At 57.4% G+C, this 121896-nt stretch overlaps 1 protein-coding gene across 14 annotated transcripts; it reads right to left on the bottom strand.

The window, feature by feature from the left end:
- Positions 1-2748: 2748 nt before the first annotated feature.
- PTPRF (protein tyrosine phosphatase receptor type F) lies at positions 2749-90321 on the bottom strand. Of its 14 annotated transcripts, none has more exons than XM_084874458.1 (36): positions 90131-90321; positions 83368-83441; positions 75618-75753; positions 66666-66811; positions 66362-66503; positions 55716-55904; positions 49398-49415; positions 46615-46725; positions 36809-37078; positions 34153-34734; positions 33442-33578; positions 32859-33003; positions 28785-29090; positions 27983-28176; positions 24777-24803; positions 23387-23504; positions 22729-23307; positions 21968-22065; positions 21530-21783; positions 21337-21433; positions 20624-20842; positions 20146-20300; positions 16915-17030; positions 12096-12128; positions 11205-11302; positions 8317-8440; positions 7962-8137; positions 7171-7290; positions 6819-6973; positions 6430-6715; positions 6157-6335; positions 5808-5934; positions 5441-5566; positions 5105-5259; positions 4878-5013; positions 2749-4514 (listed from the first exon to the last, which is right to left on the bottom strand). In XM_084874458.1, exons 3-36 carry the CDS (start codon positions 75706-75708, stop codon positions 4446-4448), a joined length of 5778 nt encoding a protein of 1925 aa, XP_084730584.1. In that variant the 5' UTR covers positions 75709-75753; positions 83368-83441; positions 90131-90321; the 3' UTR covers positions 2749-4445. The 14 variants fall into 14 exon arrangements, with proteins under 14 accessions (XP_084730584.1, XP_084730590.1, XP_084730594.1 ...); XM_084874464.1 differs by having other exon boundaries at positions 32859-33000; XM_084874468.1 differs by lacking the exon at positions 12096-12128.
- Positions 90322-121896: the final 31575 nt, after the last annotated feature.

Below are 121896 nucleotides of genomic sequence, written 5' to 3'. Positions count from 1 at the left end.
ACACCCCCAACTGGGCATGTGCCTGCAACCAAGGTACGTGCCCCTGACTGGAATCGAACCAGGGACCCTTCAGTCCGCAGGCCGATGCTCTAGCCACTGAGCCAAACTGATCAGAGCTTAAAGGTGTTTTTTTTTTTTTTTTAAAAAAAAACATTGCATAACTTTAAAAGTTTGTCACTTTAGAAGTTTAAAGTGCTATTAATTCTTTTCTTTTTGGGTGCTATTCTTTACAGAATTTTAGGAAAATTACAAAGAAGGGAATCACCCAACCTCACAACTCTTGGTGTATTTCCTTCCAAATATTTTTTCTCAATGCACCTGACTCCGTTTCTAGCTAAAGATAGAGGCAGGAGTGCGGAGTGACGGAGTGAGGCCAACTCCACGTCCTAGTTAGGAGCCTGGAGCAGGTGACTCAGCCCCCATGGCCCGCCCTCTCCGGTCCGTGGGCTCAACCTTGACTCTTCTTTCTCTCATCCATTCCATAAGCAAACTTTTTTTTTTTTTTAATCAATTTATTTTTTTTATTGATTTTGTACAGAGAGGAAGGGAGAGAGATAGAGAGTTAGAAACATCAATGAGAGAGAGTCATTGATCAGCTGCCTCTTGCACACCCCCTACTGGGGATGTGCCCGCAACCAAGGTACATGCCCTTGATAGGAATCGAACCCGGGACCTTTCAGTCCCCAAGCTGACGCTCTATCCACTGAGCCAAACCGGTCCCGGCAAACTTTTTTTTTTTTTTTTTTAAATATATTTTTATTGGTTTTTTACAGAGGAAGGGAGAGAGATAGAGAGCTAGAAACGTCGATGAGAGAGAAACATCGACCAGCTGCCTCTTGCACACCCCCTACCGGGGATGTGCCCACAACCAAGGTACATGCCCCTGACTGACCGGAATCGAACCTGGGACCCTTCAGTCTGCAGACCGACGCTCTACCACTGAGCCAAACCGGTTTCGGCCATAAGCAAACTTTTTTTTTAAAAAATAAATATATTTTATTGATTTTTTACAGAGAGGAAGGGAGATAGCCAGAAATGTCGATGAGAAACATTGACCAGCTGCCTCCTGCACACCCCCCACCGGGGATGTGCCCGCAACCAACGTACATGCCCTTGACCGGAATCGAACATGGGACCCCATAGTCCGCAGACCACCGCTCTACCACTGAGCAAACCGGTTTCGGCCATAAGTAAACTCTTAATTCCACCTCCAAGATATAACCTACTCACCACACCTGGATTTTTACCACTTCCTCTCTGACGGTAGCCCCTACTTTCTCACCCCCTGCTCACATGCTCGAGGCTACAGCCACACCAGCCTCTACACCTCAGGCACATGGCCCCCCCCCCCCCCCCCCCCCCCCCGCAGGGATTTGGCTCTATCTGCTCCCTCGGCCTGGATGCTCAGCTTGAAGGCGTTTCGGCAAAATCTCTCAGCAGCTTCATCTTTCCTCAAATCCCATTGCTTCAATGAGGCTTCCTCTGACCACCCTGGAAATCAAACCTTCCCCAGGTGCCCGGTTCCTCCTAACCCCCCATTTCTCACTTGCTAATAAACGTACTGTTTTTTCACCTGCACCGTGTTTCATCTTACTGAGTGTAAATGCCACGAGGGCATTAGTCTTTGTTGCTCACTGGCAGGACCAGCACACAGCAGATGCTCACTGAGTCTGTGTTGAACGAGCGGATGAACCTTTATTCTCTCATCCGCACAATGAGCCTAACAGGGCCCGCCCTGTGCTGTGCGGTGAGGATTACATGTCTTTCCCTGACTGGGTGCTAGCGGGTTGCTAAGTGAAATAAGCCAGCCAGTGAGGGAAACACGAATACCATCTGATCCCATTTATATGGGGAACCTAATGAACAAAACGAATTAACACAACAGAGACAGACTCATAGACACGAGAAAAGACCGACAGCTGTTCTCAGGCACGGACAATATGGTTACCGGAGGGAAAGGGGTGGAGGGGGAGGTAAAAGAGAGTGAAGGGGGGTAAGCGGAGATGGAAGGAGACTTGGAGTGGTGAAGTACAAAATAAAGGTACCCGTCACTCACCTTACGAACACCCAGAATCCACCTTATATCACCTCCTCCAGGAAGCCTTCCTTGATCCCCACTACACAGTCAGGTGCTGCCCCAGCGCCCCCACAGCATCTGTGGTGGGCTCATCCTGATTGTCTACACAATCTGGCCATTCTGGGTCTCATTCATTTCTGTGTCCCCAGAAATTCCATGGTTTGACAACATGATAGGACATGCCTCATCACTAGCAGAGCGGCCACAGGACTCAACGAGTGGGTACTGCTGCGTCCAGGGGCCAGAAGGCCACACCATGCCCAGTATCTACATCGTGAGAGTGACAAGAATCCTCACTGGCCAATTTCCGTATCGTCACAGCCTCCGCGGCCACAGTGGCAGTGGGGAAGCAGAGGCAGGTACTGGGAGAGTGTGTGGGAAGCAGGATATCCTAAGGGTGAGGACAGGCAAGAGCATGTATGTTCCCAATCCGGGAGCTGCTCCCATGAGGGGGACTCCCGACAGGCACCGGGGGCTCCGTCTTCCGTCTGTAACCTCTCCTCTCCGAGAGCCAGCACCACGCGGAGCGCCCACCCCGTGACAAGCCCTCAGCACAGCCTCCCCGTCTCCTCAGGAGCAGGAAGTGGCCAGGACTCCTCCCAGGTACTGACTCACAGAGGCCAGACTCTGGTCCCCGAAAAAGCCGAGACAAAGGCCGGGTTTGTAAGAAATCTGATTATTCAAATTTATTTCCATCAAGATTTTATGCAATGATGCTGTAGTTTTCTTAACAAATAGAAAACAGACTGTGTACAACAGTGAACTCTACAGCACTAGCATCCACAAGGTAAAAATGAATGTCGCGTCCAACATTACCACCCCTGGATTGTTGATCTTGACCGAGCCTAGCTAGATCTCGGGACGTCGGCATCCCGTCCCCTCGGCTACAACAGCTATGCACCCTTCCCCGCCCCCACTTACCTACCTAGATAGTGCTGCCCAGAGGAAGAGGCCCTCTCCCTGCCCCTCAGCAAGCCACGATTATAAGGATTATAGTACCATTGAGAAAAGTCCAGTAGTCTTGCCACATTGGTTTCTGAGGGCATCGTGAAGGAGTGGAAAAGAGCAACAATGCTCACGGGCTTTGAAAATAGCTGCAAACCAGGGAGGAAAACCATCGGCCCCTTTCTGAGAACAGACATGTGCTGCCAGGCCTTCCGGCCTGGACCGGAAGGGCCAGCCGTGCCCCTGCTTGGCCCTGAGGTGTGCAGGGTGTGGCACACACACCCTGACCTGTGCCAGCTGCTTCGGCCCCACGGCCAGACCCCCAGCCTCCCACCACCGCACCGCACCGCACCGCACCGCCCCGCACCCCGCGGTGCTGGGCACCCACGCACGCCAGCCTCCGCGGGCCCTGAGGTCAGCCTGGCGGCTCACAGGGAGCCCCAGGGGCACCGAGCCGCCTCCCCTCTCAGAGGTCTGAAGCAGAGGCCAGGAAATGACTCTCGATTTCCTTGTTTTGTTTTTTTTTTTCCTTTTTCCTTTTTTTTGATTTTTTGGATTGTTGTTTTTGTTTTTTGTTGTTGCTTTTTTTAACCTTTGCAAACATGATGGTGATGAGGAACGCCTTGCCAGGCTCCCCGCGACGCGTCTGGGGTCCCGGGCTGTGGACGTCGCACACACACTGGAGTCGATGACGGGGCTGAGTGTTTCCTATCCCTTCCTCGCCCACCACGGTCTGTGGGGCCTAACATAAGGCTCGTAAGGAGAAACAGAACTTAAAAGAAAAAAAAAAAAAGAAGTGTTCCCTGCATTTGGCTGAAACAAGATCTTGTCTGAAGGCCTGGAAGAGCCGCGGAGCGGCGAGGCCCCCGCGCAGGCCGGCGGCCCTGGCTCCACACGCGTGAAGAAGGCATGATCGTCCTTCAGCGGTAAAAAGTTACACGAGAAAGGATCCACGTAACTCAAAACAGGAAGTAGACTACACCCCAACCCCCCACGGCAGCCCATTCTGCAGTTAAGGATTCACAAAAGGAAACATCAGAGAGAGAAGAGGCTAGAAGCCCTCAGTCTGCTCCACTCAGTGTATAAAAAGAGGCTGAGTCCCGTCCCCACCCCATGAGAAGCATGAGAGATGCGATAGCGGAGCAGAGCGTTTGGCATGGGCTCCGGGCGGGCCTGGGGGACAGAGCGGCTGCTGCGCCCGCCCGCCTGCCTGCCCGCCTGGCTGCCGGCCGGCCCGCCCCGTGGCCGGGGCTCTGGGCTCTGTCTGGTGTGGGAATGTTCCTGAAACGCGGTGATCCCAGGGGCTGTGCTCTGTCGGCAACGGCGTCCGTGCAGGAGGGCTGGATGACGGTCGGTATGGCTCAGAGGAGCTGGTCCCCTCCGGAGCCCCTGGGCAGGGGCGGCGAAGGAGAGGGGGCGGTAGTTACGTTGCATAGTGGTCGAAGCTGCCGAGGTACTCCAAGGCTGCACGGTAGCACAGCTGGTACTGGTCCTGCGGGACAGGGGGCGGGTGAGCATGGGCAGTGCCAGTGGGTTTCCCCAACACACTGCCAAGGGCACTCCCGCTGCAGCTGGGGGGCCATGGACCAGCCTATGGCCCAGGCAGCATCCAGAGGGCCTGAAAGAATCCCTGGAGGTCCATATCTCGCTCCCTTTCCCACGGCCCACATCCACCGACTGCCCCCGAGTGTACCCTGCAGGGACTGCTATGTCCGACCCTCGCCGGAGCCGGGGACACCACTGGTGCCTGGTGCAGAGCTGCCGAAGGAGGAGCTGGTCCTGGGGTGGGGTTGTGCTCCCGGCAGAGCTCGCCGTGGCCAGTGCCGGCGGGGTGCCCACGCCCCGGCCCACGTACCTCCGTCTGCACCATGGCCGGGCGCTGCGTGCGCAGGGTCTTCACCGTCTGGAACATGTCCACCACGCCCTCGTAGCGCATCCGCTCCAGGACGATGCTCAGCGTGATGAACACCCCGGTGCGGCCCACGCCGGCACTGCTCGGGGACAGCGCTGGGTCAGGGGCCCCGTCCGCCGGGCCCGGGGGCCCCCCTGGCCCCCGTCCGGCCCCCCGGGGGCGAGGCCCACCTGCAGTGCACCGTGATGGGCCCGTCCTGCCCGAACTGCTCCTTGGTCTTGTGCACCTGCCCGATGAAGTCGATGAAGCCCTCCCCGGTCTTGGGCACGCCCTGCTCCGGCCAGTCCGTGAACTGGAACTGCCGGATGGTCCGCGACTGCCCGTCCTGGAGGAGGCGGGCGGGGGGCGGGGCTGTTAGTGCCTCGGGCCGTGGCGCCCCCCAGACCAGGAGGGGAGCGTGATGACACAGGTAAGCAAGCACCCTGGGGGCCAGGGCACCACGCAGGTGGTCCCCGCCCCACGTGCTCAGGCAGTTACTACCGACACGCTCCCCTGCCCAGACTCACCCGGGCGTCCGTGACCTTGAACTCCCGCAGGATGTACTGCGGCATGTTGTACTCGGCCATCGGGTCAACGACGAAGTACTGGTAGCGAGCGGAGCGCTCTGCCGGCCAGTACTGGTGGCACTTCTCCTGTGGAGAAAGGCCCGCCGCCATGATCGGGGTGGGGGGAGGAGGAGGAAGGGAGGGGCCCCCCAGGATCAGAGGATTCGAGGCAGGACCCCTGAGGTGGTGATAACTGAGAGGGGGAGTGAGGACGGGAGGGAGAGATCAGAAGTTATGGTGACGGGAGGCTGGGGATGAGAGGAGAGAAGAGTGAGGGGGTGGCTGGTGTGCCCCCAGGTATCAGAAGGGCCCTGGGGGGTGGGCTCACCCTGCCCATCTCCCGGAGCCTGGTCAGCATGACGATGATGGTGGAGTTGTGCTCCCACAGCATGCGCCAGAAGTCCTCGGTGCTCTCTGCCAGAGGCCCCTGCGTGGCTATGTAGGCCTTTTGCTGCCTGGGGTGGACATAAGACCGGACATGCTGGAGGTGCTGTGCTCCCCGCGTCTCCCCAAGACTGCAGAGTCTCTTGGGGCCCCCCTCAGATCGCCCCTCCTCCGGGAAGCCCATGCTGACCTCCTGGGCTGGCCCTACTCTGTTGTCCCCCCAGCCAGCCAGCCAGGCCGCCAGCCCGGCCCAGGCCCCCATAGAGCGGGCTGGGCAGACACACGCTGCTCACCGATAGCCGTCCAGGAAGCTGGCGTTGATGTAGTCGGAGCCCTCCACGCCCCGGATGGGCTGCAGGCACACTCGGGTCAGCTCGTAGGGCATGATGTTCACCAGGCGGTTCTTGAACTTGTTGCAGGGCAGGTTGGCGCTGATGAAGCGGGACGTGTGGGCCTTGGAGCTGGCCAGCAGCTGGCGGGAGGGAGGGGCGGGTCAGGCCTGGCTGCCGGAGGGGGACGGGCACGCATCCCCATGACCCAGCCCAGGCCCAGCCCTCGGCCCGCACCTTGAACTCGAGCTCCATGGCGGTCACGCTCTCCCCGGGAGGCACCTGGCCCAGCTTCTGGATGTGGGCGTAGAGGCTGCGGGCGGGCACCTCCGTGTGCCCGCAGGTGGCGGCCTCCAGCAGCGCCTCGTGGATGAACACGTACTGGTCCTCCGTCTGCACCATGTAGTTGCGCTGGGACCGCATGCAGGTCACGTGGCCGTAGATGTCCACCGTCTTCTCGTGCTTCATGCGCTCCAGCATGGCGTCGATCACGATGAAGCAGCCCGTGCGGCCCACCCCGGCGCTGCGGGACGGGGCGGGATGTGGGCACGGGCCCGCCCCCGCCTGCCCCGCCGGTGCCGCCCCGCCCCGCCCGCCCCGCCCCGGGGTGCCGCCCGCCCCCTCACCTGCAGTGCACCACCATGGGCCCCGCGTCCAGCGGGTTGCAGGCCTTGACGCGCCGCAGGAAGGCCAGGATGGGGGTGGGGTACTCGGGGACGCCGTGGTCCGGCCAGGCCATGAACTGGAACTGGCGCAGCTCCCGCTTCTCACTGGAGCCGCTCTGGGGGGAGGGGCGGGGGGGAGACTGGGATGAGGGGGCCGCCTGCCGGGGCTCAGGGTGGGGGGACGCAGTGCTGGCCGTCACAGTGCACCCCCGCGTGTCTGAGCCGACGCCCGAGCCCCGACCTCCGACTCGGGGTCCCTGCCCGCCCACCCACCCAGCATGCAGCGCTCCGGGAAGCACGGGAGGAGCCGCACCTTGTGGAGTGCGAAGGTGCGCACGGTGTAGGTGGCCAGCTCCACCGTGTCCAGCAGCGTCACCTGGATGAGGCCGTAGGTCTCGGTGCCGCGGAGCGGCCAGTACTGGTCACACTTCACCTGCGACGGGACGAGCAAGGCGGGCGCCAGGGTGTTGGGAAGCGCCCACAGGCTCGGAGGGGGAGGGGTGGGGCCCTGGGGCAGCAGCAGGGGCCGAGGATAGAAGGCTCCCGCCCAAGCTCTCAGAGCCACAGGGCCACCCCCTCCCACCCCAAGACTATCGGGGGGCCCCACCGCAGGTGCTCACAGGACGCCGCCAGCCCTGTCCGGGCCGGGGGGAGCGAGGGCCGGAATTGAAATTTATTTATTCATGACCAGATCGCACAGGCACATTTTCTGCCAAATTTGCCCGTAACGTTTATGTGCCATTTTCAAGCTTGTAAATTTTACGTTCCCGCCAGTGCTTCGCGGCGCAAAAGCAGAGAACAGCGGCGCTTTCCACTAATTGGCTCTGGAGATGTGTTCGTGCCCCGGGGACATCCAGCATCTGGGGGACACGGGGACATCCCGGGAACAGCCACACGTTCCCAGGAAATGCAGCAGCTGGTGCGATGCAGTAACGTCCCAGGAGCCCACCGGTGTCTGGGGACCACGGTCATATCCCGGGAAAACAGCAGCACTTGGGAATTCCCCCGGGGAACTTCGTCCGTCCCACAGGGACACGGACGGCGGCGCTCGCATCGCCTGGTGGCCGAGTCCCACCCCCTCCGGGCGCAGCCCGCCGGCCTTACCCGGGACTTCTCCTCCAGCCGCGTCATCATGACCACGGTGGCCGTGCGCTGCTCCCACACCATCCGCCAGAAGTCGCCCATGGTCTCGGGCAGGGGGCCCTGCGTGGCGATGTAGGCGTTCTGCTTGCGGTAGCCGTCGATGTAGTTGGCGTTGATGTAGTCGCTGCCCGGGACGCCTGTGGACAGGAAGGGACACGGGAGAGCATTATCCTAGGGTCCCCCGTCCCCACCCACCACACCGCGGTGCACCCCGGGACGCGGGGCCTCTTCTGCAGAAGGAACGATCAATCGATCGATCGCCCCGGCCGGCCAGCGAGGAGGGGAGCGGGGGAGGGGGAGGGCCCGCCCGGCTCACCGTCGATGGAGGTCAGGATGACGCGGGAGTGGTCGTAGGCGATGACGTTGGCGTAGCGGTTCTTGGGCTTGTTCACCTCCAGGTTGGAGTTCTCCCAGGTGAACTGCTGTCCAGGGTCAATGGACTGCAGGGAAGGGAGGGGGCGGGTGGAGTGGGTAAGAGCCGAGGTCTCCCGACTGCCCCCAAGGGGGACTCGGCCTTCCAGGCCGTGCCCGCATCCCATTTCACTCCTCGGCCGCGGCCAGCCCCTCTGTCCGTGGTTCCCGTGAAGGGTGGGCTCCAGCTGCCCCAGCCATGACGTTCAGGGGCTGCCCCGTCACTTATCAGGAAGGTAAAGAATCAAAGCCTCGCCGAAACCCGGTTTGGCTCAGTGAATAGAGCGTCGGTCTGGGGAGCTGCTCAGACCGAATAGAGCGAAAGGTCCCAGGTTCGATTCCGGTCAAGGGCATGTATGTTGGTTGTGGGCACATCCCTGGCAGAGGGTGTGCAGGAGGCAGCTGGTCGATGTTTCTCTCTCATCGACGTTTCTAGCTCTCTCTCTCCCTTCCTCTCTGTGGAAAATCAATAAAATATATTTAAAAAAGGAAAAAAAAGAAAAAAGCATCAAAGCCTCCTGTGGCCACGGAGCACAGCCCCTGGCCTGGAGAGCGACTGGGGCGGAGCGGAGGGCAGGGGGAACTCCCTCAGGCCCCGCACCAACGAAGGGAACGAGCGCAGAACGAGAGGAAGCGAAGGCCGCCAGCGCTGGAGCACCTGCCACTGCCCCGGGCTCTGGCCGTCCACCACAAGGCCCTGCCTGGCTCTCCCGCCTCTCTGGCTGTTTTTCCCGCCTCCTCCCCTTCCACCTGGGCAGGACACAGGGCTCTCTCAGGGCCCCTGCCTCCCAGGCCCTCTCTGACTGCACCGCCTCTCCTGGGTGACTTCGTCAGCTCGCAGGATCTTACGCCCCCGAACCGGAGCTCTCGTCACCCTGCCTGCCGCATGGAGCCTCCCCGGGCCCCCCGTCCAAACAGCCAGCGGCCTCCTTCCTCATACAACACGGAGCGGATGACCAACTTCCTGCCTAGTGATGTCCACGGCTCCTCCTCGCCTCACCTCAGACGACGAGCGTAACAACAGCTCGTCTCAGCGAGAACGGACTGCCTGCTTGGCGCTGATCTGAGCCCTTGGGGGTGTGCTCCCTCATCTAATCCTTCCACGAAGCAGGTACTGTAATGACCCTCTTGGTACAGACGGATACAATCCGGATTTCAGCCCCCGGCGTTCTCCGTGTTTTGGAGCCAGCCTGGGACTCTCCACGGGGCAGCCTGTACCACTTCCGGAAGCCCCCTCAGCACACACAGTCCACCTCGCCGGCCCCCTTCCCTACTCGTGTCCTCCACATCTACAAGGCACATCGCTCTGTTCCGTGTAGACTATCTGTCTGCACTCACCTCCCCAGGGAATGAGCTCCCTGAGGCCATGTGTCTCCATATCCCAGCCCCCGGCACAGGCATGGCACAGGGCAGGCGCTTGACAATGAGTGAGTGACTGGCTGAGGTCAGCCATTAAAGGGGACAGAACTAGGGGACCCTCGCAGAGGTGGCCAGAGAAAGCTTCCTGAAGGAGGAGGTCTTGCAAGGACAGCTCATGCCGGAGGAGGAAAGGGGCCAGAGGTGGAAGGGGAGGCACGGAGCCTGGAGAGGGGGGCACAGAGCCTTGCTGGGAGGAAGGGCCCGTACAGGCCATGGCCATGGAGGACCTTCTGGACCAGCTGCCAAACTGGCGGCAGGGAGCCCAGCTCGCTGGGTCGGTCGCCCTCGCAGCAGGACCTTACGGGAAGCAGGCCCCAGGGTGCTCCTCAGGCAGAGGCGGGGAGCTTGTCTTACAGCAGACATGTGCCTCCGTCTGCCTGCCGGGCTCAGCACCCTCTGCGGAGCTCGGACACACCCCCTGGAATGTGCCTGGCTCACAGCCTGTGGAGGGGGGATTGTGGTGGCCCCGGTGAGGGTGGACGCAGCTGAGGAGGGACATTTGACTGGAGCAGAGCCAACGCCCAAGCTGGGCTGAGCCAGTCCTTCTATCACCTCTTCACCCCTCACTGACAGAGGGTTCTTCGCAGGCGAGATCTGTGCCAGCAGCAGAGGAACCGGGGCTGAGCCACAGGGGCATCTCCCTCAGTGGTCCTCACTTCACTAGCAAAGCACCTCCCAGCTGGGCAACTAGGAAGCCCTCAGACCCCAGGCCCAGGGGACAGTGCTCAGAAGTCTGAGCCTCCAGCAGGCAGGAGTCCAGGCCAGAGGGCTGGTCGCATGTGGAGGGCCCAAGAGGAGGGTTAGTGCAGCCTGAGCCGAGTCCCCTGACTCCCCATCTCTGTGATCTGTGCAGCTCTGACACCACGTGAGTACATGCTTGTGCAGGGCACAGGCTGTGCCTGCGTGTGTCAGGAAGGCCCGGGTGTGGATCCTGGCCCTGCCACCCATCAGCTGTTTGACCGTGGGCAAGCCACTTGCCCCCTCAGCCTCAGCTTCCTCCTCTGTAAGATGGCTTAGTAACAGCACACATGTCACAGGGCTGTGGAAAGGACTAAATGCAATGATGCATGGAAAGTACTTCGCCGAGAGCTGGCCCAGAGTAAGCTCTTGGTGCATGGCAGCCATTACCATCTATCTCTGTGCGTGTGTGACCTTTTGCCTGCCTCCGTGAGCATCTGGGCACGTGTCCGAGTGTCCAGGCCTGGAGTGCTGGAAGGGCCGAGGCCAGGCCCAGCACGCGAGCAGCTGAGTTCCCGCCTTGCCGCTGCCGGCGTGCTCTGGGGAAGCCTGGAGCCCCCGAGCCAAAGCTGGGACCGGAGGCGGGCGAGAAGCTGGCGCGGGGCCAGGCCCCTGGCCGGGGTGGGGACGGCTCACCTCGTACTCCTGGGAGAACTTGAGGCCGTCGTTGGCCTTGAGGCGCTCGATGTTGTCCGCGAGGTCGGTGATGGGGATGGGCGGGTGGTCGCGCATACCTGGGGGCACACACGGGCCGGGTCAGCGGGAGGCCTGAGCGAGGCGGCAGAGACAGCGCCAACGCATGTATGTGCACGTGTGAACGTGTGACCATGGAGACAGCGGCACATGCGGCGGCGACAGGATGGCAGAGCACACGGTGGCCGGAGGTGGGGAGGGGACAGAGAGGGCGTGTGCGCGCCGTGAGCACGTGGGAGCATGTCCGTGTGACGCGGCGCCGCGTGGGGGCACCAGGGCCCCACGTGGTGGGCTCTCAGGGGGGGGGAGAGGCTCCCTCCCTCCCAGGCGGGGGCGGTGGGCGTCTTCAGCCTGCACCCCCCCTCCCGCCCCCGTGGGCAGCCCTCCTGCCCCTCACTGGCGCGGGCCACCATGGGAGACTCTGTGACATCATCGCCCCAGCATCAAGCATGTGGATGGAGTGATCACAAGGAACAGAGACATGGCCCGGTGACTCGGAAGGACGCGGAGAGGGCAGCAGGGGGGGGGAGGAGGAGGAGGACGAGGAGATGCAGAGACAGGGAGACAGAAAAGTGTCAGGCTGAGGCCGGAGGCCAGAGAGGCGGAGACTCAGAGAGGGGGCCGGTGGGAGGGAACACAAGACGGAAGGGAACAGAGAGGGGAGGAGGAGGATGGAGAAGGGGAAAGATGAGACAGCCGGAAGGGGAAAACAGAGAGGGAAGGAGAGAAGAAATCAAGGGAGACGTGGAGGAGGGGCGGTGACTGGGTGAGAAAAATAGAGGAAAGATACGGAAGCCAGAGGAGGCCCCAAACGTGGGAACTTGGAAAACTAACTTGAGATATTCGGGCAACTGGGGGCACTGGAACCTGCAGAGAAAAAACAAACAAACAGCAGGGCAAAAGAAGAAAGCTGGTTAACCTTCTCTGGTCGCATCCCGTGGGACACGGCGGAGGGCGGTGACATGTGCGGGGGCTCAGGGGACTTGGGAGGGCGGGGGGAGGAGGAGGAGGGGAGGGGAGGGGAGGGGAGAGGAGCGAGAGGAGGACCAGGGCAGCAAAGCCAGCCCCGCACAGGCCTCCTGCCTCCAGAGGAACAGTCAGACTCCCCACCCAGAGCTGAGCGCTGCTCTCAACTCCCAGGAGCCTGGGAAGCTTGCTTTTATGACTACATTCTTGGTCCAAATCAACCCTCGTCCCCTCTGGTAATAAAATTAGACCTCGGCTATTTCCAGAGGATCTGGCAAAAGCCAAGCGTGCTTTCATGCAGAGACGAGGCGCGCACGGCGAGAAACAAAGGGTCCGTCTGCACGAGAACGTGCAGCTGCCGGTCCCTCTGTTCTGGCAGCTTTTCTGCGGGGCTGAAAACATCTATTTCCAGAAGAAACATTAAGTGATAAGAGAGGGGAAAAAAAAAAAAACGTTTACTGAATGAAAAAAACTGAGCCGTGGAGCGTGCGGCCGCCCCCCCTGCCCCCAAGGCCCCCCCTGCCCCCGGCGCTGCCGGAGGCTGCAGCCTCAGTTCCCCGGCCCTCCGGTTTTCGGTGACGCTCGCCATGCCCCTTCCCACTGCCTGACCCGGCCCCGCCTCCCGGCCCTCGGGCCCCCGCCTCCTGCACTTGGCCTTTCACTCCACTGCCTTGGACATCTCCTCTTCACCCCTCCTTTCCTCTCAGATCCCGCCACTGCCCTCGGCCCCTGCAGCCACAGGAATCCAGGCGCGGTCCCCCGGGCCCTCCGGCCGCTCAGCCCGCCTCCCCGGCGCGCACACACCCGGGCCACGGCCTCTCTCCTGGCCTGGCTCTGGCCACCGCCTCTCCCTCCCCCTGGAGAAGACAGGCCTCAGGCTGAGAACGCCAGCGGCATGTTCCCTACACCGCCCTCACCGTCCCCACCCTGCTGGCCTGGAGCTCAGAGCCCCCCCCCTTCCCCAAGCTAAATCACCCCCCCACCCAGGGCCGGACCCTGCGTCACAAATGCTCACTCCAACGACCCCGTCCACAAACAATGCCATAATGAGAAGGGTCGCTCCTCTCCCCGCCCTGGCGTGCTCCTGCCCCGCCCGCCCTTCACACTGAGCCTCCGAGAGAGGCTTCTCCGCTCGCTCTTGCCCCGCTCCCCGATGGAAATCACCGGAGCGCTCCTGCCCTCGGGGTGCAGTCCCCATGCTCTCGCCAACGTGCCGACGGCAAACTGCCAAAGCCAATGGGTCTCCGATCTAAATCACCAAGTCCCCTCCCGCACGGCCCTCCCCACCCCGGCTTCAGGGATGCTGTCCTCCTGTTCTCTCTCTATCTCCAGTTGCTCCATATATTTTAAAAAATATATTTTATTGATTTTTTACAGAGAGGAAAGGAGAGGGATAGAGAGCTAGAAACATCGATGAGAGAGAAACATCAGCTGCCTCCTGCACACTCACCACTGGGGATGTGCCCGCAACCAAAGTACATGCCCTGAATGGGAATCGAACCCAGGACCCCTTCAGTCCACAGGCCAACACTCGCTCTATCCACTGAGCCACACTGGTTAGGGCTCTAGTTGCTCCATCTTAACCTCCGTGGCTACTCTTCCCTCATTCTTCCTCGGGGCTTCATCACCTCCTTCCCTGGCTGCTCTTTCCGCCCCCCCCCCCCACTTCCCCTTGTCTTCTCCCCGGAGCGCCCACCTACTCTCCGGCTTGGACCACTGCAGGCTCCTTGGCATGTCCTGCACCCATGGCTTCACTGGATGTCCGTGCGAAGGGCCAGACCCAGACTCGGCTGCTGCCTGGAGCCCGCACCTCACTGCTAGCCAGCAACCAGGAGCCATCTCTGCACACCCCCCACCGCCCACTTCTCTCTCTCACATGCAATCAAGCCCAAGTTCAGCGGCCGGGCTCCTTCCTTCACGCTCCTCTGAGCGCCCTTCCCCCCACCTCCACTGCCACCTTCCAAGCCCAGGCTCTCCGCACCTCACTTCCCGGGGGCCTTCCCAACAGCCTCCCTCCCACCTTCGCCCCTACAGCTGGAGAGAGATCGATTCTCGATCCTCCGCTGTGACCTTTAATGTCTCCCTGGCCCCTGAAGCCCAAACTCCTGACGCTGCTGCTCAGGTTCCTGTGACCTCAGGTTCCTCTGACCGGACCTCCATGGGACCCTCTGGTTCGTCTCTGGGTTCTCCATGACCCCAGTTCCAATGCCACACGCAATGCCTCTGAGCGGCTCCTGCGCGTGCTATGTCCACCAACGAGAGCTCCCTCTCACCCCGTTTGTTCCCTTTATGATAAGGTGACCAGACCGTCCCGATTTTTAACAACTTGTCCTGCGTCCCACGGCGTTTTAAAACAGTCCCGATTTTTTTCCAAAAATCGGGACTGTTTTAAAACGCCGCGGGACAAATTGTTAAAAATCAGGACCGTCCCGCCAAAAGCTGGACATCTGTTCACCTTACTTAATGATAAGGTGACCAGATCGTCCCGCTTTTGGCGGGACAGCCCGGATTTCTAACAATTTTTCCCGCGTCCTGAGGCGTTTTATTTTATTTATCTATTTATTAAAATATATTTTATTGATTTTTTTACAGAGAGGAAGGGAGAGGGACAGAGAGCTAGAAACATCGATGAGAGAGAAACATTGATCAGCTGCCTCCTGCACACCCCCCACTGGGGATGTGCCTACAACCAAGGTACGTGTCTTTGACCGGGATCGAACCTGGGACCCTTCAGTCTGCAGGCCGAAGCTCTCTATCCACCGAGCTAAACCGGTTTTGGCCCACGGTGTTTTTAAAAAAAGTCCCGATTTTTGGAAAGAATCTTTCCAATCTTTCCAAAAATCAGGACTTTTTTTTTTTTTTTTTTCAATATATTTTATTGATTTTTTACAGAGAGGAAGGGAAAGAGATAGAGAGCTAGAAACTTCAATGAGAGAGAAACATCGACCAGCTCCTCTTGCACACCCCCTACTGGGGATGTGCCCGCAACCAAGGTACATGCCCTTGACGGGAATCAAACCCGGGACCTTTCAGTCCGCAGACCAACGCTCTACCACTGAGCCAAACCGGTTTCAGCAAATCAGGACTTTTTTTTAAAACGCCGCAGAAGGTGGGAAAAATTGTTAGAAATCAGGACAGTCCTACCCAAAGTGGGACGATCTGGTCACCTTACTTAATGACCGTATGGCGTGGCACCCCCTCTCTGGGGGTTCTGTGTCCTCCAGAGCCCCAGCATCCTGCAGCTGTGACTCCTCCGATGCCGAGGTTGCCACAGCCTGGGAGGTCTGCCTGGGTCCCGCTCTCAGGACACACGCCCTTGAACTCAGTCACCATGGTGTAAGGGAGCCCACGCCCCACAAGGGGGCTTCACGTGGCTGTCCCAGCGGACAACCCCAGGGGGCTCAGGGCTGATTCTAGCATCCGCCACCAGACACGGGAATAAACTACAGTCTCCAGAACTCAGCGACCAGCAAAGTTTTCTATAAAAACCCAGAGAGTAAAATATTTTCGGCTTTGTGGACAGAACGTATCTACCACCTCAACTTCACTGCCGCTGCAGTGTGAAAGCTGTTCGTACACGGGCATGGCTGCGTGCCAATAAAACTTTACCGGCAAACACAGGCGGTGGGCGGACTCTGGCCGTGGGCCACCGCCCGCTGACCCCCCGCTTTAAAGGATTCTAGTTCCCAGACGCCCAGTCGTCCGGCTGAGGGCCCAGACGCTCTCCAGAATAAGAGACAAGCTGTTCCCCGCTGCGCTGCCGTCTGAATCTCTGACTCACAAAGGCTGTGACAGACAATACATAATTATTGTTGTTTTAAGCCATTAAGTTTTGGGGGTAATTTAATATGCAGTAATAATTAGCTCGAGTGTACACAAACCCTGTGTGGATGTGTTGGTTCATGCTTCTGCTCAGCTGTCTGTGTGTGTCTCTCGCAGGCATTCAACAAGAGCCCGCCGCGCCCACGGGGCCCGGGGTGGCGGCGGGGGAGCAGACACAGCGTCTGGCTCCACGGCGCTCAGACCGGCACCGAGGCGGGTCCAGCCCAGCGTGAAAGGTGTCATGCTGGCAGACGTAGAGGGGTTCTGGGGCCCAGGAGAGACGCCCCCTCCCAGGCCTGTGTGGGGGCTGGGCTGTTGGGAAGTGTCACCCAGGGGAGAGGTGTCTGCTGGGGCCTGTGGAGGGGACAGGCAGAGGAACACGGCAGCCTGTGAGCGTGGCTGGGAAAGGAAGGGCAGACACCAAACCCTGTGCAGGGCCCCTGTGCTCTCCCGGAGAGCTGGGCCAGCCCCAGGAAGAATCACAGATGGGCATGCCATCCCACGAGTGTCTAACGGAGCGTTTTCTACCAACACCCGCCTCTGTTGTGTGGATGGGGCTGGAGTGCGGGGGCTGGCCACCCCATGGCTGAGAGGTGGGCTCTGTGAGGGTCCCTAGCCCGCATTCAGGCAGACCAAAGACAAGGCAGGGCCTAAACAGCTGGGCCTCCCGTCAAGCCCCTAGGGCCCGGAGTGCCTGTCCAGCTGTTGGCCATAGTGGCCCCTCAGTCACTGCGGCAAAGCGGACGGTACAGGGAGAAGGGCAAAGAGGAGGAACAGGAAATGGGGCATATGGCCAGGTCCCTCGGAGGAGACCCCCGGGGCCTGCAGGCCTGGGCGGGGCAGGCAGGCTGGAGGAACTGCCTACCTGGGGTCTGGTAGTTGAGCCTGCGCATCTCCACGGGGTCGGAGGAGTTGGCCAGCAACGAGTCCTTCAGCCCAATCGACTGCTCGTCCTTGGACGAGGGGGAGTGGGTCCTTTTCCTGAAGGGGCAGAAGGACGGCTGGTGAGAACCCGAGGTCCAGGCAGAGGCTGGAGAGACGGATGGTATGGCTGGCTGCCACGGAGCCCCCACGTTCATGGCTCTGTCCCCCGCCCCGGAGTCTCTGAGCCCAGGGGAGCCAGGGGCAGAGCAGCTTCGACATGGAGAACACAGGGTAGGGGTGGGGAGGCAGCAGGATGGGGAGTGGCCAAAGGGAGGTGCAGCGAGGGGGAAGGGGTTGCGGAGGCTGGTGGCTCCTTCCGATAGAGGGCAGGTCACTGCTGGGCAGTAGCTGCTGTCCCTGCGGCTGCCACAGCTGAGACAGCAGGAGCCACCGGGAATAAACATGCAGACGACACAGAAGATACACAAACACCACAGAGCGCTGGGCCCCAGCTGCCTGATTCTCGGTATCGGGGTGGATGCTCGGAACAGCAGGGGCAGGACAGGGGGCGCAGCCCCCTCGCCGGCAGAGTCCTCCCCTGATGGCCTCAGCTCCCCTGCCTGCAAGGACAGGGTCAGAGGCAGACGAGGGGGCCTGGCTGCTGACAAGCGCCCAGAGGGAAGAACCTGCGTGAGTTTGCACGAGCGTGCAGCGGTCCACACTCCCCCAGGGCCTTGCAAGCAGTGCTCTTTGCATGCACACAGGCTGTCTCTGCAGCACTGAGAGAACTCAGACAGGGAGCCCGGTGGAGGGCTCCGTGAGCTCAGAGCCAGCCTGCTCACGCAGGGGGAGCCTCGGAGGTCTGCGCTGTGGCTGGGCCCTGGAGAAAGGGCGCTCCTTGTACAGGGCGCAGGTGGAGAGAGGGCCAGAGCCTGCCCCAGAGCCTGCCCCGGAGCCTGCGGAGCGGACAGGACAGCCCCGGGCCAGGACGCTTCCGGTCAAAGCACTGCCCCTCCCTGCGGGGCCCGGAATGTGCACAGGGATCGTCAGTGAGAGGGGAGGCGTGTGAAGACAGAAGGAACGACTCCTACCTTTCTTGTTTACTAGGTCCCGAAAGACAGGCAAGGACAGAAGAAAGGAGCGGTCACCATTTCCACCAAGAACTCAGGCCCTCTCGGGACATGGGGGACACGGTGGGGCCTTCCTATGGCACCCACATGGCACCCGCAGAGAGGGCAGGGGGCTGCCTCTCCTGACAGACACCAGCACCCAGACGGTGGGGAGGAGGATTCGCGGGCGTGGGGATGCTCCTCAGGTCTGCCCAGAGGTCTCCGTGCCCTGGGCCGGGACAGTTCGTCCTGCTCCCCCTGGGGGGAAACAGCTAACTCTTCAGGGAAGAGGCAATGGGTGCAGGCAGAGGTGGGGCACCGAACTCACACATGGAGATGTGCTCAGACACACAGACCAACACGCGCTCACTGACATGCCTCGTGGGCCCAGCCTGGTGCTGGGTGCTGGATATTCAGGCCCAGCACCTGCCTCATCGCTGGGGCAGAGGAGGGGCAGTGTGGGGCAGAGGTGGGGCCCGGGAGAGCCTCAGAGGATGAGATGGCCGCTGCTAGGTGGGCAGGGATGGGGCAGCTGCATAGGGGAGGGTGGCACAGTCTGAGCTGGCGGGGACACGTGACAATGTCCGGGAGGGGTGGCAGGGGCCCCACCAGCCAGGCGTTTGACTGTCAGGTCCCCGAGGTGAGGGTTTATCTTGGGAACCACTAAAAAGAGTTAAACTGCTGAGACTGGTTTGGCTCAGTGGATAGAGCGTCAGCCTGCGGATTGAAAGGTCCCAGGTTCGATTCCGGTCAAGGGCATGTGCCTTGGTTGCGGGCACATCCCCAGTTGGGGGTGTGCAGGAGGCAGCTGGTCGATGATTCTCTCTCACTGATGCTTCTAACTCTCTACCCTTCTCTCTTCCTCTCTGTAAAAAATCAATAAAATATATTAAAAAAAAAAAAAAAAAGTTAAACTGAGGCGACAAATTCTCACCGTTGGCAATACCATCCAGGCTGCAAGATTAAAGGGGGACCCCAAGAGCAGGTGGCCACATCTAGGTGAGGAGAGAACCGAGGTGTGCTGTGTGCTAGGCCCCAGCTGCCTGCCCCTGGGTGACCCGTGGGGAGCCCGGCGGGACAGGGAGGAGCAGAGCCATGGTGTTCAGGATGGGGCTCACAGGGGACGGTGGAGGGAGAGGGAGAGGGAGGGCGAGGGTGACCCCCAGGTTTGGTTGGTAATTAGGGCGATGGGAGGAGGGTTTCGGAGAAAGTTCAAGAGGCTCTGAGCTGGGGCAGCTGTGAGTGCTGCCGTTACAGCCAGCGCTCCATCGGGGTCTGCCAGGGAAACATCGGGGTCAGCCGGGCTGGGACCTCCCTCGGCCTGAGCGGGAGAGCCGGGCTGGGGAGCCATCGAGGGAGGGCAGCAGAGGGACTGCTGAAGGTAGGAGACCAGGAGAGGGCAGCATCTGAGACGGATATGCTCCCGCCTGCCGAGCAGAGACTAACGGACAGACACACCCACGGATGCTCGCAGACCAGCCCTCGGTGAAGCTTGGCCTCTTGTCACACGTAGGTAAGGTGACCAGACGTCCCGATTTTTAACAAATTGTCCCGCGTCCCTCGGCGTTTTAAAAAAATCCCGATTCTTTTAAAAAACTGGGACTTTTTAAAAAGATTCTTTCCAGCCGAGGCCGGTTTGGCTCAGTGGATGGAGCATCGGCCTGTGGACTGAAGGGTGCCAGGTTCGATTCCAATCAAGGGCATGTACCTTGGTTGCGGGCAGATCCCCAGCAGGGGGTGTGCAGGAGGCAGCTGATCGATGTTCTCTCTCATCGGTGTTTCTAACCCTCTCTCCGTAAAAAAATCAATAAAATATATTTAAAAAAAAAAAAGAAAAAAAGATTCTTTCCAAAAATTGGGACTTTTCTTTTTAAAACGCCACAGGATGCGGAACAAATTGTTAAAAATGGGGGCTGTCCCGCCAAAAGCGGGACGTCTGGTCACCTTAGGTAACAGACACATGTGCACACACTCTGCGTCTGCTCTCCCTGGCTTCCCACCGAGCCCCGGGCGGGCGGGTGCGGGCTGGCGTGGCTGCCCTGTGCCCGAAGGCACCGCGCCTAGGGAGGGCCGAGAGTCTGGGGACAGGTGGCCGGCCGTGGAGTCCGGAGCGCAGTCCTCACCTCTTGAACAGGAGGATGGCGATGACGATGAGGATGATGAGGATGACCGCCAGGACGGGGCCCGTCACCCACAGCATCTCGGGCTCCTCCTGCTGCTGGGCCGGCGCCACCTGGACCACAATCTCGTCGGAGTAGGGGCTGGCGGCGTAGCGCTTCTGTGGCCCGGCGGGGGAATGGCGCAGGCGGTGAGCTCGGGGTGAGGGCTCCCGCCCTCTGCCCGCCACACCCAGAGGGAGGGCTCTGGGGCTGGGCCTGGTCTCCCCGACCCGAGGGCCTGGTCAGCTGACTGGGTCCCCAGGATAGACGAGGCCCCGGGCTTTCTAGATCCTAGAGGCTGGTGTCTTACGACCGCTTATGTAGGTCTGGGGTTTCTGGGGGCTGCCTCATGCCTGGGGACCTCGGGGTGTGGGAGCCTGGCCTGGTCTTGGGTCGGGCCTGGGGTCTGGGGGTGCTGAGGGCCCAGGGGGCTCAGGCAGACCTGGTCCACGGGCTCCTTAAGGGAGGCGAGCACAAAGCACTGGTAGCTGAGGTCCGGGGACAGGGGCGGGTTGTAGAAGCCCTGGTAGCTCTTCTTGTCCCCCAGGGTGAAGGTCTCGGGGAGCACGTCCACCCGAGCGGCCACGTAAGGCTTCAGCCGCTCCGCCTGCCGCCGCCGCCGCCGCCGCTCGCTGCCGCCCTGCTCGATGGCCTCCAGGAGCTGGCGGAGCAGAGCACAGTCACGCCGGCCCGGAGCACGTGCCCCCGAGCCTGCCCAGCCTGCTTTCCTCGCAGACAAACGCCGGACCCCAGACGAGGCAACGCCACTCCTTCCCGCCAACCCAGCCATAGCAACGCCACTCCTTCCCTCTAGGGAACTGCCCCCCGGCCCCTAGGCCAGGGGGAGGACCCCGAACGGCCGGGGGCTCCACTCTAGACCCTGGAGGCCCTCTACAGCCCACTGAACTCAGGGTTCTCCAGACCCACAGAGATGTTCCTGCCCCTTCCCACGGCGGGGATCCTCGGCAAACCCCTCGGGGACTCCTCCCCAAACCAGTTCTCTGAAGCTCCTGGGAGCCCTCTCAGAGCCCCTCTTCCCCGGAGGGGCCTGGCTGCCAGCAAGAGCAACCAGAGAGGGATTCCGATGTAGGGGAGCCGCGGGGGCCACCGCCAGCCACGCCCCGGGGCTGCCGTCCGCCCCGCCCCGCCCCGCACCTCCTCCAGCTCCAGCTCCTCCAGCGTGTTCCACCTCGGTGCCAGCATGCCTCCGCCCACGCCACGGTCAATGGGCACCACCACGATGTAGAACCACCTGGGTGGGCAGAGCAGGAGACGGGACCGTCGTCGCCGTCCACGCCCGCGCCCCCAGCCCCGCCCCCTCCCCGCCCCCAAGGCCTCGCCCGCACACCTGACGAGGGCGGGGTCCTGCACATGGGGCATGGAGAGGGTGAAGCGGCCGTCCTCCATGTAGGCAGAGGCGGGCACCGGCTTGTGCGGCAGGAGGTCGGGGGCCGTGCGGATGGACACGAGGTGCTGCAGGCCCCCCGCGCTGCTGCCCCGGTTCATCAGCACGAACGAGTACTCCGTGTTCGGCTGCAGGTGCGCGATCAGCTTCCGCATCGAGTGTCCGTCCACCTCCACGCTCTGCCCGTTGTACAGGATCTGCCAAGGGGACCCGGGGAGGCGCCCGGTCACAGGCCCGCAGGGTGGAGCTCAGGCGTGCGCGCGCGCCTCCCCGGGGAGGACCCTGCGCCGGGAACGCGTCCGGATGCCCACGGCGGGACTGGCGTTCCGGCCGGGCCGCCCCGCGCGCAGGCCGGATGGGCCGTGGCCCTCCCTCACCCACCTTGAAAGGGACGGCCGACTTGTAGGAGTCGGGAACCTCCCAGCTGAGCAGCACGGACGTCTTCATCGCGGCCGCCACCCGGAAGTTCTTGGCGAACACTGTGGGGCAGAGAGGCAGGGCGTCAGCGCTGCTGTTGTAACTGGGGCGGAGGGAGCGGGCCGGAAAGGTTCCCCAGCCGGGAAGAGACACCGACTGAGGCGCAGGCGTTGGGAACAGTGGCAGAGACCCAGGCACCCCGCTCCCAGGCGGCTTCGAACCCACACGGTTCAGCTCCCAGGCCCAGCTCTTCCTCCTCACAGCGAGCACCCAGCTGGCAGACGCCACGGCACCCACGGTCAGGATCCCTCAGGCACGTGGGTCCCGGCTGGAGCTCACAGGCACCGGGTCTGCGTGGCCACAGGCCAGCGGGCGTTAGCCACGAGAAGCGTGTGGGCAAAGACCAGAGGCGGTGCAGCACAGTCATTCAGAGGTCAGGGGGTGGCGGCCCCAAGAGGTTAGTGCCTCACGCCCAAGAAGGGCGATACAGTCAATAGAGACCATTGGGTCAAGGTCACAAGAGACTGGAGAGCCACACAGCAGAGGTCAGTAGGTCAAGACAGCAGAGGTCAGAGGTCACACGCGGAGAACGCAGGGCCCGTCTGCTAGAGGTTAGTGGTCACGGTCATGAGGGACTGGGTCACGGATCAGTCTCCAGAAGTCAGAGTTGGGTTTCAAAAGCAGCAGAGTTTCCCCGGGTGCAGCCACGAGCCCGCAGCACACACCTTGCTCCGTGGGCATGGTCCGGGACTGGATGCTGGGGCTGAGCGGGCCGGCGCCTTTGCCGGTGTGCGCGCGGACCTTGATGTCGTACGTGGTGTCGGGCGTGAGGCCGGAGAGCGTGAGGCGCGTGCCGGCGGTGGCGTTCTGCAGCTCCTGCTGGCTGTTGATGTCGTGGTACACCACGGTGTAGCCGGTGATGCGCCCGTTCTGCTCCGCCAGCACCGGGGGGTCCCAGGCCAGGTCCGTGGCGGAGGCCGTCAGCCCGGTCACGCGCAGGTTCTGCGGGAAGCCGCTGGGCACGTCCTCGGGGGTCGCGATCTCCTTCCTGAACTCCTCGCCCAGGCCGGCCCGGTTCTTGGCGGCAAGGCGGAAGACGTAGGTGGCCCCCTTGTGCAGGCCGGTGACCGTGTAGTGCTGGTCCTCCTTGCCAAAGTCTATGGTGGTGGGCCTCGTCTCGTCGGCCCGGTGGTACTGCAGCCGGTAGCCCAGCAGCTCCCCGGGCAGCTCCTTGGGCGGGTTCCACTGGAGCAGGGCGGTGTTCATGGCCGTGGCGCTGACCATCATGGTGGGCCGGCCTGGGACTGAACAACCAGGCGCTGGGCTCTGGCGCCGCCCTCCCTGCAGCCCCTCCCCCAGCGCCGCCCAGGGCCCCTCACTCACCTGCCCCCGTCGTCACGACAATTTTGGGCTTGCTTCGGGCACCGTCTCCCTTGGTGGTGTAGGCAGCGACCGTAATGGAGTAGGTGGTCTCCGGGGTCAGGCCGCTGATGGTGGTTTCCTAAGGGAGGAGGAGGAAGAGCCCATCCCCATCACAGGAGAGCCAGGAGAGGCCAGACCAGGCCAGCCACCTCCGGGTCTTAGCCGGCGGGGAGTCCCCAGGGGCACAGGGGGCCAGAGGTCCTGGGAGGGTGCTAGAGGCGGGATCGGGCAGGTGGGATGGGTGCCCAGGAGGACCCCGCCCGGCTGTCCCAGGATCTGCCTGGGGCCGACGGCTGGTTCTTCCTTTCAGGCGAGAACAAAGGGACACACTGTTCTTTCACTCCATTGTACCATGAATGACACCTCGGCGGCCTGCGCACTCATGACACACAGGGCCTCGCACGCACGCACACAGCACCTTGCATGGCTCCTGGAACACCACACACACCCATGCACACACCCACAGAGCAAGGTAGAGGGATGAGCCAAGGTAGAGGGATTAACCACCCTGCAGGATCAAGTCAGGACCCCAATCTGACCCCCATGGAGGCACCGGCTCCACAAACGCTTTATGCCCCGCAATGCCTCCCGAGACAGGGAGGAGAGACAAGGAGAGGGAAGTTCCACACGGGGCATTGCCCTAACCCATCAGCCCAAGGGTGCCTGAGAAGTCAGCCAAGGCAGAGTCCCCTTGCCTTGGCAGGCCCTGCCCGTGTGCCCTCATCCAGCCAAGGCATCGTTTCGGGACACGTTGGGAAACCACGGGAGGCTAAGCCACGCCACACAGAGGGAAAAGTGGGAAGAGAGGAGGGACCAGCGTGCACTGGGACCACAACTGTCACCACCAGCCCTGGCGTCCCTCCAGCTCTGAGCCTCGGACGGGTCCCTACAGCCGCCACCAAACCCTTGCAGGCCCCCTCGTGCCCCAGCTGGAGGGCTCCCCAGGGCTGGGACTCCAGAATGCACCGATGACGAACCTGGCTCCCCGGATTCCCCTCCCAGCCTGGGCCCGGAGGGAGCAGGTGACTTTTCACTCCGGGGATCCATAAGGCTGAACGATCAGGACTGGATTTAACTCCAGCCCCGCGTCTGGCCAGAGCAGCGGCCAGGCCCTGGTCAATCACAAACATTGGCCTGAAATTGCCGCTCAACAGGCGAGTAGAAAGGATTAAAGGCAACGCCAACGGCGGCTCAGCTCGGGGCACCGGCCCACATGCCTGTTTTCTCCAGACGGGGCTGGTGCCCTGTGGATCTTGGCAGCTCAGGCTGGGAGGAAAGGCTGAAGAGAGGGAGTGACCCGAGAGCCCAGCCTGACCCAGGTCTCGCCCGCATTCGCACACCTGTTACTTACATAGTCCTCGGACTCCTCTGGCTGCCACTGACCGCGGGAGAGGGAGAGAAAGGGAGACAGGATGTGAAAGACTTTGGCCTGGAGAGAGTTTGGCCCAGGGAGGGCAGGGGCCTCAGATGTGCCCGTGAGGGTAGCACCCAAAACAACTGTCCACCTGAATATCCCAGCCCCTGCCTCATGAGCCCAACCGTGTGTCAGGGCTGAGGAGGGGAGGGCTCCAGGCTGCTGAGGGACCAGAGAGCGCAACCTGAAGGTTCTTGGGAGGGCCGGGCCGCCCACATGGGGGTGGGCAGGACAGCTCAGGCAGAGGGGAGGGCAGACACCATAGGATGAGCAGGGAGGGTGACTGCACAGCCTGGTTTGCCCGGGACAGTCTTGGCCTATGCTTGTCGCCATGGTATGATTACTGACTCTCAAAAGCATCCTTTTAGCCGAGACCGGTTTGGCTCAGTGGATAGAGCGTTGGCCTGCGGACTCAAAGGTCCCGGGTTCATTTCCGGTCAAGGGCATGTACCTTGGTTGCAGGCACATCCCCAGTAGGGGTGGTGCAAGAGGCAGCTGATTGATGATTCTCTCTCATCGATGTTTCTAACTCTCTATCCCTCTCGCTTCCTCTCTGTACAAAATCAATAAAATATATTAAAGAAAAATAGATAAATAAAACAAAAAAGTATCCTTTTATCTTCAAAAGTGTCCCGCTTGGGACAAAAGATTATACCGTCATCCTAGGCAGGAGATGCTGCACCATGGCTGGGGGTGGGAGCCCGGGGGAGGCTGGACAGCAAGGTGACAGAGGTGTGAATGCCAAACTCAGAGCCCGGGCCCTGCCCCGCAGGCACGGGGAGGCACGTAGACCCTAAGATCTCATTGAGGTAGGAAGGCCTGTGCCAGGGCTGGCAGTGTGGCTATTTCTTGGTGTGTTCTTCTTTAGTTCATGATGCAGTAGGTGTTCTAGCTGGACAGGTGGGGAGTAACGTCTCCATTCTGCCATCCTACGGCATTGGGAGTGCTGGGGACTGGCAGGCGGACAGCACAGCACAGCTCAGGGAAGCCGTCTGTGACATCTCCAAGATGGAGGCACCATGGGTCCCCAGCCCCACCATCCTCACAGTGCCAGTCTGGCCTCTGGGCTCTGTGCCCAGTCCCTTCTGTTCCGGGACGCTCTGCGGGAAAGGCCTTGCAGGGAGAGTGGGACGGGATATGGGGGGAGGCCCCTGGCAGGCCCATACCCGCCAGGCCGGCCCACCTCTGCTCCAGGCTCCCTGCCTGGTGGGAGGCATGCGCTGTGCCAGACAGGCCCGGGCAGGGAGGGTCTCACGGGGCCCCTCTCCTGCGCTGGAGGCACAGGGAGAGAGAGGAAGGGAGATACAAAGCAAGTGGAGCAAAACAAAGAGAAAGGAGAACAGGAAGGGATCCGAGGAAAGGAGAGAGAAGAGAATGAAACAGACAACACAGGGAGAGGGAGGAACGGACACCAAGGGGAACGAGCCTGGAGAAAGGGACGGAAGGGCTCAGGGAGGTACAGAGACCATGAGAGACAGAGCCAAGCCCGAGACATACACAGAAGCAGCCTGGCCTGGTGACACCCTCTGGGGGCACATCCCCCATGGCTCTTCCAGAATGGAGGGGGGCCCTGGGCCTAGCAGATGGTGCTGCTGGGGGAAGGACAGGCGGTGGTGTCCTTGACAGACCACTCAGGGGACAGCTGGGCCCTGTGGCCAGACCGGGGGGACCAGGCCCCATCTGCTCTCCTACCGGCTCGGAGCAGAAGGACCCGGTCCCACGGGGGCTTCCCTGGAGCCTGAGCTCATGTGCAACCCCCACCCCCACCCCCACCCCCACCCCCACCCCCACCCAGGTCACAGGATATTGGGGCCAAGAGGGCGGCGTCCCTCCTACAGCCCAGCTCCCTTGAAACCACCTGGGACCAGAAGGGGGCACCCGAAGTGGCTTCTCCAGAGCCCCACTGGGGGCAGCTGTGCTGCTGGCCCCTAGGGCGGGAGGGGCCGGGGAGAGCCATTCCCGGGATGTTTCTGGGTGGGTGTGTCTGCGGAGGCTCCAGGAGGAGCCCTCGACCTGCCCCAGGAATGCGGCGGGTACATGCCTGCCTCCTCCACCCCGTTCTCTCCGCACTCGACGGGGCCGAGGGGAGGAAGAGGGCATCTTCTGGGGGGAAAGGAATTCTGCTCAGAGGGCGGAGCCCCGCAGGAGGCAGGAGGGCCCCTGTCTACGAGGCCGTAAGCACAGAGCAGGGCAAGCTCCGATCCCAGCCCAGGTAGGGTGGGACGCTGGGTGGGGAGGGTGCGTGGCTCTGGAGGGAATCAGGGCTCCTCTCCTGAGGGCTGGCTCCCCGGAGGCCCTGATTCTAGATGGGGAGACGCGGAGAGCACACCGCGCCAGATGTTAGCTCTTCTCAGCAGAATGTTCTGGGAGGGAGCTTGCAGTAGCAATTACAGCCCTTTCCCCAGGACTCCCGAGACTTGGCTTCCTATCCAAGCTCAGCCACCTACTTGGCTGGGAATTCTGGACCACGCACACCACCTCCCGGGACCCCTGGTTCTCCATCTGAACAGCTGAATCCAGTGCTGAGGGCACCCCAGGGACCTCGCCCCAAGTTCAGGGGCAGAATCATCAGGAGAGAACACAGAGGGAGATGTGAGGCTCGCTGGAGGGCCCAGCTCTTGAGAGTGAGCATGAGGGACCGAGCCGTCCTCCTGGGGGCCTGGCACAGAGCAACAGCCCAGCTTGGCCATTCAAGGAATCTCGGCAATGGCCACGGGCCAAGCTGGGGGAGAAGACTGCCCAGGAGAGCTTTCCTGGCCCTGCTGGGAGCAGGAGCTGGCCAGCTCAGCACTGTCTAGGAGGAAGTACATCCCCAAAGCCTAGCCTGATGTGACAGCGAAGGTTCCCAGGAGGATTTGGAGGGGCGGGAGCCCAGGTAGCGGTGACAGCGGAGGCTTGGGTCGGTGGAGACAGAGCGATTCAGTGCTGGTGCCGGCGGCTGAGCCACAGAGGGGACTGCCAGGCCAGGACTGTCACCAGGGCAGAGGGGACTGGCAGGGCCTATTTCTGGGACCTAGCCCCAAGCCCCTGGTCTCAGTGCCACCGTCTGAGAGCAGGCAGGGGAAGGCGCAAACCCGGGCTCCAGAGAGGAAGCCAGCGTGCTGGTCCCACCCACCCTCCCACCCCACCTCCCGGGGGCGCACCTGGGCCTCAGCCAGCATGACGTCCTGGATGATGGGGGGGCCCCGGGGCTCGCCGTTCTCCAGCCGCACGTAGGTGACCTGGTAGCCGCGGATCTGGCCGTGCTGCTTGCTGGGGACGGGCAGCTTCCAGGACACGTGCACGGCGGTGGAGTTGAGCGGCTCCACCTCCACCTTCCGCGGCGGCCCGCTGGGCACTGGGGACCAGGGAGACGAGGAGGTCAGGCCTGGCGGCATGGGTCCTGGCTCGGGCGGGCTCCCCACCGCCCCGGGAGAGGCCCTGATACGGCTCCCTTAGGCTTCCTGTCCCTGGAGAGGGACACGGAGGGCCCCCTCTGCCTGGCAGCGGGGAGAACCCAGGACCCTGGGACCCCTCTGGCTTAGGGCTACCTCACTTGGGGGGAGAGGAGAGAGGTCTTGGATGACCCCAAAGTCAGCACAGCCTGTTGTATCTCCTCCTGGGGCCCCCGATCACGCCAGTGTCCAGGCCAGGTGGAGCCATCCCCCTGGTCCTCATCACTCACACCTTAGAGGAGGGGGGCTACTTCTTCCATCTTAGCCTTTGAAGGCTCTGGCTGCCCTGGACGTAGCCCCGAAGGCTGGGATTTGGGCAAAGGCTAACCCCATAACAGGCTATCCCCGAAGCTCCCTCTCCCCAGCTTTGGCCATTCAGCCCACACCCGGAAGGAGAGGAGTCCTGGGCCCGTGAGAGACCAAGGCCCCGGCTGCAGGCCTCCCTGCCCGCCCCTCCCCTCCCCCCTCCCCCTTCCCCCCCCCCCCCCCCCCCCCCCGCGCCGCCGCCTACCGTCCTCGTTGGTGCGCACCAGCACCGGGCTGCTCTCGGGGCCGGGGCCCACGTCCGTGTGCGCCCGCACCCACACCCGGTACTCCGTCCACTTCTCCAGGCCCACCAGGTCCCAGCTGGAGTGCTCGCGGCTGATGCCGTTCACCACCTGCCGCCGGCGGTCCTCGCCGTCCACCGCCTCGTAGGCCACCGAGTACTGGGTGATCAGGCCGTTGCGGCTGTCGGCCGGCGGCGGGACCCAACTTACCCGGACCGTGGTGGAGCCCGTGCTCACACAGGTCACCTTCTGGGGAGGGGCGGAGGGGGCTGGGGAAGACAAATGGGGGGAAGCAGGCAGATGGAGGGGGGGGCACAGGCACGGTGACGAGCCACAGAGGAGGGGAACTCACCCAGGCAGGCCATTCCTTGTGGGGCAATGGCTATCCGAGGGCCCCCCGGGCAGACTACAGCCACTGCGGCCAGACAGCCTGGCTACCTCTGGACCACGGGCGTGTGCACGCCAGCCGAGTCTCTCCCACACACACACACACAAACGGTGTCTCCCACACACGCATATGGTGTCTCTCACGCATATGGGGCTCTCACACAGTGCCTCACACACATATGGTGTCTCGCCCAAAACACACACACACACACACACACACACACGGTGTCAGGCACACACACAAGCATGGGGCCATGCCACCCCCACCAGGGGCACACAACTGCACACAGCTCTTCCCTTCGAGGACGAGAGGCTCCCGCGGCCCTTCTGGAACCAGGATGATGCCCCAGGGTGCCTGCGCCAGAGCCACAGGGGACACCAAAGCCAGAGGCCGGGCGCAAAGGAGGACCATGGCCCCAGGGTCGTTTGGAGAAAAAGCACCGGAGGAAGGTGCTCCCTCAATGGGCTCCTCGGGGGTCAGGAGGCAGGTCGGTGCCTTCCTTGCTCCCAGTGACACGTCCAGACCCTATTCCCACCAGGACGGCTGCCACCGCCCCTGCCCGCGACCTCACAGCCTCCCCACCTCCAAGGCGCCCTCCTCCCCAGCACTGCTGTGCCCAGGCCCTGGATGACGCCGCCACGACCGGGAACAACCCCACCTCCCAAACCGTGGCTCCAACGCTCCCGCGCGGACCTCACCCCTTTCCCCAGCCCCGCTGCCCAAGGCCCCAGCCCTGTGCCTGCTCTTTACCGGCCGGAGACCTCTGTCCATCGACGGCCATCCTCACCGCCCTCAGCATTCAGCCTGACACCGAAGTCCTCCATCTTACCAACACCCCAACTCCTCGCCCCCTTCCTGTCCATGCTCCCGCCCGGCCTGCCCCGAGCCCTGAATGAACCCAACGCTCCACCTTCTCTGCGGCAGCCCTGGGGCGGGGGAGAGAGCCGCCAGGCCGGCCAGGGTGGCAGCCTCTGATCCCATCCCCTCCGCGCTGCCTCCGTTTCCTGTCGACCTCACTCGGCCATGTGACACAGAGCGCTCCCAGCCTCCTCCATGCTCCTCAAACCTCTGGCTCCCATGACCCCTCCTCCTCAGCATATGACCCCCTCTCCCACTCCACAGAGAAAAACCAGCTTCCCCGAAGCAGCTCCATCCAGCTCTGCTACCACATCCACAGACAAACTGCGTTCTCTCCTTTCCTCCCCCGCCTGCCCGAGGCCAATCACTCCGGCCCCTGGGCTCTGCACCCTGCCCCTCCCGAGCCTCCCACTCCGCTGTTCCTTCCAGCAGTATTTAATATGCCTACGACGTCCCCATTAGAGAGACTTCCCCGTCCTCAGCCCCACGTCCCACCAGCTACAGTGGTCCCCTTCCTCCCGACTGAGCATCGACGCCTGAGCTTTCCGTCTGTCCTCACCTCCCGCCATGCCTTGTGAAATCCCATCGGCTTCAGTCCCTCAAACCACCAACCATTCCTCCCCGTTCCTCTGGTCCTGACCTCTCAGCAGCAATACCTGGCCCGCTTCTTCTTCTTCTTTAAAAAAAAATATATATATATATTTTATTGATTTTTTACAGAGAGGAAGAGAGAGGAATAAAGAGTTAGAAACATCGATGAGAGAGAATCATCGATCAGCTGCCTCTTGCACACCCCTTACTGGGGATGTGCCCGCAACCAAGGTACATGCCCTTGACCGGAATCGAACCGGGGACCTTTCAGTTCCCAGGCCGATGCTCTATCCACTGAGCCAAACCGATTTCAGCCTGGCCCGCTCCTTGATACTCTCTTTTCCCACCTCCAACACCCCCTCTCTCTTGGCCCTCCTTCCACCTCCGGCCATCCTCCTCAGGGCCCTCCATCTCCACCCGGGTTCCGGCAGCCTGCCACGCCTCTCCTGCCAAGCGGATGGAGAATATCGTCTTGAGCGTGAGTGCTTGCTTCTGTCCCACCGCCTCCCCCCAGGGGAGCGACCGCCCTCCTCCCAGGTCTGCACATCAGAAACAGAGGCTCCGCTGATGTTTCCCACTCAGCCCTCAGACTCCTCCATCACCAGATCCCGGCCAGTCAGCATCCCAGACGGCCTGCACATCCACCCGACACCTCACCGGAGCCGCTGCCTTCTGCCAGCAGCTGCACAGCCTCCTCGCTGGTCCCTGGCATCCTGTCAGGCAACGCTAGCATTCGCAGCAGCAGCCACTCAGCGTCAGCACTCCCACCTGCCTTCTGTCCCCGTGGTCTGGCTGCTGCTCCAGCCACATGGGCCTGCTGCTTGCCCCCGGCCACAACCAAGCACCCACCTCCTCGAGGGCCTTGGCACCTCCTTACAGACCCCCTGCCTGAGGCCTGCTGTCACCCCTGGGAGCCCTCCCTGAACCCGCAGACCAGATGAGGTTCCCGTCCCACCATCTCGCCGCTGTCTGTCTCCTCCACAGCACTTTACACGGATGTAATTAAAAGCTCATTTGGGTAATTGCGGGTTTAACGGCTGTCTGCCCCACCAGGCTAGGATTCCCGTGGGCAGAGGCTGTGCCAGGGTCGTGTTGCCAGGCCTGCACTGTGTGTGGGGCCTGGCGCCCAGCAGGAGCACAAGAGGTGCCTGTGGAACGAATCCATGAACATCACATCGCATGTGGTTTCCTGGCTTCACTGGCACACGTGTGTAGTCGCTGTGACACAGACCTCTCACAAATGCTGCCGTGCTTTAAGGTTCTCACACATGCTTCCTGTCTCAACGCCACAGTCCCATCCAGCCACACACCCTCAGCACCGCTATCACACAGAGCCTCGTGGACAGTGGCCTGCTGTGGCCACGTGACCAGACAGCTGTGGTCCCAGGGTGTGTCCTCAGGAGAGCTGCTGAGACCCCATCAACAGGGTCAGGGGTGAGAGACCCAGAGATACACCTGCTGGGTCCCAATCCTAAGAACAGCTTTACAGACCAATCATAGGGGCTCAGATGCACTGACACGCACCTGCAGGACTGCACAGTCCGGCGGTCAGATTTCGCGCGCACATGCGCGCGCGTGCGCGCGAACACACACACACACACACACACACACACACACGCTCACGGAGCCTGGGACACACAGTTATCACCAACAGCCCTGCGGACGGTCCCACACAGACGGCCATGTGGTCGCAGAGCAGGCACAGGGACACGCTCAAATGGCCCCATTCCCACAGGCGTGCCCTGTGTGCAACTGGCTTGTATGACCGCATGGCTCACACGTACTCACGGTGGGGGCAGGAGGGCGGGAATAAGGGCGATGAGGGGATGAGATGTGGGGATACAGGGCGGGAGACGGCTGGTCTGGGCACAGCGAGGGTAGTGCTCCCACCACGGAGGACTGCTTGGTCCACTGGGGTGACCAACGCAGAGGCGGGAGGAGGAAGGAGATGAGTTACAGACACAGCACTTACCTGGGTGGGGCGAGAGGGCGTGGCAGGGACAGAAGGCAGACAGGAAGCAAGGAGTGCGCTGGCCACCCGGACACAGACTAGCGGGCACTTACCTGTCCCTCTCTAGGAAGCCCAGACCGGAGTCCAGTCCCGGGCCCCGCTGACCTGACCGCCTGCCTGGCCAAGGGGGAGGGTGTGTGTGCGTGTGTGTGTGCGTGTCCCAGCCCGGCAGTCTCAGAAGACACTTACTGGACTGTGCCGTGCGGGCCTCGATGGTGGGGGTGAAGACGCCCATGCCCACCTCGGAGCGGGCGGCCAGCTGGAAGTGGTACAGCGTGTCGGGCTTCAGGTCCTCTAGGGTGTAGGAGGAGGTAGGGTCGAAGGTCACCTTCTGCTGGAAGAGCAGGGGGCACGCACTGACTGCTCTGACCTCAAAGGTCACTCAGACTGTTCCCCAGCACGGGTGCAGCGGAGCCCTCTGGAGCCAGGGTGGCCCCGGTGCTGGCTCCACGCCGCATGGCCACCTGGCCCACACAGGGGACAGACACATGGGCGGGGGAACCCCGGGGACATGTAGCCCCAGGGGAAACTCAGGGCTCTGCCAGTGTCACGTGAGCCACACAGCCTGGGACACTCAAGGACAGACCCAGTGGCTTTGCCCCCAGCACAGGGTGACAGAGACTAAGAACCATAGAGGCTGCATAAGCCACAGAGCCCCAAGGAGGACCTCAGGGGGTACGCAAATCTAGGAAGGCCTGCCCGGGGAAGCCCCCCACAGACCCCCAGGGACCAGAAGCCCTCCTCCCTCCTCCTGCCCTTGCTGGGCGCTCACCTGCTGGCCTTCCTCCTCTGCTGCCCAGTACACCAGCTCATACTTGACGATCCGCTCCTGCGGGGGCAGCAGCCACGAGAGCTGGATCCTCGTGTCCGACTCCACCTCGGCCTGGAAGTCCGTGGGCTGGGCCGGCACTGCAACACCCCATGCCAGGCACCGTCAGCCTCCCGTCTGCTGGGGGGCAGGGCGCCCAGGGGAAGGCAGATCTTTTTTTTTATTTTATTAATTTTTTCCCCCTTTATTTAGCTTGGAGCCTAATGTACAATTTGGTATTTTGTTTCTTTCAGGCATATTTTAAACCTAGAATCAAAGTTGTCTTCTGATTTTTGCTAGAAAGTTCTTTTTTTTTTTTTTTTAATATATTTTATTGATTTTTTACAGAAAGGAAGGGAGAGAGTCAGAGAGCTAGAAACATCGATGAGAGAGAAACATCGACCAGCTGCCTCTTGCAGACCTCCTACCGGGGATGTGCCCACAACCAATGTACATGCCCTTGACCGGAATCGAACCCGAGACCTTTCAGTCCGCAGACCGACGCTCTACCACTGAGCCAAACTGGCTTCGGCAGAAGGCAGATCTTTACCCCCCTCACCCTCACCCTGCATTCCCCGAACCCCAAGCAGTCTGTGGAAGCAGGTGCCACCACAGACTTGGCCACTACGCCTTGCTCTGCCCGGGCCCACCAGCCAGCACGCTGCCCCCACCTACCTCCTTGCTGTGTCTTGACCTGGATGGGGGGGCTGGGGGGGCCATCGCCCACGGCGGTGAAGGCCAGCACCCGCAGGCTGTAGGTGATGCCGGGCAGCAGGCTGCCCACGGTGGTGAGCAGCCCCTCGTCCGTGTTGTGCTTGTGCCAGGCGCTCAGGGGGCGGCGGGCGTCGGGGGTGTAGTAGACGCGGTAGCCCCGCACCAGGCCGTTGGGCTCCTCGGGCGGCTCCCACTGCACCAGCATGGTGCTGGCGCTCAGCATGCGCGCCTGCACGCGGCGCGGCGGGCTGGAGGGCGCCTGCTCCCCCGTCCGCGCCCGCACCGCCTCGCTCGGGGGCCCGCGCCCGATGCTGTTCACCGCCAGCACGCGGAAGGCGTACTCCGAGAAGGGGCTGAGGCCGCCGATGCTGTAGCGGGTGGTGGCCACGCCGTCCACCTCCTGGAAGGGGCCCTCCGCGCCCGACGCCCGGTACTGGATGCCGTAGTAGGACACGGGCTCCGCGTTCCCGGAGTCCCAGGTGAGGGTGACGCTGGTGGCCGTCGTCTCCGTCACCACGAGGTCAACTGGAGGGTTCGGCAAAGCTGGGGACAAAGCGGGAGGCCCAGGGTTAGCTGAGGTCATGGCCTCAGGGGCCAACCCTGCTCTTGGGGGTGGTGGTCATCTAACCCGAGTGTAGCTGACCCCCACAGCCCACCCTAAGGATGGCCAGGAATGTCTGCAGTGACCTCGAGGGCACCTAGCGGGGGTGGCGTCTGTCCGTGCCCCCAGGGGCCTTGGGTCCTCGTGTCCAGACACGTCACCTGGGACTGCCTGGATCCTCAGGTCAGCCTGTGACTCATCTGACCGTCAGACCCAGACGTGACGTTGCCTGCCCCGGACCCATGCAGACGGGAGGCGCACAGGCTGTGGGGAGGGCCCTGCTTCTGCAGCTTGCTTGGGAGCACCTGTTGGTCCCTGTGTGTGACGGAGGCTGGGGAGGGGGAAGCTGTATCCTCAGGGAGTAGCCCTGTGTTTTAGAAGGAGTGATGGGCTGTTGGCCCCACAGGCCCGGTGACTGGGCTGAAGTTAAAGATAGAGAAGTTCCAAGTCCACAGTCAACACTCAACAAGTGATTACTGAGTGTCAGGCACTACGCTGGGGGCAAGGGCATGTGCCACACAGACAGGTCTCTGCTTTCATGGAGTTTAAATTCCAGTGTGCGAGCCCTAGCCGGTTTGGCTCAGTGGATAGAGCATTGGCCTGTGGACTGAAGGGTCCCAGGTTCAATTCCGGTCAAGGGCATATGCCCAGGTTGTGGGCTGGCTTGATCCCCAGTAGGGGGCGTGCAGGAGGCAGCCCATCAATGATTCTCTCTCATCACTGATGTTTCTAGCTCTCTCCCCCTCTCCCTTCCTCTCTGAAATCAATACAAATATATGTGTTTTTTTTTTTTAAAAGAAATTCCAGTGTGAGAGCCGCAATCAATATGTTGATGATGATTCTGGTTTATGTGTAAGGACAGAAGAGAGCAAGGTGCTAGCTAGGAAAAAATCCAGGGAGTCTCCTTAGATGCGTGACCAGGGAAGGCCTCCCAGAGCTGAGACCCAGAGAACAAGATGGAGCCAGCGATGGCCAGGGCTGGGGGAGGAGCATCGGCGTGGGGTGGGCAGCAGCGAGGAGGCCGCAGTGGGGACCCCTGGTCTTTATCCTAAAAGCCATGGGGAGACACTGGGAGGCTTTCTCCCTGTCTCCGAGGGAGCGGCGGAATCCTGCTGTGCGTTACACAGACCACGCCAGCTGCAGAAGGGCGGGGAGGGCCGGAGGGGGCAGAGTGGGAGCCGGGCGCGCCGACGGGGCTGCTGGATACGAGTGCCTACTCCAGGGCTCCCAACATCCTCCTTGGCTACTATTTATCTCACTTCACATCCTCCTTGCTGAGAGGATGGGAAACCCACGTGTGGCGCTATGCGGGGTTAGGAGGGCGTGCTATGGAGCCAGACCTCCCAGGGTTCAAGTGGCTGCTCCGTTATTGCTCGGTGGACCCCTCACGTCAGCTTCTCCTCCTGTGAAAGGGGATGATGAGAGTGCCTACCTCCCAGGGTGACACTGAGAATGAATAATGTAATCTGTGCTTCCCAGCCCGGCGCCTGCCCTCAGGACTCAGTACCTGTCGGCTATTATCATCGAGACTATTAACAAAAAAACCCTCCCTCCACCGCTGAGGGCCAGGAGGACCTCAGAGCCCGGGGGAGAGCAATGACGTGGCCTGGCCCCGCAGAACAGCCGAGCCCCCTGGCAGTCACCTTTTTTTTTCCAGAATTTTTTTCACAATTTATTTTCCAGCCCTGCCTTCCTACCCATGGGATAGCTGACTTAGGTACATACATATGCATCTCTGGGCTTGTGTTCAATACAAGTTTGTTTATGTACTGATCCACGGATTCATTGATGTCATCAAAATCTGTCGTCAATCGAGTTAACCTGTTCAGCCAGCCCTTCTCCTAGCTTTATTTGCTCAATATTTTTATAAATCTCTTTATGTGCCGTGAAACAATTAGATACGATAGTTTTTTTTTTGTTTGTTTTTTTCCCCTGAAACGGATAGAATTTAGATCCGTGTTATGGGAAGACTTTTTGCACTGACCGCACCTGCCACCGTGTATCAGCGGCACTCACCTTTCACGGTGACCTGGGCCATGGCCTCAATCATGCCCAGCGAGGAGATGGCCACGCAGGTGTAGTTGGCCGAGCGCACGACGTTGCTGAGCTCCAGCACGTTGCGGCCGACGGGCATCTCGTCCTCCTTGGTGAGCTCCTCGGCCCCCATCATCCACTTCACGTAGGGCATGGGGGCGCCCACGGCCACGCACGTCAGGTTCACGCTGCCGCCCGGCATCACCTCCTGGCTAGTGGGAGGGATGGAGAAGCGCGGAGCCACGCGGCGCACTGCGGGGAGGAGGAGGAGAGAGGCGCTCACAGGCTGGGCAGGAGGGGCGGGGGGAGGGCGGAAGGGCGGGGGCCCCTCATCCAGGAAGCCCCTCCGGTCAGAGCCGATCCCACCTCGGAGGCGGGAGGGGCGGCGGCCCCGGGCCCCGGCTCACCACCTCCCACCCCGCTTCCAGGCCAGAAGCAGCACCCTCACTCAGGGGCTGTCTGGAACACGAGAGAGTCCGCAACCAAGCTCTCTTTTACAGCCGAGGAAACTGAGGCCAGAAGAGCCCGCCTGCCCAGGGTCACACAGGGACTCGGCGCAAAGGCCAGGTCTCCTCAAGGCCACAATCCGGCTCACCTTCCAGTGCCTGCCCCTCCCGCCTCCTGCCCCTTCCCCACCCCCCACCCCCCACCCAGGGTCTCCAGAGGGGCGAGCGGGGCACTAGCGAGAGAAGTCCAGGCACCCTGAGGTAGAGGGTCCTTGGAGCACAGCTGGAGCAGGGCGGAGGGTCCGTCTGGGAGTGACACGGCCACCTTCTCTGAGGTCACTGCCTCTCCCTCCACGCCCAAGGGGAAGAGACGAAGGCAGTGGCGAGCCACCTGCTGGGACCTCGGCCATGTTCAAGGCACGGCCGGCCGAGGAGCCCACTAGGAGGGGCTGCCCCTCAGGAGGGCCTGGGCAGGGGCCGAGGGTCGGGTAGGGCCAGGGACGTGGTCCACGGGCAGGATGGGCATGATGATGGCAGTAACATGATGAGGGTGCCGAGCAGACTCTGGCTTTCCACGCCAATGAATGGGATCTCAAGGGGGAGAGTGGCTGTGTCTGGCCACACCCTCCAGCCTTGGGCTCCCGCAGATCAGAAGCTGTTCTGAGCTTCTCAGTCCAAGGTGCAGCCCCGTGACCTCCCCGTGCCCCCCACCCCCAAAATGGCAAGCTTGGCACAGACATTCGGAACATGCAGAGAGGGGAGTGCAGGCAACACCTAGCCACGGGCAGGCATGCTTGGCACGCAGACGGGTCATGCAGCTGGTGGGCAGAGGCTGGAGTGTGTCCTTCATGGGCACCCCTGCAGACGGGGCTGGAGAAGGCAGGCAGCAGGGCTAACTCACCAGAGGGCACCACCCAGAGGGGGGGTCTCAGAGGACCCTGGCTGGGGAGCCTGGGCATGCAAGACCACGGTGCCCCACTGAGTGCACCTCCACTATGGGCTTCGGGCTCTGCTGCGGGCACAGCCTAAAGCCACCGAACCAGAGCTGGAAACAAACGCAGAGACCACCAGGTCCAGCCTCCGACTTCCCTGCACAGGTCAGGCTGCGGCCAGGGACCAGCTCTCCGGTGAATAAGTCACCAAGCCTATTCCCGCACTGCCTGACACGTCTTTCACACCCACTCATTCCTCTCCAAATCCACAGCAACCGGGATCCCAAGGCCTAAGCCACAAGCCACACCCCCCTCTCTGGATTGCTGCACCGGACTCCTCACTGCTTTCCTGCCTTGTCGTCCCCCAGGCCCCCTCCCATAATTGGCTTCCAACAAGCAGTTGGCACAAATCTGCTCACATCACTTCCCTGTTAAAAATCTCCTGCATGGCCAAAACCAGCTTGGCTCAGTGGATAGAGCATCAGCCTGCGGACTGAAAGGTCCCAGGTTCGGTTCCGGTCAAGGGCATGTACTTTGGTTGTGGGCATATCCCCAGTGGGGGGTGTGCAGGAGAGGCAGCTGATCGATGTTTCTATCTATCTCTCTAACTCTCCCTTCCTCTCTGTAAAATAAATAAATAAATAAATAAATAAATAAATAAATAAATAAATAAAATACATTAAAAAACAAAACAAAAAACCAAAAACCAAACAAACTCCTGCATGGTTCCCCAATGACTCCGCAGCCCAGATTAACAGGACCTGACCTTACCCAGCCCCGACCTCAACTCCATCTACACCACCTCCCTGAGGCCTTTAGACGGAACAGAAGCACTGCCAGTGCCCTGAGTGAGCCAGGAATGGCCCATGTCATGGGCTCGCTCATTTCCCTCTGTGTCCCCAGGCTCACCGGGTCTCGGCGTGTCTCACAGACATAGACCACTCTCCGTTCTAGAGCTGGCGCCCTCATTTCCTTCAGGGGAACCAACGTGGGGCATGTGACCCAGCCCGGGTCACCACGATGCAGCCTTCAGACTTCTGCAAAAGTGACTAGAAGAGCGACTTTCTTTCTCTGCTGTGGTGGCTAAGCTCAGGGGACTGGGGACCATCTTTCACACCATGAGAGGACCCGCTTGTGAACTCACAGAGGGAAGCAGAGCTAAGCGACAGGGCAAATGGCCACCCAAACTTTCAATACCTGGATCCAGCCCTGCCCGACACCAAAGCTACTTCTACTTATTTCAGTTTGGTAAAGCTAGAGGATTTCCTTGTTTGGATGGAGCTCCTGTAAGTGGGTTTCTGCCATGTGCCCTAAAGCTGGGAGCTTACACCGAATGATTGTAGCAGGTCGCAGGAGGACAGATCTGTGCGGCAGAGAACAGGTGAGCCCGGAGCTTGGCTGGCCAGAGGAAGCCACAACACAGCTCCCTCGGAGCACGCTCCACAGATGGCACCAAAGTGAGGTCAGGAGGCATGGAAAGGAGCAGCATGGTGGTGAGGGCACCCCTTGCCCTCTGGAGCTAGGCCTGAGGAGCAGGCCAGGGGAGCAGAGATGCAGGCAGAACTGTGTGCAGACCAGTAGAGGGTCCAGGGTCCAGCACAGCACAGGGGGCAGTCTGACCAAATCTCCTCTCCTCTCGGCCAGAGGCTGCCTCATCGCGTCTTTGCTCCTGGCATTTCAGGGAAGGGAAACCGCTCTCGAGCACCTGCTATGTGCTAAAGGTTCCCACGGCTCACACCTCCAATTACAGACAAGAGAACCGGCTTAAGACTCGATTTTAGCCCTAGCCGGCTTTCTCAGTGGTTAGAGCCTCGGCCCTCGGATCCTGGGTTTGATTCCCAGTCAAGGGTGCATACCTTGGTTGCAGGCTCAATCCCTGACCCTCCCCCCCATCCTCCAACCCTCCCCTCTCACCCTCCCTTCTCCCTTTCTTCCACTCTCTCTAATAATCAGTAGGAAAATATCCCCGGGTGGGGATTTTTAAAAAGACTGATACTTTAGTGACAAGTCCGAGCTTATCCAGGTGCGAAGGTGGTCTGCCCGGTGAAAAGTGAGTGCCCTTTGGAGCCCTGGCTGACAGGGCTGACAGGAGACGCCCAGGTGACTCCAGAGGGAGGCTTCTGAAGCGTGTCAGTTTCCGGGCTAGCCACGCCTCCCCAGGCGGCATGTGGGTGGGACGTAGAGAGCCTGTGCCCGGTGAGAACGCTCGGCTGCAAACCGGACCCCAGTCAGTGGCGGAACCTCGGGGTCTGGTCAGATTCCTGACCATAAGGACAAAGAGCCCCAGGAAAAGGAAGTAGGTCCTTGATCAATAAACCCTGGGTTCCGCCCTCAGCAGTGTGGAAAGCTGACTCGACTCGACCCCCAAAAGTCCCCGGAGGACAAGGTATTCTGTTCCACTGTCATCCCTAGGGGCCGGCAAGGGCCTCCAGCCCAGACACTCCTGGGGGTGCGAACCCTGATGCTTTCACAAGGACACTGCGCTTCAGCCACACGGCCAGAGGCGAGAGACCACCTTCTGGGGTCGCCAGTGCCCGTGGGGCCGTGCATCCTGGACCTGCCTGGACAACCACCCCCAGTCCCACCGCCCACGGTCATTCCTCCCGCTGTCACCGACAGGAGGCCTCCAGAAGGGACAGCACTCACCCTGGCCTCAGTCTATTGACAGAAGCAGCAGCGGGGAAGGGAAACCCAGGGCTGGGGAAAAGGCACTTAAGAGGGTCTAATCTTGAGCTCCCACAGTGCCGGTCTCTCCCTGTTCCTCATGTATCCCGAGCGCTGACATTTTACAGACAGTTTCCAAAACAGGGCCCTGCCATTTCGGGATTATATTTTAGCTGCAACTTTTAAGTCTAATTACTGGCGCTGACAACCCCTATAATGGGGCGGGGCGGCGCCCGGAGACGAGGGAGTGACAGCCTAATAGCAGGGGGAGGCCACCCCGCAATCGGCATTCACTCGAGGAAATTTCTCTGATGAAAATAACACAACATTAAGGAGGGGATAAGGGGGCAGGATCCACTGTATCAGGATAAAATAACTCTTTAATAAATAACCTTGTGGCTGCCGCAGAGCAGTAATTAAATGCCGGCGCGCAGTTTTAAGTAAAGCTGGGGAAAAAAGCGTAAGATGTAATTATCAGCGCCAAACAAATTACCAGCCCAGCAGATCCCCCCGGAATATTTAGAAACTCATTTCTGCCTTCCTGTTCAATATTTGTGTCCGTGCTTATTTTTTTTTTTTTTTGGGGGGGGGGGGACCCCTAAGAGGGAGGAGGGGAAGGGACCAGGGGCCAGGAGGGTGGGGGCGGGGGAAAGGGCATCGAGGGAGAGGCAGCTGCAGGCTGCGCTGTCTGCTGGTGGCTGTTTTCTGACTGCACGGCGAGATCGCCGGGTCAGCGAAATGGTGTAACCCAAATGCCCCCGAGCCCAGGAGCGCCTGTGGAGGGATGCTCGGGGCTGACATCTGAGCTGAGGCTGCAGCCCTCCTCTCAGCCGGCTCCCTCTCCCTCATGGAGGAAACTCAAGCCACAGGGACGATTCAGAGGGGACCAGGCTGGCCCGGCTCAGCGCCTTGGGCCTCCTCTACCGCTCAGACCGCGGGACACAGAGAGAACCGCTAGCCCCTGTGGGTGGGCAGGGAACAGCCCACGTGAGTCTGCTCTGGGAAGAAGGGCTGGTGCGGCGTCTCCAGGAAGCCCCTTTCCAACCTGTGGCTGGGACGGGGCCTCTCCAGGGCTCCCAAATGGGCCTCAAAGTTGCAGCTGATCGACTGTTCAAGGTGTGACCCAGCACGGGGCTGAGGAAACGGGAGCTGTCTGGCACACTCGGTCAGAGAGAGGGGGGGGCGTGGGGCAGGTGGAAAGCTTTTCGTTTGGATCTGGCCGAAGAGGAAAGAGACAAGAGTGTAGGAGACATCCTCGGGGAGCCGTGATACCACCTTCCATCCTAGGCCTCGGACACTGGGCTCGGGAGGCACAGCAGGGCTGCTCTCTGCGGAGCCTTGCTGGGGCGGGACAAGGCACACGCTGCAGGACTTCTGTCCTGGGCTGCATGACCCTGCGGGAGCGAGCTCCCTCCAGACGAGCCTTTTCCCTTTGTCTTCCCCGTGGTTTCGGCTGAGCTCAGGCACACGCGCAGTTAAGGGCCGGGAAGGCCCATAGGTACACGTCACGCACCTCTTGGCTCCTAACTCCCACCGCCACCCCTACATTCCACCTGGAACAGACAGCTGGCCTAGCCCGGGCACAGAGGTGAAGTGCAGCTTCCTGCCATGCACCAGACTCGCCCGACCCTGCAGGGTAGCCCGACTAAGGGAACATGCAGACACAAGGTGTATCCGGGACCCAAGCGGCAGGAGCATGCGGGGCAGGGGGACCTGCCCACCCACCCCTGGGCCTGCCTGCCCGTCGGCCCAGACGACAGACAGCAGAGCCCGATGGGCGGGCGGGCGGGCGGGCGGGTAGGCCAGGCTGGCGCGAGCCCCAGGGAGCTGGCCGTGCCCGCTGGTCCCTATGGATGGGAGCATCCCATCGACGGGAGGACTGTAGATGGATAAGAAGTGAAAAGGACCAACCTTCTCGCTGATCTGAGAGATGAGAGTTTGGGTTGATGGCAGAGTGCGATGAGGATGAGGAGGGAATAAAAAAAAAAGACAAGGAGAAACACAGAGAGAGTAAAAACAGGCCAACCTCCACCTGCCCACACAGCACGGAAACGAGACAAGACTCTGGTGCCCCACGCACACGCACGTGCACACAGGTGCGTGCGGACCACGCCGCTCACGGAAGACTCAGGACTCATGGAGGACACAGTGGACGGGGCCGAGGCCCCTGGCAGAGGGGCTGGGACGCCAAGGGTGGGGCCGGGAGGTGTGGCAGTGGGGCACAGGCAGGCCCCCCATGCTTCACGCGCACCCCCCACGGCTTGGACAGACCCAGAGAGCTGGGTGCTCCGGAGTCAGGGCCCCCCCAGCCCACAGACCCAGGAAGCCCACGGGCCCCCAGCATCCCGCCACCTCGAGGAAGCCCCAGGCTGCTGCACGGCACTCGAGGGAGCAGCTGGCCTGGGCACCTGTGGGGAGAAAGGTTGTGAGGACACCGCCCTGTCCAGAGACAGTTAGTTGTGGCCTAGCGGACAGCTCCCTGCAGAGAAGGGGAAAGTCAAGGGCAGGCAGGCAGGGCAGGCTCTGCAGAGGGCATGGCCTTGCCCTGGCTCCTGGCAGCTGTACAGTCCGGAGCGCTGGAGGAGAGAGGGGCTGTGGATGGAAGGAGAGAGTGAGTCACACCGGGGGAAGTCAGATAGTGAGGGCGAGAGGCTGGCCCACCAGGCGTGCCTGGGCCCGCGAGACCGTGGGCGTAGCCGTGGGCAACGGTGAGCAAAGCCGGAGTAACTGGGTGATGCATCCTTCCCCCCGCAAACCCCCCACCAGTGCTTATCCTGACAGCAGCAGCGGCTACTGACTGCCAAGCATTTCCTGCACGCCTGGCCACATGCCGGGAACGTTACACTCGCTGTCCCATTAGATGGAGCGACCGCGGGGCCTCGGAGGGGCGGCGGGAGCCCAGAGAGTCTGGGGGATAAGAGGCAGGATGCGAGGTAGACACTGACGCCAAACCGGTGGAGGAGACATGACCTAAGCGGACAAGAGATGGATGGGGAGGACTGCCCGTGGGAGGCCGTCCAGGCAGCGCAGGTCTCACCTGCAGGGGTTCCCCCAGGCAGCCCTGGGCTCGGTGTGGAGACATTCTGAAGCGTCAGGACAAGGGGGAGTGACTGGCATCTAGTGTAAGGTGACCAGACGCCCCGATTTTTAACAATTTGTCCTGCATCCCGTGGTGTTTTAAAAAGCGGGACGTCTGGTCACCTTAAGCTAGTGGGCCTGAGATGCTGCTACATACCTGACTACCTGATGCACAGGACAGCCCCACGCAACTGAGAGTTACCCAGCCCGAAACATCAACAGGGCCCAAGCTAGAGTCACACTGATCTTAGTGGCTGAGAGCTGGCGCCCCAGGCCTGGAGGGTAACAGGCAGCCACGCTGCTGGGAGGCGGGGGCGAGTGGATGCTGACTAGCAGGCAGGCCAGCACTGGGGCTCAGGACACAGAGCTGGTGGCCAGCACAAGGGGAGCTGCCCTAGAGGAGCTGGGGCGGAGAGCAGGGGCTGTGCCAGGACTGAGAGGAGGGTGGGAGAGAGACCGGAGGAAGGACCCGAGGAGCAGGGCTGCCCGGGTGCCTGCAATCTGGAAGGGAGGGCCTGTCCAGGGCTGCAGAGCAGGCCGCTCCCAGCAAAGCAGGTTCAGGTGGGGTCTGGGGACAGACACGTAGGACTGGCCCTGAGATACCAGAGGCCACGGGAATGTGTGCGCGACAGGGAGAGGCAGAGACAACCAAAGCCAGGATAAAACAGCCTGTATTAGGGTCCCACGCCAAGTGAGGCTAGAACGGAAGGACCCCACAGGCCCTGGCCAAAGGCTTGGGGCAATGGGCCACGGCGGCAATTCCAAAAGCCCTGGTGGGGGCGGGGCAGGGGATGGGCCATGGCCAGAGCCAGTCAAGGACCTGCCTGAGTCCACCATGGATGGGCAGGGGGCCCCTGCAGACAGGGAGGCTCCCAGGGGCTGAGGGTCAGAGCTCCTGGTCAGTGCTCAAGCTGCTGGCTGTGGCAGTCAAGCTCAGGTCGTCTCCAAAGAGACCCACTGCCCGTTCTCAGGGCCGAGGCCAGTGTGTGGTGACTTCAGAGAAAGCTGCCCCTCCCCACCCCCGATGACCATGCAGGGTCCATCCACCGTGGGTCTGGGCCCCCTCCTGCCTGTGTACAGCCTCAGGCAGCTCCGCCCCAAGCAATGCTTGGTCGGGACCACCGGGCGTGTGGAAAGGTCCAGGTGGAGGGACAGGTCTTTGACAAGGAAGGCTCTTTGCAGCTGCTCGTCTCTGAGAGGGGACTTGTCAGGCCCCTCATGCCTGTCAGAAGCTCTGTCTGGAGCAGTGTAGGGTATGGTGACCAGATGTCCCGATTTTTAACAATCTGTCCCGCATCCCTCGGCGTTTTAAAAAAGTTCCGATTTTTAAAACGCCGAGGGATGCGGGACAGATTGTTAAAAATCGGGGCTGTCTCGCCAAAAGCGGGATGCCTGGTCACCTTAGTATAGGGGGAAGGCTGTGCACTTTACAACACTCCTCTTGGCCTTTGGGAGGCTTTGGTGCTCCCGGTCTCCCTGCTCGGATGCCGTTCCGTAAGGCAGGCCCTGGGATGGCTCAGGTGAGCCTGCAGGAGCTGCACACCTGACCAGGGGGCCAGTGCAGACCTCCCGTCCCACGCCGACTCTAATGAAGCCTAACAGGCCCATCACCCGACGGGCTGGCGGCCTGCAGCCCGTCAGTAACCTGTGCCCTGACACGGAGCAGCCCTTCCGTAAGAGGGGGCTTCCTGGGCTCAGTCCTGGTCCAGGCAGGTGGTCTTTGCTCTGCCTGACCACGTGGCCCCAAAGAGTGGGACCGCCATGGCCCCACCCCGCGCCTGGCCCTGGGAGGAGAGGCAAACAGCCCTCGTGAAGCTGCACGGAGCACTTAGTGCGCTGAAGCCATCACCGAGAGGAAGCCCCAGCCACTTTCCTTTACAAGCCCCCGAGGGAGCTGGCTCCGCTTTCACTGCGGCCCATCTGTGCAGGAGGGCTCCGTGGGAGGGACGAGGGCTCCAGGGCCCCTCCAGGGCATACATGCACACCAGGCTCGGCATGTCCAGAGGAAGCAGCAGGTGGCCAGCTTAGTTGCCCTAGGCTGTGAGCACAGCGGAGACTGGACACTCCAAAACAGTCCGCAGGCCCTCTCCACTGGGCATCTGGTCTCGTGAAAACACACGGGCCACTCGGTCCCAGCAAGGACCACCTGGAACACGGTAGGTGATCACCTACAGGGCTGCCTCCTCCTGACCCCCCACAAAAGGGTCGAGTACAGCTGGCTTCCCCTCCAGGAAGACCTGGCTGGAGGGTAGGCACACCTGGCCTGGAGCTCACCCTGCACGGGGGAGAGGGAGAAGGGCAGATTCTAGGAAGACTAGGCAGGTGTGCATGTTTACACACGCACACACACACACGCACACACGCACACGTCTGCTCGGAAGGCTCTGGACTCCCATGGGGCTCTGGGCCCACGTGGCAGGACCTAAAAGAGATACAAATGCTCCCCAGAGTGGCTGCTTCCCCGTGGGCCTGCAGGGAAGAGAGGCAGGGCAGCGGTGGGCACTGTGAGCTTGCTCAGTGGGAGCTGCTGCTGCCGCTGCTATGACAGCTGCAGAAAGAGGCGGGAAGGAGGAGACGGGGCTCATGGCAGCCCCCATGTGTCCACAGCCAGCAGGGGCGGCTCCACTCCTGGGAGGCAGGGCCCGCCCTGCAGCGCCCGAGTCCTTACCTCGCACATACAGGTTGGCGGGGGCCGAGTAGCGTGTGCCTGCGGAGTTGGTCGCCACACACTCGTACTTGCCTTGGTCCGACTCCTCGCTGCTCTCGATCTGCAAGGCACCTGTGGGGACATAGAGACAAAGGTCAGGCCCGGAACAGGGGGCGGGGTCTTGGCAGCATTTGTGGCTTGTACTGATGATCAGATGTTGCAGACATCGGGGCCACACCCCGAAGCCAGGGCTGCTTCCAGGAAGCTCTCCCTGACTAGCCCAAGGGTTGTAGTCTGAAGCACAACGCTGCCCCACCCCACTGGCTCTGCCAGGGGCTCTCCTGCCAGCCACTGAGTGTCCACTGCCCTCCGGCCAGTACTGAAGCCTGTCTGCCAGGGAGCACCCCCATTAACGCTCCCGGCCGTGCCAGGCCACGCAGAGCCAGGCGTGGGAGGGAACAGCCTGCAGAACCGCCGGCCTAGGATGTGCAAACGTGCAATGCCCTCACCGGGCAAGAGCCTGGGAACCTGCCACCCACCAGAATCCCACGGCAAGGAAGGGGCTTGCCCTGGGGGCCTGGTTCCAGCTGCCTCTGCTCACAGCACCCATCCTCCCCTCCCACCCCACGCCCTCCCGCTGGCCCCACCCATTCCGGCTCCTCTCCTCAGCCTGGTCCCACTAAAGTGCTTCGACCCACCACGGCTCCTGCATAATTCAGGAGGCTAATGGAGGCTGCAGCTCCCACCCCGGCCGGCGCCCTGAGGGGCTGCTCTGGCCGCAGACGGACAGACAGGAGCCAGAATGGGGGGGTGGGGGGGTAGGGATGGGGGGAGAGACAGTTGAAAAGGACCCTCACAGAGGGTGGAGGAAACTTGGGGGCCCATCCTGGTAGGTCCAGGTCGGGGAGCCCAACGCCAGGGCGGTGGTGGGAGAGGAAACACATGACTCGGCCACGCCCCCGGTCCCGGCCATAAACACTTGGAAAAACTGCCTGAGAGAGCACACCGGGCAGACCGTCTGATCGTAACTCCCCGAGGCCCAGGTAACACCGCTTCCCCGGGACAAGCCGACAGACAATCACACCCACAGAGGACAGTCCGATGGACAGTGAAGAACCAACCCCACAGGACACAGCCTGACAGAGAACCACCGCCTGCACACAACAGCCAGAGTGCCCCTAACAGCCCGCCCCTCCCAGGGCCCGGGCCGGCTGACGGTCATACCCACAGAGGACACAGACAGAACTTTGGACCCCACCTGACTGGTCTGGACAGGAGCCATAGCAAGAGGTCCAAGCCACGCTCTCAAGGTCCAGGCCCCGGGGGACGGCCACCTCAGCCCAAGCTGCAGCCCCTTGGCTGCCCGACATCCCTCTCCCACAACCCAGGCCCAGGGCAGCAGGAGCTGAATACCCAGGGGCTTGGGAGCTGGGGCCGGAGAAGGGGCTTCCCAGGCTCAGTCCCGAGGCAGGCAACGGGCTGGCCTGCCCTGTGGTCCTGGCTTCAGTGGGCATCAGGGAGTGTGAGGGCCCAGGGTACGTGCCAAATACCGTCCTCCTGCGAGAGCAGCCCTATGGGCACCCTTGATCACGTTCATGGGATGGATGGACGCTGTTACAGAAGACATTCATTCAAACAGGTGGGGTTGGCCGGGGGAATGCACTAAGTCCAGCTCAGCTGGGGCGGGAGGGGTGCTGGACAGGAACAGGGAGCAGGGCCTGGGTGAGCGCCGCCCTGCTGGGAGAGGAAGGAGGCTTCCCTGCGCTGAGAACCAGGACTGGTCAGGGGACCCAACACAGACCCTGAGCCTATTTGTACACAGAAACCCTCCCCATCTGGAACCAACCTCCACAGGGGGGGCAGCTGCTCTTCCCAGCCCCAGCCCCTGTCCTGAGACCACCCTGGCCCTGGACTCTGAGGGCCTGGATGTGCCCGAGGACACTTGTGAGGTGGGGAGAAAAGGATGTGAGTAAACATAGTACAGAAGCAACCACTTCGCAAGTGTTCACTCTGCGCCAGATGCTGTCCAAACCCTTCTCCTCTCCTCCACTCCTCACCGTCCCGTGAGGCGGGGCCTCGGCTCCCGTTTAAAGAGGAGGACACGGGCCTCTGAGGGGGGGCCCGATTTCCCGACGGTGACGTGGGTGGGGAGTCACCCTGGAGCCCGAATCTTTCAGTCCACAGAGTCTGGGCTTTGAACCCTTGGGCTGCGGGGCTCCTGTAGGAGAGCAGCCCGGGGTTAACAGGTCAGGGGGCGTAGTCACACAGGACCTGTGTTTCTCAGCTGTCACCCCTCCACCTACACTGACGTCTCCACGTGTTTGCCGGGCTGAGGTTCTTACAGGATGGCCCTCAGTTCATCCACGGGGCCGGGATGCTAAAGGGAGCTAATAACCGGGGGACGCAAGACAAAGGAGGTTCCTGGGAGGACAGGAAAGGCCCCGTCCTGCACCCCCACCTCATAGGAAGGCTCTCTGGGCCAGCCTGGAGGACCGGGGCGTGGCTTCCCTGCAGGAGCCCCCCTGTGGGGTTGGCCTGGGAGGAGGCCGGGCCGTGGGGCTTGCCCGTCCCCAAGGTGGGGCTCGGCGGTCTTCACAACCCAGACTTGCAATGGATGAGTCCACAGGAGGGAATGGCCGCGTGTGGATGTGTGTGGTGGCCGGTGGTGCTGAGGGGCCAGAGCTGGAGATGAGGCTGGAGAGGTCGGGATGGGGATGGGGGAGGTGACGGACTGGACGGGATGGAGTGGTGGTGACGGCAGTGGCGAGGCGTGGCGTGGCGAGATGCACGGACAGCATTCTTACCTCTAATTGGTGAACCACCTGGCGAGGTAATTTGAATGCAAATAAGATCAGAGAGAAGCATTAGTACAAAAGGAAGGAAAGCCACAAAAAAAAAAAAAAAAAAAAGCCAAATCAGATAAAATAAAACGCGAGAGAGGGCCTCATACGCGCGGGGGAACCGAGGCCTGAGTCAGGCTGACGCAGGCAATGTGTGCACAAGCACCGGAGCCGAGTGTGGCTGAAGCTGTGTCCCCCGGGTCGCTGGCACTGCTCTGAGGCGTGGGGGAAGGGAGTGGGGGGTCGGCAGGGCTGGGGGTGATGGGACTCATCAGGACGGTGAGTCGGGTTCCTGTAGACTCCACTGGCCAAGGCTGATGGAGTTGGGAATGGGGAGGTGAGGAAAAGATGTAGCAACCCCGCCCCCCCCCCCCCCCCCGCAGGGCCACCCAAACCCACAGGTGGGGCATATCTCTAAAGGAAGCACTTACCAAAACCAGCCCGGGCATTTAAGCAGAGGGAAGGGCAAAAAGGAGGGCTCCCCATAAATGATCCCCTGGTCTCCCTGAACACACACACCAGCTCACCTGGTCGCTAGTCCCGGCTGAGCTTACGACCCAGTGGCAGATACAGTGTAAAGCTAAGGTGACCAGACGTCCTGATTTTTAACGATTTGTCCCGAGTCCCTCGGAGTTTTAAAAAAGTCCCGATTAAAACGCCGAGGGACGCGGGACAAATTGTTAAAAATCGGGACTGTCCCGCCAAAAGCGGGACGCCTCGTCACCTTATGTAAAGCCCACTCAACCCTCTACAAACTGAGTGACGGCTGAGCTTCTCCCCAGCCTGACCGGCGAGAGCCAGAGACCAGTGCCTACCCTGTGTCCGTTCAGTGCTTTGGAATCCTGTGGAGCCGTAGCTGAGGGGGCCAAGCGCTCACCCTCCATCCAAACGCCCAATGCAGGGCCAGGGTGAGGTCTGAGCAGGCTCTCTGCCCCACGGGGCCTCCTCTGAGGCTGTGCTCAGGACCCTTCTCTCCCATCCAGAAAAGCAAGGAGCCCGGGGGGCAGGCCCAGGCCCCACACGGCCTCCCCTGCTCCTCTCTGCCCACCTCTGGGGGAGGGAAGTGTGCCAAGAGACAAAACTGATCACTACCCCACGGGCCCGATGACACACACCCAGGAGGAGCTATCACCCATCACCCGCCCGGGGGATTACCCATCTCCACGGAGGAGTAAACCAAGCGACCTGCCCAAAGCTCAAGGTCACATAGCTTCTGGGTGAAGTGGCAGGAATGGACCCCATGTGTCTGGCTCAGGGCCCTCCTGCAAACACAGGGGCTGGAGGGAGGGCAAAGGCAGCGTTGGGGGCCTGGAGTGTGTGTGTGTGTGTGTGTGTGTGTGTGAGGGGTGCAGAGATTGTCTAGAAAGAGCCATTATCACAATGACCCTCCAAACATGGGACCTTCAGTGTCCCCCAAACCCTGTCAGAGGGTCCACAAGATCAAAATAATTTTCATAGTACTGAGAGGTTATTTGCCTTTTTCACTCTTGTTTTCTCATAAGTGGAGTTTCCCAGAGGCTCGATGTGCGATATCGCCACCGGCCAAATGAGGAAGCAGGCGTGAGAATCCAGCCGTCCTCTAGTGAGCCCAAAATTAAAGATCTGTGAGAGTGTGCAGCCGTGCTGCTCTCTTCTCACTGAACGTCTTGAGAAAATACGATTATTTTTCATTAAGTTTATATCACTTATCTTAACACGTCATGGGGTTGTAAGTTAGTTGAAAGTCGATGAACAGATATTTAAATCTCCTCCATCTTATTGTCTAGGATGGCCAATACCGAGAGAGAAAACCCACACGAACAAGAGCTCTTGGAGGTCCTCTGATGTCTGCAATCAGCAGTCCCGAGGTCAGAATGCTGACCGCCGCTGACCTACTCCTGCAGGCCCGCCTGACCCAGGAGGGGCGGCCGTGTCCGCGGTCCGGTCTGGGACCCCTAGCTCCTGGCCTCCGCTCTTCTAAAACCCAACTTGCACCCTGGCCGGGTGGCTCAGATGGTTGGAGCATCATCCTGCACACCACAGGGTTGTGGATTTGATTCCGGTCAGGGCATGTACCCAGGTTGCAGGTTCGATCCTTAGCCGGGGTGTGTGAGGGAGGCAAACTGAGCGATGTTCCTCTCTCACATGGATGGTTCCCCTTCTCCCTTTTTAAAAAATGTATTTTATCGATTTTTTTACAGAGAGGAAGAGAGAAGGATAGAGAGTTAGAAACATCGATGAGAGAGAATCATCGATCGGCTGCCTTTTGCACACCCCCTATTGGGGATGTGCCCGCAACCAAGGTACATGCCCTTGACTGGAATCGAACCCGGGACCTTTGAGTCCGCAGGCCGATGCTCTATCCACTGAGCCAAACCGGTTTCGGCCCCTTCTCCCTTTCTTTCCCTAAAATCAATTTCAAAAGTTAAAAAAGGAATTGAAACCTAACCTGCAGTGTGACCAGTCTCTGGACATCTCAGAATAGCTGCTTTCCTATTAAAACGGAAACAAGAGTTTGCCTTTCCCGTGTCACAAGGTGGCTGTGGGAGACCAGAGGGGCCCTGGGAGTCAGCACTGCCTGGGAGCTGCCGGCGTGCTCAGGCCAAAGGGGAACCGTGACCACGAGCCTACGGTATGTCCTCCTTGGCGGATGGATGGCAAGGCAGAATGCGGGGACAGGCTGGGGCTGGCCAGCAGAGGGGCTTAGGGGGGCTCACACCCATTCCAATCAGGTCTGTGGGCTTCCTCCAGCAGCCAGACCCTGGCACCTCAGGCTCGGCTCAGGTGCTGGGGGCGTGTGGAAGGAGGCTGCTCTCTGAGCGAGCGGGCGGGCACGTATGTTACGTTGTCCTCGGTGCCTAAGCCATGACGGGATGGCGGCTCACACACTCAGGCCACCGGGATGAGGGGAGCACGGGATGCCCCGTGGGGCTCTGTCCAGGCTCAGCGAGTGGCCAGCAGCTCCTCTCAGAGCCCCATGCGGGAGGTGAGTCCCCACGCATGTTCCCAGGGACACTGCCTGCTCCCGACTCCATTTCCACCCTCTCCGAGCCTGTCCCGATCCTCCCGGTCCCTCACGGGCTCTCAAGTTCAAATCCTCCAAGACACTCATGTTGTAATAGCAGGTCACAGCCCTTCAGTGAGGAACCTGCCTGCGGAGCAGAGCTCACACCTGCACATACGCCACCCGCAGCCCTCCTACCCAGCGCTGCTCTAGGGCCGAGCCCTGGTGACACGTACTGTGGCTTGGCCCAAAGATGCCTGAGGAGTGCTGGGCACTGGCCAGGAGGGGCCTGAGGTCTGGACACAACGGGATTGGGTGCTTTGCAGCCCTAGCAGGGCCCAGCCATTCCCCAGGCCCCACATATGTGATGCTAGAAGGCTCCTGGGGGACCTCACACAGGGAGTTCCCTGGCCCTGCTCTTCCACACGTGACCCCAGGTGACCTTCTTAACTCAGCCGCGAAGGGGGCATGGTAATCACAGCCTGCCCCACTTCTCAGGGCTGCTGGAGAATCCAGTGCAACCAAAGGCAGGAAGGCGCTTTGTAAACCGTCGGTGATGCGTAAACCGTGAAAGTCCCTGTCAACAGCCCAGTGCTCAGGGCCTGATTCCGTTCTAAGAAGGGATGTCTCTGTCAGTGTGCATGGAACAGCCCCAGCACATTCCGAAGTGACCAGAGGAGAGGGGCAGCTGGTCCTGGGATCAGGGGCCAGGGGCCAGGGGCCAGGCCAGGCAGTGATGGAGAGAGTCCTGTCCGTTACCTCTACCAGAGGTGAGATGGCTCAGTCCCCTCAGGCGCCACCTGATTCTATCCCAGCAGCTGGATTGTGGGCCTGCACACCTCAGGTCACAGCTGCCAGGGGCAGAAAGATCTAACAGAGAGGTCTTTCCTGGACTCAGGAAGCAGAAGGAGCAGACGTCAGTCCGTAGGGACCAGGTTGAAGGTCACGTTCGTGAAATAATTCATCAACAAGGGCTCAGAGATACCTGTCCCGTAGCCCATCCCAGGCTTGTGGGTGGCACTGGGGAGCTTCATAGAGGGGAGCCAGCCCCAGGCCCGCCCTGTCCGGAGAGCCCAGCCGACGTGGGCAGAGCTGGAGCCAGGGGGTAAAAACGCAAAGTGGGGTGAGCACTAAAAGAGGTATTTAGGCGGAGAAGTGTGGGGCGTCACCATCGGGGGAATGTGAGCAGAGGGCCAGGATGGGGTCAGGGAGGCTCGGGGCAAGTGGCCCAAGCCCCGTTCCCAGGGCCCTCCCCATCAGCGACACCAGGCAGGGAAGTGAAGCTCTGACCGCGCCGGTCTCACTCAGTGCCCCCCGAAACCCCCTTTTAAAGAGGAAAACACTGAAACGCAAAGAAGTTAAGTGACCGAGGCCACCGAGCTGGTGAGGGATGCGGCCGGGGGGGAGACAGAGAAGGGGGTGTGCCCTGTTCGTGTGGGCACCGGGGGGGTCAGAGTGCAGAGGGACAGGAGCAGGGCACCCTGCCGGCTGCTGGAGGATGGATCCGAGGGGGGAGCCTGGAGGCAGGGAGAGCCGGCGACCGGGGCCATGACCACGGCAGCAAGAGGCGGAAAGGGCACCGACTGGAGAGTCACGACGGTGTCAAACCAAGAGGCCCTGGTGGTTCTCTGTCGGGAGGAGCCAGGGTTTGGGGCTGGGAGGCTGCCACGCGCAGAGCAGGGCACGGCTGTCCGGGAAGGCCTCCACTCATCGCGGTCAGGGAGGCAGACCCATTTTTCGGTCCAGAGCCCAGGGGAGGTGTCTGGGCTGCAGAGGCAGATCGGGGAGCTGCGGGAGGGGCCGCGGTACCAGAAGCTACAGGAAGAGGGGAGCCGGCCCAGGGAACAGCTCTGTCCACGGGGCCAGGGGAGGGCTCCCAGGCCTCCCAGGCCTCCCCCGCGGAGGCACACGGAGAAGCAAGAGGAAACCCAGCGAGGCCCGGGAGGGAGCGGTGGGGAAGGAGGGAGGCGTGAGCTGCTGCTGAGAGGACGAGGAGGCCTGGGCAGCACCGGGTGGAGCACTGGGCGGCAGCCAATGCGCAGGGCAGTGAATGGGTGGCACGGGGCCCGGCACACAGCACGCACTACATAAACACTTGATGGACGTACGCGTGAGACGGCCTGCCTTCCCAGAACCGCTGCCACCGACAGGCAAGGCCGCTGGGGTGGAGGCCAGACCAGCGGGGAGGGCCATCGGGCTGCTTGGGGGGCCCGCCTGGGGGGCTGGGGAGCCCCTCGGAGGAGCCGAACTGTGCGGGCCGCTGGGCAGCGCCGACAAGCGCTGCCGGACTGTTTCCTGCCTTGATGATGGCTGTTTTAATTAACGGCTCTACAGCTGCCTCCATCTTGTTGAGTTTTAATTAAATTAAATGAGCGAGCACTTCATAGGCTGTCTCTGGCGGCCGCGGCTGGGGCCGGAGTCCTGCCCCTGCCGGGCACACACCAGCTCTCCCTCCTCCCCGGGCACCACGGGGAGTGGCAGGAGAGAGCGCCTGGGGAGCGGCAGGTCTGGAGGGAGCAGAGTCACGGCCTCCTTTGCAGCGCCGGCCGGCACCGGCCATCCTGCCCGAGCCCCCGTCCCGCAGCGACCAGGAGGACTTTGGACCGAGGCCTACCGGCCCAGCCGTGCCGGCGGCAGATGCCGAATGCAGCTAAGTAGAACCCGGGCCTCCTTCCCCGCCTGCTCTGTGCCACAAAAACGGAATCAATTATCTTGGCGGGAGCCTCGCAGGCAGATCGATCAACGGGGCGGCACCTCCCGCCTGGTCAAGATGGTATCCTGGCTCCCAGGGCTCCACGGAGACAGCCAGAGGAGACAGGTGGCCCTGGTGGCCGAGGGACGGCAGCAAGTCTCCCTGGCTCCGAGCTCTGAGGCCCAGCCTTTGGAAGCCTGATGAAAATCGGGCATCTTTGGCCGCCTTCCCTGCCGCCTGGAGGAGCAGAGGGAAGCACCATCCAGGCCCCCTCTAGGGCCAGGCTGCAGGGAAGCTGGAGGAGGAACACCCTCAGTCCCGATGCAGAGCCCAGTGCCAGGCTGAGCAGGACCTTTGTCCTGTGAGGAGCAGAGCTGGCCCGAAGTCTGAGTCTGACAACAGCAGGATGGACGGTCACAGGATCACCCGCCAAGCTCTCGTTCTGGGCCAGGTGGGCTTGGAGCAAGCTCCGGCCCACCCACTGGGTGCCCTCTGCTCAGCCCCGGAGGGAGGGTCAGCCCCAGGCTGAGGTCTCCTGAGGCCCTTGGCCGTGTGGGTTCGGGCCCCACCCCTCTCCTCACGCCTGTGCAGCCAGCCCTCTGCTCACCTGAACGTAGCTGCTTGATGCGGCCGTTGCTCGTGGTGGGATCCACGGGGAGGAAGTCCTTGAACCAGGAGATCTCAGGGTCTGGGTTCCCGCCGGCCGCGCACAGCATGGTGGCCGTGCGCGCCTTCTCCACCACCTTCAGCTGGGGCCCCATGTCGATGGAGGGGAAGCCGGGGGGCAGCTGGTCCTCTGCGGGCAAAGAGCAGAGGCGCGTGTTAGGGCTGGGACCCCGCTCTGCGGGCGGCTTCTCCTGACGCCTAGGTTGGCCGGGATCCTTACGAGTCTTAGCTCCCCGCGACCCCCGACTTCCAAGCCGAATCCCGAGTCCCACTGTCCAGGCCTGGGGGCTGCGGGCGGGCCCAGCCTGCCCTGTCAGGAAGCTGGTTTCCAGGTCTGAGAAGCAACGCCTCAGACGGAGGACGTCGGCACGTATCTGTCTGGGCCCTGAGGGGAATGAGGATTGATGCTCTCCCGGCCACCGCAGAAAGTGCTGCCTGGGTGCGGGATGTACGGGGCTCACCGCGGACTGGGTGGCACCCACAGCCACAGTCACCCCGGAGGCTCCCTGTGCTGTCCAGCACCGCCCCCCTACCCCCACCGTGTCTGCTCCCGCCCCTGCCAGCATCCAGCCTTCAGCTCCACCCCACGGCAGCGCCACACGGCACAGCCTTAGTTCCGGCCCTGGCTCTACACACCGCTTGCACGACCCATGAGCCACCCTTGACCCTTGATCCTGACTCTGACCCATTCTCTACGACAGCCTGGACCCTGACCCAGCGGCCAGGGGTACCATCCCAAAGGGACTGTGGCCCATCAGGAGACGGGGCCTGGGGGTGTGGGGAGCAGCAGGACTTCCAGCACGCCACGCCCCCTCCCCCAGCTCTCCGCTTCCCCACCTGCAGCCCTCTAAGTTCCAGGCATGACCCAAGCTACTCTTGGGCTGCAAACATGATCCCGGAGTCCTAACGTTCAGCTCTGGTTTTTAAAAGGAACATGTCAAACAGCGGCAAGAAAAGACAGGATGGGAACGAGGCGGGTCTTGGGATGCACCAGGCAGGGAAGCAGCTTCCTTTAGCTCTGCTACAACTTGCTCTCGGCTAGGCCCAGGCAGGGCCAGAGACCTGGGGTTCCCCTCCCACCCTCCCCGTTCTCCCCAGCAGCCGGGGGCACACAGGACTGCCAGGGCCATCCTAGCCCACCAGGGCCCCCGTCTAATTCCTCCCAGGCCTCAATCCTCCCTGCGAAGCCGTCCTGAGCAATGGAGGCGAGGGGGGACAGCAGGGACGGGGCCTGCCAGACGGAGGGTCCAGGAGTCAGCGGGCCCCCACTCCACCAGGAAGGTACGGACCAAGGAGAAGGGAAGAAGCGCAAACATCTGCAGCCCGCGCCCCAGGAAATCTACTCTGAATTCCTAACACAGGGACGGTCTTTGGGATTTACGCCAAATTAAGGACAATTAATTTTCCTCCCTCAATTATCGCGCCCTCAATGGCTCCATCCTTGGCTCAGATCACCCTCCCTCAGGCACTGCTGCCAGAGCCCAAAACTGGCATGTGCACAGAGCTGTCCGTGACACAGAGGACCCCACAGCCACTCCCCGGTGCCAGGGGGGCTTCCGCTCTGCGCCTCGGGGAAGAGGAGTGTGTCTGGCAGGAGGCTTCTGGTCCCTTGGGAGTGACAACTGCTCTTTCTTCCTTCTTCGCTCCCCTGGGCCCCGCTGGCACATCCACACGGAGCCAAGGACAGCAGCAGCCGGCTCCTGATGCCCACCGTGTGCCTGGACGAGCCAAGCGCTGGGCAGGCCGTCACAAACTGACCCAACCGCCGATCCGATCGACTCGTTTATCTTCCCTCCTCCCCCCAGAGACCCACAGGAACGGGGGCCGCGGTGAGGGGCAGGCAGGAGAACCGCTGAGGCTAAAGACCGGGGCAAACGCCTCCTGCAAATGCCACACGATCGCTCCAGAACCATCAACAAATGGGGAAACCGAGGCCCAGGTAGGAGGGAGAATAGGCTGTGCTAATGGAGCATCTACGACCTCCTAGGCACTGCGTTCAAGTGCTTTGCAAAATGATTTAATCTTCTCCCAAACCCTGAGGTGTATACTAAGCAAATGGGGGCTTAGAGAGAGATCTAGAAACCTGCCCAAGGTCACAGAGTTGGATGGGAGACGGGGCCGGGATGAGACGAGGTGGTGGGACCCACCGAGTGCCTGGCAGGGCCGGGTCAGGGCAGGGCTAGCGGAGGTGAGAGCACCCCTGGGGGCAACCCACCACCATCCTGGCTCACCTCTCCAAGGCTGGCCCAGCCCCTCCCAAGCCACGCCCGCTGCCATCCTCCGGGGCCCCGCCACTCCCCTGCAGCCCCCTGCACACGACTCCGCGTGCTTATTTACTGCAAACCGAACCCCACAGTGCCCATCCGTGGCTGCACCCGGGCAGTGGCCAGCGACCCAGGTCCCAGCGCATCCAAATGTACCCTCTGCCGAGTCCCCGTCTGCAAAACCGGTCCTGCCGAGCCCCCTTCCCCTCCCCCTTCCAGGCCACCCGGTAACCATAGCAACGGCGGCAGGCGCTGCTGAGGAAGGGCTGCGCGCGCCCGTGTCCATGTGTGCGGTGCGCAGCCGCCACCCCTCCCTCCCTCCCCTCCTGGGCGGAGCCTCGGCGACCCCTCCCAGGACCCCCACTTCCCAGCTCGGCTGGGGGGGGGGTGGGGGGGGGGTGGGGGACGGGGAATCCTCCCTCCTGGAAGTCCTTCCTGCTCAACCAAAACTAAGACAGCCAGCGCCACAGCGGGAGGGCAGGGGGAGGTGCCCCACATCTGCAGCCTCCACACCTGGGCATCTGCAGTGTCTGCCTGCCCCAGGGAGGCGGAGGCCCTCCATCCTCCGGTGAGGAATGGAGGAGAGACGCCCTTGGGGCCTCTGGAGGTACCAGGAGCCTGTCTGCAGCTGCGTGCGGATTCTAGCTGCAAGCACACACGCACATACAGGGTGCACGCATCCTGTCCCAGGGTCTGCCCCCCAGACCTCCGTGTGTCTGTGGTGGGCGCACATATGTGCGTGCATTGCTCCTGCTCCAACCTTGCTGGGTTCCACCTGCTACAGAGGGAGACCTGACCCCTTTCCCGCTGTCCCCACTGGGGGAGAGGAAGATGGCGGGGTGTGTGTGTGTGTGTTGGGGTTTGGGGGTGTAGGGAGCAGTGGTGGAGTAGATCAGCTAAGCTCCATGGCCCACCTGCCACCTTGGTGGCTTCCTGGAGGAGGAAGGAGATGCGAGAATAGGAAACCCTTGGGGAGGCAGGGAGAGCGTTCCTGGGGGCGGGAGGGAGGGGCTGCCTGCCGAAAGGCTGTGAGAGGGGGGAAAGGTGCATCTGGCTGAAGCTAGGGGAAACGTGGGGGTCCTGATGGATGAGACCAGGGAGAGGGTAGACAGGGGATCCACTTAGGCTGGTTGCAAGGCCTGGGAGAGGGAGGCTGCTGGGGCCCCCGACTGAGCACACACAGGCCTCTTTGTTGAGCTCTGCCCGAGAGGCCTGAGGGGGAATCGGGCTGGAGGAGGGGGCTGCACCGGGGAAGCTGACAGATGGAGGCGCCTCGCAGGATCTCGGGGTGGGCAGCACCGTCTGTCAGCACGACCGCCTCACCCTCGTTTACCCAGCTTCCTGGCATCTCTGTGCACATGCAGGCACACGCCAACACACACACACACACACACACAGGCTCTCTGGGGTGGCACTGTCCCTAAGCCTGACCCCCTCCCTGTGTGTGAGTGCTAGGCCTGGCCTCACCTAGTCTCTGAACATAGACGCCTAGAAACATGCACAGCCACAGATCTACCTGGTGGAAAAGAGAGGTGCAAACACAGAAACCTCAATGTGTGTGTGTGTGTGTGTGTGTGTGTGTGTGTGTGGAGGGGCAGTGACAAGCACCTGTGGAAACAGACTCATGCAAACACACATGTGGAGACATGCAGTCAGAGATATACATGTACTGAGACACGTGCACTTGAAGACATACACATTACACAGACATGGACATTGAAAAGAGGTGCAGACACACAGAAAGGAACTTTGTGGGTAGCTGCCAGCTCCGTCAGCCCTCATGCACTCAGGGAAACCGAGGCCACCTCTGGCCCTGTCCCCAGGCCAATGCACCCCCAGACACGCAGGATCCCACACGCTCCCCAGTGCCCAGCCCCACCCCCAGGCTTCCAGGAAGCGAGGGGGGCCTGCCGAGACTTGGGCCCATCTCCCTTCGCAGCTTTCAGTCTTGATTTTCAGCTTTTTTCCGAGAGAAAACTCCCACCTCTTCCAGCACTCAGATTTCATCAAACTTGGCATCTTAAAAGCCTGTTTTGTTTTTTAATCTGAGCTGTTTGAGGCCTGTCGGCAGCCGTGGCCTCCCCCTCCCAGTCCCCACTCTCATCCCAGGGCTTCCCTGGCCCTCACACAGCCCTGCTCCACCTGGCTGGCGCGGCCTCCCCACCGCGCACACCAAGCTGGCCGGGGGGAGGGGCACCCCCGGGCACACACCCTACCCACTCTGCTTCCAGGCCCGGCCCATGCTCGGCTCTCCTCTCCGAGCTCCCCACCCCCATCCCACTCCAGGAGATTCCTTTGATCCACTTACCCCCCTCCCTCGGGTTGGGGCCCCGTCACTCCCGACCAGTGACAGCCTCCCACTCACTCCTCAGGCCCCTGCGGCCCAGCTGCCACCCTCCCTGCTTCCTGCCTGCATGCTCCCCAAGGTCAGCCACGACTCCATGGAGATAAACCGAAAGGACACGTCTCAGCATCGTCTTGCCTGACCTCTGGACAGCACCCCGCCCTGCTGACCACTCCCTCCTCCTCCATGTCCTCTGTTCTCGTTTCCCTCCCACCTCTCAGGCCCCTCTTCCACAGGGTCCCGTGCCAGCTCCCTCCCGATAGGAAGAGCTAGCTTCTGGGGCTCCGTCCAGGCCCCCTTCCTCCTCTCTTGGCTCTTGTGCTCTGAGATTTGCCACTTCTTGGCCGTCAAAACTCCATCTCCAGATGTCCCTGGGACGGCCAGGCGAATCCAAACATGGCCTCCTTGACGCCTCCCGGGAGGCCTGATACTAAGGTTTCCAACAGGACTCATCCACCTGCCCCTGGAGAGCAGCACCCCCTCTCCCTGGCTGCAGAGGCAGCAACCCCGGGGCTCAGCAGCCCCAATCCCACAGGGAGCCAGGCAGGCCAGCTCGCTTTCTTAGCTGCTTGTAGCCCAGTGTCCCTTCCTCTGCTATCCACTGCTTGGGTCTGGCCCGCTGCCACCTCTTGCCGGGCTGCAGGGCTGCCCCAGCCTCTCCCTGGTCTCCTCCCACCTGCCTCTGCACTCTCGGGGGCCTTTCTGATGCATCCAGTGGATCATGTCATTCCCGTGACTAAAGTCCTCTCTCCTCTGGCAACCAGAGAGATAGGGCACCTCACCACGGATGGAGGAGGTGCCCACACACACAGTCATAGGAAGTTTTTTGTTTTCCCTCTTTCTAATCTGCACCCAAGGACATGCCTCTATTGATGTTAGAGAGAGAGAGGGAGAAAGAAAGAGAGAGAGAAACATGGTGTCAGAAATAGTGATCGGCTGCCTACGGCATGTGCCCTGACTGGGAATCAGACCTGAGACCTTTGTATGGGATGATGCTCCAACCAACGGAGCCACACCAGCCAGGGCACACACACAGGGCCATTCAAAACCTCCACCTTGGCGACCTGCTCCAGAGCCGCCAACTACACTGCAGTCATGAGGCTGGGAAAGAGGGTAGTGAGGGGGCCGTGCACACAGCAAGGCTTTGTAAGTCTTTGTGACTAGAGGGGCAGGAGGACCATGGTGGGCACCGGGGAGGTGCCTGGTGTGTCTGTGGCTAAGAGGAGGTAGATGTCCTGCCCACTCACAGGAAGCAGAAGGAAGCCTACTTGGGCCTTTAAAAAAAAAAAAAAAAAAAAAATATATATATATATATATATATATATATACACACACACATATATATATATGTGTATATATATATATATATATATATATATATATATATATATATATATATATGTATTTTTTTTTTTTTAAATTACTTTCAGAGAGGAAGAGACAGGGAAAGAGCAATAGAAACATCAATGAGAGAATCACTAATGAGCTGCCTCCTGCACGCCCCCTACTGGGTATTGATCCTGATGGGGAATTGAACCCTGACCTCCCCGTTCATAAGTTGATGTCCAACCACTGAGCCTACGGGCTGGGCTCCCCTTGGGTGTTTTGAAGGCAGATCAGAACCAGAAAAAATGGGGAAACCAGGTATCAAGAAACCCAGAGTCTGAGCTTCAAGGGCCTCCTGGAAGTGCCCCCTACCTGGCACCTTCCCCACCCGCAGGCCGGGCACCGAACTCTCCGGGAAGTGGGGGCCCGCGACTCAGCTCTGCACTGACTCCGAAGCTGCTGTTGGTCTGACCACTTCGTTGCTGATGGCAACGAAGTGGTCAGACCAACCACCCTGTCTTGAGTTCCTCTCTGTCCCCGCTGGTCCACAGCCCGAGCAGGGATCCCGTGGGGCCGCAGTGACAACGGGCCCAGACTGCTCGCTTCGTAAGCCCTTTGCTATCTGTACGTGTGGCCTGCAAGGTGCGGACCTTGTATTTGCACAGACACAACACGTACAACACATACACACACAGTGTGATGCACACCACCTGCTGTACACACCACACTCCCAGCCTGGTGCCCACATGCACTGCATGATGGCAGGCTCTGCGCTCCTCACACCACCTGCTGTATACACCAGACGCCGCACATGCCTGATGCACACTCACTCACACACACAGTCTGCCGCGCCTCCCCTGCTATACACACCCCCTGTGAGGCACACACCTGCTATACACACCGCACCGCACACATGCTGCCTCACACATGGCACCCAGGGCACCCGCACCACTCGGAGGGTGGCATACTATCATCATCTGCTGTATCCATGACCGTAAGGCGAACGCTGCCGTCTGCACCCAGCGCCCTCAGAGCCAGACCCCCAGGACAGAGTCAGAAACAGATCATCTGTGTCCCTTAGCCTTTCCCCCTCCACTTCTCCCTCCTCCTTGGCCCTTCCAGAACCCACTCCAGTTACCAGGGCCCTGCCCACCCCTCTGCTGCCTGGCCTCGGGGTGTTCCTGACCCCTGTCCTGCCTGGCCTGGACCCCGCTGGCCCGGATGAAATCCGCTCTCCTCTTCCGTGACCCCCTCACTGAGCTCCAGGACCCTCCCGCCCCCTCCTCCCGGAGGGAAAGGCCAGGCAGCACGGCCTGCCTCCCTTCCCCCTCCGCTCCCCCTCCCCTGAGAGGGAAAATGTCAGATTCCCTGTCTCAGTGGTGGCAGCGGGCGGGCTGGAGGGGGAGTGATTCAGCCGCCTCGAGAGCGCGGAGTGAGAAGAGCTTTTCCTGCCATTACCCAGCGAGGGAGAGGCTAGCTCGCTAATGGCTTCAATTACCACTCAGACAGGAACGCCGGGCGGCGGGCCCCGCTCCGCAGCCCAGGACGGGCTCGCCCCCGGCCAGCGTGCTGCCGAGCTGCCGCCTGGGCATCGCCGGGCAGCGGGCACTCTGCCGGGGAGCGGGGTGCAAAGGCCACGGTCAGGGCGCTCCCAGGAGCCCCGGGGTGAGGGAAGCTGGGCCGGATGCGGGGCGAGGCGGGGCCGGGGGCAGGGGACAAACTGGCAGGCGGCGCCAGCTCCCCTTGGCAGAGCCGGGTCTCCCTGGGCAGCCCCGAGCCACTCCCTCCAAGAGCCCAGCGTGTGGCGACTGGCTCCAGCCCAAAGCGCCAGTCATTCCTGCACACACACCGGGCTTTCCTGGCGGGCACAGGAGGCCAGGAGGGGCAGGGCGGGGCGGGTGGCGGGTGGCGGGTGGCGGGGCGGGCACAGTCTGGGCTGCTTTCCTCTGGCCCCACCCCCTGGCACCTCGGAGGCCTCGGATCCGCTCCTTTCTGCCAAGCCTAGAGCTGGTCAAGGTTACACAGACCAACGTGGTAAGTCAGCACTTTGTCTTCCGGGTGCTGTGTTTCAGGAGCAGGAGGGGCTCACGGAGGCCCTGCCTCCCTCCCCCAAACATCAGCAGACATCTCTCATACGCTAGAAGCACACACGTACCCCAGACCCTGCTAGAGAAACCCTGATCCGAGAAGGCCCCCCACCCCCTGGGATGGAGACCCTCTGCAAGTCTGAATCCCCCTCACCGCAGGCCCTAAAAGATCCCCCTCCTCCCCCTCCTCCTCCTCCTCCTCCTCCTCCATCCTTTCAAAGTTAAAGCTGCCCAGGGCAGTGGTGGGGGCAGGCATGCCCACAGAGGACCTGTGGGGAGTCAGGCCAGAGCTGGGGCAAAGGGGGAACTCCTCACACTAACAAGGAGGCCCTTTCCCCGACACGAGAGCCTGAGAAAATGCCCTCTGGGGCAGGAACCAGAGTTTGGCCCTTCAGCCATGTCCCAAACGCCAGGGCTGGGCCGATGGCTCCCTGCCAGGGCAGACACCAACGGAAGGGAGGGCCGTGCTGACATACTGGTCCTCAGGTCATAAGCGGGGAAACTGAGGACAGGGGTGGCCAGGTCAGAACACGGAGCCATCAGTGATCCCGGCCCAGGGCCTGTCCTCCGGGCCCCCGCCCCATGGGTAGGTACCACCCGTGGGAGTAAAAGGTAGGGGCTGCACCACCGGACAATGCCAGGCGGCACAGAAGCCAGGGGCCGCCAGCTCAGCCAGCTGCCTGGGCCCCAGGCTGTGCAGCGTCTAGCAGCCCAACATGATGGCATCCTCTGAAATGCTTAACTACATCCTACCTGACCCTCCCAACCAGCCTGGACGTGAGGCGGTGTGTCTCTATTTACGGTGGAGCAAGTGAGGCTCAGAGGCGCAGTTACTTGCCCGAGATCACGAGGTGAGAGAGTCAAGGGTCAGAGCCCCTGCCTGCACCCCCGTCTCCCACGGCCCCTTGAAGCGGGAGGCCCCGCCCTGCCTCACAGGAGGCACACGGACCGAAGGCCTTGCTGAATGCATGCGTGCGTGAACCCGGGAAGCCACAGCGTCAAAATGGCCAACGTGAAAAGAGGCTCAACTGCTCTTGTAATCAAAGAAATGCAAATTAAATTGAGATGCCATTTTTTTGCCTATTAACTAGGCAAAGATTTTTTTTTTTTTTTTTTTTTAACTGACAATTCGCACTGCTGGTAAGAATGTGCAGAAAAGAGGCCCCTGATGACCTGCCTGGTGGGGGTGTAAGCTGACACAATCTTCCGGAAATGCTGGAATCCTTAGAAACCAGCGTGCCATTTCGATCCGGCAGTTCCAGTCCCATGAATGCGGAATAAGGAAATGACCGGGAAGGTGAACACATCCTATCTGCAAGGACGCGTGCGGCACCTTATTTGTAAAAGCAGAAACCTGGGAACACCACGTTGTGTCCAACCATCAGGGAGCGGCTCCATAAATTAGGGTACTTCCACCTGACACGTACCCACAAGCCATTAAAAATAATGATGCGGAAGAACACTTAATGAAGAGGAAGATGCTCATGATAGGTTTCTTTAAAAAAGCAGCCTACAAATCATCGGGCAGAATGCGACCCCATTTTTGTTATTCATAGAATGCATGCAAAGAGAACGGACTATGAGGAACTAACCAAATGTTAATAGGAGAGGTAAGGGTTACAGGCGATTTTTATTTTCGTCCCTATGCACTATTTTATACTTATCAAATATTCAATAGTGAACAGATGTTATTATAATATTTTTTAAAAAAATAATCAACCATCAATACTGTATTTTGAAAGTCCACGCAGGCACATACAGACTGATGAATCCATGGTGGCCGACTGGGGCTGATCATGTCACTCCCCATCCTGTTCACGGCTTCCTATGTCCCAGGAACGTGTTAACTGCTCTTCCCCTCTCCTCTCTGTGCCTCCAGCTCCACACACCGTCAAGGAGCGCCATTCTCTCCTGCCTCTGGGCCTTGGCACATGCTGATGCTGTTCTCTCTGCCTGCCCACCTCAACTCCCTCTTATCCTCGGAGGTCAGCTTAGACAACAGCTCCCTCCCCCCTGGGCTCCCCCAGTCCCCTGGGCTGCCCCACAGCACTCCCTGGAGACTGACGTTCAGAGGGCCTGGTCAGAAGACCCTCCGGATACAAGGCGGCATTAGGGGATGTTTGTGAACGCACAGAGGAGCCATCCAGTGAGGAAAGACGCTAAAATCCACACACAGCCCCAATCCCCACCTAGGGCCCTTGCGACAGGAACCCAGCTCTCTGAAGCCCACAGGAGAGTCTGACCCACAGCAGAGAGCCATGTAACCCAAGCAATTCACAGCTGTAGCCCACACTTCAAGTCAGACCCTAGACCCCTCCCCCCCAGGTAAGTTCCCCATCGCAGCAGAATACAGACACGAGGCACACAGCCTCAGCAGAAGCCGAACAATCCAGGCCAGATCCAGAGACCATCCCTGTCCACTGCTCAACCTCAGAATGCCCAGTGCTCCTTCCCGCCACACACACACACCAGCCCAGGGCAGGGACAGAGCTGGCTGGCTGGCTGGTTCTTCCCAGACACCAGTCCACTCCCCACCCCCCATGCCATGTCCTTCCCTGGCACTTACCTTCCAGGACCGAGAGCTTGGCACTGGTGTTGATCTCTCCCAGACTGTTGGTGGCCGTGCACTCGTAGATGGCTTCATCGCGCTGCACCCGTAGCGGCTGGATCCGCAGCACGGACCCTGCCCCGTCGTCAAACTCGATGACCTGTCAGGGGGCAGACACTCGGTCACAACTTGCTCTGGGTCAGCCATCCTCCTGCCTCCAAGAGGCCCCCAGAGAGAGAGACAGAGAGGGAGGCAGATGTGAGTCAGGCTCTGCAGTAGGCAGACCCTGAGCCCCATCTACACCTCCCGCCCAAGGGCGTACCTCGAAGCGCTGGGAGCTGACTTTCTTCCCCTTCTTCATCCACGTGATGCGTGGCTTGGGCTCCCCTGTGGCTTGGCACACGAAGGAGGCCACCCCTCCTGACAGCCCGGTCTGGTCCTCGGGGACCTTAATGAAGACAGGTTTGCCTGGAGAGAGAGACGGAGAGACCAAGTCAGCACCAGACAGTCGCTATAGACATGGCCAACACTAGGTGGCAGTCACGGGGATGGGGTCCAGGCAAAAGAGACCTACAGAAGAAATGACACCAACACCTAACTCTTATACAGTGCTCTGTGCCGGGCACACTTCAAACAGCTGTAGGCTTGTAAGGCGGGCGCTATAATGACCTCTGGCTATAAAGAAGGAAAACAAGGCACAGAGAGCTTGAGGGGTGGATTTGCCCAACGTGACACAGTGGGTTAGTGGCAGAGCTAAGATCTGAATTCAGACATTCTGAGTTTGGAGTCCACGCTTTAACTGCTACCTATCTGTCTCCCATGCCCCCACCAATTCCAAGCTCTAGGACAAAGGCATGCTGAGAGCTGCCAGGAACAGCCCCAGCATCTCCCCCAGATTTGCCCCCCCCCCAAATGTTTTCCACCTCAGTGACGGTACCTTCACCCACGCCGAGGCTCAAGCGAGAAACCACGGCCCCTCCTCTCCTCCGGCCCCCACATACCGCCAGTCCCCAAGGTCTAGACATTCCACCTCCTAAGCATCGCTGGACGTTTTCCCAGGTGAATGCTTTCCTGTAAATCTGCCCCCTCATCCTGCCCCCACTGACAGGATTATTGCCTTCGGACAGCCTGGCTGTCTCCCCGAAGTGTCCACAGGGAGGCGGGGAGGGAGGCAGGGAGAGGAGGGGGTTCAGCCACCGGACTGCCATGCCCACATCACCAGGAGCCCCCACCCCCACCCCAGGAGCACCAGTCCCTGCGAACCCCAGCACCCAGGGTCACAAGACCAGAGAAACCCGGGCTTCACTAAGACGTAGCAACACCTCGTTAATCCTGACAGAGGATCCATTTTCTATTAATCAGGCCAATGAGCAGCTCCAGGAAGGCTAATACCGTGGGAAATGACCTTTCAGTCCACCTGCTCGGTGCGGATGCATCCAGGCTTGGCCGGGTCCCTGGCACTGAGACCTGTGTGTGTGTGTGCAATGACGACAATACTTCGCCAAGCACCCACTCTGCACCAGGCACTTTATCTCATGATTATTACCACCCTCCCACCGCCCCCGTTACAGGCTCAGAAAGGTCAAGCCACTTGTCCAAGGTCACACAGCCAAGGAGCGGCACATCTGAGACTGGAATTCAAGCCTGTTTGATTCCAAAACACCAGGCACGAAACAGTTCTCACACGGTATGGGTGGGGGCCCCGTCGAGAGCTGGGTCCGTGGTGTGGTGGTGCCAGAGCCAGACCAGAGAAGGCCGAGGAGGGAGTGTGAGGTGAAGAAGCGGAGAGAAGAATTAGTGGCTGTAAACAGGGAAGATAAAGAAAATATGGCACCTGGAGAGCATGAGGGTTGGAGGAGATGTTTTGCATTTTTTCTTTTCCAAGAAGTGAAAAGACAATGATTAACTGCTGATGGGAAGGAGCCAGCAGAGAGGGAGAGGGTGCCAGTCCAGTGGAGGGAGGAGGGACGAAGGATGGGGCAGGGGATGGGGCAGGTCCCTGAGGAGGGGAGGGGTCCGGGGGAGCACAGGGTCCGGAGTGAAGCTGCAGGGACGGAGAGCGAGGAGGGCTCAGCCTTGTGGGGAGCGGGGAGGTACCCATCTCGCTGAGCGCCCGGGGCCCAGGGGCCTCCAGAGGGTTTACGTAATTACTAAGCCCACCGCGTTTTCGGAGCCTCCGTTTCCTCATCGGCACACTGGTGCCGGCGGCGGGGTCTGTGCAGACGAGATGTGATGTCTGCACACTGCTTCCTCGTGGGCCGTGCGTGAGGGCGGCCCCTGGCATTGTACGCCTTAAAACAATCCCGGGAGGTAGGCTGTATTATCATCCCCATTTCTAAAATGGAGACTCGGGAGGTTAACGAAAGGACAAGTCGCAGAGTGATTTTGGGGCAGAGCCAGGGCTGGATCTGGCGTTCCGAATCCTGAAGTCGGGGACTCCCCTGGCTGCTCTCGAAGGGGCCAGAGGAGCCAGGCACGGCCTCGGTGGGGAACACACACACACTTGGTGGGGACGATGGCGTGCGGACAGCACAAAGGTTCAGGAAGCCTGTCCGTCCCACCCTTCTCCCGACCACCCTCCGAAGGAGGCTCTGGATGCCCCCCCGTCTGCAGCTGTCTGCTCGGCCTGTCTTTTTCATTTACTTATTTATTTTTAATATATTTTATTGACTTTTTACAGAGAGGAAGGGAGAGGGATAGAGAGTCGGAAACATCGATGAGAGAGAAACATCCATCAGGTACCTCCTGCACCCCCCCCTCCCCCACTAGGGATGTGCCCACAACCAAGGTACATGCCCCTGACCGGAATCGAATCCGGGACTCTTCAGTCCGCAGGCCGACGCTCTATCCACTGAGCCGAACCGGTTTCGGCTCCGCCTGTCTCTGTCAGATAGGTCCTCAGGCCTCTTCCAGATAGGCGAACAGGACTCTGTCCACCCAGCTCCATCGGGGCGGGGGCGGGGGCACCTCCTGTCCGTCACTACACACACTGTGCACCCTTCCTCAGCCCCAAGGACCTCCAGACCATCCTCCTCTCCTCCTGCACGGCCACCCCCTGGGCCCAGGCACCCTTTCCCCGACCTGAACCTTCCACCGGCCCAACAGGCAGTGTTCCTGCCTCTAGCCTGGCCCCCTCCAGTCTGTTCTTTACTCAGCAGCCAGGGTGCACGCACAGCCTCTCTTCCCGGACCGAAACTTTCCAAAGGCCTCCCGCCGCTCTCCAAACAAAATGTAAACTGTCCCGGCAGACAGAGCCATGGCAGGCCTGACCCGGAGCCCTGGCTCCCCAGCCCCTGGGAAAGCAATGTCCTCCACGGCCCCGGGGCCTTGGCATGAGGCTGGTCCTCTCCCACACACCTCTTTCCCTGCCAACTCCTGTTTGCCTTTTTCTGAACTCAATTTGAAAAGTCATTTCCTCAGGAAACGGTCTTCGGTCCCCCTGCCCTGGTCCCCACCTCCTCCATTATTAGCTCAGTTCCTGGCGACGAGCTCTCGGGTCACCCCACCTGCCTCCCTCAGAGCCCTGCTCTCATCATTTGTGGTGTGCGTGTGTGAAGGTTATCGCCTTTTTCCACATTTCGGGGAGTATTTGAGTCACGGCTGCTTCCCCACCCAGGACAATAGCCCTGGGCAGGGCAGGCACCCTGCCTGCCTCCCTTGGCCTCCTGTCCCTGTGGCAGTGCCCGACCCAGGTCCTGGCACGCAGGCAGGGGTGCAGAACAAGTGAACAGGCACCAGGCAAGAAGGGTAAGGGGACCAGATGTCCCGCTTTGGGCCAGACAGTCCCGAGTCCCGCGGCGTTTTAAAAAAAAGTCCCGATTTTTTTCAAAAAAATCGGGACTTTTTTTTAAAACGCTGCGGGATGCGGGACAAATTGTTAAAAATCGGGGCTGTCCCGCCCAAAGCGGGACGTCCGGTCACCTTAAAGGGGGCCTGCTGGGGGGGGCAGGGGGGCGGAGTCTGCAGCCCCTCACCCCCCGCGGGGGAGCCCCCTCCACCAGCGAGAGAAGCCCCGGGGAGAAGCCCTTCTTGGCCCCCTCCCGCGCGCCCGCCTGCACAGAAACCCGAGCCGGAACCTGCCGAACCAGAACGGCCGGGCCAGCGCGCCCGGGGGCGGGGCCTCCGCGCCAAACAAAGAACCAGAAACTGGGGAGTGGCTCTCAGACAGGTCCGGGTCAGGAGAGAGCGAGGAGGGGAAAGGCCTTGGTACCGTGCGGAGGCTGGACGGGGCCCAAGGCCCGGGGCCACGGAGGAGGCAGAACACCCCGTGGGGCCTGGAGCGGGGCCAGTGCCCCGCCTGGCCACCCACCCACCAGCGTTTGGCAAGACTGGCAGTGCAGCCCAAGCCTCGGGCAGCCCAGGGGGGGCCGGGCCCTCGCCTCCGTCTGGCCCGGCTCTGGCTTTCCTCAGCCCCCCCCCCCCCCGAGTGTGTCCCCCACCCCCCACCCAAGGGCGCCTCGCACTGCACAGGAGCCAAAACAAACTCCAGCTCATCCCCGGCCCAAAGCCCCGCCGAGCCCGCGCCCCTTTTGTTCACCAGGCAGACCTGTAAGCAGGTAGCAGAAACTCGAAAGTCTCTCTCTCCCCCCAGCTCCAAGCCCTGTGTCTGCCTCTCTCCCCACTCCCTTCCCCACTCTCACTCCTGCTAACCTCTCCAGGCTCCCCTATCTTGACTCCTTCAAAAAAAAACCAGCACCTGCCACGGGCCACGTACTGCGCTGGAGCACGGCTCAGCCCCCCCACCCAGGCCTGCTCCGACAGGCCAGGCCCGTGGGCACCTCCTTGCCTTTGTGTGCGCCCTGCCCCGCTCGGGCGTCCCACCCCCAAGCCTGTGGGAGCCTGCTCAGCACCCAGAAGCCCTGGGGCTGCGGAGACCATGCAAGGTGGGCGAGAGGCAACGGCGGGCTGGCCTGGGAGCGGGCGGGCAGCCGGACTGGGGGACAGCCACACGGGGCCACCTCCAGGGCTCCTCCGCCGAGACTCGCTGCTATTCTGTGCCTTCCCTGCGGAGGGCCCGGACACACGGCGCAAACAGCACGCGGAAGCAGAGGGCAGACGCGCGGCAGCGAGGGACTGCCAGGCAGGGGAGGGTGCTCCGGGGAGGTGGTTTCCCAGGCCCTGAGCCGCCTAATGAGCTGGGGACTCATTAGTCCCGGCTCCGGTGACCGCCCCTGCCCCCCACCCAGGAAGCAGGCTCAAAGACAACCCTGGGTTCTTGGGGGACACCCAGGGAGCCCTGGGTCCTGGTCTCCGGTGGGGGAAGTACACACGAGGTGCCAGGTGCCGGGAACAGGTGACCTCGGTTAGCCTGTTCAGTGATTGCCCTCGTTGCGCAATAGGAAAGCAGGCCCCGAGAGAGAAAACAACCTGCTGGAAGTCCCACAGAGGGCAGAGTCTAGACGGGAGTCCAGGTCCCCGCTGCCCGCGAGGACAGGTGGGAGGGCTCTGCAGAGCTGCGGGCAGCACCCAGCGTGTTCCAGCTCCACAGGCAATGGGGTGGGGTGGGGTGGGGGCAGGGGATGATGTGACAGACACATCCTCCGCTACTCAGACCCTTGTGGCCACCCACCACCTGCCCCTCCAGCCATCGGGCATCCTACTCTCGGCTCCTAAGATTCCAAGTAACGGAGCCATAGCCAGGGCCCCTGCATCCCTGACTGTCCCTGGGGACAAACAGGGCATGGCTCTCACTGAGGCTCTCCCATGAGCTCCATGGAGAAGCCTAGGCCCACCAGTGCTTCTTCCCCCAATCTCATCTCGTTATGTGATACACCCCCCTCCCCCAATTAGCAAATGGGGGCTCCCCCTCTTCCAGGAAGTCTCCCAGCCCTCCTCCCAAGACCCTTAGGTCACCGCCTCTGTGCCCAGCCAGCTCCCAGCTCCCGCAGCACCTGCGGTAGTAACTCACACTTCAGGCTCCGAAGGCAGGCCTGTGTGGGTTCTTCCCCCCGGCACCTGCCCCGCACCGCAGATCAGCAGAAACCTCCTCCTCCTCCTCTGGGCCGCCTCTGGCCCCACAGCCTCCGCTGGAGAAGCCGTGAAGCCCCAGGCTGGGGGGATTGCCCAAGCCCCAGGTGCCCAGGTCTCCCTCGGATCTGACTAGGCATCGATGCTGGGGCCCCTGGGCGGCTAACCCTGGCAGCTGCCTCTCCACCTCCCTCCCCTCCGCTCCCCTCCGCGGCCAGGGCCCCCATTCATTTGTCTCGTTAGGAGGCCCATGGAAACACATTTGTCCGCGCCACGCTTCACTGCTCCGGTCGTCGGTTCTCCGGGGTGCCCGCCCTACCTTTGGCGGCAGCCCTGTCCACGTGGGAGGCTCGCCCCTGGCGAGAAGTCTCCCAAGCCCAGCTCCAGCCTGGCCACGGGGGGGGGCCAGACCCAGAAGTGCACGCGGTGCAAGGCAGGCCTGGAAGACAGGCCCGGCCCAGGCCCCCGGCCCATGGCTCTCTGCCTGGGAGCAGAGCCCAATTCACCTACTTCAGGGTCTCTGGCTGGTTCCTACATTCAAGACCCTGACCTCTGGTTCTTAAGGGACCAGCGTGAAGGTGTTTAGACTCTGCTCTAAAAACCGTTCTGCTCTGCACCGATTTCTACTCGGGGCCCATCCCTTCCTTCATTCACCAGGATCCGAGCTGGACATGGCCTGATCCCTCGGAGCTCACAGTCCAGTAGGACAGGCGGACCTAAAGCGGACGGTCACAATCATGCAGTCCGAGGGGAGTACGGAGGACTAGCACACGGAGGAAGTGATGGCTCCAGCTGAGCAGGAACTGGCCGGGGAAGGGGATGGGGAGGAGTGTTCCAAGCAGAGGAAACAAGAGGCACAGAGGCCTGGGGGGAACTGAGCAACTGGGAGAGGTCCGCACGGGGGAGAGGATGTGGGAGGGGAGGGTCCAGAGTGAGTGCAGGATACGGTTGGCGGATGCTTGACAGCGCAGGGCCTAACGGAGAGCTGAGACCCTTAGGCTTGATCCTGAAGGCAACAGAGAGGCAACTGAGGGCTTTTATTACTATTTTAAAACATTTTTATTAATTTCAGAGAGGAAGGGAGAGAGAGAGATGGAAACATCAATGAAGAGAATCACTGATTGGCTCGAGCCCACAACCCCGGCATGTGCCCTTAACTGGAACTGAACCTGGGACCCTTCAGTCTGTAGGCCGATGCTCTATCCACTGAGCCAAACCGATTTTGGCTTTTAAATATATCTTATTGATTTTTCACAGAGAGGAAGAGAGAGGGCGAGAGAGTCAGAAACACTGATGAGAGAGAAACGTTGATCAGCTGCCTCCTGCCTCCTGCACACCCCCCACTGGGGATGTGCCCGCACCAAGGCACATGCCCTTGACCGGAATCGAACCTGGGACCCTTCAGACTGCAGGCCGACGCTCTATCCACGGAGCCAAACCAGCTAGGGCAGTGAGGGGTTTTAAACTGCGGGTGGGGGTGACATGATCAGGCTTTCATCTCGCAGCGTGACTTTTACTTTGGGACGAAGAATGGATGAGGAGAAGGGAGACGGGAGACAAGGAAGCCACGAGGAGGCTGCTGCGCACAAAAGCCCAGACCAGAGCCGAGGGTGGCTTGGGCGAAGGGAGCGCGGAGAGCAGTGGATGCATTCCAAAGATATTTAGACGGTAGAGACAACAGGCCTCGGTGATGGATTAGAGGTGGGGAGTGAGAGGGAGGCGCTGGAGGAGGCCCAGGTTTCTGACTTGGGTGGCGGGGTGGGTGGTAATGCCTTGCGCCGGGAGAGAAAACACAGGAAGACGAGCAGGTTTGGGGGGATGAGCGCGAGGGGTACAGGTTGGGGCACGCTGGGCCTGAAGCAGGGGGAAAGGCAGTCATTCTCCCAGGATGTGTTGACTCCGAAAGCCCAGCTGGGCAGTCCTCCCTCTGCCTTCCCGCTCCCTGTCTGCAGGCCCTGAGAGCGTCCAGGGTGGGGGAGGGAGAGCAATGTCCAAGGGCCACGATGTCCAAGGGCCACAATGTCCAAGGGCTACTGACCACACCTAAGTCCTGACAAGCCCTCGCTCCCTGCCAATGTGGGAGACACCAGATGACTTTTACCCCGACCTGTCCCTAAGGCTCAAGCAGTCTCCAGCCACCCCATCCCCACCCTGCTCCGGCGGGTCCAGCCCTCCCATTGCCTGCACCTCAGTGCTCCCACTACCCCTCCCCTCCCTCTTGCCCTTCTAGCCCCACCAGGGAGGACAAAGGGCAGGAGCTCCCGTCCAACCCCTCCCCAGATCTGGTCCTGAATAACTAATGAGCCATTAGGAGAAAGGGCTGGTGTGGAGCAAGGACAGGGATCTTTGCCTGGCGACTTGAAGGGGGCGGGGGATGCGGAAAACCCTATGGCCTGCTGACCCCTGGGTTGGCCGGGAGCCACCTCTGGGCTCAGAGCAGGCTGGGAACAGCCCCTTCCCCCAGGGACCTTGGCTCCGACCTCGCCCCTCCCCCTCAGCGTGCAGATTGGCTAAAACCGCCCCGTGCCCCGCCTCCCACCAGTAACCAAGCAATGGTAACCATGGTGACGGGGCGGCCAGTCTCATAGTGCCAGGCAGGGGGAAGGGCGGCAGGAAAGGGACTAAAGTTCGGAGTTGGATCGGGCTGGGCAGGGGACAATCCCACCTCCCCCAACACACACACACAGGAGTGCTGGAGCCCCACTTCCTCCTGGGCAAGTGCAGAGGGCAGGGGAGAAGGGGATGCCCCTTTGTCTGGAAGATTGAGGGGAAGGAGGGCTCAGCGTCTCCACACCTCCATCTCCCGGGGTCCAGCCCAGGGAAGAGCTACAATGGCTCTGCCTCCTGCGCCCCCTCTGTGTCTGTGGATACAAGTGGCATTCCATGTTCATTCACATTCCTCGTGCATCACCACCCCCCCATTCCCACGCCAACCCCCGACATGGCTCCCGCTGGGCCTTCTGCACAGATCTGCAGCGGCGGACACCATACACGCCTGAGCATGTCACCCAGTGACCACATGAGTCTCGGACATGTCTTGCTGCCAGCCCATAAAACAGGATAACACTCCGACGCGCCCAGTCCTGCAGGGCCTTAGGGGACACGCGGCATTCCACAGGATGCGCCCAGCAAGCATGGATGGGGGTTCTCCGTGTGGGGGGTTCTTTCTAGGACGGGAGGCCTGGAGGGGTATCCGGCCATCCTGTCTCTTTCCTGGTAGCTGGTCCTGTCCCCATCCCAGAGCCCAGCAAGGAGGGGCACCATCTTTGGAGCTGGGAGATGGCACCCCTGGAAGGGTCAGACTTACTGTCGCCGTGGGCGCCGGCCACCAAGCCAAGCATCACGAGTGCGGGCACAAGGAGGAGCATTCTCTGCCCTGGTGCTGGTCCAGGGGCCATCCAGAGCTCCAGCGCCACAGCCAGCCGCGGCCCAGGACAATCGACCTGTGGCGGAGAGAAGGGCGAGCTCGTCAGCTGTTATTTACCCACCCATGTCCCTATTGCCCACCCATGCCACCTCCTGGCCTTACCACCCAGACACCTGCTCATCCTCACGGGCCATCCGGAGCCCAGGCCAACAGATACCCCCTTGTACTGTTCAATGATCACCTTCTGACCCCTGTGACCACCTAGGCTGCTCACTGACCCTCCAGTGACCCCACCCCCTTCAAATAGCCCAATAGTCACACTATAGAGAGAGAGAGGAGTATGAGGCCTTCAGGCCGAAACCGGTTTGGCTCATTGGATAGAGCATCGGTCTGCGGACTGAAAGGTCCCAGGTTCGATTACAGTCAAGGGCATGTACATTGGCTGCGGGCACATCCCCAGTAGGGGGTGTGCAGGAGGCAGCTGGTGGATGTTTCTCTCTCATCGATGCTTCTAGCTCTCTATCCCTCTCTCTTCCTCTCGGTAAAAAAAAAGTGAATAAAATAAAATAATAATAATAATAAAAAGAGGCCTTCAGGTCATTCCCTAAACCTGAGCAGGGGGCAGGGACTAATGAAACCAGTGTGCAGGGACGCTCCATCCCAGAGCCTGCCTTCCCAACTGGCCTCCCTAAGGGGCAGGGACAGGGAATCGAGGTCAGAGAGACAGAGACTGCACACGACAGGGCAGAGACAGAGATCAGGGCGAAGTTAGCAGACCCACAGGGGCTAGGGGCCCCAGAGCCCCCGGGCACCCTGCTCCCCCTCCTCTCTCGGCGGGGAGGGAACAGGCAGGAGGCCAGACCCCACATGCTGAGTGCAGACCTGAGCGCACACTTGATAGTGATGGCTGATAGGATCCAGGAATCAGAGCCTGGAGTCAAAGCCACAGCCGGTCCGGGTTCGCCGGGACACGCTCTAGACAAGTTGCAGCTGCCCACCTGGCCACCCCCGACCTGCCGATCCCCGCGGCACCTCCCCATTCCGATAGGAAACCATAGGGAGGCCCTCGTGGCCCGGAATGGGGGTGCTGAACCCTGGATCCAACCCGTACCCCCTCTGCTCTTGTCCCAGCAGGGCCACGGGCAAACGTCACAGAGCCCCAGGCTCCAAAGTCGCACCCACACAGACAGGAACCTGTGCAGGGGGAAGATCACACGTGGGGCTCCCTGAACGCCTCCAGGACTTTGCGCACACACACCACGCGGTATAGATGGCACTGCTCTCGTGGCCCAGCCCCAAGGGGGAGCTTCTGAGGGCCCCTTCCAGGCCCCCCCAGAGAGGGCTTCGGGTGCACACCAGGGACCACCCGCTTTGTTTCTGCTTTCCTCTGGGCAGGGGCTGGCTCCTTCGTCTCTCACCGATGCTCTAAGAATGCCACCGCACATAGAGGGGGAGCGAGTGATAGTGAATACACCTCGGGGCCCTGCGGTGGGAGGCACTGACTCTGGCGGGAGAGTTGTGGTCACAGCTGGCCCACATAAGAAATTTGCTCTACAATAGCTAGGATTTGGAAACAGCCTAGGTGCCCGTCAGCAGATGATTGGATCCAAAAACTATGGTACATCTACACAATGGAATACTATGCTGCCATGAAAAAAGAAAGGAATTCTCATCATTTGCAGCAACCTGGATGGCATTGGAGAACATCATGATGAGTGAAATAAGCCAGTCAATGAAAGAGAAACACCACATGACCTCACTCATTTATGGATAACAAAGAACATTATAAACTGGTGAACCAAAAGATAGATACAGAGACAGTAAAATAACAAGCAGACTGTCAAATTACAACGGGGAGGGTAGGGAGATCTGGGGGAGATAAGAGATCAACCGAAGGACTTGTATACATGCATATAAGTACAACCAATGGACACAAAACTCTGGGGAGGGAGGGCATGTCTGGGAGGGGGAGGGCAATGGTAAGATATGTACACGGATAATAATTTAATAAAAAAATAAGGGAAAAAAATTTTAAAAAAATTAAAAAAAAATTTGCAAGGAGGGGACAGGACTACAGGGAGAGAGTAGAAGAGGCCTTCACAGAGGTGAACACGATAGGACAGGGCTCGAAGGCGGCTCTACTCCTCCCTAGAACTCGAACCCTAGCCTCAACTGAGAAAGCCAAAGGTCCCGAGATCAGAGCGCAGTGGGTGGGCAAAGCAAGCAGGACTGCGAAGTGGGAGGGGCTGAACACAAAGGGAAGTGGGAGGGAGGTGTCCCTTGTCCCGGATCTTGCCGGAAGTCTGAGACAGGGGCTGAGCAGTGTGAGGAAGTTGACAGGGGTACATGGGCATCCAGCCCCATCCTTCTATGCAACACCTGGGATTCTGCTCCACGGTCACACAGCTCCGGTGGCTGAGACCGGGAGAGGGAGCCCCCGCCATGATGCCCTCCCCGCATGGCCATTTGGGGGACGGGAGGTCACATATCACAGAGCCCTGTCTGGGCTCGGTCATCCTGGCACTGTGTTCAGCGGTGCAGCCAACAGCAGAAGTCCACATCCCGGCAGCCATCAGGAGGCGAAACGCCCCGTCAGGCTGACGGGCAGGTATGGTCCCGACACAACCATCCTGGAGTCCCCTGTCTTTTGGTGCAACACTCCCCGTGAAGAGATCATGGCTCACAGCTTCGGGGAGTGCTGCACCAAAAGACAGGGAGAGGGGCTTCCACAGACATCATGGGGGCAACAGCACAACATCCACAAGGGTTTAACCTCAGGAAAAGCAGCCGGGGTGAGCCCCCTCGGTGCAGGCTGCACAGGGACTTCACCCCGACGAACACACATCCTGGGAGCTTAGCTCCTTGGTTTGGACAGAAAAGGGGATGAAACGACATAACACGGGTGTTACGAAGGTGCAATTAGCCAGCACAGTCACCCTGAGGTAACTCCCCAATATCATTATCACAGAGGCTCGTCCCCGGTAGCTGTCCTGGTGCACACAGCAACGTAACGCCCAGGTGCGGACATCCCAGAGGGAGAGCTGTCCAGTCCGGACACCAACATGGCGTAGAGGCCCCACCCGTCATGAGAGCGCAGCTGCCTGGCAGACATTGCCGTTGTGTCACTCTGCAGCACTCTACCACAGAGATGTCGCCCGGTATAGACGGGAAGGGTTCTGTGTCTATAACACAGCCCCCACGGGGATGTAACTCCAGAGCAGACAGCACGAGGGACGACGCTGGATGAGGTTCTGGCCGTGGTGTCAGAGCACCTGGGCTTCCGGCAGCTGCATCCGGATGTGACAAAAGACACGTGGCTCCTGCTTGGGGGCTCCGGGACCCTTCCTGTTTCTGGGTCTAGCGCACGCATGACCCTGTTCAGATCCAGAAAGCACAACAGACAAAAGTGGAGAAACTGAAAAGACCTTCCCTCCCCAGAGCTCTCCTCCAGCGGCCCATGGGCTCAGGGACATGGCTGCCGGGAGAGGAGAGGTACGGACACACACACACAGGCACGTTCTCAGGGAACTGCTCAGGCAGCCGCGTAGCTGTCCGAAGCAGGGCTTCTCTCTCACCAGCTCGTGGCATGAGCAAGCCCCCCCCCCCCCCGCACCCCCCTTCCAGATTCTGGGCACAGAGCCTGTCCCGTGTCAGGTGGTGCAGGCCACCCCCAGCTCCGGGGCCCCCTCGTCCAGAGTCCCCAACCCCCGGACGGCCCCCACTCCAGGGTGCTCAGGGTCAGCCGTCACCCGTGGGGGAAAGGCGGGCGAGGAGCAGAGAGGGGCGGAGGCCAGCCTTGAAGGGGCTGCAGAGAACCTACTGAAACCATGTGAAGAGCAGAGCCACTCCCGCCACTGCGGCCGGGTGAGCCTGGGCTTCTAACACCTGAGCCGCCACGAGGCCCGAGCACGCGCACACTCGGGCGCGTCTCTGATCGGCGCCGGGGGCCGTCGGTGCTAGCGCACGGACGTGGCCAGGAAAACCAGCCCCACGCTGTATGAGGCTGCAGAACAGAATTAAATGCCATCTTCCTACATTCAGCTGGCTTTTAACGTATCCCTTTTCTTTGCTACGTCAGTGTGAAGCTGCCAACTGCCCTTTCTCGGGAAGAACTGTCCTTTATTCTCAAACGTTGTCCTTGGTTTTAAAATGTCCTTTCTGGAACGAAATGATGGTGGTAGCAGATAGCAGTTATTATTATTATTATTATTTTTTTTAAAGTAACGTCCTTATTTGGCAAAATAAAAAAATTGCCAACCCCATGCCTGGCCCCCAAGTGCTTTTGGAAACTGCACTGGTTTGTGAAATCAAAGGCGCTGGGAGTCACTGCTCTGAGGGAGAAGGGAGGAAGAGCAGGCACCACACCAAGCCACGGGACTCAATACGATCGTCATGGAAATGCACGTTACACAGAGGTCAGGTCACCTCCGTGCAGCCCAACCGAGCCACCCCTGTCAGCCTTACAGCCACACCCCCAGGAGACCCCTTGCCGCCAGAAACGGGGCAGGTGGGGGTGGTTTCCCCTGGCTGGAGCACAGCTGGGATCCTGCTGACCTCCTTGTGAATATGCAAACACAGATTGATTTGTTTCCCTCGGGCACACGCTATTATTCACAAATATTAATTAATCTCCAAATGCCACCTGTTCCTCCCGTCTCTTCCCCAGGCCAGAGAACCCTGGTTCCCAGGAGGCTGGGGCCCCACCATGGACATCAGCAGAAGGAGGGGTGCCCAGGGCCCCACGGAGCGCCGGCCATGGGAGAGGCCGGTGTTTGAGCAAGAGGAGCCCGAGGGCGGTGGGAGCTGGAAGCCGGAAGCCGCTCATCTTCTCATCAGCGGGCGGCTCCGAGCCCTTTGTCACGTCCCGGACAGTTCACCGCGCGGCTCTGCAGCAGCGGTGGCGGCGGAAACGGGCTCCTTACACTTGGGAAGGGAAAACCAACGTGTTTCCCAACTCTCACCCAACCCACCGCCGAATGACGGCCGGAATCAATCACAGGCTCGGCCGGGCCTCCAGCCCCGGGGAAGGAGGCGGCCGACGGCAGGTTGCCTGGCCTGTCCCTCTTCCCGCCCGCTGGCCTGTCATGGAGCCACAGCCCGCCTGCCCTCCCACAGCTGGGCCCCCTCGGGTTCCCAGTCTCCCCTGAGAGTGGAGAGGGGATTAGAGAGACTGTCCCAGCATCTCTGAGGGGAAAGAGGAAGGCACAAGGTCCAGCAGAGGCAGAGCTCTGGGGGCAGACCCAGGGCACCTTCCTACAGCCACAGTCCCTCAGCCACCAGCCCTCAGCCTCCCTCCCCAGGGGAGTGGAGCCTCCTTTGGGGTAACGCTCACCCAGGTGGCTGCCCCCAGGGCCTCTGCTCTCTCTACTGAGAAGGAGGCCCTTCTCCTGTCCCCACCTACTCACCTTTCAGAACTCAGCCCAAGTGGCCCATCCCTAACTTAGCTTCCTGGACGGGCCGTCCCCAGTTCTCCAGGTTGGTACAGATTAGGAAAGGCAGCAAGAGGAGATACCAACCCAGGGTGGTTCCATCCCCCATGGGACATTACACAACGTCTGGGGACATTTGTCAACACTGAGGACCAGGGTGGGGGGACAAGTGCTACTGGCATCGAGTGGGAAGGAACCAGGAGGCTGCTAGCTATCCCACAGACATCCTACAAGAGGCCACAGAGGGGTATCTGGTCCATGTCAACAGTTCTGAGGCTGAAAAACCCTGATGTAGACAGCAGGATCTTTCCACGGACATAGCCTAGCCTGGTGTGACCTGCCCTGGACCCGGCCCCAGACCCCAGTCCCCTACGAGCACGCTGGGCCCGTACCCACGGAGGCCTCCGCCTGTATTAGCTGTCCAGGGGCCCTAGGGTCTCAGGGCGTCTTCCCCGCCCCCTCCACCTCAGTGCTGCCTCCAGAAACAGCTTTACGGGAACCGCACCCCTGCACCCCTGCCAGCAGCAAGCAGCCTCCCCGGAAGACAGGGAGTTCCACTGGCAGGCACCTCTCCCGGGAAGACTGGGCTCCCGGGAGGTAAGAGATCCATCATCTCAGATCGGACAGGTAAAGGGACACAAGGTGCCCCCACACCCGCCCGCCCCATCTCCCCCTTCCAACCCGTGACAAGTCCCTTCTCGCTGCACCTTCCAAACAGCCTCCGTGCCCGCTCACCGCACAGGGCCTGGCCCCCGCGGGTACCCACCGCGCGCTCTTCGCCCTCCCCCGCCCAGGCCGAACCGTCTCCTCCGCGCCCTCTTCATTCAGTCCGTGCGGAGCTGCTCGGTGAGCCCGCTGGGCCCGGAGCCAGGAGGCAGGAGGATGAACAGGGAGTCCTGGGCTCTGCCTTCCAGGAGCTCTCCGAGGACGGCTCCTCCTCCAGGTCCCCCTCAGCGAGAGTGCCGCCGTGACCCGGTCACCCAAGCCAACCAGTCCTCCTTCCATGCTCCCTCCTCCTCAGCCCACAGCCAGCGGGCCAGGACGTCTGAATCTGCCCCGCACCCATCCCAACCACCACAGGTCGGTAAGACCACCCACCTTTTTTTTTTTTTTTATAAAATATTTTATTGATTTTTTACAGAGAGGAAGAGAGAAGGATAGAGAGTTAGAAACATCGATGGGAGAGAATCATCGATCGGCTGCCTCCTGCACACTCCCCACTGGGTAGTGTGCACAACCAAGGTACATGCCCTTGACCGGAATCGAACCTGGGACCCTTCAGTCCACTGGCTGAGGCTCTATCCACTGAGCCCAAACTGGTTTCGGCACCACCCACCTTTTTTCAAAATCCTCACTCAAGGATACACTTATTGATTTTTAGAGAGAGGGAGGAACATCAATGTGAGAGAGGAACACTGATGGATTGCCCCTGTACACACCCCAACTGGGAATGGAACCCATCGCCTTGTGGTGCATGGGGTGACGCGCCAAGAGGCCTGGTCAGGGCACTGCTGGCCTTTTAAGTGGGCCTCTGGACACTCCCTCCCACTCCACTGTGTACACAAACCAGTGCCCCTTTAAGCTCACAAAAAGGCACATCTGATCGTGTCCCTCAATCACCCCTTGCTCGCTGTTGTATTTCCACAGCAGACACAATGTTTCCTAAGTAGACAAAAGGATGGGAAAATAGGTAGGGGAAGGCCCGGATGCTGCTTCTCTGCCCAAGAATCTTTAATGACGCCATATCACCCTCAGGAAAAAGTCCAGTGTTCAGCCCAACACCCAAGGCCCATCCTGTTCTGGTTCCCAACCTCCCTCTCCAGCCCACCCACCCACTTGTGCTTCCGGCGGAAAGAAAAGAGGAGTGGACCTCAAGGAGACCAGGAATGAGGCGCTCCGGATCCTGTGGGTACCCTACTCCTCCGACCACAACTGGCAGTTGTAGAAGAGAAACACGGCAAACGGAAAAGCAGAGATCCCAGGGTGTCACCCAGAAGCCTACGTCACACCTACAGCAGCCGACAAACTGAAGAGCAGTCCCCACCCAGCTCCACCATCCATTCCGGTCAGAAACCCGGACAGCATCCCTGACACCCCCCGCCCCTCCCTCATGCCCCACACTCAGCCCTTCACCCCGTCCTGTCCACTCCAGCTCCCTCAGAGCACCCACAGCCCTCCTCTCCACCCCATCCCCGCCTCCCCGGTCCAGGCCTCCGTCAGCTCGGCCGCATGCCCACCCCGCACACTCCGGGCACACTCACCGGGTCTCTGCTTGCTCACACCAGTTGCTCGTGGACAACCAGCACTCTTGGAGAACCGAGGCCTCTGCTCCTTCCTGGAGAGAGTGGACAGAATGAGAACATTAAGAACTTCCTCACAGAATAACCACTGGCACAGAAAGACCTTCAACGTTTACTGTTTGTGCAGGGAGGGGGGGGGGAGCAGGTTCCCGAGGGAAGGTCCCCGTTTAGTGAAAACACCCTTCAGGTCCCTCATTCACGCCTATTCGATACTCCTGAGCACCTACTGTGTGCCAGGCTTTCTCCCAGCCCCCCAGGAGGAGCTGTGAACAGCACCGCCCAAGTCCCTGGCCTCAGCAGTAACCCTGTGTCCCAACTCCTCGGCATAACCGTCCAGCCGGCGGACAGCTGGCGAGGCCCACCGCTCAGCACTACCTGCCCGTGCCCCCCTCCCTCCCACCAGCCAACTGCAGCAGCTTCCTCTTCCGGTCCTCAGAGGTGCCACGTTTCTGCCCGTCTCCCAGCCTCCGCCTCTGTCCCCGCCTGGAACACACCGGCCATGTTTTCCTCGCCAACTGCCCCTCAGATCTCCGAGCCAATGGTGCTTTCTCCCATGATATCCTACACTGCATGCTGGGCCTTGCCTCGGAGCAGTGACCACAAATGTGATGATTTATTTATTTATACATCTGCTGAGTGGTCGCTGAGTCACACCCACACGCTGGGTGTGTGCCCGGGCCAGCTCTGTATCCCCAGGACCCAGCAGAGAGCTGGCACACAGTAGGTGGTCCGTCCAGATCTGCGGAATGAGGGGATGCAGGCACGAAGGAGTTCGCAGAAAACGGGCCAGCTTCGAAGAACCACACCAGCATACGTGCGGCCTTCAAAGACGCGTTAGAAACAATATTTATTTTTTTTTACTTTCCGCTTCTCTGTAATTTTTTAAAATGAAGGCGTGCCCTGGGATGCCTCCTCCGCTGGCACCCGCACAGCAACAAAGCCCGGCCCCTTGCTTCTAGAGCCATTACGGAGCCTCCACCGGGGTGGGCACCATCCCGGGTGGGGGCGGGGGCCAGGCACGCCCACTCCCTCTCCTCCCCTCCTCACCGCAGCTCAGCGACTTGTGGGTGCCCATTAAGACACAGGCTACACCTCGAAACAGGCTTATCCTCAACCTCCCGCCCCCACATGCACATGGATCCCCGCCCCACATAGCAATGCCATCTTCGCTCCTCCCAAAGCCGCCGACACCCAGAATGGGGCTCAGGGAGGGGGTCCTCAGCAGCCCAGGCCAGCCTCCTGGATCTGGGAACCATCCTCACTTGAGACCGACCGCCTCTGCCCACGCGGGGGACGTCCTCGCGGACGGGAGACTCACCAGCCCAGGACCATCCGCCTGGCCCTGTGGGTCTCACCCTCTCCTGCCTCCATCACCCCCGGCCCCCAAGAACCAACAACAGTCCTGGGACTCGCTCAGGAGGGCTCCCCTCCCCCAGACCACTGAACTTCTCCACAAAGTCCCCTCTGGCCGCTGCTCCCAGCACGCAGGCCGTCAGGCGGGTCTGGCCAGACAAACCAGCTCCCGTGTCCGAAACTCAAAGGCCCATTTGTCTGGGGATGCCAGCAGGGCCTCCCCGGTGCCAGATGTGAGGCTGTTGGCTCTACCGTGGCGCAGGGACCCCGGGGCAGAGGAGCAGAGTCCCAGGATCCGATCCCCGCCTCCCTCCCCAGCCAGCAGGCAACACAGCCGCTTCCATGGCCACACCAGGAGACCGGGGCTGGTGTCCACAGACGGGACCTCCGCTGAGCAGGAGCCGCACCTGGACAGAGGTATGTGCTCTGAATGGCCAAAGGCGGGCAGAGAGCAGATAAAACCGGCCTTTGGAAAGACCCTGGAGCACACAGATTGGCCTCGGGGCAGGATTCAACAGCACCTGGAACCACACCAGTCCAGGATCAACCTGGCCCCCCCAACCCACCTAGACCGACAATCAGAATCACCCAGAATGACTCTAGACTCATCCTAAGATAAGCGCAGAATGATCAGAACTACTGGATACACCCAGAAGATCAACTAGAAAGCTACTCAGAAAGAACCTGACTGGTGCCGGAAACAGGTTAGATATCTCTGATGGGCATCCGGAGAGGCCTCAGAAGGGCTGAGGTGGGCGGCCAGGACCAAGATCAGGTAAGAAGGCGTTGGCAGCACCCTGGCATGGCCCCTCCAGAGCAACCCTCAGGCAAGCCCCCTCGGCTGCCCCAGGAACCGGACGCAGCAGCCTCAGCCCTGCCGAGGAGCGAGAACCATCCTTTCCAGATCTGGAGGTTGGGGAGACTCAAAATACTGGTGCCTCTGAGCCTCAGAGGCAGACACAGGAAGAAAGAACCTCACTAGATACCCGGGGTTCAGGCGGGGTGAGGGAGATGGGCAAGTGAACATGCTGAGAATCCCCTCCTATATCTGGGAAATGTCCAAACACAGGGTCTCTTCCCCAGGGCTTCCTCCTCCAGTCTCCTCATACCGGCCCATCTGAAGATCAAAAATACCCGAGCAACACACACAATCCCACAAACGCGACTGGGCGCGAGAGCAGGCACTCCCTTTGCCGAGCTCCCCAACCTGCCAGCCGAAGCTCAGAGCTGCAGCTACTTTGGCCGAGCAGGTGCCCTGCCCTTCACAAGGCGGTCTGTAAGACCTCTCATTCCGACGGAGGTGGGTGTGCACCGCCATGCTGGTCACAGTGGTGCTCCCTAGATGCCAGGCCTGTCCTGTAGCACTTGCAGCACATTAACGTCAATCCTCACAACAACCCCATCGACGCAGAATGTTATCACACACAGTCGACAAAGTGAGAAAACTGACTCAGAGATGTGAAGTTTGCTCAAAGTTACACTGCCACAAACAAAGTTGAACCCCAGCAATTAGAAACCAGAGTCTGCGCTCTTAACCCGCTGAGGTTGTCTTCTCTTGATGAGCACAGCTCTACCCTCGTAACTCTCCATCCTGTCACCGGCCCAGGCTTCTCTCTCACACTCCAGGTGCTCCCGCTCAACCCCCCTGCTGGAGGTCCGGAGACACACACACACACACACACCGGCCCAGACCTCAAATGCTGCATCTCAAAGCAATGTGTCCCACCCTGAGCTCATGGTCTGCCTTCCAAATCTACCCGTCCTCCTAAGTCCCTAGCTCTGTGAAGGCCCCACTTTTCACTTCCGGGAACCTGGGCCCCTTCCTCTTCCTCACCCCACATCCAACAAACCATCCTGTCTTAAATGTGCCTTCTAAATGGCTCAGTGCCACTGCCCTATCCAAGCCACCATTCTCTCTCACCTGACTTACCTGAACCCTCCACCTCACTGAGCATCCTGCCTTCATCCATTTCCCACAACCACAGAACCCTCTCCCAGAAACAAATCTGATCACATGTGTAACACCCTGCGCATCTTCCACTCCCAGGCTTTTATCCTTTGGGTCTCCCTGGGGTGTTCTCGGAATAAAGTCACAGCTACTGAAGCAGGCATTCAAGGCCCTCTGTGATCCACTATATCTCTGATACCCCATACGTAACAAGTCTCTGAGTGAGTCTTTACTTGTACTGTGTTTTTTTGTGTGTGTCCATTCCCTCCCCCCGTCTGGAATGCCCTTTCTTCAACTGGAAAACTCCTATTCATCTCTCAAAACCCAATTCAGATAGCCCCTTCTTGGTATCCTCTGGGACTTATCTCACTTTGACCTCTGGACTCTCTCCCCTCTGCCTTTTCCTATTAAATACCCCTAACTTTCTAACCTCAGCTCAGAATTTGAGTTGCTTTAGGTGAACTCATGATGAGCTGCTAAGGGGTGGTGGGCTGCCTCTTCTGCACAGCTGTTAGTCCCTCAGGAAGCAGAACAGCCGGGCTGAAAGTGCCTAGCCCAGAGTTTGGCGCACAGTTGGCAATCAATAAGAGGCTACGGAATTGCTCTACAATCCCATGATGCAATCTGTTTCCCCAGGGACCATGAGCTTCTCAAGGGCAAGACCCTGGCTGCAAGCTTGGTCCACGCACACAGCAGTGTCACAATCACAGCGGAAGCGAATGCCACTGCTGCTGATGCGCTATCATCCAGTTGCCTTGGATTCTCACAACTGCCTTTGATTAGACGCCCCAATTTACAGGGGGTATAACTGAGCCTTCGGGAGGAAATGAGCTCCTCGAGGTCTCAAGTCAAAATGTGGGAGAGCTATATTATGTGTCACAGCCTCTGTGGAGAAGGTCTAGCTGCCACCTCCCCCTGACCAAGGGCTTTCAATAATGGACTCCCAGAGTTAGGGAGAGAGGGGAGAGAGAGGGGAGCACAGATCACCAGGGCCAGCATTTTGTGGCATTCCAATACAATTTCCAAGAAAAGTTTTAGCCAGTCTCCCTTTACTGTGCCCCCCCCGCAAAAAAAAAAACACACACACACAATTCCTGCTTCACCACCACTCAGATCCAGCCTCCTCTTTTAGAAGTCCATACACCACATCCACCTCCCAGGGTGGGTGCACAAAGCTGAACAGAGGAGGTCAGGAGGTGCTAGGGGGAGAAAGACAGGGAGGAAGGAATGATATCAAAACAACTTCCCTGCTAAAGGGAAGAAAAGAGGAGGAGAGGAAGAACACACGGAAAAGAAAATACGACTAGACTAGACATTTCCAACGAGGACCCTGAGCAAGCAAAAACGTGCAAGAAAGTGGGCATGAGAATGCACAGGGCCTGCGTGTGCACACGCCCCTCCCTGGGTGTGCACGGTGGTGCTGTGAGAGCACACGCATGAAGGGGCTGGTGCAGGGCCTGCAAGCACAGCAGATTTCTCATCTCCGGCTGCCATGCAGGCCCCAGTGTGCCAGCGTGAGGGCAGGGAGGCAAGTGGATGTGCGTGTGGGGTGAGCTGAGTGTGGAAACGAGGGGGTGTGAGTGTGTGGCCTGTGCCTGGGGCGGCGGATGTGGGGAGCTGTGCCTGGGGAGTTACACCTGCTGCTCCTTTAAGTCCTGGGTTTGTCCATATAATCAGTGAAAAACCGGGATTTTCTTGCTCTCTTGAAGCAAGCAAGAGTTAACAAGGCGCCAAGCATAGAATTTCCTGAGATTTCCTGTCAGAACCCTCCTCTGGATCACATCAGATCCCTGCTGCCACCGGAAGAATCCCTCCGCAGACCCTTTCCCTTTTGGGGGTGGGGATGGGATTCTTCTCTCTCCCAGACCCCGCTGGAAGCTCCCCGGGGCTCCCTTTCCAGGCCTCTCACCCCAGAGCACTTCCGGGGTTCCCCAGCCAGATCCCGCACAGGGTCACTCTGGATCCCTGCCCTTGTCTGTTCAGGAGCCAAAGTGGAGCCTTGATCACCAACCAACACACTCAGCAGCCCAGCCTCCCAGGCTGCGCGTCCCCGTCCCCGGGGAATCCAGAGGCTCCCCTCACCCCGGCAGCCTCCCTCCCTTCCCTTCCGCAGCTCGCACAGGGGCAGGGCTCCCACCCCCAACCTGTTCCACCCAGGGGCCCCGTGCTGGGGCGTCGGGGGAGTGCTGAAACGGGGAGAAAGGCTGGCCCTTCCTCCACCCTGGGATGGAAGAACCTGAGGGGCAGCATTCCACAGAAATGGGGAGGGGGCCTCGCGGAGGAATGCGGAGCCGCCAGGAGACCAGGGAGACAGGACCCAGGGAGAGACCCAGGAAGGGAGACCCGGAGATGGGGGGGGGGGGGGGGGACCGCAGCAGTGAACCCCGAGGAGGAACGCAGAGACCCGGGGGGAGAGAGAACAGAGAGACCGGGGAGGGAGAGCAGAGGCAGCCCCCGGGATTGCGGCGGGGGGAAGGGGAGGTGCGTTGGGGAGGCAGTGACACAGGGAGACAGAGACACAGAGATGCTGAAGGGCAGAGACAGAGCCCGAGACACAGGAGGGAAGGAAGAACGGAGCGCAGATACACAAACGCGGGCACCGCGACGAGGACCGGGGCACCCGGGGACGGGACGGGGCGGGACGGGACGGGGCGCGGGCGGCGGAGTGAACTTTCCGGAGCGGGTGCGAGTGGACACGTCCTCCCGGGGCAGGTCGCTCCGGGGCCTCTGGGCACGGCCCGGGGTGGGTGGGGTGGATCCAGCCCGCCCCGGCCCGACCCCGGCCCCGGCCCCTCCCCAGCCCGCACTGGCGATGGAGGGGGGAGGGGGGTGAGGGTTCCAAACTCGCGCCTGCCCGGCGCACCCCGGGACCGCACGTGCGCCAGGGCCGCGAGCGAGCGAGCCGGGCCGCGTCGCTGCGGCTCCCCCGCCGGCGGGGAGGGGGCGCCGGCGCGGCGGGGGCGCGGCCTGGACCCGCCCGGGCCGGGGTGGTCGGGGGAGGCGGAGGGTCACCCCCGGGGCGCGCCGGCGCGGGCGGAGGGGGCCGGCGGGGCGGGGCGGGGCGGAGGAGGGGGAGCGCGAACGCAAAGGGGAAACTTTGCGCTGGGGGGGCGCGGGCTGCGGCTCAGGTGCGGCGGGGAGGCCGGGAGGCGGGGGAGGGCGGCGCGGAGCCGGCGCGGCGGCGGGGGGCGCGTCTGCCGGCCGCGGGGGGAGCGCGGGGCGGAGTCGCCGGGTGAGGGGGGGGGGGGACCGAGCCGAGGCTGCGGGCGCGGCAGGTGGGGGCGCGGCCCGGCCTCGGCGGCGTCCCGAGCCCCCCGGGACCGCCACCAGCCTCGCCGGGTGGACGCGGGAAGAGGGCGGGGGCTGCGGGGAAGGAACAAATGCGGAGGGGACTCCGGGAGGGGGACCCGGGGGGTCGCTCACCGCCTCTCCAGGGGCCGTCGGTCCGCATGTCCCCCACCAGCCGCTGAGGCTGCTGCTCGCTCTCCTCTTGTGCCTCCGCCGCCGCCGCCGCCTCTGCCGCCGCCCCGGGTCCCGCTCCCGCCACCGCCACCCGAGCTGGAGCCGGTGCTGGAGCCGCCGCCTCGGCCGCCGCCGCCGCCGCTCCGCCGCTCCCGCGCCAGCGCCAGCCGCGCGCCCCCGCGCGCCGCGCCCGCGCCCCTGCCCCGCCGTGCGCGCGCCCGCGCCGCCCCTCCCCTCGTGCACTCTCGCTCAGAGAGAGAGCCGCCGAGCCAAGCAGGCCTGGCGAGGCCACAACCCAACCCCGAGTGTGAGCGACCGGAGCTCCCAGTACTGAACCAGAACCCCGGTAATGGGCATGTGCTGACCCAAACTCCAGATCCTATTAGTGGCTCCCAGTCCTAATGTAAACCTGATACTACCCCACGTCCTCCCCATTCGGATACAAATCTAATATTGAGCCCTGACCCACCCCCAAACTCAATATTGAGTTCAAACCCCTGAATCTGAGATTGGCTCAAGCAGAGATTTAAATCTGAAGCCCCATAGTGAGCCCAAATGCCAATGCTGACTCTAAATCTTCGTGTCCTCTCTACCTAAGCTTGAAGCTTGATAGTGACAATAGCATCAACCCTGGTGCCCATATGGAGTCCCCCATTGCTCTATGAGCCCTAAAGCCCAATAGCTACCTTGTTATGAACCCAGTGCTCTCTTCGGAACCCCAAACCTTACATAGAACTCCAATCCTAACCCCAGGTCAAGGCCAGCACACTGTCTGAATTGGGATGCCCAATTCCTGGATTGAGATTGGGTCACCAGAAAAGGACCTATCCCAAATACTGATCTCAATCCCCACCCATCCTTGGGACAATTGACCCAACTCTCATAATCATCATCGTGGAACCCAAGATTAATGAGACTGGCTTTGCAGGAACTCCATGCAAATCCACTTCGTCCCCATACTCACCCTCTACTTCTCTGATCAGATGTCAACCCCGCCTCAGGCTGGCCAATACCCCAATATTTATATCAATTTCAGCTGTGGACTTGAATCAAGTCTTGAATTAGCCCTTGAGTTCAAGACTTGCTAATGTCCTCCCAACTTGATATAAACCTCGGTATTTAGTTTCTGACGCCTCATGCCAAACTCATATGCTGACCCTATGAATTTATGGGCTAAATCAATCATGTACCTAAAGATTTATTCTGAGCCCTGACTCCTTAGAGACTTGGGTGAGCTCCAAAGCTAGGGTCACACCTTGGCAGCAAAGCCCACAGCTTCAGACCCACCTTCCCAGTCCATGCCACCACCATGTAAAAGTCAGCCCAAACCACAGCTGCCCTCCCTCACCCTCCCCTCTCATGAAAGATGGGGAACCTACCCTACCGCGATGACCCCTGTGGAGTCACTGATTTTCCGGGGGGGGGGGGGGGGGGCTCTCTCATACCTCTATGACTTTGGGAGTCAGGTGAGAAATAAAAGTTTGGGGGTTGTTGAAGCACCTGGATTCAGGGTTCACAGGTGCAGGGCAGGAGCGAAGGTGGGGCCCCAGGATCCAGCTGAGAGGTCAAGTTCTGGCAATCACTGCTTGCTTTTGCGGGGAGTTGGATTCAGAAACAGTGTGTCTGCGCCCCCTGGTGTGTGAGAAGGGGATGGGACTGACTCCAGTGAATCTGGGCAAGCAATTAGGTCCTGATGACAAACAGATCAAAAACGAATGTTCCTAGTCAGTGGTTTTTTACCCATTGGTAATTTTGGTGTACTGTGGAGGAGGCATTAAGACTTTTATGAGCTTTATACATTTTTTTTGCCATGATTTAGGTGTTTCAGAATTTAGGACAGGTCTAGGTTTCTGTTTGGGGCTTTCCTTCTCTACACCTCCCCCCAATTTAGAAAAGTATTCTTTTCAGCCAATTATGCCAGCTCATTGCTGACTTGTGAAAACAGTCCTTCCCCTTGGCTTGATGGCCTGGACTTCCCACAATGGCCACCCTTTCTCCGTCTCTTGTGCCATCTCCTGCTCCTCCTGGGGTCTATCCTAGCCTGTCCCTTCTCCCTGGACCATCTCAACCACCGCCAACCACATACTATCTTCCAAATCTCTCTCTCTAGTCTGGGCCTCTCTTCTGAGCTCAGGACCCACGCAACCAAGAACCTTCCTCACACCACTCTCTGCATATCCCGCAGGCAGACAGAATCCGCTTTCTCTCCCACTCAGACCCGCTGGTCTGTAATTATCCCCGTCTCAGGCTTTGGCTTCCTCATTTGTTCGGTCGCTGGGCCAGACATGCCGTCTCTCTTGCACCCCCATCCAGTCAGTCCTGTAGAACTTGGAAAACAGAGACTAGAGACCATGTAGCTTTGTGAGGAGCACATCAGATGGAGGAAGGAGCCCCAGAGGTGGTTGGGAAGAGGGAAAGAGAAAGAGCGGTAGAGGGAGAGAGACAGAGACAAAGTTTCTGACTTTTGAGTTTTGGACCACACAAAACCAAGTTGATCATAAAATCTCTTGCATACAGTAAAGCGCCTCTTAAGAAAGACCCGCTCTATCTTTTTTCTTTTTTTAAAAATAGATATATATGTGTGTGTATATATATATATATATATATATATATATATATATATATTTCAGAGCGGAAGAGAGAGATAGAAACATCAATGATGAGAGGGACGTTAGACCGAGCCTGCAACCCAGGCATGTGCCCTTGACTGGAATCAAACGTGGGACCCTTTGGTCCGCAGGCCGACGCTCTATCCACTGAGCCAAACCAGCTATGATAAGACCTGCTCTATCTGGAGTGGGTTTCAGTACCTTGGAACCAATGGTACCTGTTTAGAACCATCACTTCCTCCAGGAAGCCATCCCAATCCCTGGCTGGGTAGGGGACTTACCTGCTGAAGCTCTAAGCATTAGGTATCACCACTCCCTGTTCCCATCTCTGTCCCCCACCCCAGACGGTGGGCTCCTTAAGGACAGGAGGAAAGAGCTTGCCCTGTCCACTTCCATATCCCAGTGGCCAGCATGGGAAGCAGACACCCAACAGGTGCTCAATACAGATTGAAAGGAACGAACAGGTAGATGTTCCCTTTCCATGCTCACTTTCTCAGTATGCCCAGCACCTGGAATTGGGCGTAAGACTGAGGTAAAAATAAATAAACAAATAAACAAACAAATAAATAAAAGGGGCCCAGGCTCGGGTCCACACAGACAAGACTCTCGAGTGTGAGCGCATAACAGCCACAGAAGGGGCGGTCCAGGCTCTGGGTAGACTGCCAAACTCTGAGCACGGGGTCCATGTGGGTCTGCCCTCCTGCCCTGCTCCTGGGCCTGGCGGGGAGGGATGACCTTGTGCTCATCTGTGAAGGCCAAATGGTACCACGTGGCAGTTGTGTGTCTGCCGTGTCCTGGCCCCGGGGCGCAGGGTGAGGGGAGAGCCAGATGTCAGCTCCCCCTCGCCGTTCACCCTTTGTCCAGGTCCTGGCCCCCTGGACACTCTGCCTCAGACTCATGATGTAAATACATCTCAGTTGCTCTAAATCCGATTAGATTCAGCTTGAGTCCTTACCCTAACCAGATCAGCAAGAATTCCCGATCACTCACAGCCCTCCTTCAACTGTCCAGGAACTCCAGGGGCTCGTACAGTTCCAGGGGTGGTTGGTCTGGGCTCCACAGCCTTGTAGGCAAAGGCTGGGGTCTTTTGGGGACCACTGCTGCTTCTGCAGACATTGGCTGTCACTGCCTTGGCGCTTCCACTATTTGCCCCCCAGTCCTTGGGAAGGGGACCCCCTCCCCCCCATTCTTTTCCATCCCAGGCTCTTTCAAAGGGGCCTCTCCTACAGACAGCGAAGTTGCAGCCCTCAGTCTTTGGCATCTGCAGTGACACAGCCACATCCGTGGGGGTCCCTGGGGGTCCGTGGGGGTCCGTTTCAGGGTGGGAAGGGAGCGCCTGTTCTGCCCCTCACTTCCCTGCTGGAGGATCAGCTCCCTCGGGGTTCTCCCTCTCAGCCAGTCAGAAGGAGCTCTGACACCAGAAGGCAAAGCAGCGTGTTTACCTTCTCAGGTGTGGGTGTGGGTGGGGGTGGGGGAAACGGCCTCCGAACACAAAAGCCCTTTCTTTCCTTCCTGACGCGTCAGTGGGGGCTGGGGAGGAGGCCCGGGTTAGGTTCTCCATAGAACACTCCGCTGGTGACTTCAGCCCGGCTTCTCCGGGCAAACAGAAGCTGCCAGGGGAGGACTTCCTCACCCCCCACCACCCACCCCCACTCCCACGTCCTGGCCTTCCTCTCCAGCTCCCTGCTGGCTGCCAGGAGGACGTGCCCGCCATGGTGGGCACTGATCTCTAGGATGCTGTGGCTCCTCCAGGACTTCGCTTCTCTCCCTGCCCCCCGCCCATCCCCCTTGCAGCATCATTCCCATAGGCTCATAGATATTCTTAATTCTTTCTCATCCTAGAAAACAATTTGCTTCCTTGACCGCCCCCCCAGCCCCCCGCCACACACACAGTGGCAGAGACTGAGCATTTCTCTGCTCTTCTCACAACAAATCCAAGAGCTGTTTAGAGATGAAGTCTCCACTCTCCCATCTCCTGCTCAGACTCAGCCCACTACCGCCGGCTTTTGGGACCAGTGCTTACTGAAATTGCTCTTGGCATAATGACTATTCACCTCTGTTTGCCAAATCCAATGGCTGTGCCTATGCTTTCAGCTTATGGGACTCCTCAGTGGCCTTGGCAGCTTCCTGCCATGTGCCTGGGTTGCTGCAGTGCCAGAGAAGGCAGGCCCTGAGCTCCCCATCCCAACGGCCATCTCCCAGGGGCCACTTGGGCACCTCATTCTTACCACCACACCCTGGGCCTTGTCCCAGCCACAACCACTCCTTCACTGCTCGCACCTTCTCATGCAATCTCGGGGTACCTGCTCAGACTCCTCAGGCTTCTTCCCTGTGGACCTCTCTGTGCTCTCCCGATGCATCAGCTCTCTCCCTCTTCCCCTTTTCTTTTTGTTTGTCCAACTTACATGCCAAGGTCCAGTTTTAATAATTTGCTTTGTCAATATCCCAAGCCCCTTTGCCCCTCTGCCTTTTGATCATATCTGTCTGGCAAATCCCCAGCTGCAAATCCCCAGAGGAGCCCCCCTGTTTGTCTTTAGGGCCACGTGCAAGCAGCCAAGTGACTCCACAGGCCAGATGGATGCTCCCATAAACCAGAGCCATTGGCTGCAATGGGGCCCGGGACACATTTCTCCAGTCAGCTTGGAACCCTACTCTCTGCAATGGCTGTTTCTAACCTTCCCCATGCTCTTTACACCTCCATTTCCTCACGGGCACACGTGACCCTGCCTCTTCCTTTGTAGAGAAAAACTCCCCCAGTTACCCACTAGCATGTTCACACGTCTCCCTACATCTGTCCTCTCTCCCGATGCATTCAAGAAAGCCCCCTCCTTCTATCTCGGGCCAGTGCTCCTGCCTAGCCTTGATTCCTAGCCCCTCTGCTTCTCAGGCACCTCACTCTATCCAGAATTCCCTCCCTCTCTGAGTGCTGGGTCCCACCCTCTCAATTGAATTCTTCCCATCTTTCTGCTCCCTGAATCTTCACCCCAGCTTCCTTCCCCACTGTTGGCTATTATGGCATTTCTACTCACTCCAACATTCATTCGGATCTGGCTTTCACCTCTCACGGTGCCCCTGAAACATGATGTTTGAGCTATGAACATCCATGTCTCAAAATTGGATGGGACCCCCCAAGTATTCATCTGTTAGATCTTTTGATTACTTCATTTTTATTTTTATTTTTTAAAATATATTTTATTGATTTTTTACAGAGAGGAAGGGAGAGAGAGAGAGAGAGAGAACTTAGAGAACTAGAAACGTCGATGAGAGAGAAACCGACCAGCTGCCTCTTGCATACCCGCTACCGGATGGCAATCAATGTACATGCCCTTAACCGGAATCAAACCTGGGACCTTTCAGTTCGCAGACCGATGCTCTACCACTGAGCCAAACCGGTTTCGGCTGGTTACTTCATTTTTAAAGAAAATATATATTTTATTGGTTTCAGAGTGGAAGGGAGAGGGAGAGGCAGATGGAAACATCGATTGGCTGCCTCCTGCATGCCCCCAACTGGAGATTGAGCCTGCAACCAGGCCTGTACCCTGAAAAGGGATCGAGCCGGTGACCTCTTGGTTCATAGGTTGATGCTCAACCCTTGAGCCATACCAGCTGGGTTGATTACTTCATTCTTAAAACACTAGCTTCTTTGACACCTTTGGCACCATATTCTGGTTGGTCTCTTTCTCCGTCTCCTTTGCAGGGCCATCCTCCTTCCTCCATTCAGTCATTAAATACTCATGCTCTTCAAGGCCCATTCCTAGGCCTTTGCGCTCACTCACTGTGGACTTTTCCCCTGGTGATCTCATCCGTGCCTACAACTTAGATTGCAATCCATCTGGTGATGATTCACAGCTTTATGTCTCCATCCTGGAGAACTTCCCTTCTGAGCTCCTGACCAACAGGAGCCTAGCCCACTGCCTAGCAAACATCTGGAGCTCAGTGTCTCAATGGAACTTCAACCCCAACATGCCCGAGACCTAACTCAGGATCACACTCGGTGAGCCTTTCCAGTGTTCTCTGTCTCAGTGAATTTGCCACCTAACAGGAACCATCACCAAATCCTGTGAATTTTACCTCCAAAGCATCTCTTTTATCTACCCCCTTCTCTTCACCTCTACTGATGCCTTGCTGGTCCAAGCTATTATTATCCCCCCCTCCTTTTTTTTGCATTTAAAAAAATCAAAAAAGGAGACATTTAATTTAAATATTCAGAAATTGTCTGGGGAAAAAAAGTAGTAGAGCAAATAAACTCCTAAAAAAGAAGGCTGCAGCCGAAACCGGTTTGGCTCAGTGGATAGACCATCAGCCTGCGTGACTGAGAAGTCCCGGATTCTCTCTCATCGATGTTTCTGACTCTCTATCCCTCTCTCTTCCTCTCTGTAAAACAAAAATCAATAAGATATATATTTTAAAAAAAGAAGAAGAAGAAGAAGGCTGCAGTCGAAACTGGTTTGGCTCAGTGGATAGAGCATCGGTCTGTGGACTGAAGGGTCTCAGGTTCCATTCTGGTCAAGGGCATGTGCCTTGGTTGCGGGCATGTCCCCAGTAGGAGGTGTGCAGGAGGCAGCTGATCTACGTTTCTCTCTCATCGATGTTTCTTGCTCTCTATCCCTCTCCTTTCCTCTCTGTAAAAAAAAAAAAAAAAAAATATATATATATATATATATATATATTTTTTTTTTTTTAAAAAGAGGGCTGCATATTGGTGATCACATTTATTGGAAGGATTGGAGAAAAATGAAAGTGCCATTTAACTTAAGAATTTGTGAGTTATCTGCAAATCAACTAATTTCAGGAGTGGAAGATTCCTTACTCATTTCTTAATATCAAAATTTACTCAGGTTTCTCTTTTAAATATCTTCTACATTTAAAGAAACACTCATACAAAGTCTCCTAATTTCCATGCAAGATACATTACTTGTTTCAGCCAACTCTGGAGGGGCAACCAGTACAACACTATCCCCCACAAAGAGATTGGAACGTGCCATTTTGTTGATTTTTATATCTCTTCATATGTCTCTTCATCAGTTTCCATAGTGGTCACAGTTTCTTCCATATCTTCTAATATCATATTTAAATGTTGATCATAAGCAAGTGATCTACCCCACAGCTCTCTGTCATTTCTCATTTTCACATAAGTCCGCTCCTCCAAGCTGAGTCCCATGAGGTCCAGGGACTCTTCTACTGGTTGGTAGTTGGTTGCTGGCCCACATCATTGTCCACCATGTTTCAAACCCCTATTATTACCTCTTACCTGGACTCCAGCAGGAACTCCTAACTGACCTTACTGCATAGCCCCGCCCGTCTCCAGTCTGATCAGGTCACTCCCATTTACCGACTTCCCGTTGCTCCTGGATAAAGAGCCATCTCCTTCCCTCCTTAAATGCCCTACCCTTATCTGCCTTCCATCATCATTTAGCATCACACTCCCTTCTCCCGAGTTCCCTCCGGGTTCCCTTCAATTCCTCAAGTGCACATGTGCTCCCACCGCCACCCCACCACCCAGCCTTTGAGCCATTCTTTTTTTTTAAAATACATTTTATTGATTTTTTTTTTTTTTTTTTTTTTTTTTTTTTTTTTTTTTTTACAGAGGGGAAGAGAGAGGGATAGAGAGTTAGAAACATTGATGAGAGAGAATCATTGATCAGCTGCCTCTTGCACACCCCCTACTGGGGATGTGCCTGCCACCAAGGTACATGCCCTTGACCGGAATCAAACCTGGGACTTTTCAGTCTGTAGGCCAACACTCTATCCACTGAGCCGAACCAGTTTCGGCTACACCATTCTTTTTAGAGGACTTTCCCACCTGGCCAACTTCAGTTTTTAGCACATTCTTCACTTTTGGCTCCAGCACTGTTTCTTTGGGCAGCCGGCCCTGGCCCTTGGTGTAGATCCGGGTTGTTTGGTAGACATTTTCACAGAGCTCTGTTTCTCCCACACATGATCATGCTCACATAGTTCTCGGGCCCCCAGCCCTGTGTGGAAGATGAGTGGAGTCCATGTGGGTTCCAGGCAGTGGGGCAATGTGAGTCAGGAGTGCGGTGGGGGCTCTGGCCAGAGGCTCGGAGTTGCATAGTTATGTGTCATGGACGCCTCTAGGTTTCCAAGGACTCTCCTTGTGCTGCCAATGCCACCAAGGCCACATTGAGGTCAGACCAGCTGATGGCCCAGTCAGCACAGATCAGCTGCTGGGGCAGCCTGGCATTCAGAGACATACAAACCTTGTCTGCAGGATACCCAGGGCACTTATTAGCTGTTTGGTTTTGGGCAAATTACTTCTCTCTCTAAGCCTCAGCTTCCTCTTCTATAAAAGGGGAATATTACTTACGGCAGTATTATAAGAATGATAGAAAACTGTGTTCATAAAGAACTTTACCGCTGAAACCGGTTTGGCTCAGTCGGTCTGAGGACTGAAGAGTCCCAGGTTTGATTCCAGTTAAGGGCATGTACCTATGTTGCAGGCACATCCCCAGTAGGGGGTGAGCAGGAGGCAGCTGGTCGATGTTTCTCTCTCATTGATGTTTCTAGCTCTCTATCCCTCTCCCTTCTTCTCTGCAAAAAATCAATAAAAAAAAATTTTTTTTTTAAAAAAAGAAGAGCTTTACCAGAGCTTTTACAGAGCTTCACATCCCAGGTTCTTGAAAATGGAAGCTATTTGATGATTATTAGAATTAGCATAATTAAGCCTCTAATAGTGCAGTGCAGGCTTGGAGGACCATTTAAAAGCTAATTCCACTGGGCCCGATATCCTGGTAATCCTCAGCTAGTGTCTAAATGAGAGCCTGGTTCATCATCTATCAGCCTTCTCCACTTCCTCTCCCCGGATCCAGCTTCCCACTGCTCCCTCCCCAGTCTTTCCCTGTTGCCCCCCAGAAACCTCGGCCCTGTAAGAGGCCCCCTTTCCATTCCTGCCCAACTGAGGACCCAGCAACTGTTTCCAGGGAAGCTGCCATCTCCCCACCACAGAGTCAGGAGGAGGGGCAGAGCCTTCTGTGCTCTCAACAGCCACTCCCAGATCATTATTCCTTCAGCCTCATGGAAAAATTCCTGCTCATTTAAGGCTCATGCCATCTGGCTCTTGCAATTCATTCATTCAATCAAGATTTATGAAGTGCTTTGCCCTCTCTTTCTTCATGTTACTTTCTTTCAGAAAGAATTTAGGCGATGTAAAAAAAAACAAACACATGCGATACAAGACGCTTGGTACATAGTAGGACTCTCTGTCTTTTTGAATAAATGAATACATTTAAAAGATTACAGAGTTGTTCACGTCTCCCCAATTCCCCCTTCAGAGGTAGGTCGAGTGAAACATGAACAGAGAAGTAGGAGGTTCAGTCTTGGGCACCCCCTGAGTTCTGAGTTGTTCAATTGGGAGCTGGTTCACCATTTTATTTTACTATTATTATTTTAAAAATATATTCCATTGATTTTTTTAACAGAGAGTAAGAGGGAGGGATAGAGAGTTAGAAACATCAATGAGAGCCGAGACCGGTTTGGCTCAGTGGATTGAGCGTCAGCCTGCGGACTGAAAGGTCCCAGGTTCGATTCCGGTCAAGGGCATGTACCTTGGTTGCGGGCACACCCCCAGTAGGGGGTGTGCAAGAGGCAGCTGGTCGGTGACTCTCTCTCATCGATGTTTCTAACTCTCTATCCCTCTCTCTTCCCCTCTGTAAAAAATCAATAAAATATATATTAAAAAAAAAAAAAAAAAAAAAAAGAAACATCAATGAGAGAGAATCATCCATCAGCTGCCTCTTGCACACCCCCTATTGGGGATGTGCCGGCAACCAAGGCACATGCCCTTGACCGGAATCGAACCAGGGACCTTTTAGTCCGCAAGTTGATGCTCTATCCTAGGGGTGTCGAACTCAATCAGAGAAGGGGCCAAAATCTAAAATCCAGCCTAAATCGCGGGCCGAATGGTTTACTGAACAGTCATAAACTGACAATGTCATAAACTGACAGCGGAGTGCAGTGATGACAGCGCGGTGCGGGCCACATTGCAAGGCCTGGCGGGCTGGATTTGGCCCGCGGGCCTTGTGTTTGACACATGTGCAGTCTATCCACTGAGCCAAACCGGTTTCTGCCGGTTCACCATTTTAAATGTTCTAATTCTGCAGGGGATCTCATTTCATAATGCTGGCCACCACCCGGAGTTTGGGGTGTAGCACCTCAAGAAAACTTTGTTTTCTCCCCATGGGCCCCAGGAAAGAGGTAGGGGAGAGTGCACACCGTCCACCCTTCACCACGGCAGCTTTTTATTCTCCCAAGACCATCTTATGAGGCTGGGCTGCCGTGTGTGACTTGCTTTAATGAAGAGTAGGGCAGCTTAAAAAGGAATTACAGGACAGAGAGAGAAAATTACAGCTGGGTAATAACTAGGATTTCCCCAGGAACTAGGGAGAAAAGTATCTCAAGAGTTAAATGCTAAATTCACTCTGCTGTCCTCCCTTATTCAGCTTGTCTCTGGGCTGCATCCTTCAGCAACAGCCCCTGGCAATCAACTTTCAGAAAATCCCTTCTTTCCCCTCCGGGAAGGGGTGTATCTCTCTGGATCCTTTCCCTCCCCCCCTTCAGTTCCCAAGTCAAGAAAACTCATGAGTCATGTCTGCAGGGCTCATCAAGTTGATCAGTAATGTTTGAATTGGCACCTCCTCCCAGAGGTCATTCTGGTGAGGGAGAGCGCTGGCATTCTGCATCCCCTCTTTCAAGGTGGGCTTCTTTTTTTCAGGAGCTTTCTTTCCCATATTCAACATCCACACTGATGTCTTTCAATATTGAGCCTGCTAAACAAATACACGCATACCCATAGCTCAAAGACAGACATCGCTGCTCAGGTCTAGTACATTCTGAAGCCATACTGAGAAAGGAAATAATTCCTTAACTGCCTCATAATTAGCAGTAATTATTTCATTTTCCCTGGGAATTAGTAAATCCGATTATGGTGGCAAGGATAGACTGCCTACTCCTTTCTTGATCCCCTTTGGGATGTGTTTGAGTAAGAATATGGTCGTAGGCCCTTTAATGACTTCCCGGTTCTCACAGGAGAGGCGCTGATGACTTGATTTTAGGAAGCCTCCATTACATTCTTGCCAAGAGCTAATATCAATGGGGAGAGAGAAGAGAGATGACCTATTCTCCAGTTAAATAAACGTAAAGGTAAGTAAATGAAGAAACTGAAAAGAAAAGAAAAGCAAAAACAAGGACAGTAGGGGGGATAAGGACAATTATGTGGGACCATAATCAATAAAATAAGTAAATTAATTGAAAAAAACAAGGACAGTAATAAAGACAGTGTGATAGTGGCATAGCATAGACATACAGATCAATGGAACAGAACTCAGAGCCCAGAAGTAAACCCTTACACGTATGGTCAATTGATTTTTGATTTTTATTTATTTTTTAAATTGCTGACACTTCATGTGGCTGTATTTTCATATATATATATATACAATATATATATATATATATATATATATATATATATATATATATATATATATTTAATTGATTTTTTACAGAGAGGAAGAGAGAGGGATACAGAATTAGAAACATCGATGAGAGAGAATCATCAATCAGCTGCCTCTTGCACATCCCCTCCTGGGGATGTGCCTGCAACCAAGGTACATGCTCTTGACTGGAATCAAACCTGGGACATTCAGTCCACAGGCTGACGCTCTATCCACTGAGCCAAACCAGTCTTGGCAATTGATTTTTTAAACATTTTTTTCTTTGTTCATTAAGGTATTACATATGTGTCCTTATTGCCCCCCCCCCCCCCCCCGCCCCTGTTGTCTGTGTCCATTGGTTAGGCTTATATACATGCATACAAGTCCTTTTGTCGATCGCTCTCCCTTAGCCCCATTCTCCCTTACCTTGTCAATTGATTTTTGACATAGGTGCCAAGGCATCAATGGGGAAAGAATAGCTCCCCCCCCCCCCCAACAAATGGTTCTGATACGAGTGGATATCACATGCAAAATTATTAAGTTAGACACTTACTCCATGCCATATCCAAAAATTAACTCAAAATGGGTTAGATCTAAATGTAAGAGAAAAAACAATACAATTCTTAGAAGAAAACATAGGAGTAAGTCTTTATGGCTTTGGGTTAGGGCAAGTAATTTAGCTATGACACCAAAAGCACAAGTAACATAAGGAAAAAAAGATAAATTAGACTGCATAAAAATTAAAAACTTTTTGATTAAAAAAAAAAACACTAATAAAGTGAAAACAAGTGACAGAGTAGGAGAAAATATTTGTAAATTGTATGTCTGATAAAAGGATTTGCATCAAGAATATATAAGGAACTCACAACTCAATAATAAGACAAATAACTCCATTTAAAAATGGGAAAAAGAATTAAACAGACATTTCACCAAATACATGGCCAATAAGCACATGAAAGCAGGCTCATCATTAGTCTGTGGGGAAATGCAAATTGAAACCACTACACACCCACTAGAATGGCTGTAATAAAAAAGACAGGCAATAACAAGTGTTGATGAGGATGTGGAGAAACTGGAGCCTTCACACGTTGCTTGTGGGAATGTGAAATGGCGCAGTGCTTGGGAAAACAGCTTGGCAGATTCTTAACATAAATTTACCATATGACCCAACAGTTTCACATCGAGGTCTCTGCCCAAGAGAAATGAAAACATATGTCTACAGAAGGACTTCTATGTGCAAGTTCTTAACAGCGGTATTTATAACAGCCCCAAAATAGGAAGAACTCAAATGTTTATCCCACTGGTGAATCGATGATAAATAAAATGTAGCACTAGTATATCCAGAGTAGAATACTATTTGGCAATAAAAAGGAATAAACTACTGATAAAGTCTGCAGATGAACTTCCAAAACATTATACTCAGTGAAAGAAGCCAAACATGAAAGATCACGCATGATATGATTCCATTTATATAAAATATCCAGGAAAAGCAAATCTACATCAAACAGAAAGTAGACTGTAGTGGTTGCCTGTGAGAATATGGAGCGGCTGAAATCAGCACAAGGATGCTCATATATATATTGATTTCAGAGAGGGAGGGAGAGGGAGAGAGACAAAAACATCATTGAGGAGAGAATCATTGACCAGCTGCCTCCTGCACACCCCATGTTCAACCTGCTTTCATACCTTCACACGTGTAGTACAGCGGCAGAAAGATGGGTTGGGGATAGGAGTGGAGATTTCATTTAAAAAATAGGAATAGGGTTATCTGCTTTTTCTAACATTTGCACATGGAATGGTGGGGTAAACTGAAGTCAGCCAGGGGCCTCAATACAACAGCTCTTTCTGCTTAAGAACATGCTGGCCAGGTGCCAAGAGGAGATTGAAATAGTAATATGAAAAGTCTGTCTTTCTTGCAGATATTTTATTTTTTTTAATTTGTCTTTTCATTCTCTCTCTCTCTTTTTTATTGTTTGAAGTATTACAAATAGTAGTACATTTGTCTCCTTTTTTCCCCCCATTGACCTCCCCCCGGCCTCCCCTACCCGCCAGTACATGCCCTCACCTGCCCCCCCCCCCCCACCCCAGTGTCTTGTATTCATTGGCTATCTTGCAGATATTTTAACAACCAACGGTCCCATCCCCTTTCGGTCCACCCTTTCTTATCCAGAGTGAAACCAGACAGAACTGAATAGCTGACCGCTTGCTCCAGAGTCCAAGGAGGCAGGCTCCTGCCAGAGGGAAGGAAAGTTGGCTTATAGGACAAAAACTGATGGGGCCAAGGAAGAGTGTAAGAGGGCCTGAGAGGGTGCTTTTCCTCCCAGTGTCAAGAGGGTGGCCATTTGGGGTACAGTGAGTGCCTGCCTGAAAGGGTCCTTCTTACTGAGGCACTGCTAGGGTGTGGCTGTTCCTGGAAATGGTTCTCTGCATATTCTTACTGGTTGGAAGCAAAACGCAAGCCAGAAGTCAACATTGGCTTTGCACATTTGCCTGTGCTTTAGGTGCATGCTTTCCTGGCCAATAAGACAGTAGTTTCGAGTAAACTGTCCTGGTTCCTCCCTTTCACTTTTCGAGTGTAGTGTTTGAGTGAAAACCACCCAGAGGTATTGACCAAGGCCAGTGTCTGCTGTGACCAGACCCCACCATCCCAGTGATTTGAAGCAGTGTGCCCCACTGTGGCCTCTGGGGAGAGATGAGTACCTCTGGGGGTACTGAGGACCAAAGGGGATCTGGCCTGAAGGAATGAGAAGAGAAACGGAGCTGCTGGAAGGTGCAGTTGTTGGAAATGGAGGTGAAACGCGACAGCCACAGGGAACACGGAGGGTAGAGGGCTTGTGCAGGGAGCTGTGAGGACACAGATGACCTGACCACGTCTGGAGCAACAGCTGTTAGCCGTCCTCACTAAGGAAAACTGCGACGCTCCACTGCCGTTCTCCAAGCCTGTCCTTCCCTGCCTGTGGCCATATGAATGGAAGAATTAGTTGGTGTGTGATGGGAATCACTAATTTTGCATATTTTAAGTTGTTTGTGGTTTTACTAATCTATACTAATAAAAGGGTAATATGCAAATTGGTGAGGGCAGTGAGAGGCAACCAGGTGGGGGGCGGGGGGGAAAGAGGGCAGTAAGGGGCAACCAGGCCATCAGGGAAGGGCTGTTGGGGGCAATCAGGCAGGCAGGCAGGCAGGCAAGTGATTAGCAGCCAGCTATTCCGGATTGTGAAAGGGATGTCCGACAGCCAGTTTAGGCCCTATTCCGGGGATCAGGCCTAAACAGGCAGTTGGACATCCCCCCCAAGGAATCCCGGATTGGAGAGGGTGCAAGCTGGGCTGAGGGGAACGAATTTTGTGCACTGGGCCTCTAGTGTTTGTATATTTCAAGTTGTTTGTGGTTTTACTGCTATAATTACGCCTTTTATTGTGTTTAGATGGGGAGGGAGGGTCCAGAAGCTCACAGTAGGTCCTTTCTATGACAAAAGCTCTGACCATACCGGTCAGGGATCTAGGTGGGGATCAGGCGCTGCTGCTCTGTGGGCACTGGTGGCACCTTCCAGAGCTAGGAGAATGACTGTGGGATAGGGTTGGGGCCTCACTGGGCTTTCTGTGAGGCAGACTCAGTTCAGCTCTCCGTTTCTCCTAACCCCATGCACTCCCACTCTGGCCAGTGGACCCCAGTGGCATCCAGTGCACTAAGAGTCAATGTTGGGTCAGGGTCAGGGCCAGTGCCCGGTACCTCTCAAATGCCTGGGAGCCACAGGCCCTGAAAGCGGGCAGGGTATTCAGACCCAGGGCTCAGCTGGTCTGTGCTCCTGTGCTGACTCGGCTGACTCTCCTGGCCTTGGCCTCTCTCACCACTTCACCTTGGAAGGTGTGTCAGTCAGGACTCTTCATTGCACATGGCAGAGAAAGTGTAAAAGCCCAGGATATACAAGAAAATGTTTAAATTCTCCATTGTGTTTTTTTATTTTATTTTAAAAAAAAGATGTTTTAAATTGACTTTGGAGGGGGGGGAGGGGGTGGAGAAGGGAGAGAGAGAAACATCAATGTGAAAGTGATCGCTGCCTCATGCAGGCCCCTGACCGAAGATCGAGCCTCACAGCCTGGGCATGTGCCTGAGCCCGCGACCTTTCAGTGTAGAGATGACCCCCAACCAACTGAGCCACACCGGCCAGGGCTCCGTTGTGTGGGGAGGAGGGACTAACGTAAGGTGACATACACAGATCTTGTAACACAGAAATCCACACCCGAACCCTCTATGTTCATGCTGACCAACGCCACCCCAAACAATTTCAAAAATAAAGGTTTAAAAATTGTTTTCTGCTATAACAAGGATTTGTTTTTCTTCTAAAACTTCTGCAAAGGAGAAAAAAACTTAAAAAATTCTTTTTCCATGGGGGCTGGGTGCAGGTGGGCAAAGGGAGGGAGACATGGGGGTATCTGTAATAATGGCAACAATAAAAATAAAAGCGAAGTTAAATAAAATAAAATACTTTCCCCAAATGCCAAGAAACTCTATCGTTCTTGTCCTGCCAGTTGCTTTAAATAAAACAAGAGCACTGACATCATACTCATCAGGTTAAATATTAGATAGAAAGTTCAATTTCCTATAACAACCTCACAATGAGTAAATACAATTTTCTACAATGAACAAGCATCACAGTCTTAAGGTTAAGGGTTATAAAACAATAAACCATTGTAGTTAGAGCACAGTATTGTGGGAGAGCTTCTTGCATACAAATGACTCAATATCATCATTACAAGATACAATAGAACAAATTTGAAATAAGATTTAAACTCTGTCTGATTAACTCTCTCTTGCTCTCTCTCTTCCTTGTACCTCTCAACTTATTCCCAGTCTTTACCACACACAAAAAAATTATATCTAGCCCAATGCTTTTCCATATCAAAAGCCTTCATGCCAATAACTTTTCATTCTCGCCTCCTTAATTATTGTTACTGAAACCTCTGGTTTCAACTACAATTTTAAACAGATAAAGTAAGAGATTGGAGGCTTATAATAAATATTTTATTTCCTGAAAGATGGCTGGGTCCAGGGGCTCAAATGGCGATCAAAGTTATCTCTTTATCTCTGCCTCTCTTTCTATCTCTCATCTCTCCTTGATCACTGATTCAGCTGGTTTGTTGGCCTCATTCTCTTTGGTTGTAGAGTTTTCCTCTGAGAGATAGCGAAATGGCCTAGGGAGTCCAACTTGCACTCCTAGAGAATGGGACAACATTCTCTTGGTAGGTCTGACAGAAAACTCTCAGCTTGGACCATCCCTGAACTAATAATCATTATGACCAGAAAAATGGAATAATCTGTAAGCCTGTCTCGCCTACCCACCTTTGGGCTCTGGGGAACGGGGCTGAGCGGAGATTACTGTTACCTAAACCACATGGAATTAGGGTTCTTTCCCCAAAGGAAAGGATGCCAGACAGACAGATAACCTCGGTCTAAGACAAAAGGACGAAAGGGGGTGTTCTATCAGGTCAATGGAGATAGAAAGTAATTGTGACATTGGCTCATCAAGGCCCATCTGGCAGTGAGGCCCGAAACCTCATCAACAGACCAGAGCTTTGCATGGTGAAGTGGATGATCAAGAACACATTTAAGGAAGACGAGCGTGGAGCACCCTTCCAGGTGTGGGCAGCCACCTGCCTCACGGACCAGCGCTGAATCGGATGTTAGGAGACACGCCGGATAGATGCTCCAGTCGCCTGCAGTCCCAGCATTGTTCTCATCGGCTCTGAAGGTGCAGCTGCCGTGTTAGGAGGGTCACCTCCTCAGGTCACCCAGACCGTTTTTAATGAGGGCGCGCAGGCCATTTGGAATGGCAAATCGGTCCGGAAAAGAGGCTTGGCTGACAGCCTGGGGCAACCCTCAGAAGCTGCACTTACAACCTTGAATTACATAACCCGGATCTGTCTCCTTTGCCCAGATGGAGGCGGGGCGTCGGCAAAGGGCTTTGGTAGGAAATGAGCAGTGGCTGATAGGGAAGGGGAAGACAGCGGGTCCCTTGGGCAGGGAGGGCACAGAGCTCCTGAACGTGCTTCTCTGTGAACGACGGGGATCACTCTGATGATTGGGTCCAGCACAGGAATCCATGTGCCGCGTAAACGGATGTGGAAGCCGTTGGTGCTGTCTCAGAAAGGCTGCCCCACGGCACTGAGGTCCGTGCACGATGGCTTTGGGCCTTGGGGAGGGAACAGATGCTGGGGCTAATTAGGGCATGGTTCCTCTGGCCCAAGACAGAGGACATCCAGATAAAATGGAACACCTGCGCCCAGTGCATTGCGTGGGCAGCCCTGCTCCCCAGCCAGCCTGCGTGGAGATGACTCAGAGCGGCACATCTTCTGAAACCGGACAGTGAACACTGGGTGGCACAGCTCCTCCTGGGCCTGGGATCAAACCCACCGGGGATTGAGAAGCGTCCTCCGTGTCAGGGGCGTAGTGGGAGAAGTCCCCAGTTTATGGGTTCTCTGAGATGTTGAGAATCGTGTTTCCAGCAGAATTGCAATTGGCAAAGCTAGGACTGCTTCCCCACAGGGACACCCCCCAAAGGATTTCACAGAACTTTGCCAAACGTGTATGGAATGCTCTGTCCAGATCAGAAGTGGCCGTGGGCCAGCACACAGACGCTCTAACCCAGTGGTTCTCAACCTTCCTAACACCATGGCCTTTAATACAGTTCCTCATGTGGTGGTGACCCCCAACCATAAAATTATTACTTCATAACTGTCATTTTGCTGCTGTTAATAAATTGTAATGTAAATATCTGTGTTTTCTGATGGTCTTAGATAGCCCTGCTAGCGCTTCTCAACCTGTGGGTCATGAGAGTCTAATGAATCCATACTACACCTTGGGAACTCTGCTGCTGCCTGTGTTCTCCACCATGGCCACGTGTCCGTCTGGTTTGGGGCTTGACAAGGGGACACAGAGACAGTCTCACTCAGGACGCCAGCAAGCAGAAGGATGGGCTCCGTGGTGGCCGCACTGCACGGAAAACACGATCAGAGCCTGGAGAGCGGACAGCTGCCTAGGAGCTATGACCACACCCCAACTTTCACTGGAGAAACCACACCTCCGCCACGCTCAGTCTGTGGCGTTTAGGGGCCAGGGGTGAGGGGAGCTGACAACCTTCAGGCGGAAAATCAAGGGGATTTCTGATGACATTGGCGTTGGCAAAGCTGCTCTTTGCAGGATCGGTAGTAAATATTCTCAGCTTTGTGGGCCATACGGTCTCTGTTGCTACGCCTCAACTGCAGTCGTGGAGTGACAGCAGCGGTAAACAACACGGAAGTAAAATGCCTGGCTGTGTTCCAATACACAGTTCTGTACAGAACACAGGCGGCAAGCTGGACGTGGCCTACAGGCTATAGTTTACCAGCCCCGCGTTTACCCACCTGGATTCAGCTGAGCCTGAAGCTAACTGCCCTTGTGCCTTTTCAGTTGGTAAACCAGTGCATTCCCCTTTTACTGAAAGCAACCTGAGTGGGTGTTTTTATCAACATCTTGGAGAAGCTTCTTATGGATTCACCAAGGTACAGGCTAGAGGCTGGGTTTCACAATGGATTTGGTGGCCCCAGGGAGACAGGAGACAACATAGCACAAAGGAAACCTTATCTGATTGGGGACTGCTCAGCGTACCTGAGAGTTTATCACCTGCAGCCAGCAGCCAAACAACCTTCCACCCACGGGCGGGCGGGCCACATGGAGGGGTGGGAAAACACCTGTCTGAGGACATCGACCATAACCCCCAAGACCAAGTGAACAGGAAATGCCCCAACAAGGCCAAGGAGAAGCCAGCCCGCTCTCTGCGAGGACTTGATGGGAGAAGAAGGATGGTGAAGGGGGGGGAGGGTGTGTGTGTGTGCTTGGAGAACCTTTGGAATGGAACCCAGTGGTGCCTTGATCCCAGGTGGGGCGTGAGATACCCTCCCTTTTCAATGAGGATGTGGGGAGCCCTCTCCCCAACACTTAATCTGGAGGCAGCAGAGGATAAGGGAGGAGAAAAGAGCGGAGGGGCACATTTCAGCCCGCAAGGGGCCCCAGGAAATCCACAGTCACTTAACTGCTGAATCAAGGACCATTTGCCCAAGGCCAACACCCCATCTATCTAGAAGCTGCCTGCTCTGTGGAATGTGGTATGGCCAGGCCCTTGCTACACTTCACATCAAAGGGATCTGCCTTCCCCTCTGTGAGATAATCGGAAACTCCAGCCTCAACAGACTTACCATCCCTTAAGGGGTTGAATCTTTTCGTAGAGGGGAGAGGAACTGAGAGAAGATACCTGGACTGATATGGGGTCCAATGCCATTTCACCCGCTGGCTGAGCAGGTGCCCGGGGACAGGCTATGGAGCAAAGAGGCCCTCTGCCCTGGGGTGCAAGATGGCTGAGGGTGGTGGCTAGAACATGTCAGAGAATGTGGCAGCGTGGCAGGTCTCAGATGTTAAGAGTTTGCATTCGGAAGTAATTACAGAGAGACTGCAGCCGATGCTGTCGATGCTCTTCCCACTTTCCCCTGGATCGTTTTTTGCACACCAGCTCCCTGAGTGCTTTCTATCCAGCAGCCTGCACTCCATCTCTGTCAGAGATTGAGCTCGGGCGAGGGCCTGGGGATTGACACGGGGCAGCAGCTGCCTGGACCAGCCACCAAGTGCTCCCCTGCTCCCTGGGCTGAATGACCCTGCAGGGTGGCCTCACAGCCATGTTGTGGGATTACCCTCCTGAGACACTCAGTACCCTACCTCACTGGACCCTCTGCCTTCCAGCCCCAGAACTCTTAAATCACCTGCATACGAATCTGCCTTTTAGGGGTTGCTTCTGGGGACCCAATCCAGAAGCATTTGCAGTGAACTGTACAGTTTGGAGAATCAGGGATGGCTGAAACCAGTTAGTGGGAACACTCTGGCCAGGTTTTCCTGAACAATCTTAGCCCCTTGAGAATCTGGCTCTTGGAAATCAAGATGGCGGCATAGGTAAACACCGAAACTGCTGTCTCGCACGAGATTTCAAAACTACAACTAAAAGATAGAACGGACATCATCCATAACCACAGGAAAGCTGGCTGAGTGGAAATCCTACAACATAGAAGGAAAGAAAAAAGCTCACAAAAAAATCAGAGGAACTGCCGAAACCAGTTTGACTCAGTGGATAGAGTGTCGGCCTACGGACTGAAGGGTCCCAGGTTCGATTCCGGTCAGGGGCATGTGCCTTGGTTGCAGGCATATCCCTGGTGGGGGGTGTGCAGGAGGCAGCCGATCAATGTTTCTCTCTCATCAATGTTTCTAGCTCTCTATCCCTCTCCCTTCCTCTTTGTAAAAAAAAAAAAAATCAATAAAATATTAAAAAAAAAAAGAAAAGAAAAGAAAAAAGAAAGTCAGAGGAACTGCAAAGGACTGAGGTATGAAGACTTGCGTGCAGAGAGGAAGGATGGCTGAGTGCCTGGCTGACTTTCTCTGGTGGGAGAGGGAAGGAAGCCCCCGACTGCATTGAACCCCAGTTCCAGGTGAAACCCCATGGACCCAGGCTCATCCGGGGGGAGTCTGGACTGTCAGGTAGAGAGAAAGGCACACGGAGACTCAGAGACTTGGGAAAACTGTGGTGGGAAGGGGTCTGGAGACACGCACGTGCAGGAAGATTGACTGCTGAGGTTGCTGCTAGCTCTCCCTAGTGGAAGGGAGTCGGAAGCTCCTGACTGCACTGAACCCCAGTTCCAACTGCACTGAACCCCAATTTCGGGTGAGCCTGGGGGAATATGGACTGTTAGGCAGAAACTCAGGGGAGCCTTGGGAGACAGAGGTCTGGAGGTGCACGCACAAGGGCACAGCTGATGGGAAGCCAAGACTGTCTGCTCAGCCCTGAGACTCCGCTCAATCCAAGCTGAGCACAGAGGCTTTTGCAATTTTGGAAGGACCAACTAGAAATAAAACATACACTTACTGAAATAAAAAATATTATACAGAGACCCAACAACAGACTAGAGGAATGCAAGAATCAAGTTAAAGATTTGAAATACAAAGAAGCCAAAAACACCCAACCGGGAAAGCAAAAAGCAAAAAGAATCCAAAAAATTGAAGATAGTTTAAGAAGCCTCTGGGACAACTTCAAGTGAACCAACATCAGAATTATAGGATGCCAGAAGAAGAGAGAGAGCAAGATACTGAAAACCTATTTGAAGAAATAATGACAGAAAACTTCCCCTATCTGGTGAAAGAAATAGACTTACAAGTCCAGGAAGTGCACAGAACTCCAAACAAAAGGAATCCAAAGAGGACCACACCAAGACACATCATAATTAAAATGCCAAGAGCAAAAGACAAAAGAGAGAATATTAAGAGCAGTGAGAGAAAAACAGTTAATTACCTACAAGGGATCATCCATACAACTGTCAGCTGATTTTTCAACAGAAAATATGCAGGACAGACAGGAGTGGTAAGAAATATTCCAAGTGATGAAAAGCAAGAACCTACAACCAAGATTACTCTACCCAGCATCAATGTTATGGGCCACCAGGACACAAGCAAATAACCCAGAATGAAAGATATCATTCAGATTGGAAGGTCAGATAAAGAGCTTTACAGATAAGAAAAACTAAAGGAGTTCATCACCACCAAACCAGTATTATATGAAAAACTGAAAGCTATTCTTTAAGAAGAGGAAGAAGAAAAAAGTAAAGATAAAAACTATGAACAACAAATACACATGTATCAACAAGTGAATCTAAAAATTAAGTGAATAAAAAAAATCTGAGGAACAGAATACACTGGTGAATAGAATAGAATCAGGGGCATAGAAAGGGAGTGGACTGATAATTCTCAGGGGAAAGGAGTGTGGGAGTGCAGGAAGAGACTGGACAAAAATCGTACACCTATGGATGAGGACAGTGGAGGGAGGTAAGGGCAGAGGGTGGGGTGGGAACTGGGTGGAGGGTAGCTATGGGGGGGAAAAGGAGAAACTATTGTAATAATCTGAACAATGAAGATTTATTAAATTAAAAAAAAAAAAGAATCTGGCTCTTTGTGAAGGAAGATGGAGAGGGGATCAGGATCAGGGCTGGGATCAGAGAAGGACAGATATGGGGAGCTGGAGGAGACATAGGTGAAATTCTCAGTAGATGAGACCTGGGGAGGGGAGAGATAAACTCCTGATCTGAGTGCTCTTGAGAATGGCCATGGTCCTGGCTAGATACCCCTCTAGTTTGTCTTTGGGGTGGCAAGTTTGGTCCTTCGGATTCCTGGGTATCTTCACAGGCTCAGCAAAGGGGAGACAGCCTCGGGCCCACCTGGAACGGCCCAGGGCTCCGAGGCATGATACCCTCCACTCTCTCCTGCTCCGTACACATATATGGACTGTGGGGGTGAAAGGTAACTTCTAGCAGACTGTGCCGGGGGAGAAGGGCTTTTCTGGGGAGGGGAGGCTGAGGGAGCAGAGGGACAGATGAGAATGTGAAATGGCCTGGACCACAGGCACTGGAGCCGGGCAGCAGGCTCAGCTCCCAGTGAATCCCGAACATGTGTGTTTGCTTCCATGGCAGTCACAGTTCCTTAAGGGCGTGGTGACCCCTCAGGGTCCTCTGCGGGCCAGCGGGGTCTGTGAGGATGCCCTGGAGGAGAGAGGAGCTGAAGAGCCAGTCTGGGGCAGCAAGCCCGTCCCTAAGGAAAGCTTCAGGGATGAAAGCAAGGCTAAAGAGGGAAGGGGGGAGGGGACAGGAGGCTGGGAATGAGCCAGAAGGGCCGCCAGGACACAAGCAAATAACACACCCACTTCTCTTTGCTGAAGACCTCATTTCCTGAGCAGGAGAGGGCGGGGCGGTGAACCTAGGCCTCCAGGGCTGGGTGAGTGGCCAGTGGTGGCCTCGGGCAGGCTAAGGGTTCTGGGATTTTACACTCTGATTTTGAAAGGGAGTTGGGGAGGAGGCTGGAGCCACCGTGGAGGGGGAGAGAAGAAGAAAGAAAGGTTGCAGAGAGCACAGACGGATGGGCAGCCACTGTGACCAGACGGATTTGGGGGAAGGAGCTTGTGAGGAGCATGGTAACCCTCCTGTCTCACAAACCCTCAGGAAAACCCTACCCCCCATCTCTGCGTTTGGAGTTGGAATTCTGTGAATCGAGATGCAGGGTCTGGCCTCAAGGCTGTCAGAGGGGGAGCAGGCACAGTCCCAGGCAGCCCGCCCGCACGCAGGTGACATGAGCCAGTGAAAATGAGAAGGTTCAAGTGGGGGTCCCTTGTCTGGAATTCAATCCTGTTTCTCTTTCCCCTTTTCCCAGGACTAACAGGACTCCACGCAGCCCGAGGGGGTGTCAGCGGGAAGAACGGCTTTGGGACTGGAGAAGGCCCCCAGCTCGGAGAGGGAGGCTTGGCTGCTCGGGGAGGGCTCCAGCCTGCCTGGTTCTGGCTGCAGCGTTGGCTGCATCAGACAGACCTGGCTGGGTGACATTTCAGGGTGTCACCACAGACCTGGGGAAAGCGCCTTGAATTTGACCCGAGGCCCATGAAGTGTCCTTCAGGACTATGAAGTCCTCAGGGGAAAAGGAAGGGTTTGGCAGGGGGTGGAGCGAGTCATTCAGGCCACTGGGGAGTGAAGGGGGCGCCCTCCCTCCACATCCGGGTGAGTCTGTCACTGTCACTCTCCAGGCTGGCCACTCAGGGAACAGGGACATCTGGGTGTGGTGTGTGTGAGCTGAGCCAGGGGAGAAATCGGGATTAGGGTACTATCGGGGGCCGCCGGAGTATCAGAGGCCGAGAAGCCTGGTGAAAGGCAGGTTATGCCTTTACTGTGGGTCTCTTATTACAGAAAGATCGTTCTGAACAAAAAATATCCCCTCTTGTTGCTGACATCTGCCAAGCTTCTAGACTTATCATTCTCAACTCCATCACACCCAATACCCATTTGCAATAAGTGTTTGGTAACACCCCCTTTACTATTCGGAAATAAATATATAGGTAGCATTACTTACTGTACACATAGTTCCAAGTGTTCAAATAGTTCAAAAGTAAAAAATGGCCGAAACCGGTTTGGCTCAGCGGTAGAACGTCGGTCTGCGGACTGAAAGGTCCCAGGTTCATTTCCGGTCAAGGACATGTACATTGGTTGCGGGCACATCCCCAGTAGGGAGTGTGCAAGAGGCAGCTGGTCGATGTTTCTCTCTCATCGATGTTTCTAGCTCTCTATCTCTCTCCCTTTCTCTCTGTAAAAAAATCAATAAAATATATTTTTTTTAAAAAGTCAAAAATGTCCAAATTAACCCCCCTCCCGCCAAGTAATAGGAAGGAGAAATAACGGGTGGGTGATACATAATGAGGGGATAGCTGTGCCTCAGTCTGTCAGTGTGCAGGCAGCCTGTGCTGACACATAATGAGGGTCAGATGCTTGCACGTGAATGTGAGATCACCGTGAACGGCAGGGTTACAAATGCCGTGCTTGGCGTGGAAATGCCTCAAGGCTCTTGGTTCTTAGTTTTCCAAAATGTGAGCAGCTATTGGAAAAGTTCTAAGCAAAACGAAGGTCCACCCTCCCCTGGATCTCCACTATAGTTGGTGCATTCCTGGAGGGGGTATCCTTGAGGACAGCCACGTCACTCAGAATGCTGGCAGGACCTGGGGGCTGGGGTGGGGAGCAGTAAGGCCCAGTTCAAAGTCTTCAAAAGATGGGAGACAGTGTGTACACCCCCCGGGAGGTGTATAGAAACCCCATGGGGGCATTTCTGAAGAAGGGGTATCCTTGCATTTTGTGCTCAGGGGCCAGGGATGCTGGATGCTCCGAAAATTCAGGACAGTCCTGCTCAGTAAAGGGTTGCCCTCTAGCCTGGCCAACGTGGGAACAGCTCCCTGGACTGTCATGCAAGTGTCATAATATCCCGAACCTAGACGCTCACTCTGTGGCAACGAAGTCGGCAGCGCCCTTGAGAAAGGGTGGCCCTGGGAGTTGCTGCCTCTAAATGGGTGCAGCAGATCCTGAGGGCTCAGCACATGCTCAAAGGAGAGCCTGGTCCGGGCCTGGCCCTTGAACATGGCTGGGGAACTGGCCACCTGGACAGCACCCCTCTAGATGAAGAGCCAGCTCCTCAACACATGAAATCAGATCCAGCGTTCTCCTAACCTGGCCATCAGGTCCCGATTACAGAGGCGTCAAATGATTTGATTGGGACCGAGCCCCTTCCCCAGAGGAACGTCACTGTGGGACAGAGCTCACTGAGGGACAGAGCTCCCCAGTGCATAAAAGAGGGATCTGAAGGCCTTGTCCTCAGAAGGGAGCTGTGGGTAGAGCAGACTCAAGGTTCCCTCCATCGCCTAGCTTCAGCAGGAGGGCAGCACCCTCAGGACAAAGTGCTCAGGAGAGGGCAGAGGCTTAGGCTAAGAGGGAAAGGGATGCAAAAGCCCTGGCTGCAAAAAGTAAAGAATGCGAGAAAACCCATCTTGTGATGATGGAGCAAACACTGCATTTGAATGAGCAGCACATTTCTGTCTTCCTGTTGGTTACGCCTGTTATTCCTCTGGGTTATACCTCCTGGACTCTGAAGACATCTTGGTGTGAACATCCTGGTGTTCTGCCCACCCGACTTCCTCCAGATCCTCAGCAAGAGGTGTGCTGTCCATGTCTGGCCAATCAGAAGGGCCCATTTTCAGGGACACAGTGATCACGTGGCCTAACCTGGACCAATCACCAGTTGTCTGGACCTTGCAAACATGCAGATGCTGCGAGAAACAAATGCTTTCCCTCTGGTGTGGCTAAGCTAAGAACATGTGAATTTGGAACTGTCGGCACCCATCTCCTCTGGCAATATGGAGGACATCTCTCTGGAGCTGGAGAGGATAAGTTCAAACACAGAGGGAAGAGGAGGGAGCCCTGTGGGCACTGAGCGAGGCTCTGGATCCAGTTGTGCACCACGCCAGAGCTGCCCAAGAACTTGCCAGTGGAACCAGCTGATGGGTCCACTCCTACTCCCTTCTCTTCCTGCTGTAGCTAGTTTGAGATGGATTGTAACTAGAAGAGCCCTACCTTCTACAAATAGCATTAATCCATTAATACTTCTACAAATAGCATTCATTCATTAGTTAATTCACCACATACCAGGCATTGCCTTATATATCCTAGAGCTCCAAGAGTGAACAAGGGAAGTTGATCCCTGCCTTCAGAGAGCGTACCATTCTGTGGGAGAGGCAGAGTAAAACGATTCCATAATCAGTTGTTTTAATTAACAATTCTAAGAAATGCTACGAAGAAATACCTGTGGAATTAAGCTCCAGGAGGGCAGAAATCTCTGTCTCTTTTGCTCACTGATGTGTTCTAGGGTCTAGAGCAGTACCTGGCATATAGTGGACACTCAATCAATATTTATTGAAAAATGAACAGAAGACAAACTTTTGGACATAACAGTGAGGAGGTGTGAGAGTCAGTGAGTTTCCCCAGGAGGCAACATTTAAGCCAAGATCTAATGAACACAGAATAGCTTGACCAGCGTGGCTCAGTGGTTGAGCATTGACCTATGAACCAGGAGGTCACAGTTCGATTCCCAGTCAGGGCACATGCCCAGGTTGTGGCCTCTATCCTTAGAATGAAGCATGCAGGAGACAGCGGATCAATAATTCTCTCTCATCATTGATGTTTCTCTCTCTCTCCTTCTCTCTCCCTCTCCCTCCCTCTGTAAAAGACACACACACACACACGCACACACACACACACACATACATACACACACACACATACACACACACACACACACAGAAGAGTCAGCAGAAAGAGCAGAATGTGTGGAGGTGGAGTAGCTGGAGTAGACCTCCATGAAAGAGGAAGAGGAAGTACGCATGGCTGGAGTGCAGGGAGGTAGTGGGAGATAAGGCCGTGGGTGGGGCACTCGGCAGGGGCTGCAGTGGCCACACTCTGGATTTGGACCATATCTCCAGAGCAGTGGGAAACTGGTGATCACAGCAGCGAACAAAGCAGTCAGGGGCCTCACCCTCAAGTTTCATAAATGGACGAAGAGAAAGAAAACGGAATAGGGGGCTGAGTGAGAGCAGAGAGACTAGTTTGAAGCTTGATGGAGAGGAGGGCATAGCTGAGAGATATTTATAATCATTACAATCACATGAAGGGAAGTGATACTCACACACTTAATAGGAACTGATTTCTTGAGCTGAAAAATGATTGGGTGAATAAGTCAATGACTTCCAGGAAAAATTAATAAAAGAATTACTAGGATGTATCCTGGCAATGAAAAACTTCCTAAGATGAAGAAAAAACATTACACAGACCCGTAAATTAGGATGGGTTGCAAAGGGGAGAGTTTAGGCTGGTCTTGGTCTTTGCCTCAGCATTTCTAAATGCTAGAAAATAGGAAGCAATGTTATAGTTTTGCGTGAGAAAGATTGTGACACAAGAATTCTGGACCCAAAAAATTGTCACTCATGTGCAAAACAACAGAACTCTATTCGAGATTTACAGAGAAGGGTGTCAAAAATGAACCACTCATGTGTTCTCCTTAAGTAAACAACTTGAGGATACACTTCAGCTGCTCAAGAGATGAATTAAAATTAAAAACTTGAAAATGGGAATATTATAAAAGATGTGGTTGCAAGTTTTAAAACTAATCTCATCTATCATAAAAATTGAACAAAAAACTATTCTTAAAAATATGATTGGAATGCAAGTTGAATTTATAAACTCGCAGTGCATTTTAAAAGACTAGAAAATGAGTGACGAGTAAGGCAAGAAAGATCTACTGAAATCTTCACTTGACATAAAGTAAAGGAGTTAGGAGGTACTGACTGCTCTTAACTTTCCTAATCAGAGAAATAGAGGTTTAATAATATATTTGGTAAATATAAAAGTCAATCACTAGTAAAATTTAAAAAAATAGGATTCCTATCTTTTTAATGATGATAGGTGAAAAAAAAGAAGAAAAAAACATCCTATATGGCAAAACGCAGAAAATAAAGGATTCCTAAATAATAGAAATGATATATGAAAAATATTTTTAAAATTATCTGGTACAAAGATTTTAAGTGACTTCACTAAAATAGGGAAAATGACAGGTGAGGAGTAGATTTCAGGTATTTTAATGATCTTATCTTGTTTGGGGGAGTTATTAATTGATTGGATTTTTTACATTGATAGAAAAATTTGTTTCAATATTCAACAAAATATGCAAGGACAACGTGTAGACACAGAATGCAGAACTTCCGGACCACAAAAGGAACAAAGACATTCTATTAAGCCCTCAGAAAGCAGAAAGGGAAAAAGGAAACCAGAAAGCATGATTGCTAGAAAATATAGAATAAAATAGTAGGCAAAAGTCCAAATATATCAGTAGTCACAATATACCATTATTTGCAAATGATATGATGGTCTGTCTCCCTAGAAAAGAAATGATATCCAACTGAAAAACTATTAAAACCAAGAAAAATGTTCAGGAAGGATGCCAGAAATAAGACCAACATACCAAAATCAATAGCTTTTCTATTTGTCTGTAGTAATCGATTAACAACAACCCCTTCAAAATACCTGGGAATAAACTTTAAACAATGCGTTCAAGATAAAGAAATAGCAAACTACCCAATAGAAATATAAGCAAAGTCTATAAACAGTCAGTTCACAGAAAAAGAAAGATGGTCAATAAACATAAAAACATGTTCAATTTCACTAGTAATCAGAGATATGGAAATTGAAACAATATTAATATCAAAAGTGAAAAATGGTTCACTTAATGCTTAGTGATGGTGATGGAGTGGGAAAGCAGACATGCTCATAGGAATAAAAAGCAGTAAATCATTTTTGTAGGGCAATTTTGCAATGTTTTAAACTTAAATGTCTTTTGACCCAGCAATTCTGCTTTCAAGAGCCTATTTTACAGAAAATACTTATAATAATAAAAAAGGAAGGAAACAAATGCCTAAAAGTGGAGGAATGATCAATTAACCTACAATACCAGTATACCCCGATGTAAGGAGGTACCAAGCAGCTGCCTCTCTTTTCTGCTTAGGTGGACTTAATACTTCACCTTGAAACAAACCTCTATTCAGGAAGGATAGGCTTGGTGGGAGCCATTGTTTATGGCAGGGTATGTTAGACAGACACCCCTTCCATATGCCCTTAGCAGGATTCTTACATACGCCCTGAGCTTGTGGAGGCTTGGACTTGGGGAGAAGGGAACTTAATTTCCATCAGAAGCCTACAGCTTGCGAAGGAAGGGATGGTGATTGCAGGCGCCCCCTGATTTTGGATGTTACGATATTTGGTATCAGTGCTAAAATCTTGGTGCACGTCTGCTGGTAGGAGGAACACCATGGTTTCCAATGAAGAAATTGCCACGAAGGAAGGAAGCTGAGCTCAAAACAAATATCTAAGACGGCGGTAGGCAAACTGCGGCTCGCGAGCCACATGCGGCTCTTTGGCCCCTTGAGTGTGGCTCTTCCACAAAATACCACATGTGGGCGCACACATACAGTGTGGTTGAAACTTCATGGCCCATGCGCAGAAGTCGGTTTTCAGCTCTCAAAAGAAATTTCAAAGGTTGTACTGTTGATATTTGGCTCTGTGGACTAATGAGTTTGCCCACCACTGGTCTAAGAGATTATAGGGAGAGCTATGCCTTTAGGCCAAGTACCTCTGCGTGGTATTGTTTGGGGAAAACTACAGTTGAATGATAGCTCCATTAAGAAAGATCCGGGCCAACAAGGTCATTCCCAGAGTAGAAAAGCATTCATTGGTTGTGGGGACCAGATTCAATAGAAACATCATGTGGTATTAACTGAAGAAATGAACTATCATGTGAAGATAGATAACTATAGTGGCCTGCAAGGCCCGTTGTTACATGGCCCCCTATAGCAATATGACCTTATCTCCAATTACTGTCCCCTTACTCACTCACTCTGCTTCAGACACATCAGCTCTTTACTGTTCCCCACGCATGCTAGCATGTTCCTGCAGTGTTTTGTTTTTGCTCTTGCTGCTGCCTGGAAAGTTCCTTTCTCATCACCTCACTTCGTACAGGTCTGCTCAGACATCACCTTTTGAGCCGGGTCTTCCATTTCCACCCCTTGAAACATTGCAAACTCCTTTCCCTCCCAGATGGCTAGTACTCCCTTTGACCTTTCTCTTTTTTTCTTTTTATTGTCTAAAGTTTTATATATGTCTCTTTTTCCCCGGTTGACCCCCACTCCCCCACTAGCCATTCCCACGCCGGGCAAGCCCCCATGCCGAAGTGTCTGTGTCCATTGGTTATCCAAAATGCATGCATATAGTCCTTTGGTTGCTCTGCAACCCCTCCTCCCACCCTCCCCCCCGCCCAGCCACCCGTCCCTGCCACCTCCCCTGCCATTTGTCTCTGTATCTATTTTTGTTCATCAAATTATGTTGATTATTTATTTATTTATCTATTAATATATTTTATTGATTTTTTACAGAGAGGAAGGCCTAGAGAGCCAGAAACGTCGATGAGAGAGAAACATCGACCAGCAGCCTCTTGCACACCCCCCACTGGGGATGTGCCCACAACCAATGTACATGCCCTTGACCGGAATCGAACCTGGGACCCTTCAGTCTGCAGGCCGACACTCTACCCCTGAGCTAAACCAGTTTCGGCTATGTTGATTATTATATCCCACATATGAATGAGATCATGTGATATTTATCTTTATCCAAGTGGCTTATTTCGTTTAGCATTATGCTCTCC

Source organism: Pipistrellus hanaki (assembly GCF_964339955.1).
Source record: "Pipistrellus hanaki genome assembly, chromosome: 2".
NCBI classification, from domain to species: Eukaryota; Metazoa; Chordata; class Mammalia; order Chiroptera; family Vespertilionidae; genus Pipistrellus; species Pipistrellus hanaki.
Note: the sequence above shows the minus strand (reverse complement) of the source record. Positions and strands in the feature narration are given on the sequence as shown.

Coding starts and splice junctions, on each gene's coding strand:
- PTPRF (XM_084874458.1), bottom strand. CDS start 75,708: ATGGCCCCTGGACCAGCACCAGGGCAGAGAATGCTCCTCCTTGTGCCC. Junction 37,079..46,614: donor CGCCAACCTGTATGTGCGAG/GTAAGGACTCGG, acceptor TCCTCCCCGCAG/TGCGCCGCGTGGCTCCGCGC. Junction 5,935..6,156: donor AGCTTCCTGGACGGCTATCG/GTGAGCAGCGTG, acceptor TGTCCACCCCAG/GCAGCAAAAGGCCTACATAG.